General features: G+C 34.1%; 16 protein-coding genes, 1 long non-coding RNA gene, 3 other non-coding genes and 1 pseudogene across 28 annotated transcripts; 10 read left to right on the top strand and 11 right to left on the bottom strand.

Moving 5' to 3' along the window:
• Positions 1-2956: 2956 nt before the first annotated feature.
• LOC100259720 (fructokinase-like 1, chloroplastic) lies at positions 2957-5025 on the bottom strand. Its single transcript, XM_002273540.5, has 2 exons — positions 4199-5025; positions 2957-3908 (listed from the first exon to the last, which is right to left on the bottom strand). The coding sequence occupies exons 1-2, from the start codon at positions 4961-4963 to the stop codon at positions 3216-3218; spliced, it is 1458 nt and encodes a 485-aa protein (XP_002273576.2). The 5' UTR covers positions 4964-5025; the 3' UTR covers positions 2957-3215.
• A 4661-nt stretch (positions 5026-9686) lies between these two features.
• LOC100853041 (heme-binding-like protein At3g10130, chloroplastic) lies at positions 9687-10634 on the bottom strand. Its single transcript, XM_003632613.4, has one exon. The coding sequence runs from the start codon at positions 10422-10424 to the stop codon at positions 9822-9824; it is 603 nt and encodes a 200-aa protein (XP_003632661.1). The 5' UTR covers positions 10425-10634; the 3' UTR covers positions 9687-9821.
• Positions 10635-12900: 2266 nt separating this feature from the next.
• Positions 12901-17235, top strand: LOC100258042 (tubulin beta-2 chain). The gene is made up of 4 exons (XM_010655914.3): positions 12901-12954; positions 14940-15895; positions 15976-16245; positions 16363-17235. Exons 2-4 carry the CDS (start codon positions 15502-15504, stop codon positions 17040-17042), a joined length of 1344 nt encoding a protein of 447 aa, XP_010654216.1. The 5' UTR covers positions 12901-12954; positions 14940-15501; the 3' UTR covers positions 17043-17235.
• LOC132254229 (small nucleolar RNA snoR27) lies at positions 13135-13225 on the top strand. The gene has a single exon (XR_009466505.1). It is a non-coding gene; the product is annotated as a small nucleolar RNA snoR27 (small nucleolar RNA).
• LOC132254227 (small nucleolar RNA snoR26) lies at positions 13572-13662 on the top strand. The gene has a single exon (XR_009466503.1). It is a non-coding gene; the product is annotated as a small nucleolar RNA snoR26 (small nucleolar RNA).
• Positions 13754-13844, top strand: LOC132254230 (small nucleolar RNA snoR27). The gene has a single exon (XR_009466506.1). It is a non-coding gene; the product is annotated as a small nucleolar RNA snoR27 (small nucleolar RNA).
• A 549-nt stretch (positions 17236-17784) lies between the features above and the next one.
• On the bottom strand, positions 17785-19413 carry LOC100252911 (L-type lectin-domain containing receptor kinase VIII.2). Its single transcript, XM_002276746.4, has one exon. It carries the CDS (start codon positions 19077-19079, stop codon positions 18003-18005), a length of 1077 nt encoding a protein of 358 aa, XP_002276782.1. The 5' UTR covers positions 19080-19413; the 3' UTR covers positions 17785-18002.
• Positions 19414-25376: 5963 nt separating this feature from the next.
• Positions 25377-30341, bottom strand: LOC100264906 (uncharacterized). 3 transcript variants are annotated; one of them, XM_002276727.5, is made up of 5 exons: positions 29897-30341; positions 29086-29264; positions 28153-28516; positions 27933-28014; positions 25377-25698 (listed from the first exon to the last, which is right to left on the bottom strand). In XM_002276727.5, the coding sequence occupies exons 1-4, from the start codon at positions 30290-30292 to the stop codon at positions 27934-27936; spliced, it is 1020 nt and encodes a 339-aa protein (XP_002276763.1). In that variant the 5' UTR covers positions 30293-30341; the 3' UTR covers positions 25377-25698; position 27933. The 3 variants fall into 3 exon arrangements, with proteins under 3 accessions (XP_002276763.1, XP_019076968.1, XP_059595126.1); XM_019221423.2 differs by lacking the exon at positions 25377-25698 and adding an exon at positions 27308-27505; XM_059739143.1 differs by lacking the exon at positions 25377-25698 and having other exon boundaries at positions 27870-28014.
• Positions 30342-31251: 910 nt separating this feature from the next.
• On the top strand, positions 31252-34294 carry LOC100242619 (uncharacterized). 2 transcript variants are annotated; one of them, XM_010655915.3, is made up of 7 exons: positions 31252-31590; positions 31684-31942; positions 32509-32676; positions 32835-33519; positions 33619-33722; positions 33811-33870; positions 33964-34294. In XM_010655915.3, exons 1-7 carry the CDS (start codon positions 31417-31419, stop codon positions 34017-34019), a joined length of 1506 nt encoding a protein of 501 aa, XP_010654217.1. In that variant the 5' UTR covers positions 31252-31416; the 3' UTR covers positions 34020-34294. The 2 variants fall into 2 exon arrangements, with proteins under 2 accessions (XP_010654217.1, XP_002273523.2); XM_002273487.4 differs by having other exon boundaries at positions 31254-31590; positions 32509-32709.
• A 99-nt stretch (positions 34295-34393) lies between these two features.
• Positions 34394-39247, bottom strand: LOC100247753 (fructose-1,6-bisphosphatase, chloroplastic-like; annotated as a pseudogene).
• Positions 39248-39950: 703 nt separating this feature from the next.
• Positions 39951-48923, bottom strand: LOC100263182 (protein AE7). 2 transcript variants are annotated; one of them, XM_010655917.3, is made up of 7 exons: positions 48807-48923; positions 48022-48149; positions 44773-44901; positions 43575-43680; positions 43384-43483; positions 40481-40526; positions 39951-40320 (listed from the first exon to the last, which is right to left on the bottom strand). In XM_010655917.3, the coding sequence occupies exons 3-7, from the start codon at positions 44894-44896 to the stop codon at positions 40220-40222; spliced, it is 477 nt and encodes a 158-aa protein (XP_010654219.1). In that variant the 5' UTR covers positions 44897-44901; positions 48022-48149; positions 48807-48923; the 3' UTR covers positions 39951-40219. The 2 variants fall into 2 exon arrangements, with proteins under 2 accessions (XP_010654219.1, XP_002276610.1); XM_002276574.4 differs by lacking the exon at positions 48022-48149 and having other exon boundaries at positions 48807-48917.
• Positions 48924-53042: 4119 nt separating this feature from the next.
• Positions 53043-55094, bottom strand: LOC100240924 (fructose-1,6-bisphosphatase, chloroplastic). Its single transcript, XM_002276531.5, has 4 exons — positions 54588-55094; positions 54101-54325; positions 53352-53858; positions 53043-53251 (listed from the first exon to the last, which is right to left on the bottom strand). The coding sequence occupies exons 1-4, from the start codon at positions 55020-55022 to the stop codon at positions 53180-53182; spliced, it is 1239 nt and encodes a 412-aa protein (XP_002276567.1). The 5' UTR covers positions 55023-55094; the 3' UTR covers positions 53043-53179.
• A 2589-nt stretch (positions 55095-57683) lies between these two features.
• Positions 57684-59650, top strand: LOC100246012 (uncharacterized). Its single transcript, XM_002276506.5, has 3 exons — positions 57684-57950; positions 58041-58367; positions 59311-59650. Exons 1-3 carry the CDS (start codon positions 57872-57874, stop codon positions 59460-59462), a joined length of 558 nt encoding a protein of 185 aa, XP_002276542.1. The 5' UTR covers positions 57684-57871; the 3' UTR covers positions 59463-59650.
• Positions 59651-65724: 6074 nt separating this feature from the next.
• Positions 65725-69145, bottom strand: LOC100251157 (laccase-7). Its single transcript, XM_002276379.4, has 6 exons — positions 68954-69145; positions 68536-68687; positions 67766-68010; positions 67334-67462; positions 66276-67226; positions 65725-66043 (listed from the first exon to the last, which is right to left on the bottom strand). The coding sequence occupies exons 1-6, from the start codon at positions 69041-69043 to the stop codon at positions 65913-65915; spliced, it is 1698 nt and encodes a 565-aa protein (XP_002276415.1). The 5' UTR covers positions 69044-69145; the 3' UTR covers positions 65725-65912.
• Positions 69146-83188: 14043 nt separating this feature from the next.
• Positions 83189-90087, top strand: LOC100256309 (transcription factor MYB1). The gene is made up of 2 exons (XM_002276339.4): positions 83189-83591; positions 88744-90087. The coding sequence occupies exons 1-2, from the start codon at positions 83285-83287 to the stop codon at positions 89667-89669; spliced, it is 1233 nt and encodes a 410-aa protein (XP_002276375.1). The 5' UTR covers positions 83189-83284; the 3' UTR covers positions 89670-90087.
• A 2676-nt stretch (positions 90088-92763) lies between these two features.
• Positions 92764-95857, top strand: LOC100252869 (uncharacterized). The gene is made up of 2 exons (XM_002273414.4): positions 92764-93860; positions 95321-95857. Exons 1-2 carry the CDS (start codon positions 93400-93402, stop codon positions 95583-95585), a joined length of 726 nt encoding a protein of 241 aa, XP_002273450.2. The 5' UTR covers positions 92764-93399; the 3' UTR covers positions 95586-95857.
• Positions 95858-96434: 577 nt separating this feature from the next.
• LOC100261407 (serine/threonine-protein kinase BSK5) lies at positions 96435-104231 on the bottom strand. Its single transcript, XM_002276244.4, has 10 exons — positions 103332-104231; positions 103025-103245; positions 102799-102934; positions 102053-102186; positions 101872-101977; positions 101307-101392; positions 98955-99143; positions 98259-98423; positions 97621-97734; positions 96435-96854 (listed from the first exon to the last, which is right to left on the bottom strand). Exons 1-10 carry the CDS (start codon positions 103411-103413, stop codon positions 96612-96614), a joined length of 1476 nt encoding a protein of 491 aa, XP_002276280.1. The 5' UTR covers positions 103414-104231; the 3' UTR covers positions 96435-96611.
• A 2268-nt stretch (positions 104232-106499) lies between these two features.
• Positions 106500-112287, bottom strand: LOC100266611 (phosphatidylinositol:ceramide inositolphosphotransferase 1). Its single transcript, XM_002276175.5, has 12 exons — positions 111079-112287; positions 110729-110818; positions 109448-109534; positions 109259-109327; positions 108674-108754; positions 108448-108519; positions 108296-108356; positions 108103-108205; positions 107377-107472; positions 107242-107288; positions 106998-107125; positions 106500-106871 (listed from the first exon to the last, which is right to left on the bottom strand). The coding sequence occupies exons 1-12, from the start codon at positions 111109-111111 to the stop codon at positions 106791-106793; spliced, it is 948 nt and encodes a 315-aa protein (XP_002276211.1). The 5' UTR covers positions 111112-112287; the 3' UTR covers positions 106500-106790.
• LOC132254180 (uncharacterized) lies at positions 112015-112808 on the top strand. Its single transcript, XR_009466429.1, has 2 exons — positions 112015-112156; positions 112277-112808. It is a non-coding gene; the product is annotated as an uncharacterized LOC132254180 (long non-coding RNA).
• A 12262-nt stretch (positions 112809-125070) lies between these two features.
• On the top strand, positions 125071-128234 carry LOC100244272 (uncharacterized). Its single transcript, XM_002276131.4, has 3 exons — positions 125071-125330; positions 125632-125824; positions 127511-128234. The coding sequence occupies exons 1-3, from the start codon at positions 125262-125264 to the stop codon at positions 128083-128085; spliced, it is 837 nt and encodes a 278-aa protein (XP_002276167.1). The 5' UTR covers positions 125071-125261; the 3' UTR covers positions 128086-128234.
• A 4728-nt stretch (positions 128235-132962) lies between these two features.
• Positions 132963-138415, bottom strand: LOC100245981 (uncharacterized). 5 transcript variants are annotated; one of them, XM_010655921.3, is made up of 5 exons: positions 138010-138415; positions 137815-137875; positions 137171-137450; positions 133533-136069; positions 132963-133435 (listed from the first exon to the last, which is right to left on the bottom strand). In XM_010655921.3, the coding sequence occupies exons 4-5, from the start codon at positions 135927-135929 to the stop codon at positions 133139-133141; spliced, it is 2694 nt and encodes an 897-aa protein (XP_010654223.1). In that variant the 5' UTR covers positions 135930-136069; positions 137171-137450; positions 137815-137875; positions 138010-138415; the 3' UTR covers positions 132963-133138. The 5 variants fall into 5 exon arrangements, with proteins under 5 accessions (XP_010654223.1, XP_010654222.1, XP_010654220.1 ...); XM_010655920.3 differs by lacking the exon at positions 137171-137450 and having other exon boundaries at positions 137815-137912; XM_010655918.3 differs by lacking the exon at positions 137171-137450.
• Between the last annotated feature and the right edge of the window lie 2565 nt (positions 138416-140980).

Below are 140980 nucleotides of genomic sequence, written 5' to 3'. Positions count from 1 at the left end.
TTAGTGCCAATAATGCCTTAGAATAAAGGGTTGATGTGCTTAGAAGCCTATGTGAAAGGAAAACTCATCAAAACTATAATGGACATGAGTGTCATACACAACTTTGTCTTTGTGGATGAGGTAAGAGATTAAAGTTCCATGCATCCAAGGAAAGTGGATGAATTAAGGCAATCAAATTTGTTGCCAAGCCATTATAAGGTGTAGCATTAACCTACATATTAACACATGAGAAGGCTAGATCAACTTCATAGTAGCACCCATGAATGACTTCAAGGTGGTGCTAGGAATGGATTTCCTAGAAAAAGTTAAAGTAGTGCCACTATCATTCTTATGCTCGATGGTTATCCTAGAGGAGGAGACGATATGCTTAGTCCTCATGATCACCGAAGTACACCCAAGGGCCCGTTACTATCAGCTATGTAAGTAAAGATGGGGTTGAAGAAGAAGAAGGTTACTTGTTTGGCCATACTTAGGGAGGATAAAGAGGATTCCACAAAGGAAACCATGCCTGAGGAAATCAAGGGAGTCCTTAATGAATTTAATGATGTAATGTTACTAAAGTTGTCTAAGAGACTCCCGCTAAGAATTAAGGAGGATCATAAGATTGAGCTAAATTCAAGAGTCAAGCCCCATGCTTTGGGGTTGTACATGATCGCATTGCTTGAGCTGGAAAACCTAAGGAGATAATTGAAAGAGTTGTCAAATGTAGGGTCCATCCAACCATCTAAGTCTCCTTATGGCGTAGTGGTCCTATTCTAGAAGAAACACAATAAATCCTTACAAATGTGCATAAACTATTAGACACTCAATAAGGTGAGGGTAAAAAACAAGTACCCTATTCTTGTTGTTGTTAACTTATTCGATCAACTTGGTGAAGCTAGGCACTTCACAAAGTTAGACTTAAAGTTAGGCAACTACCGGGTTAGGATCATGGAAGAGGATGAGCTTAAGGCAACGTGTACAACCCTATGTGGTTCTTATGAACACTTAGTGACTTACCAATGCATTAGTCATGTTATTGATGGGATAGAACCCTCAAAAGCATAATATGATGTAACAAATTCAGACTTTATTATTTATTTAATAAAATTCCAATTACACTTAAATTTATTCTTATTTTATACATTACATCTTATAATTTTTCTCACTTGTATATTTTACATTATATATGACTTAGGTACATTAGAAGTTACATAGAAAATCTAAGTCATGGGTTCCTTACAAGTAAATGACTTGCTCATAATCGGTTTATGGACTTAGGCAATTCATTAAAGGTTGTAATGCATAACCTTCTAATTTGAGAAATGGTTGGTCTTGGCTATCGAGATGAGCTTCATGTGGTAAGTGCACTAGTGTGTACGGTTACACATTAGATAAGACTTATAGTGAGTCATGATGTAAGACTATCGAGTTATCATAATTTCACCAAACTACTATGTTGTACTGTCTCTCAACTTTTAGAGAACATTGAGTTTGTGCTAAAGTTAGTAATGACTTTGACCTATGAGTATGAGCCTAAAGTGATTATATATTTCCTATGAATTAAGTTACTATTAATAGAAACATATAGCAACAAGTATTTTCAATAGAAGTACCATGATATATCATAGAATTAAGACAATGTGTTTTCGTAGGTGATCCTAAGGATGTGTTCTGGTAAACTATGGTCATAATAGTTTTTAAAGTGGAACTTGACATTAGCTTTGGTAAAGTAAGATATATCAATTGATCATATCATAGGAGGATTTGAAACTTAAAAATGATAGAAGTAATCTTGAGAAAGTAATAGCTTTCACTTTGTTAGATTACAAATATTAGTTTATGTGGAAACTATGTATAATGGATAGTAAGTCATGGACTCAAGTACTTAGTATCTCATTGTCATATATATAAGGTATCAGATCGCAATTAACTCTTTGTAGTGGAATGTTGAGTCAATTTTAGAGTTCAATTCTAAGGGACCCAATATTGTCCTATGGGTTCTAGTGGTCCTCGTTTGAGCTTATATACCTTGTTGATACGACTTATGAGGGTTAGATCAACTTTTGGTTCACTTATGTGTATAAGGACATTTTGATAATTATGCAAGATTGCACAAGAATTGATGAACAACATCTCTAGACTAGGCTAACTAATTAATTGGAATTTTGTTAGATTAATTAATAAATTAAAACATATTTTGGACTAGATTAAGTAACCTAAGTTCAAGAGGAATTCAAGTAACAAGCTTAGTGGAAATCATATAAATACCTAGATTAGGGTTTCAATCTTCCACCATCCTCCCTTACGTTCTACATAACGTCTTAGCCTCCACCTTATGAGCTTTCCGCCATCTTGGTGGCAAAGCTCAAGGACAAATTATTAGGCAGAAAATCTTTAGGTCTTCCAGGTTGTCTTCAACACTTTCAACATAAGGTTGGAAACATCTAAATCTAAAGGTCAATAATTTAACCCTAAAAAATATTGGAAGAGAATTTTTTTTCCAATCCCTTTCTTGACGGTGTTTGTAACAAGTCTCAAGAGCAACTTAGCCTAAAACTTTACCAGAGACGCAGACGAAAGATAGGGCGTCCTCAATTTTTTATTTTTTATTTTTTTGAGAATGTCCAGCTCACACCTAAAATACACAATCCCCATTGCTCCAGAGGGTGGCTTGTGTAGGTTTTGAAACGATAAAAGGTTTTCTTCACAGCCAGGAGATGATAGCAGTAAACAGGGTCCAAAGAAGTTTGAAGGTTTCTTTGGAGATTCAAAAACTACAAGTTTCAGTTTTGATATTGATTGGGGAAGCAACAGCAATGTTAGAGTCAGATACAATTCAAGGAAAACAGGGCAGCAGTTACATTGGCACAGAATCACAGATACATCATCTCTCAGAAAGTGGCTGCATTTCATTCATTCATTATTCTTTCCTATTTGATTCGTTAACATCAGTTGCCAAATTGGGATTCTGCTCTGAATTTGAATCTACTTTCTGATACAGATAATAACAAGAATTATGTTCCACATGTTATTGGCTAGCAAACACCTTCCCTTCTTAACGATTGTTTCTTTTTTTAGAAAAAAAAAAGGACAAATAATGCAAGAACATGAAGATGTCCATCAAAGAAATGGTCTTGACTAGGTTGTGGAGTGAACATACTACAATCCATTTCCATTTTCTCATGACCAAAATTAAAATGCAGTGTTGGTCTGCTCATTCTGATGTACACTTGCTACCACATAGAAGGTACATAAACCTGTTCTTTCAGATTCTGTGCAGCACTTTCAGTAGGAAAACCTCTCACTCCACCAATCGTCCATTGTGATATGATTCCTGCGGCAATGGCAAACCGAAGCTGCCTCTCCAAAGTATCTTGATTCTCATACATCTCAGGGAAGGTCGTCAGCTTTCTCATAATACCAGCCACAATAGCATCACCAGATCCGGTTCTATCACAAGTGAATGGTGTTATAAGCACATCCTCTGTTCCAACCACCACACCATCAAAAGATGGGGAATAATAGTGAACCCGAAGCGTTCCATCAGTCACAAACAAAAATTTCAATCCCTCATGCCACAATGGAGATATTTCATCACGGGTGTAATGGTAATAATCTCTTCGGTTCTTGGTTTGTTCATAACTATCAGAGTAATATTGAGGCCGGTAGTTTCTCCTCATCTCATAATAATCTTCGTCTAAAAGAAACTCTAGCTCTTGTTTGCTCACCTCAATGATGTCTGCCTGGTTCCAGGCTTTCTCAATCAATTTTCTTGTTTCATCACGGGATCTCCACAGAGGTAAGGGCAAATTCAAATCGAAAAATACAAGCCCACCATGCTTTTTAGACAATTCAATTGCTCCAAAAAGAGATGAATGCATAGAAGGCGATGTTAGAACCTCTGAATTAAAGTGGAAAATCCTGGCCTGCAAGAGAATATGCAAGGAAAAAAACATCATACAAACACATCTGCAGAAAGAACTAGAAATTTTCTTCAGTCAATAAGTCAGGGTTCTTAACATGTATATAACACCCAACCAATCACCTGAAAATTGGGGTTTTCACACCCATTTCAATTCAATGCAAAATCAATTGTCATATAAATTACAAAGCACTTTCCTATGAATTATTGTTAGAACCATGGTGAATTGCATGAAAACCTGCTATGCTATCAAAACAAACGCTATGATATATTAGAATTGTGAGTTCAGATTACCTCTTTGAGCACGGCAATGTTGAGTTCAGAGCTGAGGAGAGAATCCTCTGGCGACTCTTTCACTGTTTCCATCATCATCTTCCCATTCTCAAACTTAATTCTCATATACGAACACCCGGTCCTCGCATTTGAATCAAATTTAACAGCTCGTGTCTGCACTTTCTCCTTATTCATGGTCAAAACCAACTCCTCCCCAAACTCATCCCGCCCAACCTTCCCCATGAAGGCTGCTCTCCCTCCTAATCTGACATGCGATATTGCTACATTTGAAGGCGGCCCACCAGGAGCCCTCACGAACTCCGGCGGGTCCCATTGCAGCATCTTCCACTCCGAATAAATGTCCGGGTGCATCTGGTGCTCCGACACCCGTACCGTAGGTACAAACTCCTTCTGTGCGGCACCGAAGCAACAGATCAGCGGAGGGTCATCGTATGGAAAATCAATCTCATCGTTATTGTCATCAGAGTGCTCAGCTGGTTCTTGTTTTGTGATCTCCACTTCAGCTTCAGTTTGATTCTTTTTTGGCGAACGCTTTGGTCTCGTTGTTTGGGAAGAAGAGGAAGTGGTGGTGCCTTTCTGTCGGCCCCTGCGAGTTGGCTTCGTTGTATCAAGAGCTCCATCCTGTGTGCTAATGGCAGCTCTGAGCGGTTTTGGGTTTTGGGGTTTTTGAAGATGGAATGTAGAAGAGAGGCAAGTGAGTTTGATAGGGTTGAAAAGGATTTGGTAAGATCTTTGAGGTGGAGGAAGAAGGTGAAACGCTGCCATGGTTTGAATACTATGCTAGGGTTTATCCATGAATTTGCCAAATCATCTTCTTCCCAATAGTCTGTTTACTTATCGGGTTGTGATTCGGCCCGAAACAATAGGGTCGGGCCATCATTAGATTGTTTTGAAAATTTTATTAATTAAAAAATATCATTTCAGATAGAATGGTTCCACTTGGGTTTTTTTATTTTATGTTTTTAAAATGAATATTTTAAAATTTTGCAGAATTTTGTTTGATAATTTACATTCATGGGCATTTGAATGGAAAAGGAAACAAAAAAATGATTCCATGGAATTAAATGAAATCATGGGTAAGTTTTCAATTCTTTAAGTTGTGTTTGGTCCCAAAGAAAATAAAATGATTTTTTATTTTATATGTAATTGTCTTATAAAAAAATATAAAGAAAATCAAATATAAGTTAAACTAGTTAAAAATTTATATATATTTTAAATTATTTAATATTATTAAAAAAATTAGGCTAATTCAACCTATGGTAGCCACCCTGAAGGGGGGTGAATATGGTGATGGTCTCTTTTTGCAAATTTAAACTATGTGAATATACGAGATAATTATATGCAAGTATATAATAAAATTGCATATAAAATAAAAAAGTAGGGAAGAGAGAATGCAAACACAAGATTTTATAGTGGTTCGGTGCAACCCGGCCTACATCCACTTTCCTCTAACTTCAATCACAAGTTTGAGGTTCCACTAATTCAAGGCTTCCAAACCAAGCCTTCAAGTAATACAATTGGATTATGGTTCCAATTCACCCTCTTGAACTTTTGGTTCCAAGCACCCTTTACACTTCTCAAGAGATATCCTACTCTTGAACAACTCCTCAAGTAATACCCCATACTTGAGAAACTTCCTCTTAAAGATTTACAAATAAATGATCTCACAAAATCTTAGTATAAAAACTTTAAGCTCAAATGATACAATAAAACTATGATTGAATGGTGCACTAAAGATATGCAAGTTTTAAAATAATGGTGTACTAAAAAACACTCTTCCAAGGCTCAAATATATTCAAGAAAGGTTTGGGAAGGTTAAGCTTTTTAAACAATAAAGATTGAAGCATTTTTATAGAAGAGAAAAACCAAACTACCCGTTTGGGGGTTCGATCGGTTGACTAGCCGTTAGCATTTAATGCTTGACAGGTGACCGTTGAGCCTCAACCGGTTGAACAACCGTTCTAGAAGAAAGAGAAAGTTTTTTGCACCCTCAACCGGTTGAGTTGGGGTCTTCCCGGACCTGGACCGGTTGAGTTGGGGTTGACCCGAACCTCGATCGATTGAGCTGGGGGTCGACCTGGACCTCAACTGGTTGAGCTTGCAGTCGACCGGTTCCTCATCCCGTTCAACCGGTTGAGCCATTTTTTGGCTCAAAAACCAACTTTTTTCAACTTAAAACCTTTTAAAACAAGTCTAAAAAACATTTAATATAAGATTTTAGTTGAAAACATGAAATCATCCGATTCTTAAAATATTTAAAACAAAATAACTCTTGGATGATTTTGATGCATAAGTAAATAATGTAATATCATCAAAATCAAGATTAACCGAACCTTGATTTCACAAATATTTATATCTATGAATTAAAATAAATAAAATAAGTTTGAAATAGTAAATAAAAATAATTTATCGATTTTTAATCTATTTTTTATTTTCTTTCATTTTGTTTTTCCTTTTATTTTTCCTTTATATTTTCTTTATAAAAATTTAATAAAAAAATATGAGGAAAATAAAATAAAAAGAAACGTAGAAGGAAAAAAATGAAAGAAAATAAAAAAAAAATGAAAATATGTTCAAAGTCAATAAATTATTTATACATATTTTTTCAAACTTGTTTCACTTATTTTTCCTCACTATAAAAGAATTAAATAATTTAAAAATATAGAAATTTCTAAATAATTTTAATTAAATTTAATTTCCTTTCATATTTTTTTTTATAGTGAAATCTAAGAAAATTATTTCCCTTAATAATTTTTTCTTTCTTTATTAGTTTCCAAATATAACCTTACAAAACAAGTTATTTCTTTTCTATTTATATTATAATAACAAATAAGGGGATTTGTTTTTTCATTTCAGTTATTTCTTGAAGCAAATAGGATAAAGAGATTCAAATTCAATTTATTTCATCTAAATTTCATTAATTGAATTCTTTTTCCTTCAAAATTTAGTGTCAAATAAACTTTAGTTTTTATTTTTAAAACTTAATGAGATGAATTAAAAACCCAAATTAGAAAGAAAACTATCTCCAAAATTTTAAGGAATATTTTGTACCAATTGGGCAAGTGGATATAAAAAAATGGATTAATCTCGTTTTACAATTATGTATAAAAATATAAGGTTATATTTCCTTTTTATTATAATTTTAGAAATCCGAATAATTAGAATTTTCCATCAATTTCCTCAATTTTATCCCTTAATATTTAGATGTCGAGATCATGTTTAACATACGAGAATAAGAAGTGAGAATTGATATTTTATTTCTTTACTTATCCATTTTCATTTTAGATAACTCAAATGACAAAGAGAATAGAATAAAAATAGGAAAATGATTTCAATGAGAATAAAACCTTGCTTGTAAATGAGGTTTCAATTAATTTTTTACATGAGGTATTTTTATTCTTTCTACAAAAGGAAATGATACATAATATAATAAATTATCATTTCATCCCTTCTATTTCGGTTATGTTTGTGTGATTTTCATTTTTTTTTATTGAGTGACTATTATTTTTTGTCTTAAGGTCTATTTCACCATTTTTTTTTTACACTTATTTTTTAAAAGTTGTTTTTTAAATTAAAGAATAATTTTTTTTTTTTTAGTGTTTTGAAAAAAATAAGGGTATTTGATAAGTTGTTTTTAAAAACACGTTTCAAAAAATAAAAAACCAAAATATTGTGTAAATAAGTTATTTTTAAAAATAATTTTTTATTTTGATTTTGTAAAAAAATATATTAATTCAATTTATATAATATTAACTAAATTTAATTCAATTTTTTTTTAAAATAAAAATAATTTTATAATTACAAATAAATTAAAAAATAGTTTTTATTTTATTTTATAAAATATGAATAATCTTTGTCTATTATTTTTTTTTGTAATTATTAAATTGATTAATAAATGCAAAACTTTAAGTCTTATTTGATTTAAATTACCCAATAAAAAATTGATTCTACTTAAAAGAAAAATAGTAAAATTATTTTATATCAATTTTTGTCTATAAATTTATGGTATTTATTGGGTCTATTTTTAAAGTTTAATAGATTCCTTAAGGAATCCAATTCATTAAGGTTTACCTAATTTGGAATTTAACTAGTAAAAAAATCCATAAAATTATTATTATAGGTAAAAAAAAAAAATCTAACAAATTCATTCAAAGTGAAGTTTAGTTTTTCACTTTCTAGTGTTAATTTCTCTGATTTTGAACCCATGACTTTCTAATACTAATTATATGGATTTTTGAGTTTCAAATTATTTTTAAAATTAATAAATTTTTTGTATTAAGTGGTATTTAATTTTGAATCTATTTGGTTTACAAAAAAATTAGAGAAATATATAGAAATTTAGAAATATAAAGATGATATTTGAAGATTATTGTATTCTACTTTATTTATTATTTATTATTTATTTTTTCATGTTTTCCCTTTGTTATTATAAATGAGTGTAACTTTCACTAATATTTATTTCACTTTATTTGTAAAAAGTGTTTATGGCAAACAACAATTAAGCAGTGAAATAAATTTTGTAAAATATATATATTTTTTAAATTTTTTTTTTAAATCATATGAGCAAGCAAGCTTTTATTATTTAGCCAAAAAAAAAACCTATTTGATTTATTCTTTTATTCAAATGACCTGATGTCCCTCAATTAGCTAAAAAATAGGCCCCATAGATTCATCCATTCAATGGAAATTTTATGTTACTTTGATTTTTATAAAATATCGAGAAAAGAAAAAAAAATTGTTAATGAAAATGATTTTTTTTGTATTTGATTGTCATATGAAAAATACAAAAAAATAAAATAAAATTTAATATAATTAAAACTAGTTAAAAAATAGTAGTTTTTAAATTATTTAATTTTTATAGTGATGAATTAAAATAAATTAAATGAGTTTGGAGTGATGAATGAAAATAATTTACTTTAAATTTATTTATTTTTCTTCCACTTTTTCTCTGTGTCTCCTTTTCCTTCCATTTTCCCTGTAACCAAACATGCTTTAAGTTAAATTTTGATGAATCAAAGATGAAAGATAAAAAGTGCTAGAGTTAATCAGATAATCTAGATTACAAAATTCAAATCCTTTAGATTCTTTCCCTTCCATTCCAAATGCTAAACTTGGATTTCAAGCCAATTCTTTTATTTTCTAGCCAAATCCCTTCATTCCAACAGAATGCAATCTTACCTTCATTCCAAACGCAATGTAAGTGCTATAAAGCCATCTTGCCGAAATTGAGGTTTGCAAATGTCAAAAAAAGACATTACTACCAGAAGTGTAAAACTATTTTTCGGAAGTGTGAGTTCTGCAACACAAACATTGATGGGCGTCAAAGCTATCTGCTTTTTGCATCAAACTAGGGTTAGCCCAGAAAGCGAATTTTGGCAGAATTTCCCTGTGTGTTTAATCCGGACTCTTTTAACTGATTGGCTAGCAGTTTTCCCATTGCTGGAGCAATGGCTGCTGAGGGAAAAAAGGTTTACGTGCAAAAGGAAAGTGGAACATAATAAGATACTTTGACTGAAAACAATGAGAACAGGATTGGAGATACAAGCCTAATACAAGACACAAATGTGATATAGAGGATTCAAGGGTATTAAATTACTGCAGCCAGAACTTCAATTCCAGAAACTCACTCAATTGGGATCATAACCTCATTAGTTCTAAAAGCAGGCAAGGTCCAAGGAGGGTTGTACCTAGCCAACACGAATTCCCCGATCAACTTAAACCCATCTCTCTCCAGGCTCTTCTCCAAGCTCTCCACCTTCGCCCCCACCACCTTCTCCGTTGCCACTCCCCCAAACTTCACCACCCCATATTTCCTCTCCCCCTCCTCCCTAATCACCACTCTTTCATCCACTGGCCTCGGCGCCTCCTCCGCTTTTGTATACTTCGATGGCAACAAAAATTGCATGGTCACCGTCTTCCCTTCTCCTCCCTCGCCGCTCTTGGTCACAACGGGAGCCGTCATTGCAATCTTCTCCGCGTACTTGGTCACCACAGGAGCCGTCATTTCGATCTTCTCGGGCTTGGTGTTCTGGGGATTGCCAAGGGCGCCAATGTAATTGGCCAGGAGAGTGAAGCCGCCATCTTTGTCCCCTCTGAACTGGGACGGATCGTATGTGACTTCCGCAATCACCGTGGGTGGATATTTTCGGATTTCGTAGTCAGCCGACGATTGAATCACTTGGAATTTCGGTGTTTCGACGCAGATCTTCCCAAAGACCATGCCCATCTTCGACAATTGATTTAGCCGTGGAAATGGAGAATTGATGCAGTAGTGCACCCAATGGTTGATGAATTTATAGAGTGGTGTGGCCTCCAGAATACTCCATTGTGTTGCTTGGGAAAGGAGTTAGGGATTGGGGAATTTTCTCGTGGTGAACGAGGGACATGCACTCGTGGACCTGGTTGCTCCACGATTTTACTCGCCTTGGGAGGGGGCTTTTAGCATTACATCAAGTTAAGATTTTTTTTTCTTTTTTTTTTTTTTCTCAAAAAACGTGGTACCAAAAATAATTCTAAAACTGTTGAGGTGAACGGAAAAAACAAATTCAGTATAAAAATATTAAAAACTGATTTATCTTTTTTAACTTGATTTTTTTTTTTTTTTTTTAAAAGATGGATTCGATTTAAGAGAATATTTTTGGTGTAAATCTTAAATTCAAATTTTTTTTTTAAGAAATGATGTTATAAGCTCAAAAGAACTAACTATTCCAAGAGAATTCAATTCATACATAAATTTTCTAATTAATGATGTCATGGGTACGTAAGGATTGACTATTCCGTAGTGTTGCTTGGGGAAGGAGCTAGGGATTGGGGAATCTTCTCGTGGTGAAAGAGAGACACGAACTTGTGGACCTTGCTCTTCTACGATCTTACTACTGTTGCTGTTGGGAGGCGGCTTTTAGCATTACATCAATTTAAGATCTCTCTCTTTTCTCTTTTTATTTTTTTGTGTTTTCAAAAAACATGACACCAAAAATAATTCTAAAACCATTGAGGTGGACAAATAAAACAAATTGACTATAAAAATATTAAAAGGTGGTCTCATTTTTTTTTTCAAAGTATAAAACTTGGTGTAACTTCACGTCTCATCTCCTATACATGGTATCTTAAAATAGAGATACTTATCGGCATCAAAATTTTTGAATGAATTAAATTATCGTTAAATTAGTTTCAAAATAAATATTTTTTGTTGGTATATTAATCAATGAATTATTATTTTTAATTAAAAAATTTAAAATTAAAACTTAGAGATTCTAAATTTAATTATTTAGTTTCACATATAAATAACGGTGATTTTCTTTAATAAATGAACTTTTAAAAATCAATAAAAAATTTCACACAAGAAAAAATATTTCATAAATAAAAAAAATCTTAACAAAATATCTTGCAAGGCTGAAACAAAATTGTCATACACGTTATCTTTGTCATTAATGAGTTTATTCAAGAACAACTCGCTTTTGAACTTTTATTGATCTCTAAATTCAAAAAAACGTTTTTATCGTCGTTTTTCAAATTGTGATTAAGATTAATGAATCATATGAAATATTTTTTTTTTTTTGTAAAATAAAGTAACACAACGATTATATCCCTACAATTAATTTTAATAAAAAAATTGTTTTGTATTTTTTTTTTTATTGTTTTGCTTGCATTTGGAATTCATTCCATAAACCTATTATCAATAAAAATAATATAAAAAATTTGTTGAAAATAGCAAAAAGCGTTAGTGGTGATTGTTGAATAAATTTTCGTTCTCAATTGGATTAAAAACTTAAATACGAGATGATTGGTTCACAATAAAATTGAAAGAAAATGTAAGAAAAAAGAAAATAGGGAAGATAACTAAAAAGAAATAATATAGAATGGACTTAAACCTAGTAAATTATTTTTAAATCTTAATTCAAACTTATTTCATTTATTTAATTCATCTATATAAAAATTAAATAATTTAAAATATATAAATTTTTAACTAATTTTAATTATATTTGATCTTTTTTCATATGATAATCAAACATAAAAAAAATCACTATCCTTAACACGAATTTTATTTTCTTAATATATTTTGGAAATCAAACATAACCCAAATGCATTTGGGTCATCACACTTTTCATGTAAAGTCTTTTTTACCATAGCACCATAAATAGAGCAATGTCTAGTACATAGTAATTTCAATCTAAACGAGTTTGTACAATCATAAAATCATACTTTTTCTTAAAAAAAACAAAATACAGATTAACTTGCATTTTTAAAAACGAATTAAGTGTAAAATAAATATATGATTAAAATTGTCATATTTTTATAATTATTTTCTAATAAATGGTTAAAAAAAATCCAAACAACACAAATTTGAAGTCAAATATGAATATCTTATTAATTTAATAAAATAAGAGCAAATTTGTAATCTCAATTCGACACCTTAAAATTTCAAACCATTATAATGAAAATAAAATTTATTATTCCTGCCTGTTGTTATTTTGTTTCTAAATTTTGTAAATTTATTTCATAAAATATAGAAATCGAGATTACTCTGGGTATAACCATGGATTAGGATAGAATGGGTTATAGGCCTATGGCCCACATAATCCGGGTATGAATGGATGGATACCCGACTACTCTTAACGCCTCCCGTCAGTGGGCGTTAGGGCAAACCCAACTCAACAACGGAGCATATAAGAAGAAAGAGGTGCAGAGCAACGATTCAGAAAGCACCTAACCATTTCAAAGTCGTTTCAGATCTACCGTTAAACCCCCGATCCCTAGTAGGTCATCTCTCTGCTACTTCACTTTCCTTCGTATGCCTTGCTATTGGAGAGAAATTTCTGGCGACACTTCTCTCTGTGATGATTTTTCAAAATCATTTGATTTTCTTTTTATTTTGTTTCGATTTTTTAATTCTATATTATCTTATTTTTTGAATGTGTTGATTGCGTTCGTGTGTCTATGAATCGATGATGTTACTATGAAACTGCGTTATCTATCTGAAACATCCTAATAGGGATTGGAGATAATCATAGCATCCTGAGATCCATTTTCATTCCTTTTTTTGTGTTTCTTGATCTAAGGAGATGCGCCAAAGTCATAGCAGTGAGCGACTCTATATTTGTTTTTGTTCTTTTTTTTCATTGTGTTTAATTGAAAACAAATTTTCGTTGGCATACAATTTTATTTTATTTTTTTTGATTTAAACTTTTTGTAATTTAATAATTCTCAAAAGCAACATTGTCGGAGATGGATGCTTGCTGTTTATCATCTTTATTAATATTTTGCTGAATATATTGTGATAGTTGTTTCATGCTTTTGGTTCTTTTTGCTGTGTGAATCGCAGGCATATTGGCTTTTGTTTGCTTTGTTTCAGTATTAATTCAATGGATCTAAATAAGCATCGATGATGACTTACTTCCTTTGTTATCCTTGCACTATGATTGCTAGTGATGAAACTTATAGGGACAGTTCAATCTGAGATGCTCTTCTTCTTCTTCTATTTTTATTTTCTACCTTTTTTCTTTATTTTATAGTTACTTGTTTTCTATCTGCATTTAGCTACAAACTATCCATTTTTTTGGATCAGTGATGTTACTAATGAACTGCGTTATCTATCTGCAACTCCCCAAAAGGGATTGAAGATAAATGTGATAGCCTGAGATCTTACTGCTTTGTATTAGTATTATTTATATCCTCATTTTTGTGTTTTTTTTATGTTCTCTGATTTAAGAGTTGGAAGTTAAATCCCTCTGTATTAGTAATTTGCACATGGTCATTTTTTAATTTTAATGGAATTACACAAATTTTCTTGGGAAAATTTACTGGCTCTTATTGTTCACTATGAAGTGTATTATTTGCTCACATTCCGGTGTTTCAGTGAACTTAATGTGATTGATGAACATAAAAAGTTATCACCGACTTAGATCGCGGTTGGTTGAATTTGCTGCAGGCTTTTTTAGCCTTCCGCTTAGAACTTCATCCCAACCCGGACATTGATTACACCTTGCCAAATTCTTGTGGCATATTTTTGGTTCCTTGTACTCCTTGTTTGCGGAGGACACGACCAATATTGCAAGGGTTCTCATTGTTCCTATTTGCAGAAGACACCAATATGTTGTCTGAAGCTGCACAAAAGCATAACTTTTGGGGGCAAAATCTGCTTTTTCTTCTAAATTTGAATTCTTTTTCGGGAAGGATTTGTTCATTCGATTTATGGTTTTGTAGGAGGTAGGTCAAATGGTAAGTTCGGGAAATTATGATGGTGCAATATTGGACTTCATTGAAGTTGGGAAATTATGATCATATATTATATGACCGACCACACAGTATAAGACTTCATTGCATTTGCACGGTGCTGTAATAGACAAACAAAACAAAAACACGAACATCAGAAACAAAGGGCCGGGAACCATTTCTAAATCAGTTCTTAAAAAATAATTTTTGAGTATAGGTGTAAAATAAAATTCAGATATCTTTTCAGAACAAAAGATTGCGATAATTGAAAATGTTTTCAACCAGCATTTGAATTTTTCAATAGTTTTGTATTTAAGATATTTATTTTTAATTATTGTTTTATATAAATGCTAAAAAAAGTGAAAGTAACTTAAATATGATTGAGGTGAAAATGATTAAATCGAATTGAGTTTCTTAAATAATATCATGTTTATAGCAATAAAAAAGTAACCAAAATCTCAAACATGCTCTGTGAGGTATTCTATTTACGGAAACTATGTAGCTAATAATCAACAAATTTACAATGCAGTTTCTGCAATATTCAACATATTTGTCTGCCCAGCAAAATCATTTGTCCCATTGGTTTTGGACCAACAGCAACCCTACGAGTTTCTGCAATGCGATGCCTTCATTGAAGGCTCCACCCTCTACAGCACAATTCAATTTCCAGATTGAAACTACTGCTTGATGGCAGCATGGTGTGCTGATGCCCGCTGTCATTCTAATAATTTTAAAATCCCTAAAACCCTTACTGCTGAATTTTCATTTGGCCGTTCCTTTTTTGTCCTTTTCATTTGAATAAATCTGAAACGTCCATATGAATTCCACCAATCTAGAATTTCAAAATTAGCTACTTAAAATTTGAATTTTGAATTTGAATTTTGAAATTGTAATGGACTGAATCCAACCGTTGATGAGTTATCGCTTCAGCTTACAGCACATTTCCACACATTCACACCAATCCGATCCCGCTTTCATTTCAAACAAATTAAACCACAGTTGCCTAGTTGCTATAAATATTCCTCCGTCCCCACAACCTTTTCTCTCAATTATTTCTCTGTTTTTCTCTCTGGTTTTTTTGTCGATCGAAGATGCGAGAGATTCTGCACATCCAAGGAGGCCAGTGCGGCAACCAGATCGGTGCCAAATTCTGGGAAGTGGTATGCGCCGAGCACGGCATCGACGTGACCGGACGGTACCAAGGGGATTCGGAGCTTCAGCTAGAGAGGATTAATGTGTATTACAACGAGGCTAGTTGTGGGAGGTTTGTGCCGAGGGCGGTCCTTATGGATCTTGAGCCAGGCACCATGGATAGCATCCGATCCGGGATGTACGGTCAGATTTTCCGGCCGGATAACTTTGTTTTCGGTCAATCTGGTGCCGGGAACAACTGGGCTAAGGGGCATTATACAGAAGGGGCGGAGTTGATCGACGCGGTGCTTGATGTTGTTCGAAAGGAGGCAGAGAACTGTGATTGCTTGCAGGGTTTGTGATTGGATCTCTCTTTTGCTTGTGTTGGTATTGCTGTTATTTTGCTTTTGTATTGATGTTGCTTTGCTTTTCAGGTTTCCAGGTGTGCCATTCTCTAGGAGGTGGAACTGGATCTGGCATGGGTACTCTTTTGATTTCAAAGATCAGGGAGGAATACCCTGATCGAATGATGCTTACTTTCTCTGTTTTCCCCTCTCCCAAGGTCTCTGATACGGTGGTAGAACCATACAACGCAACCCTATCTGTCCATCAATTGGTTGAAAATGCAGATGAGTGTATGGTTCTTGATAATGAAGCTCTTTACGACATTTGCTTCCGAACCCTCAAGCTTACCACTCCAAGCTGTATGATCTTCAACCCCTGTTTTGCCCCAATCTCATAGGGTGTTTTTTCTTTTTCTTTTTCTTTTTCCTTTTCGTTTTTTGTCAGTCAACTGATTATCATGATTTTATTTTGGGCAGTTGGCGATCTGAATCATCTGATTTCTGCAACAATGTCTGGAGTGACCTGCTGTTTGCGTTTCCCGGGTCAGCTGAATTCTGACCTTAGAAAACTTGCCGTAAATCTCATCCCATTCCCTCGGCTCCACTTCTTCATGGTGGGTTTTGCGCCTCTCACCTCCCGTGGTTCCCAGCAGTACAGAGCCCTGACAGTGCCGGAACTGACACAACAAATGTGGGATTCAAAGAACATGATGTGTGCAGCTGACCCACGACATGGCCGGTATCTGACAGCATCCGCCATGTTCAGGGGCAAGATGAGCACCAAGGAAGTTGATGAACAGATTCTCAATGTCCAGAACAAGAATTCTTCCTACTTTGTGGAATGGATACCAAATAATGTAAAATCAACAGTCTGTGATATCCCACCTACAGGCCTGAAGATGGCATCAACCTTCATCGGGAACTCAACATCCATACAAGAAATGTTCCGCAGGGTGAGCGAGCAGTTCACAGCTATGTTCAGAAGGAAGGCCTTCTTGCACTGGTACACAGGCGAAGGTATGGACGAGATGGAGTTCACAGAAGCAGAGAGCAACATGAATGATTTGGTAGCCGAGTATCAGCAGTACCAAGATGCCACAGCCGACGAGGAGGGAGACTATGAGGATGAAGAGGAAGAAGAACTCCATGACATGTGATGTTGAATTAGGCGGTTCTGTGTTTACTCCCAGTTGCCGGTCTCTGTTAAGAGAATGGGTTATTCTGGGTTAGCTGTATGACGACATATCATTCCAACAATGTTTTTGATTTTGCTTCTTTTCTTTAGGGGCTTGCTGAGAAAAGAGTAGTATTTATATTTGATATATAAGCAGTCAACTATTGGGATGGATCTATCTTAGTTCTACTTCTATTTATGAAGATAGTGTATTGCTTTTTTGTTCTTGGTGGATCATAGTATTGTTCCATCATTATCGACACTTGCTCATCAAATCTATTTTGCAATTCTTGTCTCTTAGAAGATATGCAATGCTCTGATTTAAGAGAACAGAAGCAGATTTCCCATTTGGGTCCAACTGAGGGAAAACTCCCAACCTGCAATATGTGATGATTTCTGATGCTAACGACCAGGAATTTAGAGCACAGTCGAACACAACAATTCAAGGTTAATAACATTGTCAAAATATTGGGTAATTCGAATCAGGGGTACTGAACACCTCAATCAAAGAGAGGAGAGGAGGGTTACCATTATAACAACTAGAAGGGGGTAGGAATTTCAAGCTATTCAAATTCAGTAAGGATTAGGGGATTTGGAAGCTGAAGGAAAAAAGTCCTTTCCTTTCGCTTCAGTGGGAAAAACCATACTAAAAATGCCAAAGCTGTAAACAGAGATGCTAAGTAGAGAATTGCAATACTGTAAACAGAGATGCTAAGTAGAGAGAATTGCAAAACTGTGATCAGTTTTTTGAGAATTAATCTGAAAACATCCGCAAGCTGTTGTTGAAAGCCCCTTACCATCAGGAAATATGTAACATAAGGTACATTTGCTGATTGATAATGGAATTACAACCACACAATACAACCATAAGAATACAAGAACAAAACAAAAAGACCGTGAATTTACAACACAAAGCCTCCAACACAACCCCCACCTCAAACGTCTACTTCCCTCCATTTTGGATGGATTTATCTACAATTACATTGACCTTCTTGTACTCGAATTCCACGGGGCGCATGACAAACTCCTCCGGCACCGGCACCACCGGGCGCCTATTCCCAAATATGGTGCACAAGAACAAGGCAATAAAAGCTCCTAATGCCCCACACCCAGTGCCAAAAATAAGGGCAGCAAGTACCCTCAAAAGACAAGCCCTCTTCTCGTGAACTGTCTGAGGCCTCATGTCCTCTTTCAAAGTTTTCGGATCTAATGGCTGTGAATGCATCCAATGTGGAACAGGCCTTGTATTAAAACTCCATGAATAGACTACACACGTCTGAGACGAGTTCCCACTTGAAGAACTGAACCCCACATACACCTCATCCTCATTCCACATTTCTGACAGGTCAATTGGGTGAGAGATGAAGGGACTTACGGGCCTGATATCCCCAAATTTACTCAATCTTACCTCTAATCGCTTCGACCCTGCCTCGTAGTCGATCCAACAATTCAATCTCTCCCCATTGTTCAATACCAAATCGATCGAGGACACATTGCTCACTGTAACTGATACGAGATTAGCTACATCAACCCCCACATGGTTCCCATTCGAATAACCATGTTGAGCATCCCTCGGCGTGTCAAATTCAACGGCAAAAACCCTAATTGCTGTCTCCTTCAACCCATGTGAGAGCCCAAAAGAACTACCGTTAAGCACGTTCAAAGGAAACCCACTTGGGAACACAGCAAAAGCCAAACCGCCGCCATTTCCAGGCGACATCGAGAAGGAGAAATACGTGGAAAAAGAAACCGAGTTTCTGGGGTTTCCTTCAACGACCCTGACGGGTCTCTTGTATACGAAGCGTCCAGCGCTTGAACTCGCTGGGCCCGAGAGCTGGACCGAAGAGCCGCCATTAACGACCTTGGCATCACCGTACAGAGCAAAATCGGACTCAAAACTCGGATCTTTTCCGAAACTGTTCAAGGAAAAAGAGAGAATGGGGACGGCAGATAATGCCCTGAAGAAGAAAACGATCAATGAAAGGGTAGTGAGGTAGGTGGAAAGGGAAGGTGAAGCCATGGCAGAAGTGGGCTGGAGGTGGATCTGGGCGTTGTGGGGAGGAATCTAGGGTTTTTGGATTGATCGCATCTGCTAAATTTTGTTAGTTTAGGGTTTGAGAGGAGAAGTGAGGGTGGGGTTGCTCGAAGGCCGGGAAAATTAAATACGTTTACTTCTGTGAATTCACTTTCTCTCAGTGCTTGCTGAGTGAGGGAATATAATAAAGGGTTTCTTTTTTGCAGCTGTCTTCTCCACTTTTGGTAGAATTTGCAACCATACTCCTCTTCCTTTACTTATTCGCGTAATTGCCCCACTTGATTTTTGCTAAAATTCCGCTTTCCCCCCCACTTCCCCCTTACACATCCCTCGTTGCCCTGATAAGGGGAAATCGTAAGTTGTAAACCTACTTGTTAACTTAAAGTTGAATAACTTTTATCTAAAAAGAAAAAATGACATGTGCCTGCCACCTCTGCCCTTTTCGCAGTGTCGATGAGGGTATTTTTGCAAACATAATGTCAAGGCGGCGAATATAATAAAATTTATAGGATTTGCATGGCATGATGTCATTTTAATATACAAATATAAGTAACATGAGAACCCAAACGCAAATATGTAGAATATGAGGATGCATTTGCAAAGCAATCAAAGTTAGTGGAAGTATCACAATAGAAAGAAGAGGGCCTATGTTGTTATGTGTTAGTGTTACTACCCAGGAGGCACGCACCCTCCATGCCCTTGATCCATTATGTACAGCTGTTAATACCAGACCGCGAGTCAATAATTTTCTGTACTTCCAGGAGAGTCCCCCACTTCTTTTTCATTTTTATTTCCTTGGTTTATTATTTTGTTTTTAGATTTAAAAATTTTGGTCTCTATCACAAAAGTAGAGTATTAAAGTTTTGTGGGGGCAAAAAGGATGAGTTTTCATGGAGGGCCCAGTCTAAATGGCGCGGCGTGCGTAGAGATACACCATGTCGTGGCGTTTATCCAACACACAACAAAGGTGTTGTGCACTGTGCCCACTTTAGCAAACTCTTTACAGTAAAAAACTAATGTGCGCGTGCTTTTGTGATTTTGATATGGTAACGGATAGGTTCCGAAAGGAAAAGGCACAGACAGCTGAGAAGGAGACAAGTGAGCCTGGCAACGAACAGGACAGGTCAGTGTTGCATTTAACGAACGTTCCGTTGAGCCATTTTCTGTGCAGAGGATAGGCTGCGTCCCACTCTTGTGTAGGTACTCGCCAGGAGAGATTCCACATCCTTGAAATTGGTGATCCGATCATCGTAGGAGTTGACACCAACATTAAATACAATCACGTTTTGAAGATCGATGTAGGGCCCATGCGATTCTCCATTCAATAAAGGCCCTCCTCTGCAATTATTTTCAAATGCTGTGGGTCGTGATTTGTGGTGGGACCCTCCAATTAAAATTCCACCCTCCACGTCGTACTACTTTTTTTCCTTTTTTTGGGAGAATTATGTTTTGGGCCAGTTGGGCCCAAAAATTAATAAAAGATCCTCCAAACACCTATAATTGATTGAAAGGATATAAGGTTGGAATAGATAAAAATACCCCTTTTTACTTACACCCATCATTTTGTCTTTATACCACTACTCTTTACATGCCCCATCCATAAAATTCTCATTTATTTAATTATTTTTTTATTTTTTATTATTTTTTAAACTCCTTTAAAATTAATTGAAAAATCAACATTATTTTCTATTTTTAAATTATAAATAAATAAAAATTATATTAATGATTCAAAAATTATTTTGGAACATACTTTTGGAAAAAATATTAATTTAAATGAATAAAAATTATTTTTTACATTTTACAAGTAAATAATTTAATGATTAAAACACTATTTAAAATAAATATATTTACTATTTTTTTTCTTTTATACTAAAAAGTATTTTAAAGTTTATTTTTTTTATTATTATAAAATAAAAAGTTTAAAGTTTTTTTTTCAATTTTTTTCTTTCCATAGTTTAATAATTTTTTGAACATAGACTTTTGTAATAAGTTATATGAATGTTCCAAATTTGTTTATTAAGGAATTTTTTTAATGATTTGAATTAATTGAAAATTTATTGAAATGAGAAAAAAGAAAAAGAGAGAAAGAGGATAGATGAAGAGTTTTTATTTTAAATATCCAACTAAAATGTTTTCGTATATAGAAATGGATTATATCAATACATAGTATAGTAGAGATTGATTTTTTTCTCGTACAAAAGGGTTAAATGATATGTTTACTCATTTTAAATAAAAACAAGTAGTTAAAAATTATATAGATTATGTTTGAGATTGGTTTTAAAATATTTTTTCTAGTTTTTATTATTTTTTTATTTTAAAAAATTATTTTTATTTTCTATATTGTCTCTTTTTGAAAATACATTTAATTAAAAAAATGAAAAATATTTTTAAAAATGAAAATTGAAGACCTTGTTTAATACTAAGATAATAAAAAGAATTAAATTTCATTTATTAATTATTCTTTTTTATTTTTAAAATATAATATGTTCACAATTAAATAAAGGAATTGGTCAATTGTATATTTTTTTTCACAAAAATGTAATATGTTCATAAAAAAATTGGATTGAAGTTTTTCATCATTTTTTTAATCAAACTACTAGAATCATGTTTAATACAAATATAGGCATATATGCACTACGGGAATATGAAATTTGTGTCACTATATAAGAGTATTTACTAACTGTATAAGGGAAATGTACTAAGTGTACAAACAGTGTATAAGATTACCATTTATAAAAGATTTCAATCTATTTTGAACCACTCCTTTATTTTCCTTGTCACCCACAAATTGCATACTTATGTCATGCACTTTATTTAACTCCCATATGGAAATTCCGATACTTTCCCCAATAATGATGTTTGGGAAAAAAAAAAAACTAACCCTAATTCATCCATCCTTTTATTAGTTAAACCATTAGAAATATGGTTAACATACCTACATGGACATATTACTTAGGATAGATATATTGTACAATGGTATTACACTAATTGTACAAGGGAAATGTACTAAGTGTACAAGGAAAATGTATTAAGTGTACAAGGGTGTACAAGACTACCATCTATAAAAAAATTTAATCGATTTTGAATCACTTTTTCATTTTCCTTGTCACCCATAGATTGCATACCTATGTCATGCAATTTATTTAACTTTCACATGGAAATTTCGATACTTTTCTTAGTAATAATGTTTGGGGAAAAAAAATTTAATCCTAATTCATCCACCATTTTGTTAGCCAAACCATTAGAAATAAGATTAATATACTTACATGGACATACAACTTAAGAGGGATATATTGCACCATTGTACAATAATGTTACACTAACTGTACAAGGGAAATGTACTAAATGTACAAGGGAAATATACTAAGTGTACAAGGGTGTACAAGGTTACCATTTGTGAAAGATTTTAGTTAATTTTGAATCATTTCTTTATTTTCTTTGTTACCCATAAATTATTTATGAAATTTGCACTATTATATAAGGGTGTTACACTAACTATAAAAGAGCATTCCAAAATTAAAGTGTTTATTACAAGTAAACCGAATAAAATATATATTTTTACTATTTTACCTTTATAAACATAATATTAGAAGATATTAAAAAAATCATATTTAAATAGAATTAAAAAGGATAAAAAATTATCTTTGTAACATTTGTAATTTTTTTTTTATAAAAAATCATTAATTTAAATTATCAAGTTAATTTAAAATAATTTTTTTGTTGTAATTATAGTTTTGAAGATTCTACGATTTTTATATTATTACTTTTAATTTATTTTCTTTGATTTTTTATTTTAAATTTCACCTAAACTTGTTTTTTCTTACATTTATATGTTTTCTATTATATCCTTATTTAAAGTGATTTTCATCTCATTTGTGTTCCATTATATTCTCTTTTCAATTTTAATGTGTTGTTATGCCTCTTTACATAACAAAAGATTTTGTTATTTTTCATCTACAAAACTTTATACAAAAGATATCATGTACGAGGAAAAAAAATAAAAAAAAGAGAAAATTATGATATAATTTACATACACATCTCTTAATATGATACATTTGCTTAACTTAATGACATCATGCTTTAATTATTTAAACCATGTCAAGTCCACATCTATTTTAGATTTAAAAGGGCATTTGAATATTTTTCAAATTATTAAGTTATAATACATTATTCAATTAAAAATTAATTATCACCATTAGTTAAAAAATGATCATGTTACAAAATAATATATTAAGATAATATCAATGTATTGTCCAAAAAATAGAGAAAATATTCAAATAATTGTCTACAACCTTAAAGATATTTATATATATATTGGATAAAAAAGAATAATAATATTTTTTAAGGTGTTTAAAAAATATTTATTATATATTTTGTAAGTTTAAAAAAAAATTAGGAGGTATTTAAAAAATATTTACTTTAAAAATATAGTAATAATCATTTTCAACCATTGATTTCCAATATTTAATTTATTAGGCATGGTTTTTGGGAGAAAAATAATTGATGAAAATAGTAACACTTTTCTATAAAAGAATTAATTTACATGTCCCACTAATTAATATGTGAGAGAAAAAGACAAGGTGAATGATGAAAGAGAGAGTGAAAAAAAGAATGAAAGAGAGTAGGAAAGTTAGTTGTTTTCTTTTTCTTTTTGACAATAAAGGGCATTTTCGGAAAATTGAATGTTTCATATCCTTCTTTTCAATTTGTAAATTTTCTTTAGGTGTTGGGCTTAAATATGAAACTTATGAGGATCTTTTATTAATTTTTGGGCCCAACTGGGCCCAAAACACAATTCTCCCTTTTTTTTTTTTCAATTTAATTGGATGGCGGATATTTTACAAAAATTAAATCCAGTTAATTCAATATGCGTGACGCGTGATACATAATAATTGTCTATTTGTAGGATTTTAGACCTTAATAATTAATCTTAGGAAATATAAGAAAAATAATAATTTAGTTTGAATTTAATCAAATTTTTGTACATAAATACTCAAATTTATTTCCTTCATTTTATGTTTTATATAGAAAATAAAAATTTAAAGCATAAAAGTTCTAAAATAATTTTAATTATACTTAATTTTTCTTCAAGCAAAAAAAATTAATTCAATTTTATTTTATTTTATTTGGTTCTTATTATAAATATTTTTGTCATCCCAACATAGACTTATCGGTCATTTTTTTTTTCTCAAGTCTAAGAAATATCAATTTTTAATTAAAAAAAATAACATTTCCTTTTAAAACTTACATATAAATAATCAAAATATTAAAAATATATTACTTTTCCAATTCAAAAGCGAAAAATGCTAGAATTATAAATTTGAGATTTTTTTTCGTACCTTTAAATGAATTAATTCTAAATGAAATGCTGGTAGCAATATCTTCTAAACTTGTAAGCTCCTTATATTTAGCAAATGTTTGCCCAAGCAAGAAAAACCTATTAACAATGCCCCATATTAATCAAATCTATTTCTTTGATCCGGAGGAGAGAGGACCCTCCACCCCATAGGAAGGCAAAGGGGTTAGGAAAACAACTTGGCAGACACATAGAAGGATTCAGGTAATCAAACATCAATCTTTTTTCTATTCACTCTTTTCCTTTTTGGGTTTTCCTAATTCCATCTTGAATGGATATGCATGCATGTGTCTTGTTTGTGGGGTATAGGATGCTTTAGACTGAAAGCTAATCAGTTGGAGATGCTGTGAAGAAGTAATACGTAGTGGGGTTTGACATAGGCTTATCTATAACAACTGTTTTTCTTACCCCTTGTGACTCCTTATCAAAATCTTTTTCAACGATCTTTTGCTTCACTAGGAATTAAGTGATGTCAGTTATCAACCAATCTAATGACAATGAAACAACACCTTCAATTGGCAGCATTCAAATAGACAAAAATGGATATTCCGTATTCCATATCCAGAAAATATTCTATGGCATTATCTCATCCTATGTGGTTTAACAGTCCTACCTGAATTGATCAATGGCAAATGTCTAGCAAAATAAGAGAATATCTAATGGTATAGTCATAATAGCAACCAGTCTAAATGAAGACCCCAAGAATCGCAGAACTATCTAGATAGCATGGTCAAAGCACAAACTACGGATCTGGGGTAGACTAATATATCTCTTTAGGGTATGGAACAAAACAATTCCATTGGATGATAGGTGGTATCTTCTGATGGGAACAGTATACCTATAAGAAAATAACACAGACAATTTTGATAGGCACCCAACACCCAACACCAACACCCACCTCCACCCACACTTGAAGAAGGGATGGGGTTTGTTGGGGATGTAAAACATTCTTATGATTAGTTTTAACCCGGTATATGCATTATACAAGGTAAAGCTGAAACCAATGTCCTATCAACTAAAACAAGGCTCTACTTGTGGAGAATAAATTTGCAAATGCTGGTGAAGACTTTTCTTTCATTGTCGATATAAGGCTTCACCAAATGGTGTCTCCTCATTCAGATCTTCTGTCACTTCGTCTCTTTGAAGAGCTTGGCTTTTACATATATACTGGTTTTTTTGTCTGGCTTCACCAAATGGCATTTCCTTATGCAGATTTTGTGTCACATTAGCTCTCTTTCAAGTACTTGGCTTTAATGTTGAAAAACGTGAAAACAAAACTAATGTCATGATGATGATGATGCTAGTCAAAATAAATCATCTCAAGTTTGGATGGAATCTCAAGCAGGTGATCTCAGTAACCTATGAGTAATTTGATGCAATTTTACCAATTTTAATCTCCATTGGCTAATAATGCTATGATTATGTAGTAGATAATGAATGCAAAAGCAATCATACAATAGACACAAGGATTTTACCCGGAAAACCTCCTCCATTGGTGAAAAACCATGAGCTTTTCCAGCTAGCAATACTCCACTATTGAATAATAAAGCTACAAAGTTTAGTTTAAACAAACACAAGTCCGCTCGATCGATCCCTGATCTACTCATTCTGTGCCTTCTCTTTGAAAATGAGTGCCCAACCTCAAAGTCACATCAAGGCACTCAACATCCCACTGGGATTTTCAGATCACAGCCTTAATGCACCACAACACTCAATTTTGTTACATGACAAAGTCACATTCAGTACTAGGAGTCACCCCAAGATTTCTCAGCCAATGGTATTGCTCCGGAGTCACACTAAACCTAGATCACATAATCACACCACAATTGATCTCCAGAGTCCCACTGGATCAGATTGCAATTCTTTGATTGTTAACTCTCTTCAATAAGGCATTCTGAAAGCACTCAGATCCGATTCTTGAATGACAAATGCAGGACCATAATAACAAATCAAAATTTAATAAATCACTATAGTCACACACTACTAGGATTGGCCTGCATAAACACTTGAGTCACTCTCACAACTTCTCTCTCAAAGAGTTTTCACAATGAATTACAGGGAGTTTTAAGAGATACACCAAATCTAAATGACCTAGGGTCCATTTATAGACAAATGAACTCATAACTGACCTATAAATGCCTAGAAAAGAAAACCAGAAACTATTAACCTTGAATTCATAACATAATCTGCACTTCTAGTGCTACTTGCATTGTTAGTGCAATGCTCCTGGCTGGTAGCACATGTCAGAATAGAAAAACCAAGCTTCTAGTCTTTATTGCTCTGGGAGTGCAATCCACCTTGAGCTGGTAGTGGTAGAGCATAAAGCAAATATCCAGACTGCATGCCTCTGTATTCTACCGTGTTTCTAGTCAATTGTTACTAGCCCTAATTACACATCCTTACTCGCACTAGTAGTGAAATGTTACTAGCACCGGTAGCATATCCTTAATAGCACTAGTAGCACAACTCCATGTCTAGTACCAAAATACCAACCAAACTGGAAGCATAGTGGCCAAAAATAGAACCTTCTCTTCTGGATGCAACTGTGCTGCTATGTGAGTTGGGAGCAGAAAGTCTACTTGGCACGCAGTGCAGACACTGCCTGGAACCATTGCACTAGTAGCACAAGGTACACTAGACAACAATTTTTAGCACTTTTGAGCTCTATTCTGATACCAACTCAACTCAAATCAAATCCATGACAAAGGTCTCTATAGGTCAATTTAGAGTTGCCATTTGTCTTGTATGAGTTTGAAACCAAATCATATTTACACATAATCCTCTTCTTCAAAATAACCATCAACTGAGTTTGACCAAACTAGAACCTAAACAATGTTAATGTCATTGAGACTAATCATGAAAGTAGATTTCTAGTAGATTTTTGTCTCTGTATTTTAGTATATGTACTCAAGTCAGTACAAATCATAGTTTAAAACTTGCAACTGAAATTATCATGGAATTGCAAAGAAGTACAAGTATGCATACTATGTGGTTATATACGCATACAAAGATCTGCATTCCAACTTGCAAATCCTGGATAAGCCCTCTCAATCATCTGTTAGCAGTATCATATGCCAGACATAAGTAGGCATTAAGATTATACTTTGCCAAGTAGGACTAGACAGCTTATGCAGCATGGAGCATATACTATGTCAAAAATAGCAACCTACATGGAAGATTTCAATCTAATTGGCAACTTCCCCTTGCAAGCATATACTATTTTTTATTATTTTTAATTTGTCTAATGCTGCAAGGAATCATCAATGGCCAGAGAAATGGGACCTTAAGACTGAGCAAGTGACCTTGGGATGGGGCCTCATAATTTAGGGAGCATGAGGCTCTCACTCAATCACAGTGTACGTTCTAGATTCAAAGGCTATGCAGGAAAAAGGGTGAAAATACAATAAAGGAGAGTGGAATTAAAGCTATGAAATGGATAAACTTAACATTTAATAAGAATTATCAGTGAAAAAGTTGCTTACATCACTTTGTTTCTGCAACAATTTCATTGACATCAAGGTCCACTAAGGTCTCCTTTCCAAAGAGAGTGAATCCAACAGTTGCCTGAAAGAAAACAATATAACATTAAATTTAGTCTTGAATAGATGAACGCATAAAGAGGCAAAAAAGTTTTCACATGGACTTTGCAACATATTAATCGTATTAAACGTCAATAAGTCGATGTATCAATTAATAGCATACCTTTCCATTTTTGCGATCCAGCTTTTTAAGGCTGCCCGAGAACTCTGTAAAAGTCCCAGATACAACTCGGACGGTTGAACCTGGTTTAAGGAGCTTATCATGCTTTGCTGTTGATGCACCATCTGCAATAGGTTTGGAAGCTTTTCTGGATCGCCTTTTTGGCTTGGAATCTACTACAGATATTGTAACATCTTTGGAATCTAAATGAGGGTATATAATCAGTTTCTCAGGGTTAATAGTTTCTTCTTTTTGCTGCTCTTCTTCAAAAGCTTTGTCTGCTTTTTCCTGTTCTTCTTTTGATTGTTTGAAGATTGCTTCAATATCATCAACAGAAACTGGCCTGGGTTTGTTAATCTGCCTTTTTCTGCAAATGTTGAAGGATCAGCATCATTTCAAACTGCCTGAAATTTATGCAATGGAGAAAAAGCAGGCAGGCTGAAAGGACATCCAAATAAGACAACCCTGATTTTTCATTACAGGAATACTTTCTTTCCTAAATTTTGTTTTACATTTTTTTGGCTGGAACATATGCAGTTTACTCCAATTCTCTTTCTTTGGGTAAAAATTTGCTATCAGAATCTCTTTCTTCAGGTACAAATTTATTTTCCTACTATGCTGCTGCACCATCTATGCATCTCCTCTACAGGGCCCATGAGTCATAAAATCAGTAGAGTTAAGTTAGAATTGGATAGCCCTTAAGTTTAGAAAATGGTAAAGTTACATCTTTCCCAGATATCTATGGAGGTCCTTCACTGTTTTTCATACCCGGTAAAATAAGAGCATCCTAGCTGTAGGGGGACAAAGTATGATGTATCTACAAGACACTTCAACATCTATACTATCAAATCCTTATACTACTTTTACTGAATAGTGTTGAAACAAGTAATTATAGCAAATTCAACTAGTGCAATGAGAACAAGAATGAATGCTTACGTATTTCCAACTTTGGATCCAACAAAGCCTCCAATCCCATCACATTCTCTTATAAAGTCATGTGTCTCCTTGTTCAGTACACACCTTAAAAATACACACCCAGGAAAGAGGGGTTTTGGTTTAACTGAAATCGATCCATTCTTTAATTTCCTTTTCACTTGGACAGATGGAACATAAACCTGAAACAAACAGTAAGGAGGTTGAGCCGCAATCCACCTGTGGCAATTTTATTTTTTTGGCATTCAAATCCATATGCCTCAAATAGTCATCATTAAGCCCCATTTCCAAAACAATTAACAAAATTAAATCATATTTTGCTCGCAAGATTCGAGAAACTCCAAAAATTTCAACGAAATAAAGGATCTAGCATAATGCTGACAACTTAATCTACATGGAATAGAAAACTGCCACTGAATCCAAGGACTATATAAGAAACTTGAGGTAGGGTTAAGCAACTTTAACTTAATTATGGCATTGTATCCAACATAAGCGCAGTGGGATTTTGCCCGAGAAGAATATCTATCAAAGGATTCACATCAAACCTAAAAGACTGATCATAATACCAATGATATATATTTTTTTTGGATAGGTAAAGAGAAGTAGTATAAATAGAAAAGAGGGGAAGCCAAAAACAGCGCCCTCAAAGTATACAGGAATCATAATTCAAATGACATACAACACAACTAAAGGCAGACATGAAACAGTGAAACCCAAAAGCATGAGCATAGCATTTCTAACTGAAATTCATCAATCATTGAACACAAAACCCAAAGTAGGAATGATTTTGAATCCTACCCGGTACCCAAACTACCTTGAAATCAATGTCGGGGAAGTTCCTGGCCAAGGATCGGGCGAGTCGTTCCGCTGACTCCTGACCCGAAACCCGTGAAACGCGAACGACCCACCATTGAGGACCCAAAAGAGCGAGGTTGTCGAGGTTAAGCTCTTCGGTCCAGGAAGCATACCTCTTCTTGGGCTTCTTGAGAAGCCTTTCCTCCACCTCTTCTCTCCAATTGGTGGTGGCTTTGCTCTCTCTCCTCTCGTTTCTGAGTTGTCTTCTTTCTCTGGCTGTAAGCGGTCGGGTATCGGCTGAATCAAGGCTTACAGAGATGACAGTGGTACGTTTAGCTGTGGATATTGGGAAATGAAGGGAGGGCAGAGATGGAGCGTTGTATGAAGGATTACATAGCAGAAGCCCTTGCTTCATCTTCTCCTGCTGCTGCTAAAACCTGGAGTGGTAACGTTACATAGCAGATTTGTATTTTTGTGCTCCTGTTTTTTTGGGATAATGGGCTTCTGATGCTGGGCTCTAGCTTCAGCCCATGAAACTTGACCACACTTCCCATTTTTTTTTTCTCTTCTACCTTTTGAAACATAACAATGTTAAGAGTCATTTATTTATGGTGTTACCATCCATTTATTGGCAATTATTTTTGTGTTAAAACATCATTATGTTTTGGATTTATTATTTATTTAGTCCATAGGAACTTTAATGTATTTCATAGAATTTAATAAAATATAATAGAATTCTGCGATAAATGACCCATGACATAAAATTTAAATCCTAAAAACTTTGTAAAATTTCACAAAGTTATGAACTGTTTGGAAATTATTTTTTATAACGGTTTTATATTTTCTAAAACTAAAAACATAAAAAATATGTTTGATAATTAAAAATTATTTTTTAAGAATAAAAAATATAATGTTTTGAAAAAAAATTATTTAATTGTTTTATCTTATTTTTCTTTATTTTCTGAAAGTTCGTTTTAAGAAATAATTATATATAGAATGATTAAAAAATGAGTTAAAAATATTTTTAATTTTTAAATAGATTTTTATTTTATAAAAATTAAATAATAATTTTCAAAAACTATTTTTTTAGAATTATTTTAGAAAATAGTTACTAAACATGCGGTTAAAAACTTCTAGACTACTATGAAAGTGTTTGGGTGACGTGTATGTCAAATGTCCACGTGTATCGAAGAGTTTAAAAAAGATTTATGAGCTGGTTTGTAGACTCCTAGTCTCCTATACAATCCAAAGAATATTGGGGTATTTATTTTTCATTGGACCCATTTTTACCGCATGGAGGGAGTTGAATTTGACATCCGCCAAAAGCGAATTAAAAAAAGAAGGTTTCGGGGGATTTAGAATTTTAGAGGGAAGAGGGTACATTAACCGCTAAAAAACCAGCGTCTCCCTCCCTATTATCAGTCTCTTCAAAAATTTCAAATACTCCCGCGTTCTTCTTCAACCCTCCTTTTGCTCCTTATATGTATATTTTGTGCTCGCAGATCTCTTCCGATATCTCATTTTTCCTGTGAAGAAGATATGGGGAAGCCGACTAAACCCAGAAAACCAGAGAACTTGGGCAAGGGGAAGGTTACTCCGGTCCAGGTCGCCTTCATTGTCGACCGATATCTCTCCGACAACAGCTACTCCCAGACTCGTTCCACTTTCAGGAACGAAGCTTCCAACCTCATTTCCAAATCTTCGGTTCAGGAGGTACGCTTTTCGATTTTTAGGCTATTTGCTTAAGATCGGCGTGTTTCATTGATTTTGCGTGGTTTCGATAAAGGATTCGTGTGGTTTTTACAGGCGCCCAAGAGTTTGTTGAGTTTGGGGGCGATGCTGGACGAGTACATTTCTTTGAAGGAGCAGAAGGTGATGCTGGAACGAGAGAAGATCCGTTTGGATCAGGAGAAATTTCGTGTCCAGACGCTGTTGCAGGGTATGCAAGACGCTATGAACGCTTATAACGCTGGAGGAAGTACTCCCAACTCCATGATTCCGGCTTTGGGGACAAAATCAACAGCTGTGGTTCATCAATTAGATCCAAATGTTGGGCCTTTCTCAGGTACCATTCTGCTTGTGAATTTTATTTTTTTTTCGCAATTTCGGTGACAGTAATGTCTGAGATAGGCAACTATTTGATAGAATTGGGTTTTGGATAATCTAGCAGAATAGATGAATAGGTGCTATTTGTTTATCCAATCTGGTTGATGACTTTTGCTTTCATTTAGGTGGATCTGGTACATACAGTTTATTAGAACTGTTGATCAAAATATAACCTCTGAATAATTAGGGTTACACATTCAAATCTAAGGCGCTCAAAACTGGATCTTCTTCAATAGAAATGTGTTGATTGTTGGAATTCAAGAAAACTGAAGTCCTGATAATGTCAAGCATAATGCAACCTATGCTAAAGTTGAGCCTAATCTTGTTTGATTTGAAGCTTCAGTTGTTTGACTTGGAATTCTCAGAGCCGCTGAATGAATCCTTTAGGCAACGAGCAATTTCCCGTGATCATGGTCATTAACAATTTTTTATATGTGGAAATTCTTTGCACTAAAATCATGAGTCATGTTACAAAGATCTGCTTATTGTTTTGGTGGCTTCATCGTTTTGATGCCTTCTCCTTAGGTTACCATGCATACAACTCCCCCGTTGTGACGCCCTTACCAATGCCCTCGAACGCTATAGTGGAGCCTGCAAATTTCTCTACACCAATCACAAATCACCTATCTGCCAAAAAGAGGAAGGATGTAAAGGCTGTTCCTGATGCACCTCCACCTACTAAGAGGTCTCGTGGTAAATTACCCACCAAGCCGTTGCCAACCAAAGGTTTTTTTTTTTTTTTTTTTTTCCTTCCCTGCAAATTCTCTTATGCTTCTGATATGTCCTTATAGAATTTTCACCTTCAATATTTGAATTGTTCTCTAAACATTTTTTTTTGTTTAAAATTCCAGGTAACGATACATTGTCTCAATCAATTGATGCTGTTAATGGTCCAGAAAATATTAAGCAATTTTCAGCTGCTTGTTCTTCACCCCACAACCGTTTGCTGGGTGGGTCAGTGGTTCAAGGATCCAGTGTTGCTAAGAATTTGTTCAGTCAGCCCTCTCTATCTCCTGTAGCAAATTCATCTGGTCCTAAAACACCTCCGCAAGCAATTTCCTCCCAAAATGATAAAGCCATCTCTCCACTGGAGATTTCTTCGACTGCTAACTCCAGCAAGAATAATACCCCCCAAGTAATCACACCGGCTAACTGCACTATAATTTCTTCAGAGACAGTTATTGTGAGCCCTTTCAAACAGAAAGCTTACTACGTGGAGAGAAACCAGTGCATTTCTTCTTGCTCACCAATCAAGACGAACTTGAAGAAGATGAGCAAGAGGGATCATGTAAAGGGAAGGCTAGATTTTGATGATTCTGATCTGCCGACAACCTCAGGGAAACCAATCGCTGATGGGATTTCAACATCTGAATCCAAAAGTGAAGAAGAGATTTTTGACATGGATTTGCCTAATTTTGATGCTTTTGGCATGGATTTCTCCATCTCTGAGCTATTAGTTGATTTTGATCTTGACTGTGAAGGAATTAGTTATTCTTGCCAGCCTGCCTTGGGTTCTTCTATAGACTCTGGTTCAGGGTATTGTTTCCATCTTATGCTTTTTGTCTGTGATTAGATGTATCTCCATCATTCCCTTAACTAGCATGTAACTTTTTTTTGGCTCTGAATAATACACAGGACACCTCAAGAATTACAGAATGGTGATTTGGGAGCTAGTCAAGGTTTCTCTGAGCTTTCATCAACTGTGACAAAAATTTATTCAGAGGACATGAATATCCAAGGTGAGGAAATTCATGTCATTTGATTTGATTCACTTGCACATGTGCCAATAAATTTATTAACTCTAGTTTTTTCTGTTCCTGAAAACAGGCCCAGATTCTCTTACATCTCTAAAGACCATAACCAAATGCATAAGGATACTAAGCCCTGGTAAACTTACCATTCATTCCTCCTTCTCTTGATCCTATACTTTCCTATTTGGAGGATCTAGATTTACTGACCATGGTTCCTTTAAAACTGCAGCAAAAGATCATCGAAGCTTTTCTGTAGGTCAGGAGAATTTGTCTGCAAGAAACTGACTGGCTTAACAACACGACTGTCTTTAGGCTGATCTGTTACCAGTGTGCTGCTTACCAGAAAAGATATTCAGTTACGTTCAATATCAACAGAATTGCCAATAGAATTCCATTTAGCAAGCAGTAGAATTTTCACTTAATTCCTTAGATTTACCTGCTCTTTATTTTTTTTATTTTTTTTATTTTTTATCTATGTAGTTTTTATATCTAATATGCTGGCAAACCCTTATTTAAAGGTTTGCAAAAATATAATTGTTACTCCAGGCATGCTGATCTAATGAGTTGATTCTGTTGAATACATAAATTCTTTATAAAAGCTGATATGATGTGCTAGTTCCCTTGAATGTTGCCTGCACATTTTTAATGGAGGTTATGAGTAAGCAAATTTGATTCTATGTTAGAATTCAATCTGGACTTTGTTCAGATTTTAAAAAATTTGTAAACATGCCAATGAAAATAAACAGGAATTACAAACAACAGAAAATTGGACCATCTGTCCATTAGGACTTATCAGGCCAAGTACTTCTCCAATTTCTCCACTTCAACCGGGCTTCCAATAAAAATTGGTGTACGCTGGTGAACCCGCCGGAAAAAGAAAAGTTACTTGATATTAGCTGTTATTTAAGATAAATTCAGTTAAAGCATCCTGCATCTTTTGGCTTCAGCTTCTTTGTTTCCTTTTAATTATTTTTCTTATTTTTTTATTTTTACCTCTGTGGGTTGGATGTCAAGTATTCTCTGGTTACCATCTGTTGCTTTCCCACCAGCTTGTTCTACTAAATAGCTCATTGGTGCACATTCATATAATAGTCTCAGATTCCCCTTCTTGCTGTTCATGTTCTTAGGGTTCCCATAAATGCCACCATATAATAGCATTCTATGGATTTCACCAACAAGGCAGCCTATGTAACGGCCAGAATAGGGCTTGCCATTAGGGCCCGGCTGCCTAAGGTGGTGAAGGTATCTCTTCAAATTATCATCCCATAGCTCGTGATTTCCTTCATTGAATGAGTAAATTTTACCTGATCTGGGTATCTTGATATCCGCATGCGTTAAAACGAATTCTCCAAATGTTGGATCCAACGTGAATGCAAAAACTCCTTTCCCTATTGAGAGTGTGAAGACCACAGAGCTGGAATATAGGCAATAGCCAGCGGCCAACAAGTTGCTGCCTGGCTGGCAAACACTAACGACACACTTCTGTTTTGTTTGATCAAGCTACAAGTAGACAATTCTGAGCATGTAGGCATTGGAAAAATAATTAGATGCGTGCTTGGTTAATGCAAAATGAGAGAATTACATTACCATGGAGTCATCATCAATGTCAAAGAGGCACTGCTCATCAGGGCCATATATGCCAAAGATGGATTCAGTGGTCAAGGACGTGTCAATATTGGCAGATCCATCGATTGGATCAAACACAACAATGTAGTTTCCAGAGTAAGTTTCCTCAACTGCAACTGGTACGTCTTCTTCTTCTGATGCTATAATCCCTGTCCTTCCACTAGATCTAAGGCAGTTGCAGAACACCTGCACATTGTGATTAACATTTTCGATTGAGCTACAATTCTACAACTGATAATGTTGATTCACTTTAGGCTGATGCTTTGAAGGAAGGGAGTTAATACTGTTAGAGAAGATTAGTTAGGATCAGTTAAGAATTAGTTTTGGATTAGTCTTGATAGTTCATGCTTAACAGATTGTAACAATACTTAAGCTGTAGAAATATATAGAGAAAACAGAGTCTACTTCTCAACAAAAGAGGAGACACTTTTTGGACAGTCTTCCAAAATAACCTTTTCCACTATCTTCTCTCCAGAATCTTCTTCTTAAAATTTTTAATGAAACCTCCTTCCCTTATTCTAAAACTATTCAAGCTTCATCTTGTTTACCTTCTACTGTTTCCCTTTCTACTTCTCATTTGTCTCCTTCAGCCTCTCCAATATTGTCTCCAACAATGCTGCTAGCTCCTACTTCTCCCATTTCTTCAACTAGGCCAATAAGTGAAATGGATAATGTTGTTTCCACTCACCCACATGCACCTAATAGTGCTGATACTACTCCAGCACCTGCACAAGTTCCTAGTTTTGTTGTTTCTCCTCAGCAAGTTGTTTCTAATCCAGTCGCTAGTCTTGTACAGCATGTTGTCTCTTCCGTTGCAGATGCAAGTGTGACTAGGAGAATTGCCAAGGATGCTGATAATACTCATCCAATGATTACTAGAGCAAAGAGTGGAATTGTTAAACCCAAAATTTTTATTGCTGCAGTAAGAGAACCTTCAAGTGTTGTAGCTGCCCTTCAACAAGATGAGTTGAAAAAGGCTATGGTGGCTGAGTATGATGCATTACAAAGGAACAACACCTGGTCACTAGTTCCTTTACCCGCTGGTAGATAGGCTATAGGTTGCAAATGGGTTTACAAAACTAAAGAAAATCCATATGGCACTATTCAAAAGTATAAAACACGATTGGTCGCCAAAGGCTTTCACCAACAAGCTAGCTTTGGTTTCACTGAGACCTTTAGTCCAGTCATTAAGCCTTCTACAATAAGAGTTGTTTTCACCATTGCTCTCTCAAGGAATTGGGCAATCAAGCAACTGGATGTAAATAATGCGTTCCTCAATGGAGATTTGCAAGAAGGAAGTGTTCATGCAACAACCATAGGGGTTTATTGATGAGCAAAATCCTAATTTGGTTTATAGACTTCATAAGGCCTTGTATGGCTTGAAACAAGCCCCACGAGCCTGGTTTGAGAAACTCCATCGAGCATTGTTGAGTTTTGGGTTTGTATTCGCCAAGTCTGACCAGTCACTATTCTTAAGGTTCACTCCTAGTCATATTACATATGTCTTGGTCTATGTTGATGACATTTTGGTTACTGATAGTGACACAACTGCAATTACTTCCCTAATAGCTCAATTGAACTTAGAATTTTCCTTGAAAGACCTTGGGGAAGATCATTATTTCCTAGGAATACAGGTTTCTCATACCAATAATGGACTACATTTATCCCAGATTAATTATATTCGAGACTTGCTCCAAAAGACAAAAATGGTGCATTGCAAACCTACAAGAACTCCCTTGCCCACTGGTCTAAATTTGAGAGCTGGAGATGGTGATCCTGTGGAGGATTTACATGCTTATTGGAGTACAGTAGGAGCTCTTCAATATGTGACCATCACGAGGTCGGAGCTTTCCTTCAGTGTGAACAAAGTATGTCAGTTTATGCAGAATCCTACAGAGGAGCATTGGAAGGCTGTGAAACGAATCTTGAGATATTTATAGGGCACTTTGTAGCATGGTTTGCATTTGAAGAAATCATCCAGCCTTGATTTAGTTGGATTTTGTGATGCTGATTGGGCATCTGATTTGGATGATAGACGCTCGACCTCAGGCCATTGTGTATTTTTGGGACCAAAGTTGATATCTTGGCAATCCAAGAAACAACATACTATTTCAAGGTCTAGTACTGAAGTTGAATATCGAAGTCTTGCAGGTTTGGTAGCTGAAGTCACATAGTTAAGGTCATTGTTGAGTGAGTTTCAAATTCCCCTAGCTAAGCCTCCTCTAGTTTGATGTGATAACCTTAGCACGGTTTTGCTGTCTGCAAATCCTGTTCTTCATGCAAGAACAAAGCACATAGAGCTTGATCTCTATTTTATCCGTAAAAAGGTCATTCGAAAGGAGGTAGGGGTTCGCCATGTCCCCTCAGCTGATCAACTTGCAGATGTATTCACAAAGATAGTTTCCTCAACTTAATTATTGAATTCAGACACAAACTCAGGATAGAAAATCTTTCTACCCTGAGTTTAAGGGGGGATGTTAGAGAAGATTAGTTAGTATCAGTTAAGAATTAGTTTTGGATTAGTCTTGACAGCTCATGCTTAACAGATTGTAACAATACTTAAGCTGTAGAAATATATAGAGAAAACAGAGAGTCTACTTCTCAACAAAAGAGAAGACACTTTCTGGACAGTCTTCCAAAATAACCTTTTCCACTATCTTCTCTCCAGAATCTTCTTTCTTAAAATTCTATCAAATACTAACCTCATTGGAGATAACGTCGACTTTCTTCTGATCCTCGCCTTGGACGTTGATGGTGCCCTGACCGCCAGTAAGATTGCTAATGCTGGACCTCTGAAGCAGCGAAGCTATCCGCTTACATGCCAATGAAATACTCGAGAGTACAATTGTGAGCTCTGCATCAATTATACCGTCCTGTTCTTGCTTTAACAACCAAGTGGTTAAGTTTTCGATTTCGAATTCATTCTTCTTTCTCTAAACGTCGGGTTTTGTCTCTGGTGAGGTTGCCACCGATCCCACCGCTGTGCATCGGATTCCAGGGTGTAGGGACCCCTCCCTTCGACAAACACGTGGCACGCATCTTACAGTGACACATGACACGCATTGTCATCCGGGTCACCCTCATCCGGATCTTCCTATAAAGCACACATGACGCACTTTTTATATCCGGACCGCCTCAAGGAAGAGCAAACGACGCTTACAAAGCATAGACATCCGGACGGCTTCCATAAATGCGTCCACTCCACAATACATCCGGATATGATTGTCCGGATCATTGACTAAAGTAAAGCGAGTCTTACACGCTATCACAACAACCAGCCAGGGCCCACGTCCCATCACCTGCAGAATAAAAGGACGGGTTGAGGTGACAACAAGTCACTTCCCACGATAATTCTACATGATCACTTCCCACGATCTCTGACAGCCGCATCACCTACCACGGTTTCTGACAGCCGCCTGTAGGGTGGTGATGACCCTGCTGTCATCTAATGTCATCATGACAACATAAAATATCTCCCCACCATTAATGAGAGGAACATTACTCCTAGCACTATATATAAACCTTCACACGAAGAGGAAGGTAATCTCCTGAGACCTAGTAAAAGGCCAATTGATTTATATCTCCCTCTCTAATCATGGCTAACAAAACCATCGGAGGGTGCATCCGGACACCCTGTCCGGATGCCTTTTGCAGGTATAACGACTGAATCAAGAACCTTTGTGGGTTGAAATCGCGTGTCCATCCATTCGGCAACTGCGTGGATCGTCAGGGACTCGAGGTATCAACACAGGGGTAACAGTGTGGTATTGCCCCCTGGTGGTGTTGTTGAAGCGTGAAAGAAGATGGTGAGGAGAGAGACAAGAGACGGAAGATGGAGAGTTAGAGAAGAGGATGCGCGATGAGCCGGTTGGAATTGTCCCACCCATTCTCTTTCAGACACTCTCTTTTCTTTCGCTCTCTCACCACCTTGTAATTCCACCGACCCCCTCTTATCTGTTTGTATGCAAAACTTGTGTGATCCTCGTTCGCCTCTCTAGGCTTTTATTTTCCTTACATAATTAATTATATGTCAATATATTAAATCAGCTTAAAATAATAAATAAGAGTAATTTCGATAGTGTTTTTTAAAAATACCTTTAATTTGAGAAGTGTTTTTTTTTTAAATATTTAAAAATATTTTGAAGAGAAATAGTCAAACATAATGTAAGATATTTTTTTGAAAGTATATATTTTAACATTTAAAATAAATTTAAATAAAATAAACAAAGACTCTAAAATAAATAAACCAATAAAATTAAAATTCTTAATAAATTATTATTTTGATAATAAATGAAAGTAAAAAAAGGCTAACAATTGAGTGAGGGTACACCTAAAGAATGTAAAATCGCATATTTCTTGGTTTATTTTGAGATTGAACTTCAAAGATTCTATTGTCCAAATATAAAGATTATCACGCATTTTCTAAAGGCAAAGATATTTATCGTTAGGGTTCTGCGCTGCCTAGAAGCTACTTTTTCACATCATAAATTTTCCGGCTATCTTTTTCGCGTAGCCATATTTGCTTCTCTGAGATCTTTTCATGAATCATGGAAAATTCACATGAATTCTGATCGTTTGAACATCTCCAGATGAAAATTATGTATACACTCGTTTGTGCTCCATTATTAAAACAAAATGTTCTATAAAACAATACAATGTGTTGGATATTCTGACTTGCAGGAACAAAAAAATAGGTACAACTTTTTGTAACTTAAATTTCCTGACTTCTAGGATACAAAGGCCCCGGGGTGTGGGGGGTGGGGATAGGATAATTTTACAGTGACCAGAGGCAGATGTGATCCAGGGGAAGAGGATTGCACTTAGTCCATCCAAATGCATTGTTCCAAAATATTACTTGCTCAACCATATGATGGAGCCAGACATTCATCAACCATGTCCAGAAGGTTAGGGTTTTCCAGTGCTGCTGCCACCCGTTCTTTATCATTCAACTGTTTATTAACTGTGAACAGAAAACATGGAAATCAATTTTGTTTGATAATCAAAATCTTTGTTGACATTTGCATTGGCGGTTAATAAATTTGTACACATGCAACAAAGGAGAGAAGGGAGAGGGAAACCCCACACAGATACAGTGGGAGGGAGTAGAAGAGAGAGGATACCAGCAGCTTCGGTAGCATGAGTTCCAGGTGCAACCTTGATATCCACCTAAGCAAGAAAAAGTTTAGAAGATATGACACTGATAGAACAACTTTAAAAGACAAAGGCAACAAAGTTAATGCCTGCTCAATGCTAACATCACGATTGATAAGTTAACAACTAACCCATACCAAAAAATAAAATAAAAAATCCCCAAACCAATCATAACACTATATGTTTAAGAGGCATGATTTCTAATTTACCAAATCATACAGTATAATGTCTTTTGCGACATACTTCTTCACTCATCTTAACACCAGTTTGGGCTTTTACCACTTTATCCACCTATCTTTCCTCTTAAGATCATGCCCAAAATGCATATGGTGAAATTTAAATTCAAGACCTATTATAAAAAATAAAATAAAATAATTAAATCTTCATTAATTGATAACTTGTCTCCTAATCGTAGTTATTATAGAGACATTTTCACACCACCAGTTTGGTTACACATGACTCAATCAATATTACTGATACATAGAATCTTAATTAAAGTCATTTCCACTCCAACAGCTTTGTCAAAGGCACGAAGAATCAATATATCACATTCTCCTCCATTGCACCAAGGCAAGGACTCTTTGGGCGTTGCTGTTCTCTCTTTTTGGGGTGCAGTGGGTGCTGCCAGCCACAGTTAAGGTGACGATTTTGGGTTGGGACGGGTCTTTTGTGGGAGAAAAGAGGAAGGGAGTTTGGAGAGCAAGCCCATTGTGTCCTTTTGGACGGTTTGGAAGGCAAAGAACAAAGTTATTTTTGAGGAAGAAGAGCTGTCGATCCAAAGACTTGAGAATTCTTTGGAGGCATTTCGTATTTTTGCCAATAACCTTCAAGCCCATTTGAATTCACACTGCATCACCCACCTCACCCTGGCCGTTCCTCACCATTTCTACAAAAGGAACTCATCTGAAAGAAGCTCCCTGCCCATGCTCCCGCCACTGAAGATTAGCCACCTAGACCTCCTGCTCAAACCTTTAATGAGAGGCTACCCCTAAGCTCCTCAACTTATTTGCCAGAACATTCCAACCCACTGGATATCCCTACCTTCTGGAAAAACCAAGTTGAATTTCTTCTCTTCCACAGAAAAAAACAGAGCACGGGAGGAACTTTCTTACTCAGTTGCTATGCAACTCCAGCTTGTAATCCCTTCCTCCCTACATCCAAACTTTCCTATAAGCTTTCAGGCCAGTTTCATCCCTGCAAGACTCTGCCCCTTCCACCAATCTCCAAACCTGATCCAAGAAGAAAAGCCTTGACCCCTTTCCAACCACATTACCTTTGATCTTCTCAACTGAAATCTTGAAAGTTTTTGAATCAACACTAAACCAACAACTACCTATTTCCATAGAGAGAAGTTTCTTAAATACTCAAAACTTGGACCAATATTATCCAACACCCAAAGGGTACTAAATAAAAGAATTGAAGAGAATGGAGCAATCCTAAATCCTCTGAAAATCACTCCCCATGCACCAAACACTTCTTCTCAGGCATTTAAAAGCAGGAAAGAAAAAATGTGTAATCATCCAAACTTCCCCTCACTGGTGAACAAGTTAACAATTCCTTCTCTCTATTGTTCCCTCTAAAAGCAACCACGGTTTAAAAAATCAGGATATTTCGGTGAAATATCAGAAATTTTGTCAAAAAGTCAAGAAATTTCAGCAAATATCACTGATATACTGGTCAAGGACAAAAATTTCAATGAAAAATCAGATTTGAAATGCATACGCGTGTGGGGAAGGAATTCAGCGCAAAAATCACCAATAAATTGTTAGGCGATATGTTGCCGATTTTTTTTTTTAAAAAAAAAAAAACCAATTTTTTTTAATATTTATCCGTGTTTTTAAAATTTATGTCACCCTTTTTATTTTATATTATCCTTTTATTTTAAATTATTTTCATATTTATTTCATTAATCCTATTTAAAAAAATTATTATCACTTAATTTCAATTTTTTATATTTATCCTTCTAATTTTATTTAATTTTAAATGTTATTATTTTAAAATACTAAAAATATAAATTTATTCAAAACTTGCTAAAATATATAAAAATAAAAATAAATTAATGAAGTTCTAATATTTTATAAATTAAAATTAATTTGATAAGATAAATTATTAATATCATTTCAAATAATTTTAATTATTTAAATAAACTGATTTTAATAGCAAAAAATTGTCACCACAAATTTGTAATAAAATTTTAGAAATTAAATCTCAAATAAAATATTTTATGTAAATCGATTTAATTTTTTATTTAAAATGTAATAAAACATATTTTAATAAAAGTAGTTTTTGATTTTTAAAATAAATGAATATAAATATATTAAAGGAATTTAAGCTATTTTTTTTTAAAAAAATTGATAAACATTATCCTTGATTGTATCTATATCAATTACACTTATAAAATAACTTTAATATGTGTATCCTTGTTTATTTTATCATTTTTTTGAGGTTTTTCTAAACATTTTCATAAATTTTTAACAATTTTCATCCCACCGATATATCCGTGTTTACCGATATTTTTATCTCTAAAAACAACATAGTAAGAATGAAATTCATAAAAAAATGGAAAAATAGAGAAATAAAAAATGGAACAAGCTATCTCTAGTATTTCCTCTTTGAAAACAATCTAGCAAGACCAAAATTCATGAAAAATATGGCAAAACAGAGAGTGCAAAAAAGGGAAAAAAAAAATTTTCTTTACCCCACAATTTATATTAATGGATTCATGGATTACCATTGCTTCCACCCATTATAGCACATTAGCAAATTAAAATGAAAAAATTTCTGTCAAGTCCTAATATTCATTGATGTACGTTCATCAATATATGTGAACAACAATTTAAACCAAGTTATCATATGGAAATAACAATTATACCTTGTAACGAGATGGCAAACTGCGCAGAAGTTTCACACGCAAGCAAAGGCCAATCACTGTTGCCATACTGCAATGTTCAACTGTGGGAGTGAAAGTAACCCTGAACCATCATTATATTCATTAATCATAAAAATGAAACCTGATATGCTTGAAAATAAGATATAGGAATAAACAGAAAATTTTTTGTTTACCTAACATAGCTACGCTTGTCATCTACTTCAATTGCATCTTCTGTTATCACTTTCAGCTCTTCTAAAGAATATGGATGCTCAGGATCCTTTATATCTCTAATATGATTTAAGAACATTAAGGAAACAACAATTTCCACAAAACCCAGTTTAATTTACCTATATAATTTGGTATAGAATGCTTTTGTTCCTGCTTAGAATATAGAGTAAGCATGTTTATAGAAAATGTCCCAAGTATAATAAGAAAAGAGGATGCTAAAAAACTTACAGGAACATTAAATGTTCAAATAATATAGAGATTTTTTATGCAATTAGCTTGTGGGAACAGAAAGAGAGAGATTGTTCTTGCATATTCCTACAGATGCAAAATTCAAGATCTCAGACATACATTCATCCAAAGTAGTCTTGAATCATTTGGCACACACACTAGAACATGCATGCAACAGGTAATGGTCTTTGACCAACTGTTTGGTCTCTTTTAGATGGAAAGAGGTCCCATATGCTTTAAAATCACAAAGCCAGAACTCCCAAAGCAGAACAAGTCCCAATTGCCTTCTGCTTCATTGCTTTTGCTTGTCAAAATATAGAAACTAAACATTACTTATCAATATATATATATAGAAACTAAATAAGAATAATAGTATGGTCTTCAGTCAACTAAAAGGCAATAAATAAGAATGGGGCAATAGGTTTAGTTGTGACAAGCTTAGCTTAAAGAAGCACATCTTTAAATCTAGTTCTAACCTCATTTGCAAAGAATAAAAAAGACCCTTTCATGGAAATAAAATCGACTCAAAAATGTTTTTGAGGCTTTCATATACTCACAGACCTTTCAAAGTCCTACTACTACACACTTTCCGTCAAGGACTAGGATTTCCTAAGAATCTGCACAGCAGAACATGGGGCAAACCTTGACACTAGTCTAGCTTCCACTACCTTACCATACTTGTGTGGGAAAATTTACAAAACTTTGCTAAATGGGGAGATCAAACTAATCAATCAATCTTTTTGGTTAAAAGACCATAACAGTGGACCACAGATTCAATATCGGCATGCTTTGAATATTAAACATGAATTTAATTCCTTCACAAAGGCTAGCAAAACAAATCATGGACTGTCAAAATACATACAGGGGCTAATATATGACTGCAATGCCTATTGGACATAAGGAGCATCACAAATAATCATAAAGAGAGGATATCAAAAATTTCTTGTTGGTCCACAGGTTCCACAGCATACTCATCGGAATCACAAGGTGCAATCCTAACCTGGCGCTCTTTCTTTTGGTAGATGACAGGATTGGCATTTATTAATCCTGAAACCATTTTTACTGCCCAAACAAGAAAAAGAAGCAAAAACAATAAATAAATATTCAAGCAGCCTCATTCACTTCAAAAAGTACATAATTCCCAAATAGAAGTATAAAGAAAGTGCTTAAACACTACAAAACAACATCCACACTCTTAAAGTCTGTTTGACAACATTTTGCCTTAAGCACATTTCATTCACTGATAAAAATAATAAATGGAATTGCATTTTCATTGTGAAAATAAATGTCAGGAAAAAATTTCCCCTCTAGCCCTCTGTTTAGTTGTGGGAAAAATTTGGGAGACGAAATTAAAAATTTCCATGTTAAATAGTCATTCATTAGGAGCTTGAGAAAACTAAAACCAACACTCAACTTAGGCTAGCCACCAAATTGGCTATGTTGGGCAACACAATGTGAAACATGATATTCAACCTTCTATCTCCTCAGTTCTCAATTCTCAAAGAAACCAAATGTCTTCCCAATTAATTCAGGAAAACAAATGTTTCTCCACCTATTGGCCACATTGAGTAGAGTGTTCCATGATTTGGCACCAAGATGAAGTCTCCTCAGTTCTCAATTCTCTGACAAACCAAATGTCTCTCCAATTAATTTAGGAAAACAAATCTCTCTCCACCTATTGGCTAAGTTGAGCAGAGTGTTCCATATTTTGGCACCAACACAATGTGAAACATAATATTCAACCTTCCATCTACTTATTTCTCAGATCTCTAAGAAACCAAATGTCTCTCCAATCAATTCAAGACAACAACAACAAAAATAATAATAACAATAAGAAAAAAGAAGAAGAAGAAAAAAACATGTCCTGTCAGGAATAATAATAGAAGCACTAATAATTCTCAGCAAATCTAACCACTCACAATTGTCTGCAAATCTATTTGTTTTCTCAACAAAATCCTACCCAGGAAATATTTTCCTTAAAAAAACAAAAAATGAAGTCTAGCATGAAAAGCCATTGTGATTTTTAAGAATTTCCAGAAAAAAAGGATTTCCTTTGCTTGGTTGCTAAGAAAACCAAGAAAAAGCATATTTACTAAGTTTTCAGTTCCTAAGAAATCTCACTTTCATTAACACCAAACTAACCAATAAAATACCCAAAATCCCCTCCACATTATATTGCATAATCAAGCATCTCCAACTTTCTCAGGAAAACTTTTCAGCGAAAAGGAAGTACAGTGCTACTCATACCTGCAAAGTTGAGATGGACTAAAGCAAGAACTTGATTGGGCACAGTTGCAGAGATTTTTGCAATTAAAATTTTAGGTAGAACAAGGCCTAAGCCTCAATTTATAAAATAAAAAATAAAAAAATCCTAAAAAGTCAGAAAAATACTAAAAAAAAATCACATGAAAAATAAATAATAGGAAACCATACAATGTATAATAATCAAATTAATCGTATGTCATTTTCAATAGCTTCTAATTTAGTTTTTTTTCTCTTCTAAAATCCAACTCTCTCTTATGGATTGATCAAATAATCTTCAAAACTACCATCACTGTCACTAGTAGGATCCTCTAATGAATCATAATTATATCCAATTGCTCTATTATCCTCTCCATCATGTTAATGTCAACCCATTTTTCTTCTTTATCCATTAATTACAGTGATCCTTTTTCCTTTATCCATCAATAATCTATAGTGACCAACAATTCTTTTATTTTTTCTTCCCAATCTCTTCCTTTCATTTCCACTTAAAGGGTTAATTGGTAGTCAAGTAAACACTTATTTTTAAAAAAGTTTAACCCTAATACTGGATGCAAGTAAAAACTTATAAATCTATACCAAGACCCTATAAAAGCACAAGTGATCAGAACTAATGAATATTGAGGCTTAAACATCTTAATAAATGTATACAAAAAGCCCATAAAGACCCTAAACCCATTAAAAAAATTTGAATATTAGAGGCTTTAGCCTTAATAGCCTTGAGGCTAAAACCTCAAGGCTATAAGCCTCAACAGGTGAGGCTTAAGCCTCAATAGGTGAGGCTTAAGCCTCGATTATCCTCTTTTGAGGCTATAGCCTTAAGATTAATTTGCATAGCCTCACCTTGAGGCAAGCCTCAAGGCATAGGTCTCAATAGCCTTTTCAAACACTAATTAGGGTTAGGGTTACCAGCAATGCCATTCTCTATGCCTCCACAGTGTGGAAGAGGCCCCAAGTCAAATCTTTGGTTTTCCTTTTTCCAATTTATGTGTTGTTTAGGTTTTTGATTCTCCGTTTTCTTATTTTCCTCTCATGAAGGAGTTAAGGGTTTCTAATTCTTTGTTTTCCTCTTAGGAAGGGATTGTTGGATGCTCTAAAGCAGTGCATTAAGAGTTAATCGGACTGATGTTGTGAGTTTTAATTGTATGAGATTTCAGAATTTGCATTATTTAATAAATAAATAAAAAAGATTTATTCTAAAATGTTTATAATCATATGTTATTTTAATAAATTTTAAAATATCTAAAAATTATTTACTTTAAATAACTTTTGAACAAACTACTTTTTTATTATAAAAAATACATTCAAATTTAATTTAAATTATTCTAAACGCATCTTCAATATTAATTCTTAAAAGTTATTATAAACACGTTTTAAAAAACTTATAAATCATTATTAATTATTAAAAATTAAGGTCTGAAGTCAGCTCTGAAGATACGTTTGGATCATATTTTCTCCATTTTCATTTTCTATAATTTTTAGAAATTTTAAGAAAAACAAAAGCAAACAGCGTATATTGAAGCCAAAAGCATTTCCACGGGTGTAATCCAAACTGGCAATAGTTCCACGTTGTTCAAAGATGAACTCGAGAATTGAGAACTTTCAGCAATAGCATATCCAACGTATAGACCACTCTAAGAGCAAACCCACCGTCTGTTTGGTTACCAGGAAAAATGGAGAAAAAATATAAAGAAAACCTCATTTTGATTACTACGTTATCTCTCCCACTCTCTTTGCTGCCAAAAATCCGTAACAAAAAACAATAATAATAATGGGTAAAATGCAATTTTTTGTATTCTCGAACCCTACAAGGTGAAAATTTTAAGATTAAAAAAATTCTCTCATTTTCTCAGCATCCAAACGATTGTATCTAACGTAGAAGTCGATTGATTGAATTGGGAAAAAATTTTGGAACAGTACCTGAACTGAGAAATCGACCAAGACGCGGCGTTTCGAGAAACGGACGATGGAATGCTTTTGTGCAACGGGAAATCAAATGCTTTCGCGCAGTGATCGGGGTATATCGACCGCAAAGCAGAGCCTGGACTCTGGGGACAGGATGATTGAATGCGTTTGTCAGGCAAAAATTAGGGCTACGCTCATTCGGCTAATTATGGGCTGAGCATGGGCCGGCCCATTTTTTAACTATTAGGCTGCAACTGGGCCGTTCTCTGATTCATGCAAGGATTAAAATATCGAAAAATTTCGGCGATATTTCGGATAAATATCGCTTATCGGCCGGCTCCGAAGAATTATCGGTCGACGGAGATTTCGGTAATTTTCGAAAATAGCGCCGATATTTCGGTATTTATCGGTATTTTTACCGATTTTTCGGGAAATGCCCGATATTTCCTACCAGTCCAGCCCGCGCACAGGATACAAAATCTGTCCAATTTTTTTTTTTAAATCTGATCATGATTTGCAGGCAAAGGTTGTTTTTTCAGCCTGGCTAAAAATCGTGGATATAGGGTTCGTGAAATTTAAATCGAATGGCACAAAAGCAAAGCGACCCCTAGAACAGATCCAGAAAACGCAGGGAGCAAACAAAAAAAGCAATTTTTTTGGTTTTCCTTGGGGGTTTTGCATGGATTTTCTCGGAAATCAAACGAGGATGAATTTTCCTGGAAATCGAATGGGGGATGGATTTTCTTGGAATCAAACGGGGGTTGCAAAAAAAAATAATAATAACATGACTAGATTAGTACCTGCGAGGATTGAGGGTGGCAGAGGAAAACAGGGACCTTTTAGGGATTCTGTCGTCTGGAGGGCAACTTCAGAAAAGGGCTTCTTATGCCCGAGGCCCCGAGTGAGAGAAGTGGGTGGCCCTTTTTTATTTTTAGATTTAGCAGAGATAACAAAAAAAAAAAATTTAAAAAAAAAAAACAAATCATGAGAACAATTTTCCTCTCCCTATATAAGTAATTATTAATAATACATCTTTATTTTGATTAAATCACTACCATCTATTGAAATTCCGATTTTTATCAACGATATTTTATAAATTAAAATTAATTTGATAAAATAAATTATTAATAATTTTAATTATTTAAATAAATTAATGTTAATAAAAAAATTTGTTACCATGTATTTTTTATAAAATTTTAGAAATTAAATCTAAAATAAAATATTATATATAAATTAATTTAATTTTTTATTTAAAATGTAATAAAAACATATTTTAATAAAAATATTTTAAAATTTTTTAAATAAATATTATTTTCAACAAGATGGACTCCCTTCATCTAACAATATGATGAACCACATCAATCTTCATCTTCATTTTGATACTAAGACTACTGCAATATGTATTATATTTATGTATAAATTGTTTTTGTTCAATAAAATCAAATATTTCTTAACTCAATTATAACTTTATACATTTCCAAAATTCATATTTATTATTTTTAAAATTCAAATATCAAATCTATCAACATATCTCTATCTACTGATGTAATGCCCCAAACCCAATTTAGGGGTAAAATCGTAATTTAAAAATTATTAATTAATTAAAATAATTTAATAAGGGTAAAAAAACCTTTTCATATTTTAAACCCCTATATATAAATTATATGTTTCCTATATTCTCTATTTAGAAAACCCTTTTACACAAAGATCTGAAAGATTAGAGAGCATATGATTGAAGGTTTGAAGGTTTAAGATTTAAGATTTTTAATATTTAAATTAATATTTTATATTCGTTAATTAGTTTTAAATACTTTAGATATTATTTGGAATATCTTAATTTTGATTAGAGTTCGTTTAATTAATTTCTAGGTCAAAAATATTAAAAATTTATGAACATAGTTTGATTTATTAATGGAGATCAATAAATTTTGATTACTCAAATGAATAGATCTAAATAAAAAAAAAATTAAAAATTATATAGTTTTGGATGTGAAAATTACATAAAATTGTGAGTATGGAGGTTAAAAGTTTTCACTTTAGAGAGGAAAAAAAAAATGATGAAATAAGTTTTCCAAAAAAAACGATGAAAAAAAAAAACTCCTATATTTTTAAATTATTTGATGTTTATATAAAAAATTAAAAATAAAATAAAATAAAATAAAATAAAAAAAAATATAATATAAAAATGAGTTATTAATTTTAAATTTATTTTTTATTTTTATTTTACTCTCAATTTTCTTTCATTTTCTTTGAAGTTTTCCAAAACCATACATAATCAAAATTTCTGAAAACCAAATATAAATTTTATAATTAAATACAACTTTTAAAATTAGTCATTGATATTATTCATAGATCTCATACATAATTTACAATTTTTTTAGAGTTAATTTTAGTCACATAGTCCTAAGATTTGATTAATTAAATATACCTAATTTTTATAGGTTGAAAATTTTATCAAATATTCTCATATTTTGAGTGAAAATAAAAAATAATAATAAAAGTATTTAATAAAATTTCAAATAAATGAAAATTCCTATATATCAACCAAAATTGTATGAAATTAATTTTTTTTTTCAAATGTGATGGAACAAACAAAATTCTATTTAGATATTAAAAATATAAAAATAATTTTACTTTTAATAAAACATTTTTAAATTGTTGCTACATTTGGAATCCACCAGAACTATTGTCCCACCATCTCCAGTGAAAAATTCAACTAGTTGCGCTGCTCGCATCGCTCCACAATCATCCAAAACCGATTTTATTTTATTATAGCCTCTCTTTTCTACGCATCTTTATCTAAGAAATCTCTCCACCCACTTTAATTTTGATCAGCTGCGACTTATAAGGCGATCCATGATATTATATGGCCCTAGTCAATAAGTATAGTTGACCTTATGGCTCTAATCAACATATTATAATCGTTGACTTTTGGTTTTATTCACTTTAAATGAAACAAATTTGAAATTAGTCATTTATTTATAAAGTCCCACCTAATTAGACACCATTTGTGATTTGATAACCAGAGTAAGATATTTTAAATGTAAAAATATTTTGAAATGAATATGAGAAAGTTTGTTGAAAAGTTTGAATCTATTAGTATTTCGAACTCAAAAGTTTTTTTTTTTTATGAAAATAAGTATATGTTATATTTCATATTTGCAAATATGATTGAAAATGTTTTATCTATAAAACTACATTAATGTTCCTTATTGAGCTTTAAGCGCATGCCCCTTCGTTAATAATTTTTTAGGTACTCTCGGTTCAGGCGAGGAATGAGGCTAGGGTGGGGAAAATTTTTATTTGTTAGGATTTTGGTTTAAACTTTATTTTGGACATTGTTTAGATGTTAAAATTTATTTTTCGTTTAAATTATTTGAATTTGGAGTTATTTGGATAATAACACTCTAGTTGATATGTTAGTTTTTTTTTTAAAAAAAAAATTGATGCTTGGAGACTTTAAAATTTTGTCCTACTACTCTGAACAAAAATTTGGTAATTGGTAAATTTATTTTCAGTTACAATACAAATGTTTGTGTCATTTCCACTTTGACCCTTTGGGCTTAAAGTGTGAAATGACCGTCATGACCTTAGAGTGGGTTTTGGGGCGTGAAAACCAATGTTTTTCTTCATGATCATATTTATATCAATTACACTTACAAAATAACTTTAAAATATGTATTTTTACTTATTTTATCATTTTTTGGAGTTTTTCCAAACATTCCTATAAATTTTAAATAATTTTCGTTCCACCGATATTTATGAAATAATATTCACCGATATTTCTCTCATATATCCGTAAAATCGAAATATTAATATATCCGTAATTAGCGATATTTTCATATTTGAATTTATGTCATAAATCTCTTCATCTTCATCAAATTTTATAACTTGGAGATTTTTAATTCATACTCCATTTAATAAAGTTTAAGTAGGTTTCAAGTTTCACAAATTTAATTTTTAAACATTATATATTCTATATATATATATATATATATATATATCTTCTTCCCTTTTTTTTTTTTTTGAAGTACAAATTATTTATCCTTTTTATTTTCATCTTTATTTTTACAAATTAAGTAAAATGTGTCTCATTTATATATTAAAAATGTTAAACTTTATTTTTTAAAATTTATTCTAAATAAAATATTATTAACAATTATTTTTGTAAAGTATTATTATTTATTTTTAACAAAAGAATTAATTACACTTTCATAAAGATATCATTATTCGTATATTTTTAACATGTACCAAAATAGTATATTTTTATATATAAAAAAATTACAATGTTATTATAATATTGTTATTTATATTTTACTAAAAACTATTTATTTTTATTTTAATAAGACTTGAATTAATACAAAATCAAAATAAAAAAATATTTTTAAAAACAAATATAAAAAAGCATGACCAAATGGGCCTTATATTTTTTTTAACAAATCCTAGGAGGGAATAGTTGGATTTTGAAGAAAAACTTAATTTCATCATGTGAATTTTTTTTTATTGAAAAAAATAGGTAGATGTAGAGTGGAATGAGATGGATGAGTTTCGCGATTCTCATGCTTATTTGACATAGGAGAGAATACATCATGCAGTAGGGATTGGGGAGAATGTATACAGGATTGCGCTGGTCTGGACCCTCAGCTGGGCCAAATTTAAAACCCAGCCCAGGCCTGACACTAGGCCCGAGAATTTAACAAAATTTGGTTATCTAATTTGTAAGTCAAGGTGAAGTGGTGGTCTCCACTGTAGCGGGAATGGAGTTCAAATAAGCCCTTCTTTTTGGGGTGTGATTGCGGGTTGGTCTTGGTGTTAAAAAATCAGCCCAAATCTAATCCCAGAGGAGTTTGGCCCAGAAGCTTAGAGCCAGCTCCGGAGTTTGGAGCATGGCTCTATATTTTGTAACTTGAATTCAATTCACAATCATAGAATAGAAGAGGAGTGACACCTGGCTGAATGAAGCCATTTCACTCCTCACCCTGGTTTAAATTCTCTTTATATATATATATATATAAAGAGAATTTTGACAGAGTGGAGAACACAAATGACCTGCTTTTAGGCCTTTCCGAGTTTTTGTAACTGATTAATTATCAATTCAGGGAGCTCCTGCAGAGACTTCCACAAAACATGTTCTCCCATAAACAAAATCAAACTCTTTGCTTTCACATTTCAATCAGGCCAAGTACTTCTCTAGTTTTTCCACCTCCTCCACGCTACCGATGTAAAGCGGAACACGCTGATGTATCTGTACAAGTTACAGCAAACACCATAAAAAAATATCATAATCGTTTGATGTTCCAACCAAACAGGGTAAAAAGCTGATCAAGTAAATGATTTACACTCACTTCCACCGGCTGAATGTCGAGTATTCTCTGGTGACCATCCGATCCTTTCCCACCAGCCTGTTCCACCAAGTAGCTCATTGGTGCACACTCATACAAGAGCCTCAGCTTCCCATTCTTGCTCTTCTTGTCCCTTGGGTACCCATAAATCCCACCGTATAGCAGTGTTCGGTGGAAGTCCCCAACCAAGCTTCCAATGTATCGAGCGGAGTAGGGCTTCCCACTGGGACCTGGGTCCTTGAGGTCATCAATGTACTTCTTCAGTTTATCATCCCACAATTGGTAGTTGCCTTCGTTAAATGAGTAAATTTTTCCCGACTTAGGTATCTGGATGTTCTCCTGAGTCAAAACAAATTCCCCATACATGGGGTCTAAGGTGAAGGCGAACACCCCCGTTCCGATGGAGACCACAAAGATGATAGAGCTTGAGTACATGCAGTATCCAGCGGCAAGGAGGTTGCTTCCCGGCTGACACACATTCACAACGCACCTTTGTTCTGTTGAGTCCAGCTGCGATGCGGGACATCAGATGCCATTATAATTCAATTCATCGATTAAGATGTATGGTGCCCACCCTGTACTTGGTCTTAATTAGCATGGAATTGTGTTTTACAAAGGAACTCAAGTGAGTTCCAACTTGGTTTTGTTTTGCCTTTTAGACTCTGTAGTTTCATGATGGTGGAACATTGGAATTGGTTTCTTTTCCTCTTGAAATTATGATTTGGAATGAAATGGGAGACGCAGGGAATTACCGTGGAATCATCGCCAATGTCTGCGAGGCACTCATCATTTGGGCTGTATATTCCAAAGATAGACCCAGTAGACACTGCAGCATCGATGTTGGATGATCCATCGAGTGGGTCAAACACCACAATGTAGTTGCCTGAGTAACTCTCTTCCACGGCCACTGGTACATCTTCCTCCTCCGATGCTATGATCCCAGTCCGTCCACTCGATCTCAAGCAATTAGAGAACACCTACTATCCAAGTTGGTTTGCTTAAATTCATCCAAGTTCTTTAATGTTTTTAATGGTGAAAATCACAAGGAATGACCATTGCCAGAGTTGTTTGGCTGCTTGTATGTAGCTCAAAGTGAAGACTTCTGATCAAATTGCCATGAAAGCAATCATCACAACTCTGCCAAGATCTTTTTTATCCCTTACTCTTAAATTTGTGAGGAATTTGAAAATACATTTTGTGATTTATGAATCAAAGAAACTACTTTAAGGCGATGAATACCTCGTTGGAGACCACGTCAAGCTTCTTCTGATCCTCCCCTTGAACGTTAACAGCTCCCTGAACTCCAGTCAAGTTGGAAATACTAGCTCTCTGCACCAGTGAAGCAATCTGCTTACACGCCATGGAAATGCTTGAAATCACAATAGTGAGCTCAGCATCAATAACACCCGCTTGCTCCTGCTTCAGCAACCAGCTCGTGAGTGCCTGAATTTCAAATCCACTCTTCTTCTTGGTCTCTGCTTCCGACGCCGTCCCCACCGCCATGCACCTCACTCCGCTGACTCCATGCCCTCTCTTGCTGTTGGTTGGAAATGAGACAAGAGTCCTGGAGTCATAGACACGTAGGTGGAAAGGGGAGAGACGAGAGATTGAGTGAGAGCTTGAGAAGTGGAGCTGTGACGATGCTGTCGTTGCTGTTGCTGAAGTTGCAGCCATGGTCTCTGTGTTTTTCCTTTTCTCCTAGTGATTTTGTCTAGCTCTGCTTCCTTTTCATGCTGTTTCTCCATTGTATTAATTATGGCTGAGATTGCAGATTGCGTTGTGTGCTGAGGACGGGCTTGTGAGGCTGGTAACCACTTATGTTATACTGGGCCCCACTTATCCTCCTTCCTGGGTCAGCTTTGTGATCATGGCTCATTCGGGCTTAGGTAGTAACAATATCAGTAACAAATGGACGGGTTGGGTTGATCTGGGCTGATGGCCGGCCCATATCCAGCGTTGGAATTGGGCGTGACCCAATACCAACCCTCATAATAAAGGCCATTGATGCTATTGGGCCACATACTTTAGGTATTCGTTTGAAAATAAAACATGTAGCCAGGTTGCCCAATGGCATGAATGGTGTACAAAAATTGAACATTACCTTCCCACTTGGATTTTTCTTTCACCCAAATTTTCAACTTCCTAGGAAGTCATGATATAAGATTTCAAACACCACCACTGTGAATATGATATTCTTCTCTTTTTTCACGATGTGGGAAAGTTCTAAAGCAACTCATAATATGCACTTAGCTTAATTTAGTGTATAATTAATTAATTACACACTCCGAGAGTGCGTGTCTTCATAATATTGGACAATAAATCAAGACTTTGATTACAAGATGAATAAATACACTAACTAAGGGTAGTCTCATAAAGTTGATGGAAACATCGATAGTCTGAAAGAATTTAGAAAAAAAATGTATTTTTTCACTCTTATTTGAAAAAAAAACCCATAAAATAAAATTTCAAATTTATGAAATCATAACTTTGTACATATATTTTAAAATAATTAAAATTTGTATAATATTTTTAATTATTCAGATTCCACCTTTTAATGATATATAAATATTATATTTGATTATCTCACATATTACCTTTAATCTATGGGTATTATTTTTTAAATCATCCCATTTCACGATTTTTTTATTTTTTTATTTTTATCAAATGAGTGTGGAACAAGGATTAAAATTTCAGTTTTTTTTTTCCGGTGGAAATCGTTGATATATTGACATGTATTGGGTATAGATTATCGATTGGAGGGAATATCGTTAATACTAATTATGTTATTTTAAAAATTAATTAATTAATTAATTAATATATAAAAACCACCATAATAATTTTCTTGATAGATATTTTTTTAATATCATTCATATGATAATTAAATATAAAAAATATAAATATTAAAAATTCATATATGCATCATCATTTATTTTACATTATTGAATGTATTTGAATTAAATAAATTATAACTTTAATATTAAATATATCATCATTATCTTATTAATCATATTTTAAAAAATTACTATCACTTCATTTTTATATTTATCCTTTTAACTTTATTTAATTTTGAATGTTTTTATTTTAAAATATTAAAAATATAAATTTATTAAAAAAATACTAAAATAAAAAAAAATTAAGTTCAAGTATTTTATAAATTAAAATTAATTTGATTAAATAAATAATAAATTATTAATACCGACATATTTTTGTTTACAAATATTTTTCTCTTTAACCATACTTATCTAAATTATACTTAAAAAAAATACTTTAACATGTATATTTTTATTTATTTTATCATTTTTATAGTTTTTTTTAAATATTTTCATGAATTTTAAATAATTTTTGTTTTATCAAAATATTCATCGATATCTTTTTTTATATTTTTGATATATTCATAAAATTTAAGTACTATATTTACCGATATTTCAGAACATGGGAAAATATTTTTCCAAAAACTCTGGAATTCAAAAAGTTCTCGTTGCGTGGAATACAGTACCCCATTGCTCATGGAAATTTTGGGAAGGTTCATAAAGCTCTTCCCAAAATTTCCATAACTTGTGTTGCACGTTTAGCACCACCATATGGAAATGAACATGTGGTGGTCAAGCTGACCTTGGATGTGAACAACCTAACCAACGTCACAACCAACATAACTCACGATTTTGTCTCTCTACGTTAATATTAAGCTAGGTTGACCTTTCAACTTCCATGTCTTCTAGGTCGTCTCTTCTCACTGCTCATCTTTCAGCTGTTCGGCTTCAAATACGTGTATTCTGTATTTGAAAAGTCAAATGAATTCCATAAAATATCTACCCCATCATATTCATGATTAAATTAAATCGATAATCTGGTTTTAATAATCACTCTTTTCCTTCTCTCATATTGTTCATATTTGTAGGAATGATGTGATCAACTAAGACAAGAAAATAACAACGTCAACTTCTCATTTCATCAAGCAAATTCAATGCATTCCGACTGCTATTGCTAGCGAATTAGGTTGGAGCCTCCAAGTCCAAGCCTATTGGGCACAATTAGAAAGAGGCACAACGAAACTTCCAGCGAAGGGTATTAGGAAAATGGGCATCTAGACTGCCAAAAAAGGGTCATTGGTTAGGTTTGAACATGAAAGCACGTATGGAGAACAAAATAAAAAAATTGAAATTAGGCTTCCCCACCAAAAGTAAAAAATAAATGGAAAAAAGCGTGTGGGAGACCAAGAAAAATAAAGAGAGGACTTATACGAAATGACATGAGAGGGCATCGGCAGCCGGTAAACCACCAAACGCGTGCCCATTCTAAAAGACGCGTAAAATATAGAAGAAACTATTACGTTCCAAAACAGGCATTCCCAACACCTACCTATATATAGCCAACCCAATACCCTCTCTGGTTTATATACACACCCGACAACACCACCATCCTCAATTCACTCTCCTTCACAAACCCCATTTCCATTCACCCAATCCTAAAATAATCCCTCCTTCCTCTCTACAAGAAGCCTACGCGAAAACAACTCCAATCCTATGGCCTTTTCCTCCTCCTCCTCCCCCTCCTCATTCATTCTCTTCTTGGTTTCTTCTCTCTTGCTGCATGCAGCTTTTGGTATGTATATTCAAGATATCTTTCTTAAATTAGTTTTTCTTTTCGTCCCTCTTATTGGTTGATTAATTAGATTGTTGATTTGGGCCTTAGGGGAGATTATATGCGAGGAATTGCCTAATGACAAATGCGCCTTCTCGATCGCGTCTTCGGGGAAGCGGTGCTTGTTGGAGAAATATGCAAGGGAGAACGGGGAAATGGAGTACCAGTGCAGGACGTCGGAGGTGATTGTTGAGAGGATGTCTGAATATATCGAGACGGATCAGTGCGTGAGTGCATGCGGGGTTGACAGGAGCTCCGTTGGAATTTCTTCTGATTCTCTTCTTGAGCCGCAATTCACTGCCAAGCTTTGTTCCTCCAATTGTTACCACAACTGCCCCAACATTATTGACCTCTACTTCAATTTGGCCGCTGGAGAAGGTAACACTTCTTATTCACCTTGCCCTTTTCTCTAACTATTTTTTATACATAGATAGTTTATAGCTTCAACTTTCAACAAGAAAAAACAAACTATAATTAAAAAAAACAACCTCCATCTGTTTGTTCAGACCAATTACCTTATGCATATTTTTATTACAAAAATGATTAAGTCCAGGAGGATGGAGGGGCTGCTTGGGACATTCTTTAAAACAGTTATCAAAAAATATTTTTCACCTATTTTTTAGGTTTTCAAATATTTTTTATCTAATCATTGTCATTTTTGAAAACAGCTCAGCCTCAAGGAAACATTTGAATATAATTAAATATGTTTTAAAGGTAATCAAATATGTTTTCAGAAAATATTTTGTTTCAACAAGTGTTTTTTTTTTTTTTTTTAACAAAAAATTACTAAATATATTTTCAAGTTCTATATTTTTTTGTTAACAAAAAATTACCATATATGTTTTCAAATTCTTAGAAAATTGTTTTTTTTTTCAATGAAAAATTACCAAATATGTTTTTGAGTATGGAAATAATTATATATTTTTAAGAAGAAAAAAACTGTTTTTGAAAAGAAATCTCAAACTTTAAATTTCTTTTTCTTTTTTTTTTCTTATTGAATAATTCACAATCACAAATTTGTTTGAATATTTTGTGAGGTGTAAAATCAAAAGTTTTCAGTCCATAGCTATTCTTTTAGCGTAACTGAAAGTCTAATTATACCCTTCAAGATACTTTTCTTTTGGTGGAGATGTTTTAGCTTTTAGGTAGACAGCCAGATCCCTTGTATGTCAAGGCTCTATATTTTCCTCTGGCTTTCACTTTTACAGTGAAAGAGTTGCGATGCCTTCCTTACATGGCCGTTTGTCTTCCTTCTCCTCCAATCAAAGAATTGAAATGTCTTAAATTATATCTTTATTAATTAAACCTTGAACACGTGCAGGTGTGTTTTTGCCGGACCTTTGCGAGGCACGGCGCATCAACCCTCACCGATCCATGGTTGAGCTATTGAGCTCCGGCGCTGCCCTTGGCCCTGTTGCCCCTCAATCATCATCCTCACATGTTGCTGCCGCTCCTGCCCTTTCCCCAATGTAATTAGTTGTACCATCTACTTTAAATAAGCCGCGCTTCATTCAAATTCTCGTGTTTTGAGTGGAGAATAATTAGCAATTCAGAGGGGGAATTCACCGAGGGAATTTAAATATGTGATATTTCTAATTGAAAAGGTATTCTATATTGTTTACTTTTTTTAATGGATGTGAATTAAGTGCGTCATTATCATACATTTGGTGACTTTTCCACAGTGAGATGGAAACTTTCAAAATGCAGCCCCCAAACATGACCAAGCATGCAACCCAATTCCCACCCAAATTATATTCAGTCAATTAAAATAATATCTCAAACTTATGAAAATACACGTTAGAAATCTTATGAAGGGTGTAGAGTTTTGAATTGAATTCCTTCAAAAGCAACGATTTTGAGCGGAGCCTGCCCTGGTAAACTGGTTGAAACCCGTGAATCTGCTTCTGGGGTGTTGATGAAATGGGATTTGCCAGAGTGTTTTGACAAAATTCTAGCTGCCGGGTCCAACCATCCAAGATGAAATTTCTTCTCGTGGACCTGGCCCAATTTCTCATGGGCTACGAAGGACCCTCCTGTCTGCACTTGCGCGGCCTGTGCTGGCATCCCTGCGCAAGCCCCCTCTTGGGTATTGGGTTGTGAAAGTGGATCCCGTGCTTAGAAGAATTCGGGTAAGCCAATGCGCTGGTCGCCACACGCCGACTTAATGAATGATCCGGTTTGCCGGTTTTACCAACGGCACCAACGCGAAATTCTTTCCAAACAACTATGCTACTAACTGGATAGGGGTCAAAAAATTCATCTAGAAAAGCATTATTTTCCAATTTGGCATTCCTAAGGTGCTCTAATTGAACAGACCAGGCATTAAATATACAGTTGAATTACCTAATAAAATAAAGGAAAATTAATCCTAGAGTTTGACTAAATATACACGTAGCTGAAGAATGAATATTACAAATTAATTACAAAATAAATTACAGAATAATGAAAGGATTGTTTCCATATATTCAGTGGGAGGAGACTGTGGCTTAACAAATGGAGCAAATGATGATATTGACTTATCACTGATAACGGTGCCCACTTCACCGTGAAGTCTTATGTAACTTCAGCACAGATTTAAATATTAGAGATTTTTTATCCCCACCTATTTCCCACAGAACGACTATGAAGGGAAAGCATCTAATAGGACCATTCGGTTCTTTGAAAAAATATTTGGAGAAAAGCAAAGCAAGGTGGGTCAATGAAGTTCTAGGAGTATTTATGGGCATATACAATGACTATGAAAAAACCCATTGGTGAAACTTACTTTACCATGACTTATGGAAGTTGTCATACTTATTAAAATTGGCATTCCTTTACCAAGAATGACTCTAATTGATCATCTTGACCACCAAGAAGCTTCAAAAGCCTCACTTGACTGGACAGAAGAACAAGGGGAGTAAGCTACCATATGATTCACTACTTATCATCATAAAAGTTATTATCCCAATACCATAAGCATGTGTGAAAATGGCGTGTTAGGGTACATGATTTGGTTTTATGATGGACATTTGATTATATACAAGACCAAGAAGCCTAGAAATTAAGCCCCATTTTGGACAGGTCATATTAGGTGTCTTAAGGGATGAAATGACACTTACCACCTCTATTGTCACACTTAAGTTGTTCTAGAAAATTTCTTAGTTTTTATTTTTCATCATGCATCTACGTGTCATCTACTAATTAGTTAAAGTTGTAACTATTTCTAATAGAAAAATCTTCTTTGGAACTATATTGTCGTATTCATAAGAGTACAATCATAGATATATATTTTTATTAATACGATTTAATGGTAGTATTCTTAAGAACATGATAAGGAGTTCGTATTCTTCAAAACAAGGCCTATTAGTCATGTTTTGAATAACATAATTATTATAAGTTAACTCGTATTAGTATCTCAAAATGGATAACCTTTAACGGGTTATATTTACTATAGTACTCACTTCAACCTTCATCTGATGAATTGGATAACTAGATTCAGTCCATGGAAGTTGTCACTTGAAGTTATACTACCATTAATGAGAATTTTAGAAATATTTATCTTAACTCTAATTTTTTTCTTTAAAAGACCACATAACTTCTTGATAGCAAAAGAGAGTCATATAACCTTAAGATGTCCTATTCATCACTAATTTTTTTCTCGAAGAAGGTCATACAACTTCCTAATAGTAAAAGGTAATCGTGTAACCTTAAAAGGTTTCGTACTTTATAAATTTTATCCTAAGAAAGATTATGTAACTTCCCACTAAAGGGGAACAGGGAAACCCTAAGAGGCATTATAGACAAGACAAATACCTATTCAAACAAATATTATATGTTACATGGAATGTTATAAGTCCAAAAGCACCTAGATATGTTCAAGGGAAGTAGAAAACCATAATAATATCTTAAATAAAATGAAATATAACAATATCCAAAATATGAGAACTTTTCTTCAAGGCAATGATCCATTAGCAAATTATCCCTATTTCAATACTTAAATGTCAGCTTCCTTAGTTTGACCATTAGTCAACCATGCTGAATCAGCCCTTGCTTGGTTTGATCCGCACCTTTAGCCACTTCAAAAACCATATATTCCATTCAATGTCACCTTCCACATATTCTAGTTCGCTCAAAACTATCTTGCACTTGGAGTCAATGGTGACACACCCATAATAAAAATTTTGATTCACAACAAGATAAATTTCAGTATAAAATGATTTAAGAATAAAATCTTTATTTTATAAGAAGGATAACCATTAACTAATACAGTTATAAAATTTAAAAAATATCCTTTTAAGTGATAATAAGGTCTCTTTTATTAAAAGAAATCAAATGATATTTGCTTGGTATTTAATTTAATTTTAAGTGATTGAAAATTTGTGTTATCAAATAGTAGGAAGAGTGTAAATGTGAAGTTGTGTTCTAAGTGTTTTAACTTGTCCCACATCGAAAAGATAGTAACTCCTTTAATAGGTATATTATCTAACTCACTTTCCTTAGTCTAATGGGTTTGTGAAGAGGTGTAGGAAAGCCTTGTGCGCCCATGAGGCCCAAGCCCATTTGAGTGTGGGCTTTGGGTTGGTTGGGCCAAAGGTTAGGAAGTAATGAGACCGTGTTAGTGGCTCATGTTACAAGGAAGAGTCCCGTTGAGTGGCTCCGATTACAAGGAAGAGTCCTGTTGAGACTATGTTAGTGGCCTATAAAAGCAAGTTATCCCACAACTCTCGAAAGACCAATTTTTTTTAGAGTTCTTCTAAGTCTTTCAACGCTTTGCAACATTCTCTAGTCGTGTTCATCACCATTCTTGTTGCATTCATACATCTATCTAGAGGAATATTTACAAACCTAAGTTGTACACGTCTCGTCTCATCTATAGAGTGCACCTAAGGCGAGATTCACTGGTTGTTGGATCCTAGAGATAGACCATCGATACCCAAGTGCACCAGGTTTATCTTTGAGGAAGGTGGATCTATTTCAAGGGCAATGCATTGTCACACCTCAGCTTATGACCAATAAGTTTTTAGTTTCTTATTCTATTCTTTACTTGTGTGTTTTTGGGTTAATCCTCTATTTTTTTTAATACCCTTAGAACAACATCAAATACATTTAAAAAATAAGGTCCATCATTCTTGTCACCCTTCATTAGCTTTTTTTTATCAAACACCACCTTAATCACATTCAAAATTAAATTTGATCCAATTATTTATGAATATAAATTCAATGACTTGTTCAATCCATTATATGATCCATAAATAAGAAGTAAATTTGGCCCGTTCATAGGCCGACCCAAAACTTGTGGGCTGATTTTTAATGGGCCTGTATTCAGAAGCTAATCAGAATGAAAAGGCTGATGGCAAGTGAGGAAGCCTGGGGCCGATACTATAGATATTGGCCCTGTCCTCCGTGATTGAAATGATACTAGGTGGGCTAACACTTGGCAGATTGCACAAGAGGGGCCGGCCCTTATAGACCAGCCTGCCTATACTCCTCCCAAATTGCATTTTGTTCTCCTTTTTTCAAGTCATGTTCAAATGTACAACAACCTTCCCCGTTGACAAAATATATTCACAATTTTTTTTTCCATTTAACATTCCGACATTTCCATTTCTATTAGGGAGAATTATCTTTTTGGGGGTAAATGGGTCCTCAAATTAACAAAAGGTCCATATAACTCTTCAAATTGAGTTGAAGGATATGAAATAGTAACGGACAAATATACCCTTTAAGAAAACATATAAAATATTTTATAAAATTAAGTTAAATAATTTTTTTTCAATAATTTTTTTTTTCAAAAATACTAAATTAAATAAAAGTAGTTTTCAAAAATATTAAATTAAATAATTTTTTTTCAAAAAAATTAAATTAAATTAAAGTATTTAAAAAAAATTAAATTAAATATTTTTTTAAAATATTAAATTAAATAAATTTATTTTAAAAAAATATTAAATTAAATAAATTTATTTGAAAAAAATATTAAATTAAAAAAAAGTATTTTAAAAAATATTAAATTAAAAAAAAGTATTTTAAAAAATATTAAATTACATAAAAGTTTTTTTTAAATATTAAATTAAATAAAAAATATTAAATTAAATAAAAAAATATTAAATTAAATAAAAATATTTTTCAAAAATATTAATTTTTTTTTCACAAAATCAACAAAGGGCATTTTTGGAAATACTGAAGAATGATATCCTTCAACTCAATTTCCATACTTTCATTGGGTCTTGGGCTCAATTTGAAGAGTTACATGGACCTTTTGTTAATTTGGGGGCCTATCTACCCCTAAAACATAATTCTCCCTTTCTATTATGGGTGTGATAGTGATTTTAACTTTTATGATACTTAAAAAATAAAAATTTTTAAATATTAAAATTATTAAAAACGTTTTTTAAAATTACTATCAAACAATCACAAAATGAAATAACTTCTATCAATTTTAATACTGAAACAAACAAATTTTACTATATACTTCACAAAAATAATTTAGATATTAATAAAAAAAAAAGTTGATTTTGTAGATGAAAAAAAATTTCCCTTGAATTTTCGATGAACCAACCAAAATCAGGAATTGTAACTCCTAGCAACCAACCAAATTGCAAAAAAAAAAAAATCCCCCTTATCACACAACAAATTCCTTCCTTAACCCATAGAAGGTTGTTGAAAAAAATTAAAGAAATATAAACATTTAATAACAATTTACCATAACCATTCTATAAATATAATACACTAAGATTACTTTAATTCTAAAATATATACAAATCTCTTTACCTTAGACTTTTGTAAAGATATAAATAGTGGTAGGAGAGGATTTTTCATATTGAGGTTTTTCCACTTTTCCATCACCATGCTCAGTCTTTCATTTTGTAAATCACCTTTTTGTTTTGCCTCAATTCTCATCCTCACAAAATTTCACAATCAAAAATAAAAAATAAGCTATTTAAATAGTAAGGCCATTATCAACTTTACGCGTTGAGGGGTCTTCTTTTTGTATGTGTTTTGGAGGGAAACCCATAGCTTTAATAAAAAAACTTTCTCTTATTTTTTTTTTTTTTTGAGTAGTTGGGGGGTGCTACCTCTTAAATAAATTTTCCATTCTTAATTGTTGTCCTCCAAGGGCTTTGGAGACAAATAAATGAGTTTCTTCTTCCGCAAGAACTCATGTGTGCAGTGCGCCTCGCCATGAGAAAGCAAGCTTGTCTCCGACCAAACATTCTCTCCGGTGACCAATTTAACTGGATTCCAAACCAGATTCTTGACACATTCCTCACCTTTGCTTCATTCCGCACTACTCTTTGCAAATTCTTTTTCTTATAATAATATGCCCCTAGGCCTATTATTCTCCATTTTCAATGACTAACACTAATTAACACGAAGGTAGAATTTGGTTTTTTACTTAATTTTAAATAAAATATTATTATTTAATAATATTAAATATTAAGTCATTTATTTTATAGTATTTTATTTATATTAAGTATTAAAAAGTAAATGAAAACTAATATATTATTTTTTCTATTTAAAAAAAATTATATATTTTGATTTTTTCTATTTAGTAAAAAATTTATAATAAATGATAAAAAAAATAGAAAAATAAACTATTTAAATTTTGAAAATAAATTATTTTCAATAAAAAACTAAAAAAACAAACACCACCTAATACTAATGGTTAATACTTTGTCATGTTTGGTTTCCAATAATAATAGAATCACCTTTTGTCTTTCAGGTGTGCATTCGAGGCCAGACACATGAGAGAAGAGTCTAATGAAAAATAAAATATAAATTTTATTCCACTTTACACCAAAGTTGACAAGAATAAATCAATGAGTACCATTAATACTTTGTGGTGGAAATGAAAACCAAGCCAAAGAAAGGTGAAAATAGCATAACAAATAAAATAGAGCTTCCACAATTTGCGCCTGATTAAAATCAAGAAGATATGATCAACTTCTAACAGCGAGGTAGATCAGCTGGCGGTGGAGGCAGCGTGGACGAAGGAGTGGGACCATTTTCAACCACGAAAGCGGTGGCCAGCCCCCACGGAAGGTGCACATCCAGGTGGCAGTGAACCAACCATACACCTGTCAATGATTGTTAAAATACAAGTAAGCTCAGAACTTCCAAAAGATTTGTTCGACTATCACTTTCATTGACACAGTTGCGTTATGCTACCATGCCTCACCTAACCACCTTAGACGTACTAAACATTCATAATAAACTCACCGCCTTATCCACGTGGTATATATATATATTTAATTATTGACCAAACATAGTGAATTATGTATTATAATAAATAGAAAAAGGCGTAATTACCTGGATTATTGGCCTGAAATCTGATGACAGCCCATCCTCCGACCGGCACGCCAATAGTGTTGCGCACTACAGGATTCTCCAGATTAAACTTTTTCCTATCAGTGGTGGCGTTGTAATTTCCGAACCCTTGTGCCAGTATATGGAAGTTGAAACCATGGATATGTATAGGATGATTCTCCACTGTCACGAACGCCGTGTTCTGCAGCACAATTTCTACGGTTGCGTTATACTTCAGTTTCTTCACCCTCGTTGATTTTGGAGCAAAAATCAGGGATTGATCAAGGCTGATGTTGGAATTCGTGTAGTCAAACTCCACGGGTGGCTGGTCAGGGAAATCAGCGGTGTAGATTCCACTCACTCCAAAAAAGAAAGCTTGCAACATGGATAGCTCTGTGGGGAATAGGAATGATGCGTTGTTCATGCTGGCAGAGAACTGCTGGCCGAGTGGACCAGCGCAGGTGGCGTTTCCACCGCATGGGCTGAGAGCCAATCCGAAGGTCACGAACATATGCTCATCGATTTGAAGTGGCACTGGGGTCCAGTGTGGTCCATTGGAAAGCGCAGTCAGATTGCTGAAGAACTTGTGTGCCGTGGGGGTGTCGTTGAAGGCGGGTAGTACCGGCATTTCAGGGGTTGATGACGTGGCACCGTCGTAGACGACGATTCCAGTGGTGGTGGTATTATCGAAGGCTGCACCGGCCGCTGAAGCGTACGGGTGCGCTGCCATGTAGTATGACCCCAGAGACTGATCGGCAGTGAGGAGGATGTCGGTGGTCTGGCCGGGGGCGATGACGACGACGTCGGTGACATAAGGTTCGGTGTAGGAGGCGTCGACTGCGATAACTTTCATTTTGTGCTTGGCTATCTTGAAGAAGAACTGGTTATTGAGTGCAGCGTTAATTATACGCAGGAGATAGGTTTTTCCTTGCACCACCTTTATTTTATGCGTATCTGATGCAGACATGTGGTAGAATGAAGTGAGCAACAATATGTATTAAACCTTCAAGTAAATTAGCATACACGCATGGGAGTTATGTCTTGTGCTAGTATTTACGTACGTTTTTGAGAGCATGGATAAAGATCTCCGGGCTGGCCGTTGATGGTGTACGCGTCGGAAATGTTAGGAGCACCGCCGCTGGCCAGTCCCTCGTTCTCCACATCAATAACATTAGCATTCCACCACTCTCCTGCAATCGCATTTTCGTGGAAGATGGTGAAGAAAACCCCATGAGTAAATTTCCGGATAAAAATATTTTCTCGATTGGAATTAAATCTTTGTCAAGAAAAGTCGTCTGCAAATTGGTTAGAGGTTTGCCAGAGAACCAGATTATCCTGGGGCACCAAATGGTAATGATTTTTTTTTTTCAAAAATAAGAAAACATTGACGAAAGAGACTCTGATGAAACTTTTGCGAAATTGTGAATGCATTAGCTACTAAAATCCATAGAATAGATTGCATAAAAGGATCAGAGTAGGGAAAAGCAGGGTACCTAAGATAATGGGATACTCCTTGTGGGGCTTTGGGAATGGATACTTGTGACCAGCTCTGGGGCGGATGATGAGGGCACCATAGACAGTTGCTCGGAGCCACTGGACATGAGCGTGCCACCAGAGGGTCCCTTCCTGTCCCGTGATCGTAAACTTGTAAGTATAGCTGTGCCCAGGACGTATGGCACATTGAGTTGCATACACAGGTCCATCTGCCCAACCACTCAGTAGTTGGAACACCCCATGCCTGCATTCACATTCACCACATCACATGACCTCGAATTGTGACCTGATACTAAGATATAATAACAATAATGACATCCTCATCATCATAATTTATCAACAGAGTATAAAATTTTGTTGGGCTCATCTCTGCTGTGGTACTTGAAGAATCCCTTCAACCTAAGTTAGTAGAAAACATATAAAAGAACACTTGCTACTAAAATATATATTACATGGAAGAGGTCCAAAACCGCCTTTGAATAATTTGGAAGAGAATACATAATTATAATGTACATTGTCACTTGCTAAATATTATATGGAAGGGACCCAGAGGCTGCCATTGAATAAATGAAAGAGGATAAACAATTAATTACAAAATACAAAGTCAAAACCAACGGGAACATAGAGAATCACTGTAGAATAAGTAAAGTTCAAATATTAAATCGCTGGCTCATGTGAAAACAGCTAGCTAGTTAAAGGTATGAAGATTCAAGAAGCAAAAGATGAGAGAAAGTGTGTGTGGTTTTAATTGTTTGGCTTATTCAGTTACCAGTGAATAGTGAGATTGTACGGAGACTTGTTAAAGACGTGAACGACAAGGGTGTCGCCCTCTCGAACACGTATGGTTGGGCCGGGGAGGCTTCCATTCACTGCAGTTATAACTTGTTCATGGCAGAGCCTCCGAACGGTCAGGTTTTGCACCTGAAACAATGGAAGAAAGAGAGGTCAGGACATTCCGTACAATTTCAAACTCAAAAAGACTTTATGCAAAATATGCACGTGGTTAGGGTATTAGTGAGAGTGTATAAGAAAATCTAGACATAATGGTGATCAAAATCACCAACAGATGGTATTGGATAAAAATGGCAAAAACTTTGGTTTTCTCAATGGCCTCTCAATACTCGAGACAAGTAGTATTGGGAATAAAGAAACGGAAAAACATAGTCAAGTGGGTAGGACATATTTACATGGAACGAGTGTTCCACGACATCGGCGGAAGCCATTGTTGAAGCAAGAAGAAGTAAGGCGAATGGCAACAGAAACACAGGGCGTGCCATTGTGAGTCGATGGAAAGTTCGAAACACAGGAGAAGGATACCAATGGAATGAAGAAACACAGAGAAGATTAGCTCCTTTTTATACTGGACGAGCTTGGAATGATTCTAAGCTTGTACGCGTGAGACGTATATAAAATGTTTACATAATAATATATAGAAAGAGCCTTGGGCTTAACTACGATTGCGTGATCTCCTAGATAAATTAAAGCTCCAATAGTCTAGATCAGACATTAATTAAGATTGACATTTAATGAGTTAGCAGAAGTTTCGTTATCTCCCGAGTCCCGACAGCTGAAAGTAGGCCATCAAAATATTGGTAAACAAATACAAGTCAGAATCCCGTTTGCTCAAGCAAACAAGCTCTTTAAATTGGACAATTATGGCATTGACTCCTAAATTGCCCTTATTTCTCCTTGCCTCATTCCATTTTCTCTTGCAATTTCCCATTTCCTTAATTTTGAAGGTTAATGCCTGCACCAAACAGCAAATCAGCCAAAATCACCGCTTTAACTAAACATAAAGGACTTTTCTTTTTTTTTTGATTGGGAAAATGAATAAATGGGTTCGTTGGAGAGTACCCAAGAACTGAAGTCATCTTACCTAACTTCCAAATTATTATATACTGATATAAAGCATGTGTTTTTAATTTCCTTCTTTTTTAGGAAAAAAAAAACATGGCAAATGTGGAATGATGTCTCTTGATAAGTTACGTACTGACATCTCTATTTTAGCATCAACCACATTCGACAATCTCTATTTGTCTGGCTTAAGAGGAAAAGACACCCGAATTCAAACTCTGTGTTGTATATTATAATAGAAGATATATACTCCTTAAAACAAGGCAGCAGCGCACCCTATTTTTTAATCAGAGTGGAGTTGAGTGAGGGCAAGAAAGATCTTTTCGATACAATGTTCTTCTCATTTATTTTAATATTTTTTTATCACAATATATATAAATATTTTTTATTTTATTTAAAGTTATAATAATATGAGATCAACTTAATTCAATGATTCCTGCAACAATTTGTCTAATTGTCTAAATCAAAGGTGAAAATATCATTTAATGATTGATTTTATAAAAATATCAATATTAATGAAAATTTAAATAAAAATATATATAAATTTTTTAATAAAAAATGCATAAATTCTTGTTATTAACTTGTTCATATTTTAGTTATTTGCAATTTTAGGAAAGAAAGATTTTGCAACCATACATGGAAATTTAAAGGTCACAATGAGAAATTGTGGACTTCTTCCAAAAAGAATTAAAGATTTAAGCATTTATTTACGAACAATTTAAAATAAATTTTAAACTTTATTTTTAATAATATAAAAATATTCAAAATATTCTCTGTATTTTCATTGCTTTTTAGGAATTAAAAATACTTTTAAATTATTTTTTTATTAAAGGTTGGTTAAATATGTTTTAAAATTAAAATAAAAAATTATTTTCACCAATAGTTTCAAATAGAACCTACGCTTTCACCCTATTTTCCTTTTAGTAATTACATCTGAAAAAGTCGATCTTCACAATTTCGACTTGTTCCTATTTTTCAAACCATTGATCATGGGACTAAGAGAAAATCTATCTTACCATCCAGAATGGTCAAAAGTGTGGTAAGAAAAATAAAGACGTGTTTACCGGTTCTGGATTGAGTATCCCTATCGGGCAAAAGTGTGAAGGGAAAAACAAAAAGCTTTACGTTTAACTGTGCCAAGGGGAGGACGGTGTCACCACTGAAATCAACGCGTTGTTCTTTAACTCCAGCTAATCGGAAGAATGATGTGGCTTTGACAAATCACAAAATTCTTTGACAATTTCAGATTATCTAGTAGCTCTTCTAAAGAAATCCCACTGGGTCTCTCATCTGTTATCATAATCGTTTCCTTCCGATTCTGATACGAATTTTTTTTGAAGTTGTCCTGGTCGTTATGAGTTAGGTAGCGGCTCACTAAAAGTATTTTCAAAAAGATAGCTGAGATCTGCTCACTTGCCTTGGCCTTAAAGACAACAGATTTGCCGAATAAGTCAAAATCGCCTACTCCGCCCATTGCCCTTTTTCTATTTCCTTCAGAAAAGTAGGACAAAAATAAACAAATCGACTCTTAATGTGAATATAGGTGCCAGAAGCTGAACACCCGTCAGTCGTTCCCATTTTAGGTTGAGTATTTGCCTCTGTAACCCAGCATATGAGCTAGAGACCCCGAGTTTGATTTTTTAGGCATCTAATCAATGGGATGTAATGGCACTACGACTTCAAGTTCAAAATTTATGAAACTTTCTAGATCATATCCCATGTCCTGTACGTAAGTTTGGTTTCTTTTTTCTTGGGCAAGTGTACGAGGTAGCTGAACGTGGGAATATCAAAACTCAGAATCCAGGATATTCAACGCCAGGTTTTTCATTGCCGGTTCAAGCCAACATCGATCTGTGGATATTCTAAACTAAACAGCTTGATACTTGAAAGAAAGGTTTTTTTTTCTATGTACACATGTATATAAACAGGTTGGTCGGCCAAAAACTGTTGGCGAACGCATATCAAGCTATAAATAAAAGATATGTGGCTTAATAATTTTAATACTGTTTAGAATTGGTAAACCGATTAGTTTGTGGGTCTAATTTGTGTATTACCAAATTCGCAACTATATTGAAAGTGAGCTTTTGATGGATACAGAGCAATCTCCTTTTGCCACTTGGAGACCTAGAAAGCCACCATCACAAGCCGGTAACGGTATTTGGATTCTCGTGGGAGAAATAAAAAGGCCACTTGAGAATTTTCTTGCTTTGTCTTTCTTTTCTTTTGAAGTTGTCACTTTCTCTTTCATGTAACCGGCTTTGTGTGGGTGATGGTTTGGTGACTTGTAGCTGAGTAGATAGCTAGATGATTGATTGAAAATCCACACACGCTAAAGACTCCTATTTGAGTCTAGGAAATAGGAAATTAGTGTCCCAAACATCTCAAAAATCAACTCTATCTCGCCTTCATCTTAGGAAGAAACTTCACCTATTGATTAGATTGGGTATTTTAATGTTAAAAAACTGGTAAACCACGGAGGTTTGTGGGCCTTGTGGCTATTGTCAACTTTAGTTGCTATTGAATTAGTTAACAGACCATTTGTTTGATCATGTGGTTAGCATGCGAGAAAGAACATGTCTTTGAAGTTATGAATGATTTGGATCAAATACATTTAATTACCCTAAGTTAAAATTTTTGTCAAATATCTCCTTTGCTTTATAGTGTGATTAAAAGTTAACAAATAAGAAAGATTGAGTAGATATTTGATGAAATTTTAAAGTAATGATAGCTAAGTATATTTAATCTAAACCTTAAGAGGAAAGTGAAATTAATCTTACAAAAGTCAGAATGATGTTGACTTAAACGGTTAAACATTTTTTTTTGAAACACCTTTCTTTGATGGTAAAATAACTTCTGTTATTTTCCTTCTACAAATCTGGATGTCATTTTCCTCCCATGGATCAAAGAGACAGATATGTAAAAAAATGGGAAAGGCTAATAAGGTTGACTCATGTTTGACAGTCAAAAAAAAAAAAAAAAAGAGTAAAAAGTGTAATACTCAAACATAAACCCTCTTTTATAAGGATAAGAGGCAACCAACTGAAAAGACACGCTAAGGAAATAAAATGACACATTACCTGTTGCCTCCATTTTAATTTTCCTATTCATTCACTAAAACGATTTGGAAAATGGAGGAAATGTGTTGGGACGTGGAAGCGCTAGTCACACGGTAAAGTGAATCAAGTGATGCACTACTTACATACACTATGTGCCATGATACTATTTTGGGACTCACCATACTATAAACCAATATTTTTAGAATCGGATCGATTATTAAATCGAAAAAGTTACTGGTTCACGGTTCATTGGTCGGATCGGTGGTCGAACCGATGATGTCATAAATATATAATTTATATTTTATTAAAATTAAAATAATTTTAAAAAATTTATATAATATTAAGATTATACCATTTCATTTTTTTGTATTTGATATGTCTATTAAATGATGAACATAAATATAAATGAATTAATATATCAAATTTTATTAAATAAAATATGTATAAATTTTTATTAAATAAAATATGTATAAATTTTTATTAAATAAAATATGTATAAATTTTTATTAAATAAAATATGTATAAAATTTTATTAAATAAAATATGTATAATATTTACATATGAGAAGAAAATTATAACATTTAATTTTATCTACATATCTATGCATTTTATTATTTTAAAATTTTTAAAAATTATATTAATTAATTTATATTATTTAATTTATATTTTCATATTTATTGTTAATAATTATTATAAAAATAAATATGAATACAAATATTTATACTTGTTTAAATGTTTTATATTATTAAATTTTGCAAACAACATTAATATAAAACATTGTTACCTACATGTATCAAAGGAGTCGTGCATCATTCTTTTGTAAACCTTTGATCCAAGGTTCAAATCCTCACAATGCAACACAATTGCATTTATTATTCTTTATAACCAAATAACCAAATCCCACATCGGAAACTCACAAATATAATGAGTTCGATAAATAGCCCACATGCTGAAGGAACAAGAGAGCTGCTTGTGGGCTTGGGTGGCTGGTAGCAGGTAGGCTATTTTGGCCCAATGCAGAAGACAAGTGTTTTGGTCAACCCACATGTTGACTGGCTCACAAAGAACTAGACGGTTCCTCGACAATTCAACCGTCGGTTCGTTTGGTTTGATGTTGGTCCAAAGCCCCTTACAGTTCAAAAGCTAAATCGGATTGAATTAGGGTCCGATCGACGGTTCAACTAATTGAATCGATCGGTTTGGTTCGGTTTTTAAATCATTGCTATAAACAATAAATATGATTAGACTATTGTCATCATTATGCCATAGCTAGGGTTATCCACGCATAAATGTCAACATCACTCATAAAGTACAATTATTTCTTAGAATTTGTGACTTCACACAAAAATAACTCTTGCATTAATCGCATAACAATTTATTGTCTTCTTCTTTGATTCATAGATAACTTGATCCTCATAGAAGGGTTGATCAATAGCTTATTTTTTTCCTTTTTTACTGGTTTGTATCTTTGGTTGTCTCTTTAATTAATAGGAGGAAGGTGGTACTTAGTTTAACCTTATTTGAAGGGGCAATACCTTTCAATATTGAGTTAATTCCAATATCAAGTTAATTACTTAATTCCTAGTGAAGTGACTTTAGGAGTATTTGGTAATCCACATATCCTTAGAGAGGAAGACTTCATTTTTTGATATGTCCACACATTTATTTCAATTATGTTGGAATAGGAAACAAAAACTCTTGTTTATTTCATTTTCTTGCCTAAATCGGATAGACTCTTTTATTTGTCAAAATAATCATTGTCATATCAATCCTACATATGTAAAACACCATAAACATCTATGCATGTGATTGATCACTTGAAATTGAGAATTGAGTCAACTTTATCTTCTATATGTTGAGTTGAAGTTGTCCATCCAACTATGTTTAGCTACCCTCGCAATCCCAATGATCATAGCTTCGATAGTCTCCTTTAGCACGACAAGAAAATCATTTTGAGCCTTAAAATCTTGACATAAAAATACATTGACCTACAAAGTGAATATAATTAAAGTCATAACCAACCAATAGAAATTAGTTAAAATTAACATTTATGTTATACAAATTAGTTAAATTGTTAAAAAAATTTGGTATTAGAGGATTGGAATCCCTTTGCAAAGGAAATTTGGAAGAACTCCTTAATTAACATTGAGGTACATGATAAATTTATTGATTTTTTTGTCTCTCGAAAATATATTTTCATATCTGGCTCTGCCATCTCAATTCATTTTTTTTGGGCTTTGTCACTATTGAATAGTAATTATTATTATTATTATTATTATTTTAAAAAATGAGTTACATAAATGAAAATCATATACAAAAAATATTACAAACTAATCATAAATGCTCAATTAATATTATATTCCTATGGTAAGAAATGGTTTAAATAGAAACAAATAGATAAAATGAGATATCTCCTTAATTTATTTAAAATGTAATAAATTAATCATCATCATGAATGCTTCTTAATGACCTAAACTTTCATGTTGATATTATTGACCTAGGGAGGAAAGAAAAAAAATAATGGGAATTGCTTTGTATTGACCATCTACATCTAGGGAATTTGCATTTTACATTCAATATCATAAGTTCTTGAAGAAGAAAAGAATTGTCTTACATACATCTTGTGTATATAGTGCATTTGTTCTACACCTTAAGTATAATTGCATTATATATTATCTATAAAAATAAAAAATAAAAAGTTAATATTAAGCATATATGAAAAAATTGTTTTATATATAGTTGACTTTTGGTAAACCAACTCAATAATTTAAAATGTTTTAATAACTTAATTTAAGTCATTAAATAAATTAAGTATATGTGGTAAAATAACTTAATGGTATGATTTAAACTAAAAAACAACTTTAAATAATAAGTAAAAACAATTAACTTATTCTTAAATCCATATTTTCATTTTATCTTTTATCCTCATTTATCTTAATTACCTTCATAATCTCTTTTACTACTCTACAACCTCCAATATTATTGACATATTTTGTCCTAATTATAATTTATGAAGATAAATATGTTAATTTAATGACGTAAAATAAATTTTAAGTTAATTTTATCAAACAACTTTAATACTTAAAGTAAGAATTAAGTAACTAACAAATTTTAAATGAATAACTTAAGTATAATTTAACTTAAAAGTCAACTTAAATTATTAAATAATAAATATTAAGTTTTACCAAATACCTCCATAGTATGTAACAAAACATTTATCTAACTTACAACGACACATAAAATTATGTTTCTTGGTGCTCAATTATCAGATTCCCTCTATTTTCATGGTGAGGTTGGCTTGAAGAGGAAAAAATAATTTCTTCTGAGTTTCACATATTTATTGCATTTGTTCAATACAATTGTAACGCCCAAAATTTTTTATATAGGGATAAGATAGGAAATTTATAATAATAATAATAATATTAGTGAATTAATTATTTTAATAAAATGAAAGAAGGTTAAAAAGGTAATTTTCCTGATAAATACCCTACGTATAAATTGAAAAAAAAAAAAAGAAGAAGGAAAAATCCTTTCTATTATTCTCTAAATTTTCATTCCTATTGGCAGAATACCAGAGAATATAAGACTTTCGGATCTAGGGTTTGAAGAACAAATTTCTCTAGGTAAGATTTTTGTTTTCTAATTCTTAGATCTTATTTTAATATATTCATTATATTTTTAACCTTAGATAGGAAACCCCAATCTAGATTAGGGTTTGTGTTTCTTAAAAAAAAAAATATTTAATTTCGTGGTAGATGACGTGTGATAGTTGTGGTAGCGTGAAGCCCCGTAGAATTAAGGATTAAAAAAATAAATAAATAAATAAACAATAATGGGAATGTGTGGATCCGTTAGGTGTGGAGTGTATGTTTTCTTATTTAATGTTTAATGAGTGGTGTGTGCCGGTAGGATAGGTGTGGAAAGTGAGGTTTTGAAATAAATAAATAGAAAAAAAAAATGTTGCAGAATAGTGATTAAAAAAAAAATGCGGAGATCATGGAGACGTACTGTGTGCGGGTTTGGTTATGTGGTTGAAAAGTCAATAACTTGTGATATTGAGGGTGGAAAAGAAAAATGATACATTGAGGATTGTAGGATAATCTTATAAAAATATGAAATAGATCCTAGGAAAAGTTGGAATAAATAATTAAAAAAATAAATTATTGAGAATAAATTGTTATTGGTTAAAAAGTTGGAAAATAATTTTTGTAATAATAATATTGACTTAAAAAAATAAATAAATTCTAGGATTCCCAAACCTATTTTAAATGAATAGTTAATAGTGTTGATAGTACCTTTTTGTTATGTTATGTGAGAAGTAAATTTTGGGGCCAAACTTTTCAAGATTTTGAGTGGTTATTTGAGATAAGAGAAATTAATGCATTTGTTAAATTTTTTTTTGAAACAATTATATATATATATATATATATATATATATATATATGCATTATTTGAAAATGTTTGAGTTATATTCCGTTTTATGCATGAATCAAACCTGTTTTGCATAAAAAATATGTTAGAATTTTATATTTTGTTTTTGATAAATAAATGTGGAGATACTATATGTTGTAAATTTGAATAAATGAAATAAATATTTGACTCTGATTTGTTTGGCCCTTGTCAACGGGATATAATAGTTGACTTTTGACTTTTGGCCCTTATCAATGAGATATAATAGTTGACCTTTACATTTTTTGGTGGGGAATGTAATTGATTTGAACCCCAACCTCTAGGGGTTTCGGTTAGAGGTTACTAGTACTAATAGTGTTTGGTTCCGTCCACCTTAAAGAAACAATTTGAGGCTAGCCACCCATTTGAAAAGTCCCACCTAACTGGGCACCCTTTGATGTTTGATGATTAGAGTAAATAAATTATTGGAATGTTTTGACTGAATTTGATATGAAAATGTTTGAATTAGAAATAAATGCATACAGTTAGAAATTTTGAATGTATTGGCAAAAAAAAATTAACTCACAGGTTTATGAAAATGATTGATTACAATATCTCCTATTTTGCAAGTGAATTTGAAATATTTGATCCATGGACTGCATTAATGTTCATTATTAGGCTGTGAGTTCATTCCTATTTGTTGACTACCTTTCAGGTACCCTTAGTTCGAGTGAGGAGTGATGGCTAGGCTGAGGAATGGTCATCATTAGGATTTGACTTAGGATTTTATGTTAGATTTTGTTTAACTGTTAGTTATGTTCATTTGGATCTTTTGGTATTTGGAAGCTATTTGGATATTGATCTTTTGAATTTTATGTTAGTTCAAAGTTGAGTTTTAGAGATTTTGAAATTTGTTTTAGTACTTGAATTGTTTAAGTTAGCAAATATTTGGACAATGGATTTTGGATAGTGGATGTTTTAGTTTTGAAATTGAATTTTGAGGATTTTAGATTTTATTCCGCTACTTTGAACAGGTATTTGGTAATTGGTAACTTCCGATTACAAGATAATTGTTTGGGTCAGGTTACACTGTAAGCCTTCGGGTTTGAAGTGTGAAATGACCGTCATGCCCTTGGAGTGAGTCTTGGGGCGTGACAACAATTAATATAAGTCGTTAGCATATTATGTGCAAATACCAAAAATTTTATTTAATATACAAGTGCACATTAAAATGATGTTTTTAAACATTTCACTATCAAATCAGGGTCTCTAACGGGCCGGTCGGCCCGGAGAAGTAAGACCCATGGCCCAGCTTGGGGCGGGCCACTAAACCCGTTGACTAGTCAACGGGCTGGCCGAGCCGGGCCTTTGTTAAATCTAAGGCCCGTGGCCCATCCCGTGGGCCCTCAAGCTGGGTGGGCTTGGTGGGCGGGTCTACGGGCTTGGGTAAAAATTAAAATGTCTTTTGAGTATTAAAGGGAAGGAGATTCAAACCCCTTCCCTTATGGATTTCAAGGAGAGCCAACCACCAACTGAGTTGACTCTCTTTTGTGTAACTATTTTGCATTAGTTATATATATATTAGAAATGTTGTATGTTTTTTGAAAAAAAAATAAAAGTGAGTTGACTGTTCAACGGTCACATGACCGTTGAACAGGCCACTCACTTCAAATGTTAAATTTCAAAATATATAACCGTTGAACAGTCATCTTGGCATTTAAAAAAAAAAAATTAAATCCTAACGGTCACATACCTCCCTATAAATATTAAATACCCTCAATTTATTATATTCTCTCAACTCTCAAGCTCTTTCCCATTTCACAATATTTCCAATTATTGCATTTTGTCTCAAATTATTCAATATTATTGGTGGTGAAAAACAAGCATTGGTGACTCAAAGAGTTCGAATTTGAAGGAATTTCTGCTTCGGTTCTCCAATTTAGAAACATACTTCACATTTTCTTTTATTTATTTGTTACATTTTAATTTTACATTTATTATTTTTAGCATAATATTTTATCAATAATTATAATTATGGTAAGTGGTTCTTGTTCTTCATCTAATGCATGTGATAGCAAAAAATTTACTTCAAATATATGGAATTTTTTTAATATAATAGAAATAAATTTAGAAAATAATAAAAAATAAATAAAAGCAAAATGTAAAATTTGTAACAAACTTCTTAATGGTGGCTCAAATGCAAGTACAAGTCATTTAAAAATGCATCATGAAAATTGTAAAACTAAAAATAATGTAGATATTAGAAATTATATGCAATTAGGTAAAGATGGAAGTGAAAATTTAAAAATATTTTCTTATGATGAATCTTATTGTCGTGAATAAATGATTGGTTATATAATAAGAGCATAACAACCTTTCAATTTCATGGAAACACATAATTATACGGGAACAATGCAACGAGCTGTTAATCGCCAGTTTCAAGGTTGCTATGGAAATACAGTTAAAAGAAGTCTTATAAAAAATTTTGAAACACAAAAAGAAAATTAAAATTTTTTTTTTTGCAAATTTTGAAGGAAGAATTTGTTTAACATATGATATTTGGACATCTTTAACTCACAAGTGGTTTTTTTTATGTATAACTACTCATTATATTGATAATGAATGAGAATTAAATAAAAGAATTATTTCATTTAAAATAATAAATGCTCCACATAATGGTAAAAATATAGCATCTTTAATAAATGATGAAATTATAGATTTTGGCATTCGTGATAAAATATTTACAATAACATTAGATAATACTTTTAATAATGATGCAGCAGTATATATATTAAAACGATATTGGCAAATAAAAGAAGAACAATGTAAAATATTTCATGTGCGTTGTTGTGCACATATTTTAAATTTAATTGTAAAAGATGGATAAAAACACGTTGATGATACATTATAAAAAATTAGAGGCATTATTGCGGGTCTTAATAGTTCTCAAGCAAATCATGAATTATTTTTTTATTGTTGCAAAATATTAAATATAAAAAAAGAAATATAAATTTGGATATGCCCACTAGATGGAATTCCACTTATAAACTTTTACAAACTATTATAAAATATAGAAAAGTAGTAAAACTATATGAAATACAATTAATTAGCAATAATTGTGAAGTGGATATTGATGTATTAAATGATTATGATTGACATATTGCAGATCTTTTAAGAGATCTTTTTGAAGTATTTGATACTTCAACAAAAAAATTTGTGGTGTATATTATCCATCTTCAAACCGAGTTGTCATACAAATAACTAATATTTTTATTGTACTTCAAAAATATTTAAATTTGAATATATTTAATGATGCAATATTTGCAATGATAGAAAAATTTAGAAAATATGGGGGAGAAATACCTTTAATTTTTTATCTTGGTTTAATTGTGGACCCTAGATTGAAATTTGAAACTTTGGATGAATGGTTAACAATTATTTATTTTAATGACCAAATAAAAATTGAAGAAATTAAAAATGAAATAAATTCATTATTATATAATTTATATAACTATTATAAAGAAAAATATGGTGATGATATTAGTTCTATTAAATTACCACCTACATCTACAAGCTCTTCATCTTTTTATAAAAGAGCTCTAGAAATGTTGAAAAGTCGAAAGAAGACAACAAATAGTTCTCCAAACAACACAACTAATTTAAATAGATATCTTAATACTGATTTAATTTCATTTGAAGATGATGAAGATTTTGATATTTTAATATAGTGGAAATTACAACAACACAAATGTCTCGTGCTTTCAATCATTGCTCGTGATGTACTAACAGTTCCTATGAGTATAGTTGTATTAGAAGATGCTTTTAGTGCAGATGGAAGAGTAGTTAGTGATAAACGATGTAGCTTAGCGCCGGATTCTATTGAAGCAAATATATGTGTGAAAGACTGGGCAATAGCAGATAAAAGGATATTTGATTATATTCAAGAAGAAAATATGTTTGCCGATATGGAAAAACTAAAATCATCAAGATCTTCATGGACTTGCGATAGTTCGTCATCACCGTCAAAAGATAATGATTAAAATATTTTACTAAATGTATGTCATATTTTTATTTTTTGTGGTTGAAAAGTATAAATGATTGACAAATAAGTAGGTGCTAACCTAGTTGGGATGTACTTATTTTATAGTGATGTAATCTTTTCCTACATTTTCAAATGTAACGTATATATTCAATGAATAACATAGTTAATAATAAATATTTTTATTAATGTAGCATTTTCTACTTTTTGAATATTTTTTTTATATATATATACTGAGTTTTATAAAAAACAACTTTGTATGTGCTTTGTACCTTCGATGCATTTATATTGTATATTTAATATAAATACTTTATCTATCATGCTCAAATACGTCAAGGGGCTTAACACCCATGCATAAAAATATGCATTCACTGCATCTTTTGTAAGTCTAATGCATTTTTCTTCGATTTTTAATAAAATATATAAGAAAAATGACTAATTCATAAAATCTTGATTCTCAGAGACGTTGGGAATTGATTATGGGTTTGCTTGACAATTATTTTTTTAAACAATTTTGAAAAATAGTTTTAAAATTAAAAATTGTTCTTTAATGTTTTGTATAACAAAAGTCTATTTGAAAATTTGAAATGTTTTTAATCTATTTTTAAAAATTTAAATTACGTTTTGAAAATAATTTTTATATGTAATATTTTATTTTTAATCATTTATATGTTTGTAAAATTATTTCTTAAAATAACCCTTAAAAAACAAGTGAAAATAATATAAAACAATTGAAAGATATCGTCTAAAAATAAATTATTTTATATTTTTAAGATAAAAAAAAATATAAAACAATTTTTGATCGTGAAACATGTTTTTTATATATTTTATTTTACAAAATAGAAAACTGTTTTAGAAAACAATTTCCAACCAAACCCTTCTCAAACCTTAGTGTCTAATTTTTATTTTTTATTTTGGGAATTTGCACATGGAATACACAATTTTGGGGCAGAAGGGAGATGTGAAAATGTGTAAGATTCTACCCCTAATTGACTGATTGAAATAATTAAAATAATGCTATGCCTCTTATGATTTCATTGTCTTCAAACTAATTTAAAGTTTTTTGTCCTTTCGCCCACGTAGAGGCCCTCAAGCATGATTTCGCCTAGCAGTGTCGACAGCAAAGGAGTTTTGGAAATCCCATGAAAAGACAACTTTTGGAGGCAGAAATCCATGGCGGAGCCAAACAGCTTAAATGATGCTGTCCCGCTGGTCATCTGCCGTGATAAAGAGACTTCTGTATTAGTATAGCTCAAATTGGGTTTTAAGGTTCGCGCCTAGACCTGGCTTTTATTTAGTCCGTCACATCCAATTCGAAGAGTCCTGGATACTGAAGTGACAGTCCGACCCAATCAAGGGCCCAAAAATATAAAGACAAACTTAAAAATGTGAGCCCATGAATTAAAACTAAATGGGCCCTTTGATGTAAAAACTTAAAAGTGAAAACCGAGGCGCGACATGCGAGAGTGGGTGAGAATAAGCTGACAAGTGGCATGGGATTCCCGCCCAGTCCTGAATCTAAGTGCCTGACACGCGTCTATATACGGTGGAGGTTGTTACGACAAAACTCAAAGTCGGTGAAGTTCTCTGTTCATCGGCGCAAAGGGTAGTTTCGTCATTAGATGTAAAAACTAAAAACGACGCTCCGTGACCAAATTACAAGGTCAAAACTTTTTTCAGCCCCTTCTGCTCATTGAGAGTTTGAATTGCAAGATGATCAAGAATTTGGTATTAGATTATTATTATTATTTTTTTAAAAAGAATTTCTTAATTTTTCTTTTCAATTATTCAAGTGCGTAAAATTAAACTCCATAGAATAGAATCTGTGTTTGGACTTTGGAAGACGAAGAGCAATTAGGTTTAAATTTTAACTCATTCAAATTAAAGCAAACCTGGGAAAAGAAAGCTATTGTTGTGAACTCAAATTCAACCTTAAGCATGATTTAGCTGAAAACAAAGAGCGGAAGTACCCAATACACCCTGGGGGACGTGGTGGGTTGAATGAGGCTAAGAGGGCATATATGTAAATGAAGGACAGGACACGTGAGTAATTTGAAAAAAAACCGCTTATGTAAAACCGGCAAAAATCCCGAAACACTAGCCCTACAAAGGAAGAGAGGTGACCGGGGGTGAAACACATTGCGGTTAGGCAGGTAGGTGCTCAGGGAAGAGACGGAAAGATGGAGGATATAACAGTGGTGGAAGGCGAAGGAGCCGACGGAGGAAGCCCCGGCGACGCTATGGTGGTAGGTGAGGGAGAGGGAAACGGCAAGGGAAGCGGAAGCAGCAGCCAGGCTGCGAGAGGGGACCGAGTTAAAGGGCCTTGGTCTCCTGAAGAGGACGCCATTCTGAGTCGACTGGTGAGTAAGTTCGGGGCCAGGAACTGGAGTCTGATCGCCCGTGGAATTGCTGGGAGATCCGGCAAGTCCTGCCGGCTGCGCTGGTGTAATCAGCTTGACCCCTCTGTTAAGCGCAAGCCCTTTACTGGTAATCTCCATGTCGATCTAAATTGGTTTTTCATTTCCAGAATTTTTTTAAAAGCTTCTTTTTTCTTTTTGGATTTCGGATCGAGGTTCATATCGCTTAACCTATTTAGATTTGATTGTGTGATGTTTCGTTATGTGCTGGGCTGTATTTCTTGCTCATTGTTGTAATTTTGATAATAGACAAGTACCCATTTTTCCTTGAATCGGGACTTATGTTGTTTGAGAGCATTTCTTTTCAGAACCTAGAAAGAATCTTCTCTTCACTGGTTATGAATTCTGAAACAGATGAAGTGGGTTTTTTCTTTCAGAAAAATTGAATTGAGCTGGTTACTGGAAATCTCTGAATAAATGCAGATTGTAAGTATAATTGGGGCATAATCGGTATAAGTTCTCAGATGTTAACTGAACAAGGAGTAGCAAATTCAATCCCTAGTATGATCAGGATATGGTATCTCTTACCATTCATTATTATTGTTATTATTTGTATGAGGTTGATTAGCAAAAGGGAACTGCCGTTGGTGGCAGACACAATGCTTCAAGTTATTACCCTTGTTTTTGGGAGACACTACATCAGACACATTGATCCTTGTGTTTCATAAAGTTAGAGTAAGTATTTTAGTTTCTATTACCACTGATTTTGAACTTCCTGTGATTTGGCACGTAAGCGTTGTCCTCTTCCTCAATGGTATGTTGCAAAACTGCAACCAAAATTGGATGTTTCACTTTCAAGTTTCATTTGAAGATTCATTTTAAATTTTGTCACCTCATTATTTTTCGCAAGGGTTTGCTCTGATCCCACATTGAGTGCAACGTCATTTGTATATTACATTGATGAGATACCATATTTGGCTTGCTTCATAACTATATTCCTTGTTATTGATTGTCTGTAACATTGTATTAGTCCATGTGTATGAACACTTGGTCCTATTATCTATTGTACAACCCCTACCGTCATTCATCTAATGTTGTTGATTTTCCATATATTTGCCTCAGTTCATAACTATATTCTTTGTTACTGTTTGCTTGTACTTCGTATTATCCATGTGCATTGGCAATGGTGCTATTATCCACATTATACACTGTTTTTTGTCAATTTCCTGTTATACCATATTTAACATGCTTCATAACCATTGTTTGGTTCTAACCTCGTATTAGCCACATTTATGGCACATGATTCCATTATTCACACTGCCATTTACCCATGTCCTCATTTGTGTATTACCTTGTTGAGACTCCATATTGAACTTGCCTCTTAAAAATATTCTTTGTTATCGATTGCTTATAACCTTGTATTAAGCCACATGTACTGGCACACAATTCTATTATCTGGACTGCTCTTTACCTATGTCCTCATTTGTAAACTACCCTTTTGAGATTTATATTTAGCTTGCTTCATAAATATATTCTTTGTTCTTGTTTTCTTGTAGCCTCATATGAGTCACGTGTATTGACATATTATTCCATTGTCTGCACTGCTCTTTGCCTTTGTCCTCATTTGTATATTACCTTATTGAGATTCCTTATTTAACTTGGTTCATAACTATATTCTTTGTTATGGATTTTGCTTATGCCCTCCTATTAGCCACGTAGATTGGCACATGATTCCATTATCCCCACTGCTCTTTGCAATTCAATTCTATTATCTACACTGCTATTCATCTTTGTCCTTGTTTGTAAATTACCTTGTTGAGATACAATATTTGATTTGCTTGAATAACTGATTCTTTGTTATTATTTGCTTCATATTAGCCATGCAGCTTGGCACGCAAATCCATTTTCCGCACTGTTGTTTGTCCATGTCCTCGTTTGCATATTCCCTTGTTGAGATACCATATTTGGCTTGCTTCATAACTATATCCTTCATTATTTTTTGCTTGTAACTTTGTGTTATCCATGTGTAGTGACACATGAATGATTCTATTGTTGACAGTGCTATTTGCCCATGTCCTCATTGGTATATTGCCTTGTTAAGATACCTTATTTTTGAGCTGCTTCTCACAATGACATTCTTTGTTCTGGTTGCTCATAACCTCGCATTAGTCATGTGTATTGACATATGATTGAATTATCCATACTGCTGTTTGCACTTGTCATCATTTGTATATTGCCTTGTTGAGATTCCATATTTAGCTTGCTTCATAATTATACACTTCATTATTGATTGCTTACAACCTCATCTTAGCTACGTGCATCGACACATGATTCTGCTACTCACTGATTTTTCCCCATGTCATTATTTGTCTATTACTTTGTTGAGATTCCATATGCTTGCTTTGTAACCATATTCTTTAGTATAGATTGCTTATAACCTTGTAATTATGTGTATGGACACATGATTCTGCTATATTTGTTACTTTTTGACCATGTTCTCATTTATATATTACCTTGGTAATATTTCATATTTGACTTGCTTCATAATTATATTCTTTGTTATTGATTGCTTAACACTTCATATCACCCACATGTATTGGCACAAGATTCTACAATCCACGCTGCTGTATGCCTATGCCTTTATTTGTACAAGTTCATACAACCACATGTATCAGTACATGATTCTACTATCCGCATTGGTGTTTGCCCATGTCCTCATTTGTATATAACCTTGTATCTAAATTTGTATGTTATCTTGTTGAGATATCATATTTGACTTATTTCATAACTAGTTTCTTCATTTTTGATTGCTTGTGACCTCGTATTAGGCATGTATATTGGCGCTCTTCTGTCCACATTGTTGTTTTTCAGTGGCTTTATTTATATATTACCTTGTGTCCTCACTTGTATTTCACCTTGTTGATTTACCAGTTACCACTGACTTTCTTCATAATCATATTCTTTGTTATTGATGACTAGTAACTTCATATTGGCCTCATATAAGAACATATGAGGTCTGCCATCTGCATTCCTCTTTTTGGCCATGTCTTCATTTCTACAGTATCTTGAGATATTGACTTCCTTTAGAATCCTATTCTTTGTTATTGACTACTAGTTACTTCATGTTTGCCTTATATAAGGACATATGGTTCAGCCATCTGCACAGTTTGTTACCCATATTAACCATGTGGATGGACATTCTATTCTGCTATCTGAACTCTGTTTGCCTATGTCCTCATTTGTGTATTATCTTGTGGACATACATATTTGACTTGCTTCATATCAATATTCTTTTTATTGACTGCTTGAGACCTCCTGTTAGCCATGCGTACACAGAATGCTGTTGGCAAATATTGATGCAAGATGGTAAATGTAGGTTAGTGCCTACACAAAAGCATACACAATGTGTACAAAGGTGCCAAAAGGCCAACTAAAGCTAAGGGCTACACAAAAAGTAACTCCCTCACAGGCTTATGGATGCTAATGGCACGTTGTTCTATGATCTTTCCATCATTTATTTGTATTCATAATTGAACTATACAAATTAATGTACCATTCAAAGCAATCATTTGCAACAATGGCCATGGCAACTCCCCACATCTGGATATCAAGACATAACTATCTATGTTTATTTCTTAATGTACCAAATTAAATATGTATTATGTCTCTGATTGAGTTTATGTGTGTATGTTGAATAGCTAGAGAGAGAAAAGAATTAATATCTTTGTAGGGTTGTCCTAGTTATGATATTCTATAACTGATTACTGTTAAGTTTTTGAGAAACGTACTTGGTATGATGATGGATGATTAATACTATCACAATAATTAGTAATTTTTTTTTTTACATATTTTCAGTCATTTGAATTGAAATATGTGCATACACGTATGAATTAAACAATATCTAGGTGCCCCTTCCTATGGGGAGTTATGGGGTTTATCTTTTGAGATCCACTAGCACCTCCTAAGGGGTTCTTTGGCATCTGGTTAGGGCTAAAGGTAGGTTTAATTTTTCCGAAAAAGAAGGTTTAAAAAAGTATCACTGGCACCAATGATGCAAGTTCCATATTTTCATATCTTATGTATGAAGTATAGTAGATTCGACTATTAGTTTGGGTCCATACTTGAGGTATTGACTCAGATGCAAATGAGGTGTAGATTGTTCAACTTTTTAATTCTGGACTGAGTTGAGTCATGTTTGATTGGCTAGATCAAACCAGAAATTTGTTTGTTTCAGTTTGGCCCCAAGTTGCACAAAACCAACTTCACCTATGTACCCATGTTGACATGACATGACATGGGTGTGGGTATGGGATCCTTGTGAGACACTCTAATTTTACTTTGGGTGTGGCTATTTGATTTTTTATTGATATCATTTTATTCTTTCAACCTTTTTAATGATAATTACATTAGAGAAGAAGAAAAGTTAGCTGAAAAGTGAATTTTTGTAAGAATAGTTAGGGATACAAGGGAGAAAAGGGATTAAAGGGAAAAGATTGGAGTTTTTTTAAAAAGTTATCTTTACTTCCAATTTATTTTTAATTAAATTTTCTTTTATTCTGCTGAATTCTAGTACTTGCGCCCATTTTTTGGATCCTTTTCAGCCAAATCCTCGTATCCTAACATTTGAGTTATGAAGGATCACTTGGACACATACCTCCATTTGACACTCCTACCCGAACCCATGCAACATAGATGTCTAGTTTGTTTATGTTGGGATTAATTCTGTTTTGCCCTAGTTTAGGTTCAACTTTTACAACAACAATAGTATATTTTAGATACTGAATCCTGAATGCTCAACTTCTAGCAATGGCTGGACAGGTAATACTTGGATATGATTCTATAGATGGATGACAGCAGAATTGATCCTCTTAAAATTCACAATGTGTAACATCTTTTCCAATGGAATCATGTCTCATCCAAGCTGTTCATTTGTTGAACTACTTCTGACTCTCCCAATCTGGGAACAACCTTAAGAATCAGCATTCAGAGATTGTTGTTTTCCATATTTATGGCACATACACATACACACAGATATCACACACTCATGCTTTTTGACAAAGATGGAATCATGCCTGATACTAATGTTTTGTGGCAATAAACTGTGAGATTCCTTTTGCTACCTTAGTCCAGGCTACACACATGCACCTTATCATAAGTAGCATACGGTTATCCAGATATGGAAGTTTATTCACATTTGTGTGCGTGCAAAAAGTTGTCAGTGTGTCAGTCTTTGAACTTTCAATGGTGCAAATCATGGTTCTTAATGAACTGAGTTGTTGCAGATGAGGAGGATCGTATCATAGTTGCTGCACATGCAATCCATGGAAACAAATGGGCATCAATTGCAAGGCTTCTTCAAGGGAGAACAGATAATGCAATTAAAAACCACTGGAATTCCACTCTGAGGCGCCGGTGTATGGAGATTGACAGGGCTAAGTTGGAATCTGGCAATATAGTGGAGGATGTTAGCTTGGACAAAACCAAAGCATCATCTGAAGAAACTATGTCATGTGGGGATGCCAATTCATCCAAATCCTTGGAAGGAAAAGATGTCAACTCTTCAGATAACATGGCTGATCAGAATGAAGAAAGGGCACAAATTGAGGGTCAATTTAGTCATGAAGCACAAGATCCACCTACCCTTTTCCGTCCTGTGGCACGTGTCAGTGCGTTTAATGTTTACAGTTCTCTTGATGGCCCAGAACATGCATTTCCATTTCCACGGCCAGTTCCTATGCAGGGGCCTTTGATTCAAGCATCAACACCTGATGCCGGGATCTGCAAATTGATTCAAGGAGATTCAGGTGAACAATTGGTGCCTCAACGATGTGGACATGGTTGCTGTGAGAGTCCTAGAGGTGGGAATCTTGGAAACTCTTTGTTGGGGCCTGAATTTGTGGAATTTTCAGAGCCTCCTCCATTTTCAAGTTTTGAGTTGGCTGCAATAGCCACTGATATTAGTAATATTGCTTGGCTCAAAAGTGGGTTGGAAAATAGTACAGTCAGAGTGATGGGAGATGCAGCTGGTAGGACAATGTCTCGTGGGTCTCAAGTGCAAATGGCACGGTTTGAAGAGAGTAGAAAGAATGACCATTTGCGATTTGAGGAGGGAAAGAACAAATTAATGGGCATGATGACTGATGTGCGGTCGACCCAGATTGGCAAACAATCTTTTTCAGTACCAGCTAAAGTTGGTGGCTTGAGTTGAGGTTAATGCTTGTATTTCCCTGACTTGCTGGAAATGCAGTAGATGATATGATATGGAAGAGGATTCCTACAACTGTACTTTCCCAGTGATGGTTGCTGACTTGCTGCATGAATAAAAGAGACCTAGACCTCTGTGATAGAGAACCATCATTGCTATCGAAGTCTGAGAGGTTGTTCAGTAACCTTTCCACTGGCCTTGGTATCCTGAGATCATCTTATGGTGGGCCAAACTTCCGCCTGGTACTAAATTGTAATCCATTATTCTATGGTTTCTTTCTATAACGCAATGGTGGAGTTTACATTGTCATAATGGTTGATAAATTAGACGAGAAGGATAAATAGTTCTTTGTTTCAGTTCTTTTTCCAATTATATATGAAACCTGTTATTTCCATATACAATACTTTATTTTTTGGAAAAAGGTTTTTGGGATTCTTCTTCACATGCACTGATACACAGCCACACAGATATATAGATATATTTCTATACATGGCAGCATATTGTTTTCTATCCACATCACATCTAGTCTTCCCCTTGTCCTTGCAGCCCTGTAAACTAATTGTCCTATATATCCTCATTTGCTGTAGATTTTCTAGGTTCTTTCCCAAGAGATCTTAACCAACCCTAGCCTATTTTGTCTTGTTCTTGTTATTCAACTCACTCCTTCTACTATTCGTATTTCATAATTGCATTGGAAACCCTACATTCATTATTTATATATTTTGTCCTTGCAAAGGACCGAATGTTGAACTCTGGCACCATCCTATCACAATTGACTACCGACGTAAAGAATTACAGCAACCATAAGCTGAACTTGACTCGATTCCTTTTCTCGGTAGGCAATCTGATGCAGACCTGAGTTATGCTTGCAGAAAAGATGGATTGGATGTCAGCTGGGACACTGAATCAAGCTTGAGAAAACAGGGACGTGTCCCCAAGCATCCTTTTCAAAATCCATGATCAAGTGAGGAGAAATGGGAGAAACGAATATGACCGAAAGCTGGGGATGGTGGTGACTACAAGTGGAGGCAGCTTGTGTGACATGAGTCATCATGAGTGGCGTGAAGTGATTATGAGTGTTGCCCTGCTCTAATGACAGCAACTTTCGAATCTTTTCATATGGTGCCAAACCCCACAGCTTTAACGGTGCAACAAAAGTGATGTAATGTGAAAGTCGGTTTCTTCTTGAGCTGGGAATTTGAAACAGTCGAGGGACTCTCCAATATATGGTATCAAACCTAAAGCCCGTAGCCCGTCCTTGACAAGTTTTTTAAGTGATACAAAAAGGAAAAAGAGATACATAAGACTAATGCTAAAATTTCTGATATGCGATCTCCCCCAGATTTTCCCACTAGGCGCAAGCCACCACAACCACTCAATGACGCGGCATGCTATTGGGTTGAGAATATCATCTTTTTCTCAGATGAAATAACCAATTAACCCCGTCAAATAATTATCCCTGTTCATAGTTGGAACATCAGGAAAATATGTTCACAAAGATGATCCTCATTTCTGCTTTGTCCCAGCTATTCAATAAGGTTTGCCTAAAACCTAAGGCATCATGGAGCATGGAGACAGAGCTGTCCTTTCGGAATTTGGACGGAAGCTATCTAGAGGGCCCTTGTTATATTTTTCGTGGCTACCGGCAAACAGCTCCATTTCAAAGAAGAAATGAGGAAAAGAAAGTAAAAAAAAAAGTAGATAGGAGAAACTAAGAGGGAAGTTTCTAGCGTACCAGCTCCGCTTTAACCACCACAACCAATGTGCATTTGGGCCTACTTGCTCCTCTCTCTAGTCTTGTTGAGAAGGTGCAGTGGCTCCACCTTCCCAGTTTTTCAAAGCCTCTCAAATCAGGTTGCGTCCATATGGGGTGGTTGGTTGCAAATGATTGTTAAAAAGAAGAAAAAGACCAGATGGAATTCAAGTACCGAATTAAGAGCATATCTACATGGGTTGAAAGGACCTTTTCTCCTCTTCCTACTATGTCTCTGATATTTTGGATCTATTGATTTAACGTGCCTCACAAATCATGATTTAACACACATCTCAAACAACTAAAATTGACTAGAATTGTTTCTTTTTCGACACCATACAATATGTGAAGCTCAAATTGGTTCAATTTCAAGTAGAAATGCCGATCAAAATTCAAAGTTAGAAGCGTACCATTTTGCATGTGACAATAATGTTTTTTAATATTAAGGAATTAAGATTTTGAACTCTTCATGTGTTTTCAAATAAGATCAAACACAAATACTCTCATAAATACCAATTTCAAAGTCGATCCTCATGGTCTCCCTCACCACCCCATTTTTGAAATTTCCTCTACTCTTCCGTGGCCATGCATTCCATAATTTTCTAAGATTCATTCATAAATAAAGGTTGAAAAGAATGGTCATGGAGACCCCACTGATAATTAAAAGATGAGGAACCCCAGCATCAGTTTCTCTATATTGATTATTGACTACCAGCTTTGCAGTTTTCCTCCTCTTTTCCTATGATTATTCTTTCATTTCTCTTTGCTTTTGTGTTGTTCACGCAAGGGCACATATAATTTTATATATGCATACACACTGTTTCTGACGACCGACCGGAGGTGGTCCACCCTGGTCAACTGTCATACCATTTCGAAGAAAATTTGTAATACCCACCTTAAGAAAGATAGGGGGCGATGCACCGAATAAGTGCTTACAGTTGCTGGAAATAAAGGAAGCGTAGCGTATTGAGGAGTGTATGGGTAAACTAAAACTCTGAAAGTAATAAATACCCTTTTTAGGAGTAGTTTAATTTAATGGAGACAAAGCTCACTGCCCCATCTCCAAAACACGACAACGGGACGATGCTTCTCAGGACCATTTTTTTGTCTTTCTGACGTAATTACCCTTGTCCACAACATAATTTCACATTTTTCTATACGATTTGTGTAACATTATAGGGACTGGAGTGTCTTTTCGTGAAAATGTAATATCCATGCATACATGTGTGACAGAGAAAAGAAAAAGGCCAAAAAGCAGAAAGAAAATTTGTCTTCCGACGCCCATTTTCCTATCTTTTAACCTCGCTATTAAATTTTGCTGAAAATCATTTTGGGTGGCGAAGGTACTTCTATGCGGGGAGGAGTACGTCTCCCTTAGATGTACACCGTTGGATGGAGAAAATATTTGACTATTGTGAAATGGATACCATCAAGCGTACAGAATCTTGTGAGAGCATAGTGCCCAAGTAAAGTGGCAGGTCTTCCTGTTTTCCCATTTCATCAATCAAATCCCGTCTCTCTTTCTTGTCTGTGCACTCACTGCACGTTCCTCTTCTTCTTTGCAGTGCCTCAGTCGGAGTATTTCCTAGCAAAAGCATGAGTCTTTGTCTCAGAGACTGTTGTTTTTTCCTCCTAAAACCCGCACCTTCCGCTGTTCATCTTTACTACTCTGCATTCTCCAATACAGACCTGTGTGTTTTGTCTATCTGATTATTCGATTTCTTTTCTTTTTCTTTTCTTTCTTTTTTTTTTTTTTTTTGGTTTTACCTTTTTCGTGTCTTAATCTTTGGTAACAAGCGTAAATGGAGGTAAGAGGTGGCACCTAATCCAATACCCACTAGTTTTAAATCCTCAAATTCAATCTTCTCGTGAAGAGAAAAGCAGAGGATGGAGTGTTCCAAAGCCCAAAGTTTCGAGCTTGGAGGGTTTTGATGCTCTGTTTGTTGCCTAAATCCAAGTTTCTGCTTCTGGGTCTTTGAAATGTCAGCAGTAGAAATGTCCCACATCGATCTAGAACAAGGGGGTCACCGCCGTTCCTTCGGAGGAAGCGATGGAAGCGATGGAAGCGGCGACGGTAGCCTCTGTTTCTCTGATGCAGACGAAGGGTCGTGTTATTCTCTGTTCTATTCCACCGCCGGTGGATCCTATGATGAGTACAGCTTTGCCTGCGTCACGGATGCCGAGATTGGAGGGGTTTCGGATTCTAGGAGAGTCTCTTCCATGTCGGATTGCTCGGTGGAGGTCGAAACTGAAAACGGGGTTCCCGAAATCAAGGTGCATTTGGCTAAAGCAGAGAGAGATTGTAGAATTTGTCACCTGAGCTTAGAGAGTAGTAACTATGAGTCCGGGATTCCTATTGAATTGGGTTGTTCTTGTAAGGAGGATTTGGCTGCTGCCCACAAACATTGTGCTGAAGCCTGGTTCAAGATTAAGGGAAATAAGTAAGTACGAACCCTATATTTCCATGTTTCTCATCTTAATTTACTTGATATATTTGCAGAGAATTACAGTGCTTCTTGTGAAATTCCAGACACCCATTTGGCTGTTCTTAGCATTTTGCGCGTCCAGACATTCACTCGATGTGTTTCAATTACATGCCTGTATTTTTAACTATGATTTTGTTCTAACGTGGGAACCCCTTTTCCTGATTGATGATTTTGTGTTGATTATTTCAGAGTTTGGGTTCTTGAACCATGCAGTTTAATTAAAGCTTAGCATAAGAGGTCTGCTCTATTATAAGAACTATGTTTGATATTAAATGAAAAGTGGAAAGGGAGATTACGCTAATTAAAGAAGATGATGGAAAAAGTAAAGCCATTGAGTAAAGCATCATGAAGACCTGTTTCTATGCCTACATATGCAGAAGATTCCCTTCTACTCTGTCCTTTTTTGGATGTTTAGGAATCTCCCTATTTCTCTTTTTTCTGGTTTCCCTTCTCTTTATGATAGTGGAGATTTGACCCCTCCTTCGTATATATGGTTTTCCCAGCTGAAGCTTACTTCTTCGAAGTGCTCCACCTAAGATATTTCGATCCCATGATGCAGATTCCAGATTTTCTGTTGGTTTTAATAGTGACTAGTGATTTTTTTTTTTTCCTTTTCATATGGTCATAGATCAAAGTTCTAGGTATCATACCCCACCCAATTATTAATGGATATATGCATAGTGATTCTTATATATTTAAATGATTTACTTTTATAATGTCCTTAGCAGTTTAGATACCCTTAAGTCTGAACTTGTTGATTCGAACCTAATTTCTAAGATGTGGTGGCAGTTTTCTGTTAGATCTGAGAATCTAAGAATTGATACCTTCTAAGATTCCAATTTGATATTTGATATAATTTGATTAAAGTTTCTCAGGTATGGTATTAATACCTCAACTATGCTTTACATGGCATTTGATCGCAAAAAATTTATCATCAAGAGCATACTCACTAACGAAGAATGAAGCCTTCACCACAACTTGAGGCGTGGGATTTTAAGTTCATGCAGAATTTAAATGGGTCATATTTGATTCTCTTCTTTAATTGTCCTTTTTTTTGTTTGTTTGTTTGATATTTTTATTCTCCCATCATGGTATACTTTCTGAGACATTTGATGAGATATGTCCTTGTTGTATTCAGTTGTCTGGTACTTTTTACGTTTTCATTTTGGATAAACGGATCTTTCCTTCTCCCAGAGAAGATTTGTTTTGTCGGGTTTGTCCTTTCTTAGCTCTCTTTCACAAAAAAAGCATCAAACAGAGAGCATTACTGAACAATTCAATTTGTTCCCCATACTTAAGTAATGGTTGTAGGTATTGTTAACTGCTTGTATGGGCATTTTTGTGTCGATGGGAGAAATAGGCATCTTGCCTGTGAAATTGCTTCTCCACTAATTCAGTTTGCTAAATTTTTTCAGGACTTGTGAAATCTGTAATTCGACTGCACGAAATGTTTTTAGTGCAAGCGAAATGGAGTTGACAGAGCATTCGAATGAAACCAGCAATAATGCCACAGTCACAGCCACAGCCACAGCCCCAGCCCCAGCTGCAGTCTCTACAACAGTGTCTGGTGCTGAGACCCGAAGCTTCTGGCATGGCCATCGCTTCCTAAATTTCCTGCTTGCTTGCATGGTGTTTGCTTTTGTCATATCTTGGCTCTTTCACTTCAACGTGCCATCATGAGATCCTGTAAAGAATCAATTCTGTAAAAGAGTGCAGAAGAACTCGAGTGGGAGGATGGGCGTGCCAGCACAGTGTCAAGCCTTGAGGCGTTTCTATAGTTATCTATACAGTTGTATTTGCCTTCACACGTATATTCGAGTTAGTTATTTCCACATTTGCTTGTTTCTTATAATTATCAGAGCTTTACGACTAGTCTTTGTTATCCCATGTCATAAAAGTGCCATTGTCTCTTCTTTTAATATTATAAGTATCTTCGTACTGTTGTCGCTCCACTTATCGGCTTTGAAAACAAAATCCTGCAAATCTTTTTTATTCTACTAAATAACACAATAAAGGAACTCTTAAGCTCCGCGGCCTAGACGTCAGCCAACTTAGTGCAAGGCTGCTGCGGGACGTGGCCATGTCCCAGTTGAAGAGCCAGGTAGCTCAGAGTCAGACCCCTTGCCGAGTCCAGACGTGGGCCTATCGCAGTTAACGGGCCCTTGGTCATAGTATATGTTCGAAGAGATTTTTTGTGGTGATGCGCACCCAGGGTGAGGGCCCGGGTTTTCCATTAAAATCAAGAGCAATCTGAACCATATTAAGATTCAACATGGTTGTTGTCTTGTTCTTGATGTCCTTGTTCATAAAAAGGAGTTCCGGGCTTTCAGCCCAAAATTTCAACCCTATCATTTGGGTTTAATCGCCACAGTGAATCAAAATCAGAACTTAAACCAGTCATCCAACAAGCTGTGCAGTGTAATTCTAAATTTGCAGGTTTGGATGACAGAATATATATATATGTATAATTAACAGTCAAAAGTGTTTAACCTTCTTTCTTTGATTTCTTTTAGATTCATATTCAGAGAATGGGAAAAAAAGGGAAAATATATATATATATCAAAACCAACAATAATTTCAAAGAATCCTCTAAGGTGGCAAGAGCTGAAAATGGCAAAATATGACAAATAGGGAATAAATACAAGAGACTAAACAAAATTACAGTTAAAAGAAGGAAGCAAGAGAGAGGAAAAGAAACCTATACACTCAATTTTTGCTCTTTTTGACTTCCAAGTTTGTGCCATCTTTGAGTGTTTCTTGGGCATCAGTATCCATCCCAAGACTGAAGAGGGCAGCTGCTTGAAGATAGAAAGCAGTGGCCCACTCAGGGGACACCACCTGAGCTTGCATGGCATCCCCAAGAGCTTCTTGGGGCATGTCATTCATTAAGTAGGACAAGCAGCGCCTAGCATACACAGTTGGGGATACCATGGTCCCGCCATCAATGAACTACAGAAAACATAAAAATAATTTATGGCCTTTGTCCAAACCCACATGAATTTTAGACAATCCTAAGCTGATGTGGAAGAACCTTTAAGTCCATGTTTGGTTCCCATAAAATTTAAGAAAAAATGAGATGGAGAGTGAATGGAAAGGAAAAATAGAAAGAAAGAAAAAATGATGGAAAATAAAAATAGGTTTAAAGTCCATAAATTATTTTTATATGCTTCTTTAAACCCATTTCATTTATTTCCCTTTATTATGCAAAGATTAAATACTTTAAAAACACATCAATTTCTTACTAATTTTAATTATATTTTATTTTCTTTTATATTTTCTACGGTAAAACCAAATGAGAAAACCATTTTCCTTACATTTTTTTTCTTTCCTTAATACTTGGGAACTAAACGTAGCCTAAATGTTACAACTGCTACTAGACCAGAACTCCAGGAGCTTGATTGAGTGAAACCACCATGTAATCAAACCGATTGAGATTCTAGACACATGAATTAACCACTATTTTGTAGAAACTTTTTGTGAAAACATTGCACGATACATATAGTAATAAATATGGTATGATGAGGTAGTTTTAAGTTTATCTTTTTGGGGTTCTAGAGTCATAGACCTATGGGCATGTAAGGGTTTTAGGTTTCTAAGGTCACCATGTCTGGCAACTTTGTCAGTGTTGGAAGAATATACTATACACAAATTCTAAATCTTAAAAGTAGTATGACATTACAATAGCTTTAACATAAAAAGGGATTTTTTTACTCACTTGGGTGTAGCAATCAATGGCAGTTGTGAAATCCTTAGCTCGGAAAGCGGTATCTCCATGCTTCTTGGAATTCAAGGTCTCCTGCATTTGATTGGTCCACATCTGAAATGAAAGCTGCACAGATAGAAACACTAGAACAAAATTAGCATCAAAGTACTTGTTTAAAATACAAATACAGGTGAGAAATGAAGATTATTGCTGAAACAACATTAACATAAATCACTATAGGGAATCTGTTTGAAGTTCAATGTAAATATTTTGTTTATTCTGTTCATAAAAGATGGAATAAAAAATTTTCTTCTGCACTTTTTCATGTTATTCAAGTCATCCCTCTCCCAACTAACTGTTGGTACATGCGTGTGTGAGATCTACAAGCACTTGTAGCATGAAGATTTTTCATTCACTTAGTTTGCCAAACAGGTTAGTGGTGTGGAAAGAGGTTTTTCTCTTCCTAGTAGAGTCAGGGTAGGATGGTAGCCCCTCCCAGTCCTCCTTGTTGCAATTCTTAGAAACAACTGGAAGCACAAAAAATGGTTTTCAAGCATTAGTAACGTTCCCATCTTACTGAATTAGGCACTAGCTAAGTCCTTCAAACTGTACAAAAGAGAATGTCAAATTTAGGACATGCAGTAGCAAACCTCATTGGCAATCCCTTCATCATCCTTGTATCCAATCTTGTCCAAGATTTCATGTATAGCAGTGAGATCCATTCTCAAGCAAGCTTCACCAAAAGGGGTTAATGACAATGGCTCTGCTGGGGAAGCAGTGTCATGTGCGATACCCATCAAGATGTATGATGGAACCTGCCAGATTACAATTGAATTAGAAAAATACATTTAATACTCTCCACTTGTACAATTCAAATGTAAGCCAACTTCTAACAACAACATGCATCTGTCTTTCAGAAACATATTACGAGTAGAAATTCTGTGTGAAGCGCATTTCACTTATCCTTCTGATCCTCCTTTGTAAAGTTTGAAAAACCTTTCATCTTATTCAAGAGGGTGAAGGCCACCATGCAATATGGTTTACTATTATTTGTTAGGAGTTTCACCATTACATTAGAGAACAATACTCTACAGTGATCAAGGGACAAAAAAAATGCTCTTATACAGTGTCATTTTAATCATAGAAACAAATATTTAAATGCAAATGCTAACCTAAAAGAACCACATGCTCTTCCTCGAAGTAACAAGAGAGATGACATTTATATAAAAATAAAATGAAAACATAACATCATTGGAGAAGAGGAAGTTATCAATTACAACAGCAGTACAAACATTGTGACTACACAAGATTCAAAAAAGGCAATCCAATCAATTATTGTGCATTACCTCTGTTTCTTTCTGAAGAGACATAAGAGCAGTAACAAGGGACTTTGCATTTGGTCTCTCACGAGCTTCATACTGCAAACAGCGGGAAGCCAGCCGCACTAACTCAGTACCATCATCATTTGAGAAATGACCCTCCAAACAAGAGTCCATCAACATCAGAAAATTCTTGCCACGAATCAGATCAAGTGCCTGCAAGAATAGACATCCAGAGAAAGGCAGGAATCAGTTCTAGCACTAAAGCAAATTACCTCCTTAAAGTGGTTCTGGAGTTGCATTTTAGCAGTCACCAGAATAACAATTATCCATAAAATTTTCAAATTATCAAAGGCTAACATTGGCGCTCAAAACTTTACAAGTGCATGAAGACAGGTGGCTGAATGTGCCATTCACAAGCATCAGTAACTCAATAGTATACAAAAAGGAAAGTTGTAAGTTACTACAAAATTGAATGACAGTAGTCAACCAACATTGCAAGAAGCTTACCTCTTACAGGCAGTTGAAAGCAATAACATGCTGGAATGATTTAACTGAAACCAGTTTTTTTTTTTCATTATTTGTTTATTTATTTTAACTAAACAAAAGTATTTAATAGCATTTGCTAGACAGGAATTTAGCATAGCACACATTATTTACCATGTAATGACGTTCTAGATTTCAACATATTGACCAATCATGTATCAGAAAATTAGAAAACTAGCAAACACTAGGTCTATTTGGAAACATTTTCGAAAATTGTTCTTAAAAAACAGTTTCTGATAACAGTTTTCAAAAATGGTTCTTTGATGTTTTTTCTAGAACAAAAATTTGTTTCAGAACTTGGAATGTTTTCAACTTGTTTTCTATGTTTTCAATTTTTGTTTGGGAACTTCGAATGTTTCCAACTTGTTTTTTATGTTTCTATATATTTTTTAAAATAAATTTTATATATTATCTTTTATTTTCAATTATTCTTTATATTTATCCTTTTTTTTTTTTAAAACAAATAAAAATAATTAACATATATTCTCATAAAACACCATTTTTCTATTTTCAAGAACAAAAAACTAGCTCTATTTGGGAAGGATTTTCAAAAACAATTCTGAAAACTATTTTTTGAGAACTATTTTTGAAAACTATTCTCTAATGTTTTGTAGAACAAAAGTATGTATGGAAGCTTAAAATGTTCTTAACATGTTTTTTATACTTTTAAATATTTTTTAAAATAACATTTATTTGTAATACTCTATTTTTAATCATTTTTCATATTTACATAATTATTTTTTAAAAAATAGTCTTTAAAAAATAAGTAAAAACAACTGAAAATAACTAAAAGATGTTATAATAAAACACCTTATTTTCTATTATTAAGAAGAAACAACCATTTTCTGTTTTCTGGATGTCAAACATGTTTTTCAGTTTTTAAGAATAGTTAACAAAAAGATCCTTATTTTCTATTTTCTAATTGTCAAACATCCTAATTTGTTCTAAAAAATAGAAAACTGTTTTTGAGAACTTAACAAACAAGCCCTAAGATTTTGTCACAATTTTGAGCATATTTAGAATTTAATTAAAGTTCAACCTCGTTGCCCTATAAAGGATGTAACCATGCTAAAAAATAATCCCCAAATTCATATCACGTAAGCATACAAGGTTCTAAAAGTCAAAAGGCCAACCAGTCATTTGCTAGAAAATAAGAAAGTAGCATACAATGACATTTTATTATGATTTTGAAAAAATTCAGGATGATCTAAAAATTCCAAGATCGTTCTCCAAACTTCCAAATTCCAAACATATGATGAAATTCAAGAAGTGTATTTTGACACAACCAAATTGGTAGCAAAAATGACAAAACCTTGGTATTGTGAACTAGAAACCAAATAAAAGTCAGCATTAAACTAGGAACTCTGAGTGACTATAAGTTGCAGAACTGTATAAAATTCTTAAAAATTGCTGGCCAGGATCCTTCAGTCATTCTAACCCAGATGATTCAGGCAATGGGAACAAAACCGTTCAAGAGTTTGCTTCAAGATGATTCATGTCTGGCTTTTAGAATGCTTGACAGATATGTAAGCAAATTATTATCATTATCGGTTTTTTTTTTTCTTTTCTTTTTTTATAATTTCCATGGATGAGCCCTTCAAACTCTCCATGAGGACCTGAATCAAACCCAGGTGGCAGTCACACTAACCAACTGGGCTCCCTGACAGGCTGTCAGCAAATTAATGCAATCATTGCCAGATTTTACAAGCAATCACATAGTAACAAAGGCTTTCCGTTTTCCACTTGTGGCCAAGAAACACTAATAGATCATAAGGAAAAACATGTACGAGTTTCTGTTTTAAAATAAGAGTAATATAAAGAAAGAAGAATTACATGGCTTGGTGGAATATGTTTGCCACTCAAGAGATCAAGCAACAAGGTCCCAAAGCTGTACACTACACTTTCTGGTGTCACTCTACCTGCCAAATGTAGAGATATACAAGCAAAGTTCAGCTTCAAGTTGGCATTTACATAACAAAGCATCAACCTCATGCACTCTCACATTTTACATTGCTCATGCTATGTGATTATGGCCTTTCAACATTTTTTTTTATAAAAAATTTAGACATCATTTTCAAACACCGACAACAACATCAAAATGAATTTCATATTATAGATTGATGTTCAAAATATCTGTAATTAGTTGAACAGGGAGACAAAGACAATATCCTTTTTGCATAGGTTTTAGGAATATATTAAGGACCATATATTTACTATTTATAAGGTTGAGAAAGATAGAGAGAAACAGCAGAGAGAATAAAATAAAATGAATCTTCTATTAATATACATATCAACATCAATAAATTACTGGGTCTAGATTGAAGTGGTACAGTATAATGGCATGTAGCATCATCCAAGTATATTACAACACAAGGTACTCTTTGCAAGCAGTATTCACCTGTTCTCAAATACTCTGGAGGGGTGAAAGCCAAATTGGTGCTGTAACTCTTGCCATCTCTACTATTCTTCATAAGGCCAAAGCAAGACAGTCTGGGATTACCATCCTGTCAACCACTCCCCACAAATAAGAGCCAGTCATAAAAATAAATTGAAAAACAAGATAGGTAAAAATAATATACCTGATCAAATAAGACTCTGTAGGCATTAAGATCATGATACAAGGCCCGTCCTTTACTGCTGCAATATTCCAAAGCTTGTGCTAAATACAATGCTACCCTCAATCTCATTGCCCATTTCATAGGCTGGGTCTCCCCTAAGCCAATTTAACCCATAACAATCATGAAAACAATTATTCAATGCAATGAAGTAATTTCCAGAAGTATTAAGGTAACAACATGTACAGTAGATGGAAACATTTCAAGTTTCATACATAGTTTATGAGAACCCAACTAAATCAGCTCAAAATATCAAGCTGACAATTTTGTATGACAGATGGAAGTGCTTCAAGTTTGACCTCCTATATTAAGCTTACAATGCATACTATGCTGAACTCCGCTCAAATGAATTCATATTGCAATCTGTTTTATTCTTTGGTTGATCAAAGCCAACAAAAACAAAACTGATTCATTCAGTCCTTTGGCACCAAGTACAGGTTGTCATACTTGAAAAAAAAAATCTTACAAAATTGAATAATCCTTTCATTTTAAACCATTGACCATCTCATTGTTTACAAAATTTCCATTTCCATAACCCGTTTATAAGAAAAGCATCTTTCTACTACTTGATACTAACCTAAACCAAATAATAGATGCTTAGTTGCTAACATCTTTCACACTAGCAGCAAAAATTTACATAACACTAAGCACACATTCCACACAGGAACTAAATTTCAAAAACACATATAGAGAAACTCAAAAACACTCACAGTGAAAAAGATGCTTCGCAAGAGTTTCATTTGGCATAAACTCTGCCACGAGCAATCTCTCATCACCTTCACAGCAACATCCAATCAAATTCGCTAATCTCTCATTCCTCAAATTTCCCACGGATCTTGCTTCCTCCTAAACCCCGATCGCATCAATTAAAACTAAGAAAGAACAACTAAGATGAACAATCACACATAATTGAAACTGTAAAGCAAAGCAACGAACAACGAATTGACGAGAATCAGGCCAGGCCAACTTGTTAAACCGCTTAACAGCGATCCAACGGTCAGCATCGAGTTTCCCTTTGTAAACAATATTTGGAGCTTTTTCTCCGTGCTCCGACACTATGTTATCGGAGGAGAACCCCGACGTGGCAGCTTTGAGTTGGTCCAAGCTAAACTCGGTGAAGCTGGGCAGCGAGTTCCGGTCAGCTTTACCCCCATTCTCTGCAAGAACATCGGCCGTAACACTAATTGAAGAACAGAGTGAAGATCATCGAAAGCAGTAAGAGAGATATAGCAGAGATAGGTACCGAGATCAGAGGGGTCAAGAACTGAGGGTTTGAGGTGAGATTGCCACCAGCAGAATGAGAATTTAGAGCAGCGGGCTCCCATTGCCGGAGATCAAACGGTGGAGTGAGAGAGATGATGAGGATGAATCAGACGGCATACATTGCAGCAAGATCACTCGAGTCGAAACTTGAAATGGGAGAAAGGATCGGAATGATAAGACACTGTATTTCTGATTTGAGAGTGTGTGTGTGTGCGCGCGCGTAGGGATTTGTGGATCCAAGGCTTTGCTTGCTTTTTCTACTTCCTTTCTCTCTATATATTTATTCTCTCGCTCATGTGATTTGCAAAAGGCCTTAACTGCTTTGCTTTAAGCCTTCTGCTTTTCTCCGTTTCATGTTTCCTCGCTTCCTCTCTCTCATAGTCATTGCTGGTTTTCTATTTTTTATTATTTTTAATTTTAGTGGAGAGATTGAGATCTGGTTGAAACCAACGGTCGTTTTCGGTGGGTCAAAGTCATACAAATCGATGACGTAGAAAACATCCTATCCTAGCCTGTAGTCTAGTTTTGGTATGGTATGGTTGCATTAAGATTGGAGGCCAGTTTGTTTACCACTGTCCTGTCCTCATTAGTTTAGATCACAGCATATAGGCTACAAGGGAATTCCACAAATCAATTTGTAATATCAGATCAGATGGGTCACCTCTCCTGATCTCCATTGCTAAAAATCCATGTAGAGCTTGATTAAGTAATTCTATGTGTGTATCCATCAGCTCCAACCACCAAAATCAAATTTCCAGAGAGATTTGCCCCAATTGAATTGCACTCCAATTATGTAAAAGGCTAGCACTCAATACCCATACAGAGGCCCCAAGTGGATAGCCGTGTCAGAGGTAAATCCACTTTGAAGGAGACCAAGAGTGATATTTTCAATCAACTACATATTAATATTCTATAACGGCATTGACCAAGTATCCATTCTCTCTTTCTTTTGGATTTGAGTCATTTGACATAATCTTGTGTATATCTAGGGCACTAGAAAATTTTAGACTTGCAATAACAATCGGTGTGGAAGTGGATATTAAGATCAAATCAGGAACTTTCCCTTGAGGATAAGGCCTCGCAGTGCCTGCTCCTTCCTTTCAACATCTCTCCTTTGCCTATTCTTTTCCTATTCCTTCTCAACACTTTCTAACATAAATTATATTTCGTTCCAAAGAATCTTTTCTTTTGTGGGGGTGATGGGTTGGACCTGGGGATTGTGATTGTAAAGACGAAGCACGTCCTGCTGAGTAGCAGCAACACCATGTGTGAATGATTAAACAAAAGCCATACATTTTAAACCTCACCTCACTCTCTGTCGCATGACAGAGTAGGCTTTATGCCCAATCCATTTCAGTGGCAAGAAAGTAATGTTGCTTTCTATTAGGATGGTGATGGATAACCTTCTCCGATCACAGTCCTTTAATATGACAAAAAGAATGGGATAATCGAGGGATATGGAATTTGGAAATTTGAAAAAACAAAGAAGAGGAGAGAAGAAAATGGGGGCTCCCATGTGCTTGTGTTGAAAAAACCCCTACACCAAATTTAGAAATTTAAAGTAATGCAAGTAATAACACATGTTTCTCAACTAAATTTGAAGATTTAAGAAATAAAGAGGGTTGATACACTACTAGAGAGTAGACACCTGTTTTAGGGAAAGAATGAATTACCAGGAACAGAATGGACCCCCTACTGCCGAAATGGTTTCCCCATAATTTGGAACCATATCAGAAATTCAGCATGCCTGATCACGTAGTGATGATGACTCAAACCAAGGTCTACCAAGGGGAAACAGTCTACGTATTATAATCGGTGTAATTATTAGTACCACCCACAGAGGGGTCAAGAGGACCCCTTTGTATGAAAAGATAAGCATGTAAAGGGTAAAAAAAATGAAAAAGTGCTTCTCATTTTGACATGCCTCAATTATGAAAATGCATAGCTCTCTTGCTCTTTCCTAGCTTTTTACAGCTTAAATTGCGCCAGCATCGCTTTTTGGGTGCAGTCACAGATGGGTCCTCACTAGCTCATCTTGCCTTACAAGGTGAGTATGGGGCATGTTTTGCTGTCAAGTGCCAACAAAAAATACACATGAAAGGTAGACCACATGGGCAAGCAAAACTAGCTGTGTACAGCCTATAGCCTTGAATTTTAGTGCAAAAAAAAAAAAATAACAAAAATAACAGAATAAATAATGAGACATATACACATCTCTTCTTGATTTTATTCCTTCATGATGCTGGAGTTTGACCCCATCTAATCCACTTGAAAATTTACCCAATCCTAGAGGGACTTGTCTCAAGTTCCAAATCCTAGGCATCCCAAGTAGGCAACCAATCTGAAATGTGAAACCAATTGGAGAGATTTGTGACCCAACACGTTATGGTGATATCCTCTCCGATGACAAGTGGGCTGCAAGTATATAATGTGCATAAAAAAATGGAAACATTATTTAAAGAGAAATGTAGCTTGCTGAAAGAGTGGGCTGGGGATTTTTCCCTAGTCCAAAAGATGGTGGACCAGTCTCTGTCTGTTTGTGGAAGAAAAAGGGCATGTGATGCAGGGAGTGACCTCCATTTTAAATGCAAGCCTTTACTGCTTTAAAGGAGTTGTTGAACACAAAAACAACTGTAGAAAAGTGGGCTTGTTGGGTGTCATACACAATGGGGTATCTAATTGCATCAACAGCTCATGTCATAGTTGCATTAAAAAGAGAGCAGTGGTCCCTTGTCACCACATCATCAACCAATTGCTGAAGTAGTTCGGCTTCTACACGCCTGGCTATAGCCCATATAGCCATCATAATTCCAATGGACCATGGCCCCTCCCGACTCTGGTTCCCACCCATTAGCTCTCTTTCTGCATGTTGGAGTCACTTGGAACTTTTTTAAGCATGGCATGGACTTGAGGGTATGAGTAGTAATTTTCCCTTACAAGGTTTCCCTTCTTAAGTTGAGTTATCATGACTGTAATGAGCAAACTGCAAGTCAAGCAATCCGTTAACACAGTGACAATGACATGGTTTTTATTGCTGACAACCAGTCAGGTCAATAACCCGTTCCCTGCAAAATTTTTAAATTTTACCATTTGAAATAGGAAAGAGCCAGTGTGATCTGCCAGGAACAAATGGGGGGCAGTATCTGTATGGTGGAAAAATGATAAAAGTAATAGAAAGGCTGAAAATTCCATGGTACATTCTGAAGTTGGTGGCTGTGGTGGATGGAATTTAATGGGGACAAGGAGGAGCAGGTCCACAATGTTTAAAAAGCATACAACTCAAATTCCATTTCCACTAGAATACAAGACATGTTTGCCAGTCTCGTCAAATACAAGCCCACCACACAAGCAACTGAACCTTTAAAGCCAAGGTCCCAAAGATTTAAACATCAATCTCTGCAGCAGCTTCCGTTGTTCCAACAATTGCAGCTTCCATTATCTATGCACCATTTGTTGTTGTCTCAGCGTGGACTGTATTGCCGTCTTCCAAAGTTTTTCCATTTACTTGAGTTCTCTGTCTCTGGACAAACAGCAATTAACAATGTCAACACCAGAAAAAATCACAGAGAAGAAACAAGGAAAGAAAAAAAGAAGCCAAAATTGATTAAAACAAAAAAAGATATAAGAATTAATTGATTCACTATACCCAATCTGCAGGGTCTCCCGAATTCCCATTCAATAGCTTGTGATTCTCTTCTTTGGTCTTGCTATCCTTATCTTTGGTGCTCAGTGGTAGCAATAGAGATGCACTTCCATTGGAGCGATCAGGCAGTTCTACATTGGGACACCTTAATGTCATTACTATAACAGTCTACAAAATGGGGGATGAACGACAAGAAGATGATATTCAAATTAATAATGCTGGATATGAACATAGTTAAACATCTAACCTGGCAATTTCTTATCAATAAAGAATACCACTAAATTAACAGTATACCTGCAGAAAAATTAGATGATTGCATTATAATCAAGAATTACCAGAGAAATGTTCATAGAATAATAATCAGAGATCGCATCATTCTTACCATGCAACAACAACGTCAACCGTGTAATGTTTGCGGGATGCTACAATTAAGAAGCTTTGTGCCACAGCAATCAACCATGCAAACTGCTTTATGCACCTGCAAGGACACATCGAAAACAACCACATGATGTCTATGGGACTGACATTTAGGCTAGCGGGATTGACACATTGTATCCAAGCTGAGCACCCATAAGAGATATGAGATAGTATGTCCAAGCCAGACCCAGACTATCCATTGTAGCAGAAACCTAATACCAAACACAATCCTCTAAGTTACAGTCGACGCATATCTAACAATTTAAATTTCTTTATAATCAGTTTTAAAAACCTTAACAGCATGGCAAGTAACTAACATGATTGCCAAACATTACTAGAAATGGAAATAAAAAATCCCATTACAAAGTCATTTTTCCCCTTACAAGGGTGGCTCACAATCCAAGTTTTTGCTTTCATCCATCCATAAACGTTAACCTGATGGTTTGGTCTCACAACAGATTAATTGTAATTCGGGTTGAGAAAATTATACTCCAAACAATCAAAGAAGTTAAAGCATAGTATTCTGGTCAGATCTATGGATTCCCAACTAAACATATGGGGGAATGCATGGCTCCTTCTCTATCCCATTATACATGCACCTTAAAGTAAGGAACATCAAACATATGTAAAACATAGTATAAAATTTTCAGTTTGTTAGATTTGAATCTACTATATGACAAGAATGTTATACCTTCGGGTGCCATATTTCTGATATGTGAGCACAAAGACTAGAGTGAAGATCATGTGAGATGAGAATATCAAATCCCCACAACCATATATTACACCCCGAGGAACTGCACATTCAACAACTTAATGAGCACATAAATATTTATTGCCTACTAGTAATGAGCTAAAGACAAAAGATTAACACACGGGATGCTCACAATTAATTAAGAGAACTTCAAATGCACTATCTGGACGAGGCAGCCTAGCAAGTTTTGAACCCTGTAAAATACAGAGAAAAAGAATTAGAAAATTAGAAAATTCCCATAGAATTAAATTATTTAAACATGATCAAAGAGGGTGTAATGATGACCTCACGACAATGGTAGTTTGGACCAGGGAGCTGCGTAGAATAGAATGTGATTATCCGGAGACTTTGAGAAGCCTGCAACACACATACACAAATAACAATTAGAAATATTACGGAATCATTTCCATTACTCTAAGCCATATGTTTTCCGCAAGGCTAAATAAAATAATGGAAGTTCATCAGTCCAAATTGACAGAACATTTAGATACACAAAAGACTCAGCACTTACAACTAAAAATGCAAGAACCCTGCACCACAATAGAACTGTGTAGATCTTTTTGGCCTTGAAAATGAAGGGATGGAAAGTCCACTGTACCAAAAGACAGCCCACTGTTAGAAAGAGAGCAAAATTCTCATCTAAACATACACAAGTAACTTCTCCATAGGATATGACTCCAGAGTAATTCTGTTATACATAACCTTCATAATCAACAAAATTCGCTTGACTTGGTGAAGTTCACAATACATTACAACTTATACAAGTCATAGTGTATTACTCATTCTTGCATAATGTAATTAACATTCTGGTATTTACTCAGGTCAAGTCATAGGGTAACTCAAGGCAGAAGAATCTCCCTTTAATACAAAACATGAGTCAGTTTTAATCCACTGTGTGACTAAGTACAAGGTGGTAACAAACCACCTAGCTGTCATAATCAAGAAGTATGGTCTCAAACAAAACCACTATTATTTCTTCAGCACTGAATCAAATTCCGGGCTCACAAACTACTCCAGTTCATTATTACAAAACAATGGAACTACAATTTCAGCCAGTAACAAAACAAGGGAAACTATTTGACTGGAAGATCCTTACCAAGACAAAAGAGAGAAAGACAAAGGTGAATACAGTCTCACTGATGTAAGCTTTATCTGGGCCAAGTTCCTATCATAAGAAAATTTTCAAAACATTTATTTAAAATTTCCAAAAAAAAATAAAAAATTATGCAATAAAAAGTGCATTCCATGTGTGTATAAAGACAAACCAAACTAAATTGATACTAACTGGAAGAAGAAAAAAGCCAACATCCTGAAGTGTTGGTCCTGGCCGATGTAAATAGTGAACTCCTCGAGCAGCCAGTCCATGAATGTACTGTAAATGAGGAAATGTATTTCACATCATAACCATATAAAACAAAACAATTTCATGATATTGAAAACCTAGAAAACAAGAACATAGGGAAATCCCTGATAAAATTTAAATTAACATTTCAAAAACTATGTTGCACTTCTAAAGAAGATCAATACCCATGTAAACGAATTGGACACTACTGAGAAGTGTCAAAAAATCAAAATTAATGTCTTCCTTTTATGTAATGCAAATCCATCAAGCATATTGTCAACATATCAAGATGTGTTTTGGTATGGAAAATAATAGATTTTAAAGAAAAAAAACATATAACAACAGAGAAGTAGCACCAATGGCATATATAGTATAAAAATATAACATGAACTTCATCTAGCTTCTTCCAAGTTTTGCAGTCATTTCATGTGAAAACTAGAAACTTTGCCAACCTAATCACCGAACAACTTATATTGTTGTGTATAATAGAATGACAGATAAAGATATATATTTATACAGCTGAATGAGGCTACTTTTTCAGCATTTCCATGTTAGTATATCCATATAGTGTAATGTCTGTGCTCCACAGTACAAAATAGGATTTCAGCATGAATCACAAGTATTTCCAAAAAGGCATCTTGAGCTGTTATTTATTAGCATAATGAAAATAAAAAATTAACACAGAACTTCCACATTCAAATCATGCTTAAAGGAAAATTTCAGTCACAATGCAGTAAGGGGGTGGTTGCTGCAGATGCCAAAAACAGTCAAGATTCTTAAAACCCTCCAGCACACCAGACTGTGCTATAGCCCCATTGGTAATCGGTAAAAATATAAAAGCGTGTTCACAAATCGATAAGGACATTTGTCCAAGGACCAGTTTTGTGACCTGGTAACAACTTTTCAGAAGTAATCTTATGCTAAAAGCATAAGTGGAGTCCAAAGTAAAAATAAAGAAGGAAGGAAAACATACTATGACCTTTTACCAGATCATACGTTTCTTTAACATGCATTTCTTGCCAAGAGTCAAATGATCTATGCATACCAAAAAAACAATTCAAGCCCTCGCCTTGCTCCTAAAATTAGGCCTTCTGAGGCGCTATTTTTCTTTTTGTTCAAATTTGATACATAAAAGTCGAATTCCACAAAAGAATGGACAATTCTTCTTTTTCTTGAATAAGAAAAACATAAAGTTGCAGAGGTTGATTATGAAGAAATTTAAACCTGAAAAATTAGACCAGCGAGTAGATACTTCCAATTCTCTAAGAGGAGGTTGAGCTCTGTCGTTGTCTCTGCACAAACTCTCTTCCATAGCTTCTCAAATAAACAAAAAGGCAGATCAACAAAAGGTTTCAAAGGCGTGGAAAATCGCAGGAAAAAATATTAACGACCCTTGGTTTGGTTTCCGAGAAAACAGAGGAAAGGAGATGAAGGTAGGAATCTCTCAACAGGTTTGAATTTGAATTAGAGTGAGAGTTGCGAGATTTCAAATCCCTTTCTTAAATTCTCAGGAAATAACTATACAGCCAAAAAATATCAAAACTTGCAAAATTAGAAAAAGAATAGAACGGAACCTTGGAGGCCTCGCGACCAATGTAAAGCGTCATCTTCGTTTTATTCTCCTTATGTGGCAAACCAGTGCCATATTACATCACAAAACAACTCTTAAGTGTGCCATCATTCATCACAAACTCATCAAAATATCCTCTCAACCTCAGAACTTGACGAGTTTTTCCCTTTAAAAGAAAAAAACTAATGCCCCAACCAAATCGCACCTTCCACAAATCTCCAGAATCAAAACGCTCAACCTTCCGATAATCGCAGAATCCGCAAAACGACGAACTACAGAAGATCTGATTGAAAACCTAATTGTCGAGATCAACAAACCTAAGATCGTAGGGGGAAAAGCAAAGCAGATGAAAAAAAAAGAATATCAGGTTATTATTAAAATCGTGCTTTCTCTTCTCCCTCGTTTTGTCTGCTGAACGCGAGTTGAACACGGCGAGACAGTTGAGAAGAAAAACAAGGCTTTAATAGGAGAGATCGCCACTCCCTTGCGAAATTAAAAAGCTACTACCCAAAAAAATCTTTTTAATCCACGTAATTAAAAAAATACTTTTATATTTATAATAATTCCTCCCCTTTTTATAATTTATAAATAGATTTTTCATTTTAGTATTTTGAATTAATTTAAATTTTGCCGAATCAGCCGGTCACGTGGGATTGAAGAATCTTTCTAGTAGATGGTTACAAAGCATGCGTTGTACCATCTCTGAAGATAAATGGTTTTCAAATAAGGGAATAAAATGGGATAAAAAAAACCTGCCCATTATAATAAATGCTTTTAATTAGCAAAAATTATTTAATAAAATGTTTACAGAATTTCTAAAAGACAATAAGCTACCAAAATATTTAAAGAAAAATATATTTTATCTAATTTTTAATTTTAAAAAAAAAAAGTAGGTGCTCAAAAAAAACTTCAATGACACCAGATGGCAAGGAGGAATGATGGTTTTCATAAATATAAGGATTAATAACAAAATTCAGAATTAAGATAAATGGAGAGGCGGCGTCTAAAAAATAGAGTTGGGGAAGAGAAGAGAGGCTCTGAATGGTTTCGTTCCCTCCGGCCGCGGCCTGCTGCAAAACATGGTAAATATCTCTTCCTACGATCTCTCTCTCCCTCTACTTTCTCTATCTCCCAGGTCCTGTCCTCGCTGTTCCCACTCTGCTCTCGTATAATTATTTCAAAATATGTTGCACATTTCACAGGTTACAATTATAACAACATTGGAAGATTGGTTCGAGGTTAGGGCAAGTGGCCCAGCCATTCTTTCGATCACTGGTCAACTACGAAAATAACCCTAGTCTTTCTTAAAATGACGGGAGAGTGTGCTGACACGCACGCTAGTCACGGGCGTCTCGGCTCCAGAGCCCCCCACACTCTTCTGCTCCAAAATTTGAATAACCCCATCCACGCAACTACTCAGGACTTCGACATGTGCACTGGAGACTAGACAATTCACCCCTCCTAATCATCAAAAAAATCAAATCAACCCCTCCACGTGCCCGCCTCCTGATAGAAGAAAAAAAAGGAAAGAAAGCCACTTTCGGTCGTTACTGATTTTTATTTTTATTTTATTTTTCTGGCCTTTCCATGTGTTAGCATGTCTGTCTGAGGATTGGGGTCTTAGCTGGGCAATCTGATTGGCAAATCTCAATGACATCAATTCCAATGCAAAATTTGTATTCAATGTATATTTTTTTAAGTCAGTGAAATAATATTGAAGAGTTCATTTTTAGGTAATCTCAAGCGAACTATCCTTGGAATCATTACATTTATTGGCTCGGTGGAGGACTTTCAAAATAACATGGCTTGGACCTTGGTGATGATTAAAGTTTGGGTGACTGGGTAATAATTACAGGCTTACAGCGGCCGTGAAAGGTTTCATGTTATGGAGAAATGCATGTACAATATTATATGGGGGGTAAAAGCCGATCCAACTTTTACTTTGGTCTTATGGTTATAGTTGAACATTCTCCCTCGATCGTACAAAATAGGTTGTCCACATGCAGTCATGCACCATTTTACAAAGCAAAATTTGGTTAATGGTCCGTCCAATTTCTAAAACTATCACCCAATGGGACAGGACTCTTCTCTGGCCTTGTTTTCTGGTGCTATTCAGAGATACGCAGTTGTCAGGGAAAAAAATGCAGTACTATTCTGAAAAAATGCTTATCGTATATATTAAGCACTCTGCTCAATAAACCTATTTTCTCATTACATACCAATATATTGGGTCAGACATTTTTCTTAAAAAAAACAAAAAATGTATATTACTTTAACCTTTTATTCCTTTATTGTATACATAAATTTCACTCATTTTTTAAGTGTAAACTAGCACTTATTTAAACTAAAATTTATTCAATCATAAATCAAATAAAAAGTGAATAAAAATAACAAGTAAAGTATTTAATTCAAACTAATGATAATTAATTGTTTTGAATCCAAACTTCACTAAAAACATGAGTAAAATTAACCTTTTATCATGTAAACAAGTTAGATATTTTGTTGCAGATCTTATAATTTAGGTTTCATTAAAACCTTTTTGTACATATGATAAGGTTGATGAACTTATGATTTGGTGTGATATCTAACTTTTGACATGTGTGACAATTTTACGATGTCAAATTTCGGATTTTGGTCATTCAAATTATATAATGAAATTTGGAGTATTAAAACGATGATATGAAGATACAAAACCAAAGTTACAAATAAATGTGTGGATCCCACATTTCGTTGGATGCGTTCCCACTCGATGGCGAAACTCGCTTTTTGTTTTATTTGATGAAATTTGATTTTTAGAAAAAAAGACTTGGAGTCGTCGCTTATTTTTGTTTTATTTTTAAAGGGTAAACAAAATAAGAAAGAAAACCACTTCTTATTTTGGAAAAGGTGGTCTGTGAAAAACCGGATCGGGTTCAGAGGTCAGGTTACTTATCAGGAAGGTACGGTAAAGACCGTAGCACCCCTCTAAATCCTTAAAGTCGGGTCTCTACTAATAAAATGAAGCAATTATGGCAATTAACTAATTAATCATAGATACCAAAATTAATAATAAAGCAAATGAGCATGTACAAGTCATAGTGAAAAGCAATATACACAAATAATGATGAAATCTAATTACGAAAATACATAAAATAAATAATAAGAGAATTATGCAGAATGATTTATTGAATTAAATAAATAAAAGATATTAAAAAAAATTTTAAAAATTTCAAAAGATTTTATTAAAAATGATTTTGAATTAATGATTTCAATTTATTTACTTACAAAAAAGAATCAATTTATTTTCTCAACTTCGTTTTGTATTCAATTTTCAAAAAAGTTATTTACACTTAGTATCAAAAGAATTTATTACAAAATTTCAATTTGGGCACAAAAATTATTTTTACTTGCTTTTATTAGAAAATAATGGATTTTTACAATTTTATTTACAAAAGTATTTAGATTGATTTTCATTTAAAAGAGTGATTTTTACAAATTATTTAAAATGACATAACTTTATTTGCAAAATAAATTTTAATTAAAAATAAATAAATAAATCCTTAATTTCTAAAAAATACTTTTAATCCCATTTTAATTAAGGGAAAAAATTTCATTTAAGAAAAACATTTTTTTGGACAGTTTTATTAAAAATTAAATTTTGGGGCAATTTTATTAAAAACAAATTTTGGACAATTTTTATTAAACAAAGAAAATTTTGGACAATGTCATTAAAAACAATTTTTTGAAATCTATTAAAAACAATTTTTTTGGATTTTTCTAAATGTATTTTTCTGAATTTTTATAAATAATAAAAAAAACTTTTTTTTTATTAAAAATAATATCTTAAAATCATTGTTTCATCAAAACACATTTACTAAATTTTTCCTCTCATTTAAACAAAATTTCTAGTTTGTTCGATGTTCAATTTTATACATACAAGTAAATATACACAAATAAATATTTACAGAAATCAATAAAAATAAAACTAAATATAAATGAGAAATAAAATATATACCCTAGTAGGCTTACAACAAGTTCAATGCTCCATTTACAGTTTTTCGAATCTCACTTTGTTCCATGAAATTCCGTGCTCCACGTGTCATAAATTTATGCTCAGCGAATAGGTTCGCAGAACGAGCCCATGCAAAAACAAAAATAGCCCAAGTTTCATATTAATTTACCACCAACAAATTAACTCGAATTTCATATTAATTCAACAATTCAAATATCACAAACAACAATTACTAGTATAATCAAATCAAATAAAATAGATATAATAATAATAATAATAATAATAGTAATAATAATAAAAAAATAAAAGTATTGGTAATAAAATAAAATAAAATGATATACAAAATAATAAAAGCTATTAAATGGTTAGTGAGCAAAAAAAAATATGTAATTGGAATTTAAAATTTAAGGACAAAATTGGACTCAAAATCAATGTAAAATAAAAATAAGACAAATTTTGGGGTCTACAAAATAACATTAAAATATAAAGTAATACAACCAAAGTATAAAACAATGAGACTATATATGATATACGAAATAATGAAACATTTCTTTTTATAAGTGATATAATTTGATTAATAAAACGTTATTTACACACATGAAACAATTTGATTGATGATGTCTTATTGTTATGATTTTGAGAACATTATTGCTTAACCTGGAAGAAATTTTCTTGACCAAAAATAAAATAAGATAAATGATGTATTAGCCCAAGAATTCTACCTAAAATTTATTGTTTTATTTATTTTATTCGGCTGTTGCAAATTGCATAAAGTGACAGATAAAATTCAATTGACCATGATTAAAAGTAATATTAGATTTATTAAATGACTTTTCAAAATAGACTCTTTAGCCAGCTATAACGTACAAACAAATATGTTAATTGCAAAAATTAAATGACATACACTGCAGAGCTTAAAGAACCAATTCAAAATTTTGATTATTTTTATTGGAAAATATTTCAAAACTCTATCATTTGCATCAAAGAATTAGTGTGATGGTAGGTAAGGTCATGCAACTCGACACTAAGAAAATTTGGCATAGCTTATAATTACGCAGTTATGAGCTTTTATTATCCCTCGAAGTCAAGATTTTGAATTAAAGATGGTGGGGTTTCCATACCAACCGTTGCTTCGGTGATCAATCCAAAGGCCTTCTAGAAAGATTTTGTTTTTTTTTTGTTTTTTCTATTATCTCACCAACTTAACTATTTGGAGGGACATTTCTCAAAACGGAGACCTGGTCAAACCCACGCCCAACAGCCCTTTTCAATTGGAAAGCGTCTTTTGCCCAGATCCATACATCAACGGATATAAAAAGGTTCGAATGCCTAACGCGTTTGGTTGCTAAGAAATTTGAATTGGTCTTCTGGAAATTTCAGTATGCCATTTACAAAAATTTAATAGACCGGTTTTGTTTTAAAATGGTCATTTCACACTTAGGTCAGCGTATACCATTTCTTCTTTATTTCTATTGCAATTCCCGTGAGAGCTTTACTTTACGTAGCAATAACGTGGGACATGGCAACCCTTGGTGCAATCTATTCTCATCCTAATCCACTCGGTGCTTGAATAGTAGTAGTATGTTTTAACCAACGTGTTCATATAATTGAATATTATTTTTCCATTTAAAACTATTCAGACTAATTTTTTTGAAAGCATTACATGGGTTGCTATAACATGGGCTATTTATGGCAAACTTGTCACAAATTAACAAACCATAACCTACAATTGTCTCATTACGTACAAAATTGACCAATTGAATCTTCAAGGGCTTGCTTTAAAAACAGCTAAATAAAAGACCAATAAACGATACCCAATACTGCAAAATGTCAAAATCTAGAACATGGGCAATGGATTTCATCAATAATTTAAGTTAAACCAAAGTGTGTACATGTGCCACATGCCTCCATCCACTTCGCATTAGTATTAAATTAAATATTTAATTAATAACGTCTATGAATTTCAAGAGCTCACGATAATTTTTATTTATTTTAATTTGGCATGATTCGAAACAGTTCCAAAGTGTTAGTACGGTATTAAGAATAGGGGGTGGGCATTGAAGAGCCGTAGAGGAAGGTTGCTGGTTGGGCATTCCAATCGGGACTTTTTGTTGAGAGTTGAGAGTCAATGGTCAAAGGTCGTTATTGCCAACGCGGCCGACTCTTGCCGTCCTTTTATGGGTAACAGCGCGTTATTAGAAGAAAAGGCCGAAGGGGATGAAGGTTACTGAAGTTCGGGCACGAGACACTCGGCAGACAAAAAACGACTCATGCGGCTCCGCGGAACGTGACCACGACGTCTCATTCAACTTACACTATCGAATCATAACCGCAGCCACGTACCCTTTTTCTTTTCCTAATATGATTTTCAAAATCTGGCAGAGCCGCACCAGACATTTGAATCAGCCTGCCGCTTTAATAATTAATGCGAATGTAGGAGGTTTATATTATTAGGACGTGTCATGATTTTGAACAATAAACTACACGATTAGTCAATCACTTTATTTTGAGAATTTTCAGGCGCGCAATGATGTTTAATTATAATTAAATATTTTACTGTTACATTAACTGACTTTCAAAATTCTCACCTCATTCATTTCGTTATGAATATGCTAATTTCACTATTGAAATTCATTGATTTAAAATTTTTATAACATGTATGATACATGACTATATTGGACCAATTTAAAGAAAGTAAAAAAATAAAATAAAATAAAAATAAAAATTGAATATTGAAAAGTTGGAATTAGAGTTTTCAGAATAGGATTAAAATATTTTACAATTTAAAAATATTTTATATGTGAAATAGATGCTCCTTCTTTAGATAATTTTTTTAAGATCCAGTTTGCCACATAGGTTATAATCTCATTAAACAAGTGTTTAGTATAATTAAAAGTTGATTATAAATTATTATAGGGGAGTTAATTTTTTTATTATTTAAAAGTATTTTCTTATCAAAATTAAGGGTTTGGAAACTGTTTTAAAAATAATTATAAAAAATAGTTTTTGAAAATAATTTAAAAATTTGTTATATGATTTTTATAAAATATAAGTTTATTTGAAAACCTAATATATTTTTAGCATATTTTTAATATTTTTAAAAATGATTTTTATATCTAATGTTTTATTTTTAATCATTTTATATATTTATGTAATTATATTTTAAAATAACATTCAACAAACAAGTGATAACAATATAAAACAATTAAAAGATGTTATCTTAAAACACTATATTTTTTATTATTAAAAAAATATATAAAATAGTTTTTAATTGTCAAATATATTTTATGTTTTTTTTGGTTTAGAAAATAGAAACCTATTCTATAAAACAGTTCATTAACATACCTTAAGTGTATGACATTACTTTAAAAATTTTAAAGGATCACTATTATTGACAAATGGTTTTTTCAAAAATGACATTTTTTTTTTGTTATATAAAGACAAAAACATTTTTTTTTTTAAATGTGTGCTAAAAATATTTTAATCAAAATTATTTCACACGCCTACATAAAATCTTACAATCACTCCCTTTAATAAAACATAATATCTTACAATTTATCATGTAAACATTTTCCCCTCTAAATTAGGGTTTTACAAATTTAAAAGGCATCAATATGGGGTCTTATAATCATCCTATTCATATAACATGATATTATTGTTGTGTATCATGTGATTATGGGACTAACAGAACCTAGACTCTCATATCAAGGTTAGGACATCAATACTATTTGTTATAACTTATTTTTTATTGTGTGAAAATATTGTTCTTCTAATATCTCATATTAGTTAAAGAGAAAAGTCATATATATATATATATATATAGGGAACTTCTTTTAAATGTATATAGTATTTTAAAATTGTAAGGATGATGGTTCCGAAACGAATAATATATCCACACGGTGTAGTCATGATGGATTGTATCAAAGTTAATCTTTAATTATAATTTTTTGGATCCAAGCAACATATGAATTATGATTCGACATTCCGATATAAAGGAGGGGTGAGGTATGATATTCCATATTCCATAAGAAGAAGAAATTTCTAACATATATTTTTAATTTATGAAGGGCTAGACTCATAATTGATAATATCTACATTAAAATAAATAATTATTATATTAGAATTGATTCTTAATCTTGTAATTCCATGGGAGGCCTTATATGTAAAAGTGTTCATCTTATGAAAATACATTTTAAAGTCATGGTAGTCCATTGAGCACATAATTAATATACATATATAGATATATATAAAAGAAAATGTATTAAAATCAATCCATGATCTTAATACGAGAATTTGAGTAAGTGTTGTAATTAGTACAACAATATCATAGACACAAAAAGAATATTACATCAGCAAGGAAGTGTAATAATTGTGATATCTCAAATCAATTGATGGTATAAGTTTTTTTTTATAATATATTTAATGAGTTTATCTTAACCATACAAATGTTTTTTAAAATCTTGAATTGTTTGTTCAAAATGAATAATACATATAAAATGTTTTCATGTTATGATAAATGATTTTAAGTCGATCTATAATTAAATAATATATAAAATAAAACAATTCCTGAGTCGTGAGCCAATGAGGATGTTAGGACCCTTGGGAAGAAAAGTTTGTGACTTTCATGACTAATCCTTTACACTTTGGAAGCAGAAGTTCGTAACATTTATAACCAATCCCCAATGGAAAAAAGTGTGTGGAGCCAATTATCTCATGAACCATGGATAGATGGGAGGAACCGGATCGTAAGACTGACCATAATTACAGTTTAGTGTAAAGGTATTTAACGTGATTGGGTTGAAAAACCTTGAGAAAGAATTAAATCTTTGCCATATACTGACCGAGGCAGGTCTCAACCCTGTTTACTTCTTTTGAAACGCTTGATCGTTCTACATCAGTGTGTGAAAAGGCCTAGGGGCCAGGGCCAAGTGCCTGAAAGTAAAGCACAAATTTAACCATATAATTGAGTAGAGGAACACCAACAGCGACTCTACCAGCTAAAACCTAAAGAACCCCCTATTCGTAAAACCCCAGGCCGCACCCCATAAAAGGCAAACAGCTAGTACTTACAATCTTGAAAGTAGGGACAACCAGCCAGGGTGAAGGGCCCCAGGCCCCCAGGCCCCCAACTATGATCACTGCCTTTGTTCGCAGGCCATAACTATTGGCCATGGGACCGATGACCAATACCTGGACTGCTATGCCCAGCAGACTGTCAACTTCTTGTTCTTCTTCCTCTTCTCGTTTTTTTTTTCCAATGAGAAGCTTTCGAGTGCTTTTTCAATTTAGAACCATAAAATGCCATGGCATCAGAGTTTAGAATCTTGCAAGTCTACAAGTATGTGGTACCCATGTCTTGTCAATTTCCGACCATAGCAAAAATCCCAGGGTGTACTAAAATAAAGATCAATAAATTCTACTTGCATAATTGAGCTTAAAAAGGGCCCTCCCATCGTCCTTCAATTATGTATTGCACCATGGCACATGGCCTCCTGACAGAAACACTTGCAAAATTCCTTCAGTCGAACACGGCATATTTGTTCTTAAAAAATGGATATATGCTAGTAAATCAATTCCATAATCATACATTATAACTTTTTCTATATGATTCTTTTATCAAATACAAATTATCAATTCTTGCACGTTTAGATAACCATCTCATAAATATAAGAATAAATTTCATAAATTATGTCACTTCATTCAAAAAAATAATAATAATTAAAAAATGGAACAAATAAATGAGTCCAAAATTGACATTTACATTGGTTAACATAACATTAATTAAACATAATTGACTAATTAATTATTGGGTGTTCATTCATTTTGATAACATTCAATATGCAAAGAATTTATCATATAGTTTTGGTAATGCATGTTTCATGACATACTGTTTATCACAAAAATACATTGGACGTGTCATCTAAATATAATTTCATAAAAAAGAAAACAAACAAAAATGTCAGATTCAGACGGGGTACATATAAAACACAATATTTCAATCAATGAGTCGCCCCAAGTTAAAAGAGTCGGTAGGGCCCATAGTCAAAGTGGGGTACAAAAAATTCAGCTATAAGTGTCCTGTGTCCAAGCCTAGGGTATGATTGCCCTTTGAATACATCGTATTTTAAAAAGGTTATCTGTTTAAATTTTAGTTATTTTCTAAAAAACAACGATACAAAAATTTTGCCGCCGAAAAGCCCATGATATCTAATAATATTAGGAGTCGATTCATTCATTCAAACTAGACAATCATGCACTAAAAGGATTCAGCTTCTAGTGGACCAATGGGGGTACATAAAAATTAAGTTGAAATCAATCTTATCAAACTAAAATTGAGGGGCGCATGCTTGAAGGCCTCTGATCTTGCCACGTTTAACTTATGGGTCCATGCATGATACATAGGAGGGATGTTTTCTAGCACGTCGGTAATAATGTTGATGAATTACAGAATCTAAATAGGACTTATAATTTTCATTTTACTTGGATAAATGTATGGAATGCATAAATGGAATGTAATGTAAGGTGCTATGAGCCTACCTCTTTAAAAGAAGCAGACATGGTGAAAGGAGTGATGTACTAGGACTTTGTAGTGGGCCTTCAATGTCGGACAAGAGCTGAACCCTAGGCTGGATTGAAGCAATCAAAATGTTTTATATTTTTGCTGCATTGTGGTATATTGACTTGATTCGGAATCAAAGGAAATGAATTATTTTAAATGTTTGCTTAAACATGTAATCAATCAAAGGTGTAGAACCCATGAGAATACTTTCCTTGCTGTTTTATAAGGAAACTTATTTCATTTTCTGCTAAATAAAAATGGGACAAAAATGATATTGGGATTAATGTGATTATTTTAAATTAATATAATAACATATTTTCTCATATTAAACACACACATGAGAGAGAGACATACAAACATTTTTATAGTGGTTCGATAATTTTGTCTATGTCCATTTTTGTTATTTTCTTCTCCGATTGAGAGTTCTACTAATCATGACTTCAAACCAAATCTTAGTTTTATACATTTAGATTTATAACCCAATATTTCAAATGCTTAAATTGGAATTACTGAGGATTTAATATTTTCAATCCTAGTACAAACATGGCTCAATACAAAGAAAGAATTTTATAAAATTTGCAAGTGAAAGAATCAATATGCTTAAATAAAGAGTTTTGAATAAGAGAAAATAGATGAAAAACAATTTAATACAAGTGTTCTTTTGTTAGTAAATGTAAGAGATCTATTCAATTTTTAGAAAACTAGCTTGAATACATAAAACTATATAAAAAAAACCTCAAACGAAGTGAATTTTGGTTCAATCGATTCAATAATTATTGGTACATTTAATGCTTTACAAGTAATCATTGGTATTTTTAAAGTTTGATTGGACCTCAGTCGACCAAACACCAACTATTGGAAGAGAGAATTTTATGCAAGTTTGACCATTTTAATCGAATTAGGGCACTTTGACCATTTTAATCACTTTGACCAAGCACAAAAAAAATCAACCAAAAAGCTTGGATTTTAATTATTATTCTTTTAGTAACTTAGCATTTGATTTGAAGACCTTTATAAATGCATTTTTGAAAAAAAATTAAATCTAAGGTTTTTGAAGTAACATGCATATTCATTTAATTTTAAAACAAAAGGTTACTTTTAAGCTAAGACATATATGAATGAAGGGCATTTGAAAATGCAATAAAAATAAATAAATAAATAAATATATCTTATCCCAAGTGTACCCAAGGTATTTATCTTACATAGATTCCTTAATGATCGATTTTTTACATGATATTTCGATGTACTCTAAGCATGCTTGAACTTTCTTTAACATTTAGCAATGAAACCCAAAAACTTCATTTGATTTAAATATATTAGTACACTTAAACTTATTATATTATCATCAAAATGTAATTAGGATAACTTTTAAACTAACAAAAATAATGAATTATTTTTAAATATTTTTAATTGAGATAATAAAAAATTTAATCATAAAAATTTTAAATAAAGAGGTTTTACATATGATAGTATGTATATTAATGCATTTAATACACATTGTAATTATTTGGTTCATTATTATTATTATTATTATTATTATTATTATTAAAATAAACTTATTATTTGGTAGTGTTTTTATGAAGTGTTTTTGACATTTTTAATACTTGAAATTTTTTATCATTCAAGTGCATGGTTTTCAGTGTCAAAACGATGCTATTTTGATGCTTCTCCCATCTTCAACCTTCAACCTACCCCTCTTGCAGTGTGAAGCCATCGTCACGTCCCCCCACCCCTCGCTCCTCCACACCAACTGTGAGCCTCTCTTGCTGGGACACCAGCTCCCCATGATGGTACAGGTTGGAAGCTCCTTCCCGCGGGCGACAGTTGTTAATCCCCCTCCTCTTGTCGTGACCACCCCTTGTGTAAGGCTTCCTTGCCCATCCCCCTCTGTGTAAAACCCACCCCCCTCCCCACCCTTCCCCAATTGTCAAAAACACCCCCCACCTCTCCTCTCCCAACCCACCGTAAATTCTCCCCATGTAAGCCCCACTTCGGGCAGTGGCAGTAGTTGGAAGGTGAAATTTTTTATGTTTTATATTTAATGTGTTGTTTTTTATATTATAATTTTGATTTATTTATAATTTGAAACTAATTTTCTGATTTTCAAATACAATTTTAATCTTTTGAATAATATATAAATTATTATTTTTATAATTATTTTAAATTTTAATAATTTATAAAATTATATATTTTTTTATTTATGATGTCACTGGTTCAACCGTGATTTGACCGCCGGTTCGACCAGTGAACCGTGAACCAGTAACTTTTTCAGTTTAATGATCGATTCGATTTTAAAAATATTATTCAAGTGTTAAAAATGCTAAAACTGTTTCATAGAATCACTGTCAAACACATTTTTAGAACCAGTTTGGTAGTGATTCTAGAAAACACTTTTAATATTTCTAAATATTTGAAAATTTTTATTATTCAAGTGTTAGAAATATTAGAAACATTAGAAACATTTTTTAAAATTATTTTAAAACACATTCTTAGAGTGCGTTTGATAGTGATTTTAGGAAGTGTTTCTATTTTTTTTAATATTAAAAATTTTTTACCTTTCAAATATCAAAAAGGTTAGAAACACTTCATAGAATCACTATCAAACCCATTCTAAAGTTGTGTTTGGTAGTAATTTTTAAAAATGTTTTTAGTCTATCTAACATTTAAATGATAAAAAAATTTAAGCATAAAAAAATTTAAAAATACTTTCTAAAATTATTGTCAAACAGATTCTAAATATGCTCATGTATTACTAGTGATTTATGAAATTATTGGTAAAAATATTAAAAAGATTTTGTTAATAATTATTCTTAATTAATTAATCTAAATAATTTTAAATTGATTTTGATATTAATTTATATATATATATATATATATATATATATATATATATATATATATATATATATATATATATGTCCATTTGTATAATTAATTCTAAATTTCACTTAATTTTTTAAAAATGAAGACATAACTATCTTATAATATAACATTGAAATGGGGATTATTTAAAAAAATAATATTGATATTAAAATTTAATTTCTATTTGTACAAGGTGGTATGCCACTTTTATTCTTATTTCATATTATGATATTTTTATGAATACTTTAATAAAATTTCTAATTTTGATTCTCCTTCCTTTTGATTCCCATTTCGATCCCTTGTCCATAAAGTTTGGGAGACACTCCAAGTTTGACCAGTTACCCCAAGTTTAGTGGAGGCCCAAGGCTTAAGGCCTAGACCAAAGGCCTCCATGTCGGCTCCTGCGGCCCAACACACATCATGTCCATCTCAACGCTATTTTCTTCCTCGAATGCTTTGACAACTTACCCCAAGTTTCGTGGAGGCCTAAGGCTTAAGGCCCAGACCAAAGGCCTCCATGTCGGCTCCTTCGGCCCAACACACATCATGTCCATCTCAGCGTTATTTTCTTCCTCAAATGCCCTTGACTCGCTGTCTGATCCGTTTATCTAATTGTGACGTTTGAACGGAACCCCAATATTTGACCGGTGAAACCCTAACCCTAATGCTTCATTCAAGCTCAGGGTTTCGCAGCCATTGTCATCTTCAATCTGGTTTCATTTCTCCATTCATCTAGGGCTTTTCAATCCATGGTTTGCAAATCTTGAGGTTAACCATGGCGTTACCAATTGTCTCCTTACTCTCATTGAAGCCCCAGTTTGGCCACTCTAGCTTCTGCCATAATGTGAGTTCCATTTCTACTCGTACTTATTACTTTTCTCCTCCCAAACTCCATTGGTACTTCTGGAACATTCTTAGCCACTGGTTTATTCAATTTTGTGTATTTAATTTAATTAAGACTCATTTGCTTTTGTTTGCTTTAAAAGAAAACTTTTTTCAACCATGGAATGTCGTGAAAAAAGAGTAATTGAAGTTCGAAGTATATGAATTATGTAAAATCAGTATTGATTATGCTACAGAACTGTACATGGTTGATGATTGAGTGGAATGTTTGAGAAATTAATCAACTCAGCCCGATTTTCCAGGGAATTGTTGTTGATATCAGGGAGCTGAATAATTTGCCATGTCCATGCAATAGTACTTTTCGGATGCTTCCTCACGTTTTTTCACCTTCCATGAAATCATACAATTCAGTTCTTGCGAGTACTTTTGGAACCGGAACCCGAGTCCACAGTGTGCTCAGCAGTCCTCCTGTTCGTTGGCAGATTGGAACAGCCAGTATGTTTTCTTTGCTTTCCCATTCTCTCTAATATTTTGAGTATGGTACAGTAAGTTTTTCTTCAGCTATTGCATGTTGCTTCAGTGGAAAATTTCATTGGTTCACATGTTCTTGTTGTTCTTCTGTTCAAGAATTACTAGTCTTCTATTTCTCATTTGTTATTATGGTGTCAATTAACGATGATGGGTCTAGGCAACCGGATCATTTTTTTATGCTAATATTCCATGTTAAAGTTGGTGTATGACAGAGTCCTGGAGAATTTCAAGTGAAAAATAGGCTTATTTTCGATTGCTTCAGAACTTCAAATAAAACTAAAGGAAAAGAAAGGGAGAAACTTCTATGGAGATACAGCTGCTCTGCTAACAGGATGCCCAGACACAGGACCTGACTAACCTTTTTGTTCCAAAACTATGTACCACTACAACTTAAGAGGGAATGCAAATATCTCAAACAAAAATTCTGGCTAAAGTTAGAGTACTACTTGCAACTTTCGTCATCCAAGGTATCAACCTTAGTATCTAGAGCATCCATGTAGAAGATGGTTCAGTTATTGTGACAAACACACTGAAGGATTCAGGTTTCTACCCGATGTCTTTCCAACTTGCTAAGAGCTGTCTACAAGTCTTCAAGGGTTATGAAATGAAAATTAATTTAGGTCATCTTGGAAAGGTCTGCATAACAGTGGCTACTTTCATCTATATAGGTCATCAAGTGCAAGGTAGGAAATGGGAAGGTTGTGGAGTTGGCTAAACAGCCTAAGCATATGCTGGTGGCAATCTTAAATTCTTTCTCTTACATCTTTAATTTTTTTTTTCTTTCCCTTTTTTTGGTGCCTTTTATGAGGATTTGTGAAATAATGGGAATCAACAAAGTTTTGAATTCTTGTCATTTTGATGTGGGTTATTCCTGAAATCCAATGTTCTTGTGAACTCAGGATCTTAGATACAAATCCCTAGCATTTGAAAATTAATATTCTTTTTGACATTGGATTTCACAGTGGAGAAAATATATATATTGGTTTTGTTAGCACTTTAATGTAGTTTGCAAGATCATTATGCTTAACTATACTTAACTACCTATAGGCACCTATCAAAAAAAAAAAAACTACCTATAGGCATATCATGATCATTATTATCGAGCAATTAAACTGGATATAAAAGGTCAAATGAATAATCACTGATCCTTTTTCAACTTAGAAGGAAGTGATTTTGAAGTGGTACAACTCCCAAGCTAGTTTTCTGTCCCTGCTAAACTTCATTGAGTAGCTGTGCTCTAAGTACTGAGAATGTTGATGCAGATTTTCTTTGTGTCTTCTAGGCTTTCAGACCTTGTGCATACTTCTTGCATCCTAGGGGAGAACCCCCCTTTTATTGGGGCACTTAATATATTCTTATTTACCTATAAAAAAAAAACTTAGTTTCCATGTAGAAGCAAAGAATTGAGATTATGTAACAGTATCAAAATCATGTATGATCATAATGATAATAATAATCAAAGTCATATCTGATAGATAATTAATAATAATAATTGAACTCATAAACTAAAATGTACCAAAATGATTTAGCTGAGGGAAAAAATCGAACAAGAAAGTGATTATGCACATGCCTTATTTTGTTAAAATGACTTCAGTCATCAATTCTGAGATTTCAATTGCAAGCAAATCTAATTCCGTATTCATTCTGCAGCATTGCTTGGTCAAACTTCCAATTTATTTTCAGTAAGACCGTGTCAAGTAAAAAGTGAAGACTCTGAGGGAACTTTGAGTGGTGAAAGCATCTTATTGGATGAGCAGAGCTTAATGCGTGACCTACAAATTGCTATTGAGGAGGAGAACTATGCTCAAGCAGCCAAAATCAGGGATAGCCTCCGACTTCTCCATGAGGATAGCAAAGCTTCTGTATTAGCAGCAAATGCACGGTTTTACAACTCATTCAGGAAAGGGGACCTGGCTGCAATGCAAGCTCTCTGGGCAAAGGGGGAGAATGTGTGTGTTGTGCACCCTGGTTTGACGGGGATATCTGGTTATGATCTTGTTATGGGAAGCTGGGAAATTGTGTGGGCAGACTATGAATTTCCCTTGCAGATTGAGCTAAAAGACATCCAAGTTCATGTTAGAGGGGATATGGGATATGTTACCTGTGTGGAATTGGTAAAGACGAAGGGTAGGAGTTGGGGAAAACAATTTGCCATAAATGTGTTTGAGAGGATTGATGGTCAATGGTTTATTTGTATTCACCACGCTTCACACGTCGATTTGTGAAGCTACATACCAAGTTACCAACACATGAAAAGTCAACGTGTTGATATTATTACATGCAAGGGGAAGAATGACCATCACTTAATTGCATTTTCACTGTTGTACTTCACTTTGTATTCTAGATGCAGAGAGTTAATTTCGTTCATCCGAAATTTTTTGTTAGTGAACGACACCCCCTTTTCTCTTAAACCATCATCACGAATTTTATTTTATTTTATTTTTTATAATTGCTTGCAATTCTTTTGTGGTTCTCGGAAATTATGAAAAGATTTTTGCCAATCAAGGGATATCACTTATGGTCATAAGGGATATCACTTATGGTCGACTGTGTGGTTAGCCTTATTATTTGATAACTTAAGTTAAATTATTTTTAAGTTTTTAATTTAATATTAGTATTTATTTTCTTATTTTAAATATTATGGTTATTTGGTAAAGTTAAATTAAATTATCAAATTTACACATTTGCCCTCTTTGATTTTAACTAATATTTATCTTAATTTATATTTATTTTATTAATTTTAAACAATAAATTTATTTATAAAACATTCATATTTAAAGTATTATAAATTCATAAAATATTTATTATAATAAAAAGAGTAATGAATGTGAAATTATAGTTTTAAAATAAACTCGAGTACTAATATGGATAAATAAAACAAAAATAATTGAAGATCAGGAGTAAATGAATTATTTTGACTTAATATTTAAATTTAAAAATAATTTTAAGTTATAATATTAAGTTTTTTTGTCAAATATGTTTAATCTACGTTAATTTATTAAATTATATTAAGTTATTGCATTGATTTATCACACACCCTATTAATCTAATCTTAAAAGTTCTCCTTGCTAAAATGGATGGTGGGATCATAGAGGAGTACGAAGGATTATTAATCTTTTTTTGACACATGGATTGGTTTTCAGCTCTCCTTTTGAAGTAATGGAGTTGATGGTGATTAATGCAGTCGTCATATTGCTCCAAACCTTAAGCTTGACTACTGTTAATTCATATTTATTAAAAAAAATTCAATCCAAAGTACTCAATACTAACAAATAAATATGATGGAGCGATCAGTCAGAAGTTGGGCCTCAACTAGGAATTAAAATGCGTAGTATAATTTTGCCTCTCCCATATAAACCTCTAGGGATCAATTTAATCTCCCCATTTAATTTTCCTACTACTACAAATATTATCTTTTGATTAGAAAACCATTTTGAAATCCCAAAGACTACATTAGGATATGGTTATTGGTTAGTGCAAAATTGCTCATTATTATTATAGTTAAAATTTAGATAACTCATGGTTGTTGAAGCCTCGCATCACCGAGGTCCTCGCGGTAGCTAGATGGACGCTCCCTTTCAACTGAAGATGATTCCTGCCTCAATCAACCTGCAAAAGATGTTCGAATAGGTTGTCCGGACACACTTTCCGATGGTTTTGTTAGCCTTCTCTCTAATAATCAATCTTCCCTTTTTACTGAGTAAGAAAACTTACCTTCTTTCCTCGCATGAGGGCTCTTTTATAGTGTCAGAAGTTCTGTCCTCTTTAATGGTGGGAAGACTTTTTGGCTTGTCATGATGACGTTGAGGTAGTAGCAAAGCCATCATTGCCCTGCAGGCGGTTGTCAGAAATCGTGGGGGGGAATGACTTATTATCATTCCTGTCTTTTCGCTCTGCAGGCGGTTGAATGCGGGCTGTGATAGGTTGTCTAAAGTGACTCAGTATGGTCCTGTCGAAAGTGCTTCTAGCAGTGTAGACCAGGGTGGCCAGCGTTTCATGACCAAGGCTTTTGGTTAAGTTGCTAGCGCTGGGTCCGGACAACATATCCGGACCAGAGAGGGGATCATCCGGATAGTGGGTTTGAGAGTGCCGTATGCCTCCCTAAGGGAATCCAGATAGAGAGTTGGTGTGCCACATGTCCCATGGAGGGGTGCCATGCGGGGTTGTCACGTGGGTGTTTGGGGGTGGTCCCTACAATGCCCCCCTTTTAACCTGGCTATTTTGCCCGGGCAGAAAAGGCGGGTTAAAAATGATGCCTTTAGCCCCTTCATTTCTTTTTGGGGTTTATGTGCCACGTGGTGCTACGGAATGGGGGTATTTATGGTGAGTCGCCGTTCTTGGGGGGATTTCCAGGCGGCATGTCGTTTCGATAGTGGCGCGGTTGGGCGCCTGGTTGTTTGGAGTACCGAGGAGTCGCATCCCTTAAATAGGGAATCCAGCCCCCGCGATTGCATTTTTCCTTTTGCGTTTTTTTTTTTCTCATCTGTATTTTCCCTTTGCCTCTCTGTTCATCTTCACTTGTGACTGAGGGTCACTTTCTAGGGCTTCTGTTAGCGGCATTCCTATCACAAGGGCGACTATATCGCGACCTTTGTTCTAATTGCAAGCTTGTGCTAGGTATGTTCTGTATTTCTATCTCCTCATCTTAAGCTTCCTGTTTCTTCGATTTTTGCTAGCTTGTTGGGTATTTTGTTTGCGATTGGGGGTCAGAGGTAATGTTTAGGGTTTTTCAGGGGGTTTTGCTTTTGCTTTGGGCCAATTGTGGCTTCTGTTGCCCCCTTGTTGCCTTTGCGGATGACTAAACCGCATTTGGGGTAGAGTTAGGGGTTAGGCTTGGGGTTTTGGCTATTTTAGGCCTTCTAGGTCATTTGTTCTCAGACAACCTGTCTGGACGCACCCTCCGATGGTTTTGTTAGCCTTCTCTCTGATAATCAATCTTCCATTTTTACTGAGTAAGAAAACTTACCTTCTCTCCTCGCATGAGAGCTCTTTTATAGTGTCAGAAGCTCTATCCCCCTTTAATGGTGGGAAGACTTTTTGACTTGTCATGATGGCGCTGAGGTAGTAGTAGAGCCATCATTGCCCTGTAGGCGGCTGTCAGAAATCGTGGGGGGGAATGACTTGCCTTCATTCCTGTCCTTTTGCTCTGCAGGCGGCAGAATGCGGGCTATGACAGGTTGTCTGAAATGACTCAGTACGATCCTGTCGAAAGTGCTTTTGGCAGTGTAGACCAGGGTGGCCCGCGTTTCACGACCAAGGCTTTTGGTTAAGTTGTTAGCGCCGAGTCCGGACAACATATTCGGACCAAAGAGAGGATCGTCCGAATAGTGGGTTGAGAGTGCCATATACCCCCCTGAGGGAATCCGGATAGAGAGTTGGTGTGCCACGTGTCCCATGGAGGGGTGCCGTGCGGGGTTGCCATGTGGGTGTTTGGGGGTGGTCCCTACAATGGTGTTACATGCAATGTATCATATTTTTTAAATATAAGGTGTCTTGACTAGTTTATACAAGTTTTGCAAGGAAAACCTTAGGAGCAAGATAAGTCAATGCCCTATTGATTCCATTTCAAAAACCACAAAAATAAAAATGTGAAAAAAGTTAATGGTTCGCTAGGCTAAAACCTAATAGTTAAACAATCCTTTTTGCACTTTTAAGCTCTTTCCATACTTTGTTCTTTGTTTTTTTTTTTTTTTAATCTCAAAATGCCTTGTGGCATTCTTAAACCCCTCTCTCTATCCTTTTACTAGTGATTTGAGCCACAAAACGTAAAGCTTCACTCACTTTTTCTCATTCTCATCACTTATCTTCTCATGCTCCTTCAAGCAAGCTTCGCTAAGGACATTGCTAGTGCCTTGGGAGATGATTCAAAGTTGTCATCATAGCCCTAGCTACCATAGCATGCATGACACCTGACAATGATAGAAAGTCATCGCATAGTGCAAACTATTCAAGGAAGAGTAATTCCATTTGCTTCCCAGATGACAACTCCTTAACATTACTCCACCTTCCATAAATAGCTAACTATGAATGAAGTAGAGGGAGGGAGAAGCATGGAGTAGAACAATGTAGGAGTAAGAGAATGTGAGAAATAAAAGGGAAGAACTATTTTTCAACAAAGTGTAGTTGTAATTTTACATTTTTATTTATATTTTTAATTCCAATTTTAATTTTCACTTTTATTCTTTTGTCTTGGTACCATGCGTTTGTGATTTGATTGGTTTAAGGAGAGGGTTAGTTTAGGCTCCCATTCAATTTAGAAAAGATTACTGAACGTAAGTTGGACTGTTGGTGTAAGGGCTAAAACCTTTATCTCTGTCCCCATGTGTCATCATTGTTTGAAAATAACCTAAGTAGATGGTAGTTAGTGTAGTAATGATCATGGTGTAGAGTCTTCACAAGACTTTGATCAATCTTATGTCATGGGATTAATTGAGAGGGGTTAGAACTCTTCTAGTGGAGTCAGTCATAGACATGGGGTCACAAACTTCATAAATATGAAGCTTAGCTCAAATTAATTTTTAGTGTCTTAAAGAAGATATTGGCAAAGAGAGCAAAAGCTCTATGATATGGCGTCTATCTAAGATTAGGATCATGAGGGAAAAATGCTTAAAGTAAACTCGAACTTTAACCATTTTCTATTTATTTAATTTCTTGATTTTTCAATTCTCTTATCTTCAAAATTCAATATAAAAAATACAAAACACTTCCATTCCATCTCCTTCTTGAACCAATTTCTCAAGGTTTGACCATCTGAATTAGGTGCTATAAATTTAAAGTCCTTGCGCTTAGAGGTTATCAAGGACTTAAGAGGTTAGTTGACAATAAGAATACAATTCTGGGACACAATCAGTTATCAACAAGGACATAACAATATTTTGGCTATATACTTCAATTCGAGGCAAACCACTAAGTACTAACTTAATTTCCTTGGTTTTGATTCTCCATCTTCTCAGCAAGCCAAAATGGTCGCGTCTATTCAGAAGTAGTGTGCTGAAGAGACAAAGAGAATAAGTCTACGGAAGCACCCTGTGTTTCCCTCTGCATAAGCATGGCAGTCGTTAGTAGTTACTCTCCCAGGCATGTTGTTGACACGCTTTCAAAATGCTGATGTTATATGTTGTATTGCCTTTATTTGGTACATACATGGATTGTCTTACCGCTGATACTACAGAAGTTACAAAACTAAAACGGGCACAAATGTTGTCTGCCACTATGCTTAAAGGGTCTTAAACGGGCACAAATGTTGTCTTCCTCCAATTGCTGTTTGCAACCATGGGACTAGACTCTTCCAACAGGAGAGAGGGGAGGATATGGGACAAACTTTGAACCAGCATCCCCTTTGAGGAGAGTGGGAGTCTTTACTCCATCACATCCATCTGGAATGGGTTCCTCCGAAAGTCCTGCTTCTGACATAATGGCTTCTGAGAGAACAGGTGATTTTTGTTGGCTTGTAACTGCTGCGCAAATGGAGAATGCCTGTATCAGAGAGATTGTTGCATTGAATTCAACCGAGTAAATTCCCTCCTTGAATGGCACCATGCTGAAGATGAGCTTCTTTTCTTGATACCCTCCTCCCTAAACAGAAAATAAGGAACTAAGAAGCAAATTAGCAAATCAACAAAAAATTATAGAGAGAAGCAGGTGGTGCTCAGATGAAACTCATTAGCAGTACCTGAACAAAAAGATCAAAACGATTTGTGGCATTGCAATGGTTGGGCAATCTTGAAGTCCAACAACAGTGATCTTGGCTGGTGAGAATTTGAAGTTTGCAACCAATATCCCAACCTCCGCAATCACATGATCCAGAAGACTTCCATCGATCAATCAAAGGTGAAGGTGCTCCTCTACTGGGCAACCCATGCACACCACTTGGAAGTATGACAGTGGTGCTACAAGGATCCCCATTTTCTCCTAATTTACAAGAGCATCTATCTTCAGGCAAACATTCTTTGAATCCTTTCCCCATTAGATCTTTATTTTTATTGCTATCCCCTCCATGGTTCAAGTTCTCAATTGGAATTTTGATGACAATGGCTGCAAGCTCCCTGTTTGGCATAAACTCCGGTGTTTCCTCTTTTCCTTGTCTTAGGTCAACACCAACCAAGACAGACTCTTTCACTGTGTATTGGTTCTTGAGGTTCTGTTCAGACTCTGTGAAATGAGAGCTGGAAACATTCATCTGACCCACCACATTATAGACATAACTAGAACTGTTCCCTTTGCTACCTTGACTCATCCAGCTTCCACTCTTCTTTTTAATTTTATGAACAGAGTAAAATGTGTAAATCCAGCTCGAATCATCCTTCCCAGATGCAGTTAGTTCTTTCACAGTGGCAGCAAGAATTGTGCTTTTGTTGTTGACCACAAATTTAAACAAAGGGAGTCCATTCTTCATTGTAAGTTGCAAAACGGCTTGGATTGTTGATGCCTCATGCTTCTCATTATGAAGAGATTCACAGAAGTCTAAAGGTCTACATAAGCTTCCTTCCAATGCCTGGACAGTCTCAGCAGATTGGAGTAGGTTTGCTGCCTTGGGTCTCAGTAGCGGGTCCAGTAACCTTCTTAAAGGGCTCGACCTGGCTCTGCTATTAGCATTTGCCTTTTCTCTGCTTGAGTTAACTGAACAAGCAGAAGATTCAGATTTTGCCGGACCAGACCTGACTGTAACATATGTAGAGCTCAATTGTGGAAGAGCAGAGCCCTCCTTAAAACTGAAGCTTCTGCTCATCCTAGCTAGGCCAAGGGTAAACCGGCGATTAGGTGACGGATTTCTTCCTTTGGCAGTTTCCAGGTCCTGTTTTTTGGACATCTCGATTACAGCTGAATTCATAGGTTTTGTTTCTGACCTGCCTTCAGATTGCATGGTTGGTTTCTCTCTTGAACATGGAGACATGTGACATGCATTAGATGGAAGCTCCATTCCCTGAGTGATGTTCATGGATTGTGGTTTCATATCTGACTTGGTGTACAACTCCTCTCTACAGGGCAGTGGACAAGAGTGTGGAATTTCAGAAGGGAGTCCCACTGAGTGAATCTTCTCAGGAGAAAAGTCACCTGAAATGCGTTTTGGAAAATTTACTGTTGATTTTTCATCAAATAATTTTCTGCCTTCTGGGAGCTGAAATGCCTCTGAAGAACTGTTTTGAGGGAGATTAGTGGGTAAAAGGAGAACAATGTTCTTATGCTTGTCTGAGCAATGTTTGCGAGCAAGATCAGAATCTGATTCTTCTGACACTTCAACTCTCTTCTCAATTTCAGCTTCTGAACTACTCATCTGTTTCTTTGAACTCAATGAAACCCCATGCTTTCTCAGGTTTGACGATGAAGTCCCCATTTCTGACATCTTTTGATCTACATCCTTTTTCTTGCGCAATGTCTCCGAATAACTTCTGCTAAAAGGCTTGTCTGTATAGTGGAGTTTTCGCTGCCTACCCAAGTTGCTATTTGGTGAAGTTTCAAAATCTTTAAGGCATGTAACCTTCCCTCGGGCTAGTTTGGCACCTTGAGAAAGATCTCCCTTATGAGATGAACTAATATTAGAACAAGGTGACAAGTGTTGCTTACTGTGACGAATGCGAGTCCCATTCTGATCTCTACTAGACAAGGTAGATGATCCAATTGACGAAACCAATGATGAATTACAACCGGTGGATGATGCATTTGTGCTGCCTCTTTCTGGCACATGCTTCTGGTTATGCTTCCATTTTTCTAAGCTCTCCCAATCAAGAACTCCAAAATTCAAAGCCTTTTCTTGAAGGTTTTCTCCTTTTTCAATGCGCTGGAGATAACCTGGCAAATTTGACATGTGCTTGACAAGCTCATCATCTTTAGTTGCCTTCCTACTGGTGTGCTGCTTTTGGTGACCAGCAGAAAATTTCCGTTGGAACAAAGATCCTTCATTTACATTCTGTCGTACTATTGTATGCAGATCACCAATAGAATTTTCTACTTTAAACTTGTCTTGAAACTTTAGACTTTGATTTGCTTGGGGTGATTGGAACTTCTCCTTCACTATTTTTGAGGTTTGATGCTGCCTTGAACTACTTTTCAGCTCTAAACTGTATCCCATAATCCCCAAAAGATTCCAAATACTCCTCAACAAATTGTGTCTGATGGCAGGCTATTAAACATCATCACACTTCACAAGCATATTTTTAGCTGCCAGAGTGTGGTGCAAGTGAGGTTCCCTTTCTTTTGCAGCATTACATCCTGATACAGTCACAAAGATGAGGGTCCTTATTATGCTGAGTGTAAGTATCAGAACAAATGGCTGTTATTAATCTGTAGCCACAAGGTTAAGTATTTATAAGCATGGAAATCACATCATGATGGTCAATATGCAGGCAAGACGAACACTAGATTTTATTAGTAAGAAATATAAATAATACTTAACCTTGTGGGTGGGGGGGGAGGAAAGGAATACAATTTTGCCTAGGCATCACTGAATTCCTAAAAACTCACTCATTTAGAAAGCAGCAAAAAAATGCAATTGGAGAGATAATGATTGCTTCTGTTCCATATAAGCATTGACAACATGAGCAACAGCCAAAGTTTTCCTGGTTTACATGTTATCTAAGTGTATAAGAAATATAATGAATTTTTCCTAGTTTATATGCAATATGATAAAATAAGGAATTTGATCATATGAAAGTTCCTTTCAGTTTTCAACTCAGAAAGGGCTCAACTCAATTTGGGAATCGACACACATCCTTAAAAATTCATGTTATTTGGGTTTTACATAAAACATTTTATACCCAACTGACAATGCATGAGAAGAGGAGAGAAAGTATGGATTCAGATGAGATCTGAAGTTCTACTATAATAATGCTGAAAGCCAAATTAAGTATGACCACTAAGGCTACATCATTGTGAGGTTTGTTATTATACAAAATTTCAAAGAACATGGCAAAAGAAAACCCACATAAATCTTGAACCAGCTTCAATTTTAGAGAGTAAATGCTCTAGAACACTATTTCAAAAAGTTACATGTTGAGATTCAGCAAAGTTCCTATGAAGTTTGCCTAATATTTCATAATTTTTAACATCCTAAGTTCTTTTTTCTATCAGAAAAAAGTAATCTCAGCTTTGAACATCATAAAGAGAACAGATTAGTTAGACACTTAACCAGCCAACTTGTACTTCTAATACTCTCCTATCATAGAGAAAGATATTATGAAGCAATCCTTTTATGCTTGAACACTATTCATGAGGGCTTTTCCATGGCATCAATTGCTTCTTTGTCCAGGGCATAATAATATAAAGAAAACTTGATTTGTTCCCATTATTTGAATAGCAATCTTGCAGTCGTACCATTTCCTCATAACTGGCAGTGGCAGATCCAAGTGGGTTACCAAGTAGTTTATTAAGCCATAGGCCGATAACATCTTGGCCAAGATTACACACTCCCAAAAGCCTCACAAACTGTGAAGCAAATTAGAAATTTAAGAGACTGAGTGTGCCCATTTCTTCTGAATCCTAGAACTTGAAATGGGGAGCGTTTATATTGATTTAGTATTTTGGACTGAGAGCAAATTGTCCAGCGTGGACGTGGAGGCAGTTGCATTGGTCATGACTGCAGAGGTGCATCCACCTGGAAGCCAGATGCAAAATTAAAAAAGAGTTTGATTTGTCCATGAAAACCAATGGAAAGGTTTTTAAAGTAGGATAAAATTCCTAGGCCATTCTTATCAGAGCTTAAGGGAAGATTCCGATAAAAATCAAAGAAACTGCAAATATCTACCTCTTCATTCACTAAATTCAAGCAAATTCCACAAAATACTCACAGTTCATGCAAAATCAGTAATATGACTCGAATCCAACCATAAACTTACAGATCCAAACAAAGGCAGAACCAAAACATCAAATAGATACAACATCGAGCCTGTGGTCGGTTGCCAAGAGAACAGAAGAAAAAAAACAGCAAAAGAACAAAACAAAAGGCATTTATAACTTACATTTTCAATTTCTTGGCAATAGAACAACCAAATATCAGTTTTCCATCCCTTCTCGCTCATTCTGTTTTCTCATCAGCCAAACAGAGCCAAGAATTGGTCTAAAAATTTCTCTAACATCAAATAACATACCGGAATAACAAAACAAGAAAATGCAGGATCAAAGAAATCGAAAACAAGATCCACTCCGTCACTTACCGCAGAATCGCAACTCGGTAACAATCTCCGCAACGAACGTTGCTTAGATTAAAAGAAAAGTAACGAACTGATGAAGTCAATAACGCACGAAAATCATGATACGTTTTCCGCCAGAGCAACAGCAATTACTGACAAGAAACAAAGGGAAGGGTTTCGTAACAGTGACTGTTACACTGCACTACTTCACTCAAGAGAGAGAGAGAGAGAGAGCGCAAGAGAAGGCGGGGCAGGTATCCCTCTATCACATCAGGTGGCCGATGGCCCCACACCGAGACTCAGTTTCTTTATCGCGAATCTCAATGAGAGTCATGGGTCCCACCGTGCCCTACCTGTTGCGTCAGCGATTCTCGGGATTGGGTTGCTATTTAGCTGTAGCCTCTAGGGAGGTGGCTCTCTACCCGAAGTAGAATAATAAGCTTTGAAGTTTCGGGGCCTTCCACAATTGTCGCCCTTTATGCTCATTGTTGCTCACAACTCATTTTACCCGCCCCTTGTGCCATTATTATTTATTATTTGCGCTCTAATTCAATGCCCCTCCATATTTTAATATATTTCCTTAAAAAAATATTGAAATGTTAAAGATATGAAAGGAATAAATGATGATTTTGAGAAGTGTGAACGTAAAAGAGGCCTAACATATTCTTAACAAGGAAAGAGAAAGGAAGGAGAGTAGATATTAAATTAAATTCGCTAGGCGATGAAGTGGAATGATAGTTTTAGGGGGTGGGACTCCGGAGGTCAGAGTTAGAGAGCGGCCTGCTTTGAAAAGCAAAGGCCGAATAAACCCCACACCCCTTATATCATGGGAATCTTTTATCATTTTCATTCCAATCTTCCGCATGCATTCATCCCTCGCACCTTTTGCAGGCATGGAGTTGTGGGCGATCTCCATCCTTTATTAAAGCCAATAGAACAAATCTTAAAGCCCAAAAATTACAAGTACAAAAAATTTAAATTAAAAAAAAAAAAAAGTCATTGGTAGCTGCTTCCACGTTGCTTTTACTTCACCCAATATCTATAGCTTCTTTTTCGTTTTATTTTGAGAAAAAAAAAAAAAAGAACTGGGATAGCGAAGGTGTCTTGAAAATTCCAATTTCAGAAAATAATTGAAGTTTCAAGTTGGAGCTTTTAAAATCAGTGGTACGCTTCTACTTTACGGTTACTCCATGATAATGACAAAACGGCAGGATCTTCAGCTTGTAATTTTGGCATCACGTATTACTTACCACTTTTGTGATGCTAAACCAACCCACAAGTAATGAGAATTAAAAAAAAAACTTATTTAATGAATATAATTTATTTTTAGAATTTAGATTTTCTATTTTTTAATTTTTTTTATAATTTATTATAAATTTTTTATTAAATAAAAAAAATCAAAATATGTAACTTTTTCTAATAAGAAAAAATAACATATTAATTTTTTTTATTTTTTAATATTTAATAAAAATAAAATATTAAAAAAACAAATAACCTAATATTTAATATTATTAAACATTAAGATTCTATTTAAAATTATGTAAGGTAACAATAATAATGTGTAATCATATTGTATGTTTTACTCTCTACAAAATTTCAGTATTATTACTTATTAACCAACACTCTAAGGAAAATTGTGGTTTTTGATTAATAATTATCATGGATATTTTTAATTTTATTTTTTAAATTACCATAAAAAATGTACTGCAGTGCAGTGCGGCAATCTAGTATTTTAGTAATAGTGATAATAATAAATATTGTAATTGGAAAAGATTTTGTAAAAGTCTCAATAAAAATCCTGGTGCTTCCTGGTATTATCTTTTTCTATGATCTTAACTCTTATATATCACTTGTTATTGATAAATTATATTTGCTTTTGTTGTAAAAAAATAAAAATAAAAAACAAAAAACTTAGGGGTTCATATTTCGTCCATAGTTCCCACGTGTTTTGAAAATCGGATTAGATATCGAGTGGTCCGTGGCCCAATTCCTATTCTGATTTGGTTAGGTTTTTTGAACCCTTGTATGGTTGAACCGGCCCCGCACTCGGCTTGTTGGACCGGCCTAACATGTGGATTGGCCTACTTTGGCATAATTGGCCTAATCTCTTGTAATGGGCTTCATTTTTTTTTTTCAAAAAAAAGAAAAAAATCATGTGATGTGGGCTGGGTCTACTAATGGGCTATTTGGGTGCATAGTAATGGGCTTTCATTTGTTTTTCTTGTGTTGATCTTATTTTTTCTTTATTGATTAGGAAAAGTATGTTTTCATACACTCATATGAAAAAAATCACAATAAGAACTTAAATTATAAAATACAAATTTCAATCCATTATTTAAAAATAATTAGTATTTCATACCTATTTTTTGTTAAATGTACTATTTTTAACAATTCAGATATTACCTTTTAATGATATAGATGTTACCTTTGACCATTTTAGGTATGTTTATTTCAAACTTTAAGGATAGTGAATGAAATCAGTCCAAATTTTTAAAAAGATTGAGAGAAAGAATCCAAATTATGTTATTTGTTGTTGTAGAATACATCGTGATTTTTAAGAGAACAAGTAAGAGAGGAGGGATGTGGACACATACATCATGTTTCCTTTATATTAATATTATTAAGATGATAACATTTAATTAATTAGAGTAAAATATAAATTATTTTGTTTGGCAGCAAAATGACTAAGATAAGCCATGTACATGTGAAAATTTGTAATCCAATGGCATTGTCGGTTTATAACATAATAATTAATATAACATTTTTCATTTGAGAAAATACTAATGACAAATACTTTTATTTTACATATAGCATATCTATATTTTAAGTATAGCGTGACCTTCTCAAATGACATTGCATAAGAATACAATTGGTAAAATTAAATAAACAAAATACTAATCTTAAAAAAGAAAAAAAAGAATCAATTGAATTTTTCAATAAAAATAAAAAATAATAAGAATTCTAAGTAATATTTTTAATAATTTAAATAAATTTT

The sequence above is a fragment of the Vitis vinifera genome, chromosome 8, assembly GCF_030704535.1.
Source record: "Vitis vinifera cultivar Pinot Noir 40024 chromosome 8, ASM3070453v1".
Taxonomy (NCBI): Eukaryota; Viridiplantae; Streptophyta; class Magnoliopsida; order Vitales; family Vitaceae; genus Vitis; species Vitis vinifera.
The sequence above is the reverse complement of the archived record's forward strand: the minus strand, read 5'-3'. Positions and strand labels throughout refer to the sequence as shown.

Excerpts from the sequence above, each read along its gene's own strand:
- LOC100242619 (XM_002273487.4), top strand. The coding sequence starts at position 31,417 with ATGGGGAAGCCGACTAAACCCAGAAAACCAGAGAACTTGGGCAAGGGG. Across the intron at positions 31,591-31,683 it reads CCAAATCTTCGGTTCAGGAG|GCGCCCAAGAGTTTGTTGAG; the intron begins GTACGCTTTTCG and ends TGGTTTTTACAG. Across the intron at positions 33,871-33,963 it reads CATAAGGATACTAAGCCCTG|CAAAAGATCATCGAAGCTTT; the intron begins GTAAACTTACCA and ends TTAAAACTGCAG.
- LOC100251157 (XM_002276379.4), bottom strand. The coding sequence starts at position 69,043 with ATGGCACGCCCTGTGTTTCTGTTGCCATTCGCCTTACTTCTTCTTGCT. Across the intron at positions 68,688-68,953 it reads TCGTGGAACACTCGTTCCAT|GTGCAAAACCTGACCGTTCG; the intron begins GTAAATATGTCC and ends CCATTGTTTCAG. Across the intron at positions 67,463-67,765 it reads GGAGTATCCCATTATCTTAG|GAGAGTGGTGGAATGCTAAT; the intron begins GTACCCTGCTTT and ends ATGCGATTGCAG.
- LOC100245981 (XM_010655920.3), bottom strand. The coding sequence starts at position 135,929 with ATGGGATACAGTTTAGAGCTGAAAAGTAGTTCAAGGCAGCATCAAACC. Across the intron at positions 133,436-133,532 it reads GTTTTGATCTTTTTGTTCAG|GGAGGAGGGTATCAAGAAAA; the intron begins GTACTGCTAATG and ends TTTTCTGTTTAG.
- LOC100252911 (XM_002276746.4), bottom strand. The coding sequence starts at position 19,079 with ATGGCTTCACCTTCCCTTTCCACCTACCTCACTACCCTTTCATTGATC.
- LOC100244272 (XM_002276131.4), top strand. The coding sequence starts at position 125,262 with ATGGCGTTACCAATTGTCTCCTTACTCTCATTGAAGCCCCAGTTTGGC. Across the intron at positions 125,331-125,631 it reads ACTCTAGCTTCTGCCATAAT|GGAATTGTTGTTGATATCAG; the intron begins GTGAGTTCCATT and ends CCGATTTTCCAG. Across the intron at positions 125,825-127,510 it reads TTGGCAGATTGGAACAGCCA|CATTGCTTGGTCAAACTTCC; the intron begins GTATGTTTTCTT and ends TTCATTCTGCAG.
- LOC100246012 (XM_002276506.5), top strand. The coding sequence starts at position 57,872 with ATGGCCTTTTCCTCCTCCTCCTCCCCCTCCTCATTCATTCTCTTCTTG. Across the intron at positions 57,951-58,040 it reads CTTGCTGCATGCAGCTTTTG|GGGAGATTATATGCGAGGAA; the intron begins GTATGTATATTC and ends TTTGGGCCTTAG. Across the intron at positions 58,368-59,310 it reads CAATTTGGCCGCTGGAGAAG|GTGTGTTTTTGCCGGACCTT; the intron begins GTAACACTTCTT and ends GAACACGTGCAG.
- LOC100853041 (XM_003632613.4), bottom strand. The coding sequence starts at position 10,424 with ATGGGCATGGTCTTTGGGAAGATCTGCGTCGAAACACCGAAATTCCAA.
- LOC100261407 (XM_002276244.4), bottom strand. The coding sequence starts at position 103,413 with ATGGGAGCCCGCTGCTCTAAATTCTCATTCTGCTGGTGGCAATCTCAC. Across the intron at positions 102,935-103,024 it reads CTGATTCTCGTCAATTCGTT|GAGGAAGCAAGATCCGTGGG; the intron begins GTTCGTTGCTTT and ends ATCGGGGTTTAG. Across the intron at positions 101,393-101,871 it reads TCCAGAGTATTTGAGAACAG|GTAGAGTGACACCAGAAAGT; the intron begins GTGAATACTGCT and ends TACATTTGGCAG.
- LOC100252869 (XM_002273414.4), top strand. The coding sequence starts at position 93,400 with ATGTCAGCAGTAGAAATGTCCCACATCGATCTAGAACAAGGGGGTCAC. Across the intron at positions 93,861-95,320 it reads TTCAAGATTAAGGGAAATAA|GACTTGTGAAATCTGTAATT; the intron begins GTAAGTACGAAC and ends AAATTTTTTCAG.
- LOC100259720 (XM_002273540.5), bottom strand. The coding sequence starts at position 4,963 with ATGGCAGCGTTTCACCTTCTTCCTCCACCTCAAAGATCTTACCAAATC. Across the intron at positions 3,909-4,198 it reads ACATTGCCGTGCTCAAAGAG|GCCAGGATTTTCCACTTTAA; the intron begins GTAATCTGAACT and ends ATTCTCTTGCAG.
- LOC100266611 (XM_002276175.5), bottom strand. The coding sequence starts at position 111,111 with ATGACGCTTTACATTGGTCGCGAGGCCTCCAAG. Across the intron at positions 108,520-108,673 it reads GGGTTCTTGCATTTTTAGTT|GCTTCTCAAAGTCTCCGGAT; the intron begins GTAAGTGCTGAG and ends TGTGTGTTGCAG. Across the intron at positions 108,357-108,447 it reads CAAACTACCATTGTCGTGAG|GGTTCAAAACTTGCTAGGCT; the intron begins GTCATCATTACA and ends TGTATTTTACAG.
- LOC100256309 (XM_002276339.4), top strand. The coding sequence starts at position 83,285 with ATGGAGGATATAACAGTGGTGGAAGGCGAAGGAGCCGACGGAGGAAGC. Across the intron at positions 83,592-88,743 it reads TAAGCGCAAGCCCTTTACTG|ATGAGGAGGATCGTATCATA; the intron begins GTAATCTCCATG and ends GAGTTGTTGCAG.
- LOC100240924 (XM_002276531.5), bottom strand. The coding sequence starts at position 55,022 with ATGGCTGCAACTTCAGCAACAGCAACGACAGCATCGTCACAGCTCCAC. Across the intron at positions 54,326-54,587 it reads TTGACGTGGTCTCCAACGAG|GTGTTCTCTAATTGCTTGAG; the intron begins GTATTCATCGCC and ends CTTGGATAGTAG. Across the intron at positions 53,859-54,100 it reads ACATTGGCGATGATTCCACG|CTGGACTCAACAGAACAAAG; the intron begins GTAATTCCCTGC and ends CCCGCATCGCAG.
- LOC100258042 (XM_010655914.3), top strand. The coding sequence starts at position 15,502 with ATGCGAGAGATTCTGCACATCCAAGGAGGCCAGTGCGGCAACCAGATC. Across the intron at positions 15,896-15,975 it reads GAACTGTGATTGCTTGCAGG|GTTTCCAGGTGTGCCATTCT; the intron begins GTTTGTGATTGG and ends TTTGCTTTTCAG. Across the intron at positions 16,246-16,362 it reads CAAGCTTACCACTCCAAGCT|TTGGCGATCTGAATCATCTG; the intron begins GTATGATCTTCA and ends TATTTTGGGCAG.
- LOC100263182 (XM_010655917.3), bottom strand. The coding sequence starts at position 44,896 with ATGGTTTCAGGATTAATAAATGCCAATCCTGTCATCTACCAAAAGAAA. Across the intron at positions 43,681-44,772 it reads GGACCAACAAGAAATTTTTG|ATCATATTAGAGATATAAAG; the intron begins ATATCCTCTCTT and ends TAATGTTCTTAA. Across the intron at positions 40,527-43,383 it reads GTTTGCCATCTCGTTACAAG|GTGGATATCAAGGTTGCACC; the intron begins GTATAATTGTTA and ends TTTCTTGCTTAG.
- LOC100264906 (XM_002276727.5), bottom strand. The coding sequence starts at position 30,292 with ATGAAGCAAGGGCTTCTGCTATGTAATCCTTCATACAACGCTCCATCT. Across the intron at positions 29,265-29,896 it reads TCCCCGACATTGATTTCAAG|GTTTATGTTCCATCTGTCCA; the intron begins GTAGTTTGGGTA and ends TGTTTGTTTCAG. Across the intron at positions 28,015-28,152 it reads TGGATCGCAAAAATGGAAAG|GCAACTGTTGGATTCACTCT; the intron begins GTATGCTATTAA and ends GTTTTCTTTCAG.